The sequence below is a fragment of the Mytilus trossulus genome, chromosome 14 (genome assembly GCF_036588685.1).
Source record: "Mytilus trossulus isolate FHL-02 chromosome 14, PNRI_Mtr1.1.1.hap1, whole genome shotgun sequence".
Lineage (NCBI taxonomy): Eukaryota > Metazoa > Mollusca > Bivalvia > Mytilida > Mytilidae > Mytilus > Mytilus trossulus.
In genome coordinates this window covers 3,334,111-3,439,071 of record NC_086386.1, presented here as the reverse complement: position 1 = coordinate 3,439,071, position 104,961 = coordinate 3,334,111, and the positions used below count along the sequence as shown (strand labels likewise).

Here is a 104,961-nt window from a genome sequence, read left to right as displayed (position 1 = left end):
ACACCGAAACGCAACACACACAGAAACGGACCAAGCAACAGACAAAACACCACGAGAGTAACAAATATAACCTCAAAACCAAATACATGAATTTGGGATAGACAAGTACCGTGCCTTTGACTTCAGAAAATAAAAAAATAAATAACCAATGATGAATGATCTATAAAGAAGTGTGTTTCCTTCTCAACGAAAATTTCACAATTGGAGTTCGTGTTGTTTCTTAATTAGTATTATAACTGTTGATGTAAATGTCCTTTGGTTTTATGAGTCTTTGTTTACTCCTTGGTGTTGATTGTTTATTGTCAAGGTAATTTTAATGATCACTGAAGTGATTATTTGTGTCATAAAACCAAACTGAACCGGCTGAATTACCTTATTATTGTAGGACGTCACTAGACGCGGACCTCTTCGAAAACACCCTTCTCAACGCGGACCTCCATGAAATCTCCCAACAAATTTGCAATAGACTATACATTAGTTAAAAAAAACGTGGAACAGACTATACTTGCTAACGCCATCTGTTGTCAATAAAACAGAAAACACGTGATACCGGCGAAATTTGTTCAACTTCCTTTTTCACTTTTCTGCCGGTTTATGTTAAAAGGGATAAGGTAAAAGCAGTTTATGAATATTCATCGGTTTGCGGAATGCATCGTGGTTTATCGTGAAGAAGATAACATTGGGATAGCAATCCCGACAATCATATCAGCATGTTGCACAGTAGATTATTTATTAATAGATTATAACTTTCCGATACATTATTAATTGTATTTTTCTAATGAAACTTACATGCGTACTGCTACGTAACACAATTATAAATTAATATTTTTCTTAAAAGCAATTAACTAATTTTTCGAATTGTTTTTTATCTTTTTATTAATCACAGATAAAAAGTCGAGCACTGGTTAACTTTTGAGAAAACACATATTTCTGGAAGCAGTAAATGCTTTTTTTTCTTAGACCTGTTGGCATGAAGTTCAATTCAAAATTTAGGAAAACGGCAGATGCTGATAAATCGGTTTCTTAAGATAAAAAAAAGCATGGTCGTGAAAGAAATTAGAACAGTTGATTGCGAATTGTAATATCATCCAAATTTTAACATATATGAATAAAAGTATCTTAATTAGTTCATTTACGCAATGCCACGGTTCACTGACTAATAAAAATTATCGATTTAGAAAATATCAGATTATATGTCCCCTGCATATGTATAAACCATGTACAAAAAAAGAGTCGCTCCGCCTGTTTACATGGCCCTCAGATCCCGACATTCGCAATGTTCTTCTCTTGAAGTATTGTATAAAGAGGAACAAACAGTGCTAAGAAAGTGATTTAGGGTAAACGACTAGCTGTTAAATCATAACATTTTTTTTCTCGAGAAAAACAATTATGCCCCCCCCCCCTTTTCTCCCTCATTTATTCCCCTTGTCTAAAACACAGACACACAAATTCCCGTTTGAAGCTTATCCGCTAGTAAAATTATGTATAGTGATCTATACATTGCTTATGACTGTATGTTGTCATGTTAGGTTTTGTATTTCGTTTATCTTCCTACAGACATATCAAACATCACATTTTCTTTATCAACCATTGTATTCAGATTTAAAACACTTTTTGCTGCTGTGTGCTCACAAGCATTTAAGATCGACTCGCTTACCATCTCCGCTTAATTGTGTGTTAAAAACTGATGAGTAAAATCCATCTATAGATTAAGCTATGTTTTAAAGGACCAGGTTTGACAAAATATTTTATAAAAGTTTTTCCAAACTTGTTTCCGAATCCCATATTTGTACTTTATGTAACATTGTAATATTTGTCTTGAAATTATTTATTAATAAATATTGTTTAAACTAAAATATTTTCGCGACTTTCTCGAGTAGAAAAATAACGGGAATATAAATCGTCTCGAATATGTAAAACTTTCATTTCTTAACAAACTACAAGTAAATGAGAAAATACCGAAAGGAAATAGTTACGAAGTAGACATAATAGTATATATAATTTAAAAAGAAAGCTAATTTCCTGATTCATAAATCAACACGGTATACTATTAGGTTAAATGTATTATAAATTAAATATTTTAGTTGTACGATGCAAAGATCGGCACTATGATAGGTCATATATAAACGAGGGAGAAAACGGATGGAACAAAGTAAGATAGAAGCCGAAATGTATATCCACATCCAATAAAGGGGATCCACATCCAATAAAAGGGGATCGTATAATATTGATAGACATATATATATATATAAGGAAATACCCACATCACGGGCTTGAATATATATCCGCGTGGGATACAGTGCAGGCGATGTGGTGTTACGATAGCTCAGTATATATATACAACTTGTCTAAACATCAACCCAACAATGAAAGATCAATGAATATGCTTTCGCAAATGAAGCCCAGGTGGTCAAGTGGTCTAGCGGAACTGCTACAGTGCAGGCGATTTGGTGTCACGATATCTCAGTAGCATGGGTTCGAATCCCTGCGAGGGAAGAACAAAATATTTGCGAAAGCAAATTTACAGATCTAACATTGTATGGTTGATGTTTAGACGAATTATATATAGCTTTATTCATTCATTTCCCGTTCCTGAGGGAGATATGAAGATTTGTTCACCCAAGAATATTAATATTTCACGAGGGCTTTGTCTGAGGGAAATGTGAATTTTCGAGAGTGACCAAATCTTCATATCTCTCGAAGCTTGAGGTCATCAACATTTCTTTCATAGCCTCGGACCTCTTTTTATATTAACACCAAATATGTCGTTAAATGAAATTAGATACCTTGCATTTTTTCCAATGCTTTTCAATTGTTGTAACATATGGTCAAATCCTAGTATAGTAGTATAGAAGTAAGGTAGAGATATACAGTTCTTGGAATCAACTTCGATTTGTATCAACTTCGCTAAATACATCACAGTTCGATATAGGACATATATGACTGAGTAAGGCTTAAGCATAAAGGGATGGAATAAAAGCAGATGTATACCACGGTGTGTAATGCTGTCCTGCGAGAGAACGTTCTGTGCTGATGATTCGGTCCTGACGATGCTGGTAAATAATGAAAAATGTTAACAAAGACGAGAATCATGATTTTTTACGTTTTCTCTCATAAAAATTGTGATGAAAAAATTGAGATTTTTCAATTTGGTTTCTTATAGGTTCATTGGCAAACCTTTTTAAAAGTTGACCCTCTAAACTGTTTCAGTATGCGTAACACAAAAGTGCTCATTTTCAGAAAATCTAGAACTGAAAAAATAAAACAACAAGAGTGCACACGCTGAAATGTCTCGCCTTCTTTACTAATCATTTTAAATGACTATGTTGATAGACCTAAATATAAAGCTTTATTAAAAATGTGAGCTAGAGATGTACACCTTACAATCATTCAATACACCAAATACAGTGGACCTATTGCATATAATATAAGAAAAACAGACCAAAACACAAAAACTTAACTATAACAACTGAACCATGGAAATGAAGTCAAGGTCAGATGACACCTGCCATTTGGACATGTACACCTTACAGTCCTACCATACACCGAATATACTAGACCTATTGCTTATAGTATCTGAGATATGGACTTGACCACCAAAACTTTACCTTGTTCACTGATCCATGAAATGAGGTCGAGGTCGAGTGCAAACTGTCTGACGGGCATGAGGACCTTGCAAGGTACGCACATACCAAATATAGTTATCCAATTACTTATAATAAGAGAGAATTTAAAACATTACACAAAATCTTAACTTTTTTTTCAAGTAGCCACTGAACCATGAAAATGAGGTCAAGGGCATTGGACATGTGAGTGACGGAAAGTTGGTAACATGAGGCATCTATATACAAAGTATGAAGCATCCAGGTCTTCTATCTTCTAAAATATAAAGCTTTTTAAGAAGTTAGCTAACGCCGCCGCCGCCGCCGGATCACTTCCCCATGTCGAGCTTTCTGCAACAAAAGTTGCAGACTCGACAAAAATGCTCACAGAGTCCGCTTTATATACAGCAATCCACAAGACAAAATTATTTTGTGAAAAAACTGTGCAATTTATTAAAATTTTACATTTTCTCAATTTATTCATGTCCTGATACTTTGCTGGTGGGTACTGATACGGTACTGGTGATTTTGGATAAGAAGTCATATTTAAAACAAATAAAATTGGGCAGATAATTGTTATCAATAGGATCTCTGTGACACCTATTTTTGCCTTTGTGCATTAATTTGGCTGATTAATATGTGTTTTCAAATTATCGTAACGTGTATTACATAAAAGGGCAACATTTTCCGTACAATATCAGATAACAATATAAATCTAAAATAAGAATAGATTGATTAAGATATTAAATGCCCCTTAAATTGATGCTTCAACAATGATTAAAGCCCATGCCGCATAGTCATAAACATCATCACGGTTTGTTTGCGCTCCACATTCCCCTCCCCACCTCCACCCAAACAACCCCTCCTCATTTCCTCCTTCATTGTTACAGTGGTATACCTACAGAACAATTTATTGCATAACATAATAACAGAAAGACACACATCATTGAACATATATAAAAATGTTGAAGGTCGTACGAAGACGTATGGTTGTTAATACATAGTTCCTTTGGTTTTTTTTATTGAAATTTGTCCGTTGACAAACATACCACATCATCTTCTTTATATAAGTATTGTATAATTTACAACGTATTTTGGTGACCATGCAAAAAGACCCGGCGTAATCCCGAAAATCGTAAACTTATCTCTTATCTTAAAAGGGACAAGAGGGGTTCCGTTAACAGGTCAAGAAATAAGATTACAGTTATTTTTTTTTAAATAAAAAAAATAGGGGTATTTCTTTCTCTCTTGATAACAGTAATTAGATTACAACAATGTCAATTTCAACAAAGCAGATAACAGTTTTATAAGTCAATACAGTAAAGCATCAATAATCCTGAATATATGCCACTTTTAACTAACACATAAAGGCACAGAACCAGGACATAGGAGAACAGAACCAGGACCGTTTTTCTAATCACCAGCACATCGTTAAGACAATTTCGTTTGGCGAACTTCCACGACTTTTGCAATTACAAATTGTTGTAATATTCGTTCAATGGTACTAATGACGTGTTAGAGAAAAGTTAAGCAACAAAACGGTTGTTTTATTGCCGTTCTGATACAATGTAAACAAACCCACCAGCACCTGACAGGACCAAATCACAAGCACAGAACGTTCTCTCGCAGGACAACCCACCGTGTATACACTAATTTTATACCGAAGTCCTGTTAGTTAATGGAATTGAGATTGTTAAATCAGAGTAGCCTATTTCACAATCATGCGAATAGGATTGAGCAAATATATATAAATAAAGTAAAGCTGCATTTCGACAACTTATTAGGAAGGTATAGTTAATTTATATAAATATACAGAATGAAGCAAAATGTAGATATAAGAAAATTTGGCGTGAGTGCCAATGAGACAACTCTCCATCGAAGTCACAATTTGTAAAAGTGCATTATAAGGACATTATAGCATTTGAACAGATTTTCACGTCCAGCAGCGAGTATTACATACAAATTAAGCACAACAGATGTGTATACGTAAAGTTTGCTATGTACTAGACCATGATATACCTGCATTTGTAATTGTTGAGAGGTTGATACATATGAGAACCTATCTCGTTAACAAAACAAGTCATTCAAGATTGTATTTCCGAAATTTGTGTTTCATTGATTTGCCAACAAGTGGTCTATTTTATACAACAAACATATCTTTGGTCTGTTTCATTTATGAATCGAGCCCCTACCTCTACATGAATACGATCGGTTGAAACTGTAACATTGCTTGTACTAGTGAAAATCAAAGACCAAAGGTAGTGGTTTTTCCATTAAAAAAAAATCACCTCCTCCCTTAAGAAAAAGGGATGGAGTAAAGGCAGATGTATACAGTAAGTTATATCCGAGCCCCGTAAAGGTAATGGAATTACTATTGTCAAATCATAGTAGCCTATTCCAAAATCATGCAAAGAGGATTGAGCAAATATATATAAGTAAAGTGAGGCATTTCGATAACTTATTAGGGAGGTACATCAAATTTAGATAAATATACACAATGAAAATCAAAGTTTTCTTCAGGGGATAGAGTACAAGTATAACTGAACATATGTAAACTTAGCGAGGAAATTATGTTTAATATAACATGGAGCAAAGGTATATTTATCATATATAGATTGTTACGTGAAGGGGTCCAAGTATAGATGTATCCATTAGACATATTTACATTGTTTGGTAGTATAGAGCAAACGTATATAGGTATATAAGATTAAAATTTGTGTTTCATTGATTTGCCAACAAGTGGTCTATTTTATACAACAAACTTATCTTTGGTCTGTTTCATTTATGAATCGAGCCCCTATCTCTACATGAATGCGATCGGTTGAAAATGTTACATTGCTTGTACTAGTGAAAATCAAAGAACAAAGGTATTGGTTTTTCCGTTAAAAAAAGTCATCTCCTCCCTAAAGAAAAAGGGATGGAGTAAAGGCAGATGTATACAGTAAGTTATATCCAAGCCCCGTAAAGGTAATGGAATATAACATGGAGCAAAGGTATATTTATCATATATAGATCTGTTACGTGAAGGGGTCCAAGTATAGATGTATCCATTAGACATATTTACATTGTTTGGTAGTATAGAGCAAACGTATATAGGTATATAAGATTAAAATTTCAAGGGATGTAGCAAAAGCAGATGATCGGTAAGAGGCATCATGCAAATCAGATAAGTACAAATGAAACATTTTCCTCAACCGAAGTGATTGAGGGGCAATTGGTAAATGTATACTAAACAAAATATGAACTTCATTTCGAGGAGATGGAGCGAAGGGAGACACATGCAGCTTCATGTGAAAGGGTTTCAGAGAAATGGAGACATCCTTCTAGTCGATTGGAGTAGAAGCAACATGTAGATATAAGAAATTTGGCATGAGTGCCATTGAGACAACTCTCCATCAAAGTCACAATTTGTAAAAGAGCATTATAAGGACATTATAGCATTTGAACAGATTTTTACGTCCAGCAGCGAGTATTACATACAAATTAAGTACAACAAATGTGTATACATAAAGTTTGCTATGTACTAGACCATGATCATGATATACCTGCATTTGTAATTGTTGAGAGGTTGATACATATGAGAACCTATCTCGTTAACAAAACAAGTCATTCAAGATTGTATTTCCGAAATTTGTGTTTCATTGATTTGCCAACAAGTGGTCTATTTTATACAACAAATTTATCTTTGGTCTGTTTCATTTATGAATCGAGCCCCTATCTCTACATGAATGCGATCGGTTGAAACTGTTACATTGCTTGTACTGGTAAAAATCAAAGAACAAAGGTATTGGTTTTTCCGTTAAAAAAAGTCTTCTCCTCCCTAAAGAAAAAGGGATGGAGTAAAGGCAGATGTATACAGTAAGTTATATCCGAGCCCCGTAAAGGTAATGGAATTACTATTGTCAAATCATAGTAGCCTATTCCAAAATCATGCAAAGAGGATTGAGCAAATATATAAGTAAAGTGAGGTAATTCGATAACTTATTAGGGAGGTACATCAAATTTAGATAAATACACACGATGAAAAACAAAGTTCTCTTCAGGGGATTGAGTACAAGTATAACTGAACATATGTAAACCTAGCGAGGAAATTATGTTTTATATAACATGGAGAAAAGGTATATTTATCATATATAGATCTGTTACGTGAAGGGGTCCAAGTATAGATGTATCCATTAGACATATTTACATTGTTTGGTAGTATAGAGCAAACGTTTATAGGTATATAAGATTAAAATTTCAAGGGATGTAGCAAAAGCAGATGATCGATATTAGAGGCATCATGCAAATCAGATAAGAACAAATGAAACATTTTCCTCAACCGAAGTGATTGAGGGGCAATTGGTAAATGTATACTAAACAAAATATGAACTTCATATCGAATAGATGGAGCAAAGGGAGACAGATGCAGCTTCATGTGAAAGGGTTTCAGAGAAATGGAGACATCCTTCTAGTCGATTGGAGTAGAAGCAACATGTAGATATAAGAAATTTGGCATGAGTGCCATTGAGACAACTCTCCATCAAAGTCACAATTTGTAAAAGAGCATTATAAGGACATTATAGCATTTGAACAGATTTTCACGTCCAGCAGCGAGTATTACATACAAATTAAGTACAACAGATGTGTATACATAAAGTTTGCTATGTACTAGACCATGATCATGATATACCTGCATTTGTAATTGTTGAGAGGTTGATACATATGAGAACCTATCTCGTTAACAAAACAAGTCATTCAAGATTGTATTTCCGAAATTTGTGTTTCATTGATTTGCCAACAAGTGGTCTATTTTATACAACAAACATATCTTTGGTCTGTTTCATTTATGAATCGAGCCCCTACCTCTACATGAATACGATCGGTTGAAACTGTAACATTGCTTGTACTAGTGAAAATCAAAGACCAAAGGTAGTGGTTTTTCCATTAAAAAAAAATCACCTCCTCCCTTAAGAAAAAGGGATGGAGTAAAGGCAGATGTATACAGTAAGTTATATCCAAGCCCCGTAAAGGTAATGGAATTACTATTGTCAAATCATAGTAGCCTATTCCAAAATCATGTAAAGAGGATTGAGCAAATATATCTATAAGTAAAATGAGGCAATTCGATAACTTATTAGGGAGATACATCAAATTTAGATAAATATACACAATGAAAATCAAAGTTTTCTTCAGGGGATAGAGTACAAGTATAACTGAACATACGTAAACCTAGCGAGGAAATTATGTTAAAAATAACATGAAGAGGTATATTTATCATATATAGATCTGTTACGTGAAGGGGTCTAAATATAGATGTATCAATTAGACATATTTACATTGTTTGGTAGTACAGATCTAGAGCAAACGTATATAGGTATATAAGAATATAATTTCAAGGGATGTAGCAAAATCAGATGATGGGTAAGAGGCATCATGCAAATCAGATAAGTACAAATGAAACATTTTCCTCAACCAAAGGGATAAGGGGCAATAAGTAAATGTATACTATACAAAATAACAACTTCATATCGAAGAGATAGAACAAAGATAGACATATGCAGCTTCATGTGAAAGGAAATGTATATTCATTATAAGGACAAAATAGCATTTGAATTGTTTTGAAGTCCAGCAGCGAATATTACATATTAATTCAGGACAACAGATGTATGTACATGGTGTCTACATTGTCTAGACCTTGATATAACCACATCTTCAATTTTTGCGTGTTTATACACATGAGGGCCTCTTATGCTAACAAAACACTTTTTTATAACTGAACTACCCAAATGGGCTTTTATTGCATATTTTATACAAAATTTTTATTTTTTGTCTGACCCGTTCAAGAATTGAATCAAGAAATCTACATAAATAGTATAGGTTGAAACTGAACACTAACAAGTATAGATTCTATGTACTGAAGTTGTTTATTATCATAAAAACTTTTTATAGTATTCTTTTCTATGTCTTTGTGAATATTATTTTTTCCTGTTTAGTCAATTTTTGTCAATTTGCTTTTATTTATACATCCTGTCATTGTGTTTTTGTGCTATGTCAATTTTTTGTATTCTTGTCTTTCATTTATACTTATGTGCTTTGTCTATATGCTTGTTCGTGTTTCTTTGTTACATATTGTTTTGATTTTATAGTAAATAAGATTTTTTACACAATGTTGACTGCTGTACCCCTATTTTGACATTTAACCTATTACGTCACCTAATTTGTCTCTTTGTTTTGTTCACATGTCTTTGTAATGGAATTTTGTGTGACTGTCAGGCTATCTATAAAACCAGGTTTTAACCCAGCCACATTCAGTATGTATGTGCCTGCCCCAAGTCACAAGCCTGTTATTAGACACGGAGCCAAGGGAGAAATATTCAGAAAGTTATACCCACATGACGTAAAAAGGATCAATCAAATCCAGAAGATTTGGTGGATTTTAAGGAGGTCGACCTATGTTAAGAGATATAACTCTTAAAAAGCATCAGTACATTTGTGTCAACAAATTTCATAAATATATATCTAACTAAACTTCTAGGTTACATCGATTAATTCCAATCAGTTCAAGTAAATGCTTAAAACACATGACGAAAGTGGACTTTTACAAATGCAAAACTGATTTAAGCGTTATCTCACTAAACCAAGGTCTACACTCTTAAATTAAATGTAAAATGGTTCCATCTTTGACATGAAAATGACACACTTGTCAATATATAGATGAATAGGAATCCCACAAATTGTATTGCAGAAGAAATAAGAAAACATACACAATAAAATATTTATTATATCAATCAAGGTTCCTTAAGGTGGTACCTAACACTACATGGATATAACTCTGTTAAGTCAGCTAAACATTTTAATTGCATTGTGTTGTAAAAGGAATATTAAGCTTCTCAATGATCAATATTGGTGTTCGTCAAACTGCAATATAACCAGTGTAATTTTTCTGACAAAACAGTTGGTTGAAAGTTTTTGAATTTTTTATTTATTTGTTAAAGGGTCAAAGTTAATACTTTGACAAAATTTTATGAAAATTAAACGAGCCAAATTAACTTTAGCTAAAGTGTTGGGTACCACCTTAAATGGCATTAAAATCAACAATTATAATTAGTTATGAACATATCAGTAACAAATATGATAGATTGTCTGAAATTAAATACACCAAATAAGTAGGTGTATCACAATTTGATTTTTTATTCTGAAACAAGGGGCTGATATTAGCAAAAGTAATTTATTACATTGATTTTTATAATTGGGTGACAAAAAATAATTGTGACAATTAAATATAGGACACTTCATAAACATCTAAACTTTGTCTGTAATTTTTAACCTGTAATTAATACAGTACTAAACTATCGAAACATATGCTCATTTAAACATACTTAACATATACACACTGTAAAATGTAAATAAACTTGAAATTGTTATGTGGTGGCTAAACCAGTTCTTAGGGTGAACACTAATTTTTCCAAAAAATCTGAAGGCCTGTGAGACAATTTTATGTAATTAAAATTGGTATGGACGAATACTGTTACGTGAAATGCAGTACAAGCTAATGTTGTTTTGTCCCATAGATGTTTCTATGGCATATTTGTCTAATTTCTGTATTGTACCTTAGTATTTACTCATACATGAAATTAACTGAAAATTGTAAATCCAATACATTTTCAAATTTAGCTTTTACTACTTTACATGTAACAGTATTCATCAATACTTATTGTGAACAAATTAAGCCATTTAGCAGGACTCCAGATTTGTTTGAAAGTTTACTGACTCCTTCAGTCACAAACTGTAAACCTATTGAAATACACTGTCATTAATGACTCATTCAGTTACAAATATGTAACCTACCATATTGATTTTCAATTTCAATTCTTCATTACTATGAGCAAATTATGCTCATTAGTACAAATATAATATATATGCAAATACAATATATCATAAATAAACACTTAAAACATACATGACTGATAAATGAATACATCCGTGAAGAATAATGATCTATAATAAGTATTGGTAACTTATAACATGTCTGTTCTACGTTTAAATGCATGGAAAAGAAATTTACAAAGGTTACATATGTCTTTTACAATTTCTGTGGTCAACAACTGTATAAGCTTAGATGACAATGGACGCTTATAATAATATGGCTTAATATACTGCCTCCTAGATGCATTATAACAATCACACTGTAAAATGAAATGAAACTCGTCTTCCATTGTATTTTAAGTACAGAGAGTGCATTTTCGTTCTGATCTATTAACAATGTGATATCGTCCTGTTTCAACAAATAAGTTATGTGAAGACAATCTTATTCTCGTTAGATACACTATAAAATTCACATGTTTAGTAAGGTAAAATTGTAAACAAACATTATTTACACAGTATTTATATAAAAAACACTTTGGCGAGTCATCCAATAATTGATTCAAGTATTGATTAACTTGATCAAATATTCTAGTTTTGATCAAATACTTAAGAGTGTCATTTACAACTAAATTATCTTGGTTATACCAGAAGTCATTCAGACCCAAATTAAACAATAAAAACTTCAGTTGATAAATCCATCTATTTCAGTTATTACATTGATTCCATACCTGTTCTTTGTAACAAGAATACAATTATTCGTTGATAAAAGTTTAAACCAGTATCTTATAATATTATACAATCTAGAACATATCAAAGGATATCTACAAAGCTCATAATACACCATTACATTCGTTGTACATTGTTTGACATCTAAAATATTTTTGCAAAAAATAACTTAACTTTTTCAATATTGAAATACTCTGTCATTACTGAATCATTTTTAGTCACAAATAGTAAACCTATTGAATTATTTTGTCATAACTGACACATTTTAGTCTCAAATAGTAAACCTAGAAATACACTGTCATTACCGACTCATTTAAGTCAATAATAATCCAATTGAATTATTTTGTCATTACTGACTCATTTTTGTCTCAAATAGTAAACCAATTGAAATACACTGTCAGTACCGACTCATTTTAGTCACAATAATCCAATTGAATTATTTTGTCATTACTCATATTTGTCTTAAATAGTAAACCTATTGAAATATTTTGTCATTACTGACTAATTTTTAGTCACAAATAGTAAACTTATTAAATTATTTTGTCATTACTGACTAATTTTTGTCTCAAATAGTAAACCTATTGAAATACACTGTCAGTACTGACTCATTTTAGTCAAAAATAATCCAATTGAATTATTTTGTCATTACTGACTCATTTAAGTGACAAATAGTCAATCTATTGAAATACACTGTCATTTCTGATTCACAAATAGTAAACCTATTGAAATATTTTGTCATTAATGACATACACTGTCATAACTGACTCATTTTTAGTCACAGATAGTAAATCTATTGAAATACTCTGTCATAACTGACTCATTATAGTCACAAATAGTAAATCTATTTAATTATTTTGTCATTACTGACTCATTTCAGTCACAAATAGTAAACCAATTGAATTATTTTGTCATTACTGACTCATTTCAGTCTCAAATAGTAAACCTATTGAAATACACTGACATTACTGACTATTTTTAGTCACAAATAGTAAACCTATTGAAATATTTTGTCATTACTGACTCATTTTAGTCATAGATAGTAAAACTATTGAGGTACACTGTCATTACCGACTATTTTTAGTCACAAATAGTAAACCTATTGAAATACAGTCGTTACTAAAATACTCCGTCATTACTGATTCATTTAAGTCACAAATAGTAAATCTATTGAAATACTTTGTCATTACTGACTCGTTTTAGTCTCAAATAGTCAACCTATTGAAATACACTGTCAGTACCGACTCATTTTAGTCACAAATAATCCAATTGAATCATTTTGTCATTACTCATATTTGTCTTAAATAGTAAACCTATTGAAATATTTTGTCATCACTGACTAATTTTTAGTCACAAATAGTAAACCTATTGAAATACTTTGTCATTAATGACAAACACTGTCATAACTGACTCATTTTTAGTCACAGATACTATATCTATTGAAATACTCTGTCATAACTTACTCATTTTAGTCACAAATAGTAAATCTATTTAATTATTTTGTCATTACTGACTAATTTCAGTCACAAATAGTAAACCAATTGAATTATTTTGTCATTACTGACTTTTTTTTGACACTAACAAATTATTTAGTCATTACTGTCTCATTTAAGAGACAAATAGTAAATCTTCAGAAATACTCTGTCATTACTGACTCATTTTAGTCACAAATAGTAAAACTATTGAAGTACACTGTCATTACCGACTATTTTTAGTCACAAAAAGTAAACCTATTGAAATACAGTCGTTACTAAAATACTCTGTCATTACTGACTCATTTTAGTCTCAAATAGTAAACCTATTGAAATACTTTGTCATTACTGACTCGTTTTAGTCTCAAATAGTAAATTTTGTCATTACTGACTCATTTCAGTCACAAATAGTAAACCTATTGAAATATTTTGTCATTACTGACTTTTTTTTGACACAAACAAATTGTTTAGTCATTACTGTCTCATTTAAGTGACAAATAGTAAATCTTCAGAAATACTCTGTCATTACTGACTCATTTTAGTCACAAATAGTAAACCTATTGAAATACAGTCGTTACTAAAATACTCTGTCATTACTGATTCATTTTAGTCACAAATAGTAAACCTATTGAAATACTTTTGTCATTACTGACTCATTTCATTCACAAACTGTAAACATATAAAAATTACATAAGAAGGCCTTATATCTTTGAGGTGTTACTACATTCATGATTTGCACTTAAATCTTTTAGCAGGAATAGTTCTGCACGCATTCTGTTGATGTTTTCTACCATCATAATTACTTTTACCACTGCCTGCAAGAACAAAAAAGATATTATTTTTTTTATATTTAATCTTAAGTTTATGACAGACACCAGGTGATTGTTTTAGCTTATTTCAACTATTTTTTTTTAGCATAGTACTCTAAATTTCATCAATAGCTGGTAATTAGTAACACCTGGTTGTAGAGTGACCTATCTATAATATGAAAGCACTGTTACATGATATGACAGATGTTTTATACCATTCCACAAAATAAAATTATAGAAATATATCAAGTATAACCAACCTCTGGCGCAAAGACATCCATAACAAATCCTTTTGCGCTTAATGACTTTGAATTAGTTTGCTGAATTACATAATTTGTTATTTCCTGTAAAAAAAGAAGCCATTTTTTGTACTTTTTGATACATTACATGTTAACATCAAACAAATTTATACTGTTACTCATTTATTTAATAATGGTTAACTTAAGGTAGATTGATGGTATACCGCCATCTTGGATTGTACAATTACAGTACAACATCGGTCTAGTTATTTGCCTAAATCTGCAAATTTGGAGACAGATTTGCAATTCAATTGTTAGAAGTTTTTTTCTATGTAAAGAAAACTTGCTAATTAATTGTATCATACAAAATATTTTAACAAATATCATTTTCTTTGGTCTTAAAATCATTTTTTTCAAATGAGCCATTTAAGGGGAGATAACTCTTTTAGTACAAATTTATACTGGGCTAATAGGGAAATAATTTATTTTTACTTGTAGCAAGAAAACAAGTTCGGTGACACCATGTTTTCTTTTTATTTTCTTAAAACATATTATGAAACCTCTCTTCTCACAATTTATTTCAAAATACTATCTCATAGAATATTTTTTATGCACACTAATGTGTTTTTTCATGAACAAATTAACCAAATTTTTGCAATTCTCAACGACTCATAGCTTGAAAAATAGCACGGTGACCCATACTTTTTATTAAATTTTTTAAAAGAGTATAGTAAAATCTTCATTTTGGCAAATTATAAAAAAATTCTGTCTCAAAAAATATATACTGGTGATCTACCTTAACATATAAATGGTTATTGATTTCACACCACATACATATGCAACAGGTACTTTACACTTTACACATCGAATGACCCCTACTAAGGATCATTTGCTTTACGAATTAAATTGTATGAATTAATTTTTTTTAGCTAAAATTAATTTGTGAACAATTAAAATAGTAAGGAGTTTTGATGATAATGAATTAAGCAGTAATATTATTAAAAAAAGAGAAGTATACTTTCAGTTATATTCAGTTTTTGACCTGTAGAATAATTAACTTGTACTATTTATATATATATATATATATATATATAATTATACTATGAAGGATACTACAATGCATGCAGAACATTATAAAAAAATTTATTGTAATAGACAAAATGCGAATATTCATATTGAATATAAATATTTGGTGTATTTTCAATCTTATTTTTTTCCTATTTTGTGCACAGCTTGGACAAAATCTTAAAACTTTTCAATATAAATATATGTTAGATTATGTTCTTAAAAATTGAAAGACTCACTGTAGGTGCCCCAGTCATTGTTAGAACCATGTTATTCCCATCTTTCCATATCTGTTTTTCTTTTGGGTTAGTTCCAATCATGGTTTGCCAGCGTGCAGAATTAATCTTTTCACAAGAAATATCTGATACCAATTTCTTCAGAAAAAAGTAAATTTAAATACAATAAATTTTACATCTATTTCTATCTATATCTACAGAAAAAATGTAATAATAAAGTGTAATTAACTGGCTGTATTGCTCCTGGAAAAGATTAATGGTTAACTGTATTGGTCTTTATACTCAGAGTCAAAATAAAAGAAACTTAAGCATGTACTTAGGTCATTGTAGGTGAGGTTAGGTCAAAATTTATAAATTAAGAATTTGAAAATGATACTATTAGCTAGTAGAGCATATGTTCAGGATACAAATAAGCTAAAAATATCATGGAACTCCTTTTCAAGATATTTGAGATTTTAAATATAGGGGGGAAAGGGTGACTCAGACTTTTACCTTATAGTTGCATTGGTATTATTTGGGTCTCAAAACAAAAGAAAAGAAAGAAAAATTAAGAATCTTCTAAAATTGAGGTAAATGACCTTTCATAAGCTATTAAGACTTATATGAAAAAATAAATGGGTGTTATGGGGCAAAATATTTTACCTTGCATTGTATGGAAAACTCAAAGAGTCCAAACATTTGACACAAATTCCTAAACCTCACCTAAGTACATCCTTAATACTGGAAAAAAGGTAAAGAAAATTCTGTACTTCTCTTTCATTGGTCATGTTGATTCACAATGTAAAAATGATGAGATATCCTATTTCCAATTCAGGTACTTACTTAATTTTAATTTGATTTAATTATGCTAGCAAACATAAAGTACTTGGGATGATATGAATACATCAGACATAAGTCATATTTACCATTCAATAAATCTGTGTTTTTGGTTTTTTTAATAAATGGATATGTCACGAAGTGATGATAAATTGAAACTTAATAAATTTAAATTCTTCTTCTTCTTAATAATTTGAACAAATTTCTTGAGAATTAGAAATATATATTGATCTACAGTAACATGTCTTACTTTAATATCAAGACTCTTCACATGTTTCATAAATTCTTCTTTGCATCTATAAATTCTTTCACTGCAATAAAATACATTCAGGATTTTTGTGAATAGTTAATATATAGTATGCATTTAAACAAACCTGAGCTAAAAAAACATGTACAACATGTTTAAAGAGAAAGAAACAAAAGCATTCATATTCTTTGATACAACAAAAAACTATTTGTGTTATGACATTCATCACAAAAGATATAACCTGATCAAATTCAAATAAAAAAATATAAATCTATTGGAAAAAGATTAATTTGATTTAGTTGATAAGTAATTGTGACAATGTCCATTCCAAATTATAAATTAATATTTTATTGAATTGAAATACTTCAACCAAATTTAATAAATAAAACCTGTCTTTTCTTGTTCTTGTCTATTCGTTTTTGATGCGTTTTGTTATTTGATTTTGCCATGTGATTATGGACTTTCCAGAATTGATTTTCCTCTGAGTTCAGTAATTTTGTGATTTTACTTTTTTCAATAAGTTTCTTCATAAATGTGTAAATGAATTTTTCAGTTCTTGCATGCTTGCAAGAATATCTTTCAGCAATTCAACATTCAATAACTGTAGGCATGATAAATGCAGGGTATTTAATTTTACTTAAAGACATCTTTGTGTAAATATATTTCTCTAAATCTTTGGCAATTTAACTCTTTCAAGAATAATTGCATACAAAAAAAAATCCAAATGTGGTTGCCAATGATCTAAGAAGATGATTGGATGAGTTGAAAGGTTGTAATGTTTTATCAGCTAGCTGGATGACCTAAAATATACTAACAGGTGAAATTGACAACTTTTTTAAATCTCTATTGGATAAATCTGATAATCCGCTGGTACCAATGTTAGAATCTATATATATAGACAAGACTTGTATATACTTACTTTCTACTTTTCAGTGGCCTTTCTATGTGGCAACCACATGCAAAAGTCTCAACTTCAACAATGACACACTGTCTATGGTACTTTTGTAAGCATTTACCACACTGAATGTAGGACTCTGATCGACCTTGACAGAGCCCAAACTGGTTTGCCCCACATTGTTCTCTTAGTTCTGGTCCTCTGTTGAAGATAAAAATACCATCTACGAGTAGGTGGTATGACACACAAGGCTCCTTTTTCAGATGCATGGATAAGAATTCAACCGTTCCATTTGGTTCCTGGCATTCATGTCTGAATGTTTCTTCGATGCCATTAAGTCGTTTGTGAATACAAACATTCAACTTGAATGCCATTGGAATGAACCTAAGGTGAAACAAACCTAAAATCAGATAATAAATTAATTAAAACAGATTTTCTTCTCCTTTCTTGTGTATCCTATTTGTTTACTACTTTGCAATTTCGAATACAGTAATATATCTCCTATGCTTTTTCATTTCACAATTAAAAAATCAGAAATTTTTAGTATTTTTGTTAAATCTTGCTTGCATTGGTTATCTAGTAGGACACAAAATTTCAGACTATGGTATGACATCCATCAAAAAACAATGTTGGAAGGTCAATCACATTTTAACATGTTTATTTTTTTCTCATTACACTAAGTTGTTATCAGATCTTAAAGATTCAAACCAATTTAGCTTATTCAGCTCAGTATAGATAACATTAAGTATCCAGTTGATTTTTAGTATTATGAATAACCTGTCAATTCAAAATATGTAATTTTATCTCAATTTATCAAAGAAATACCTAAGATATCTTCATCTTTGCAGAAATTATCCATTTTCTTCAGCTCCATCTGAATAATTGTCTTATCATTGTAATTTTGCGTCTGCAATGATATTAAGAAATCATTTCAATAACAATAAATTAATTAAAGAGTTTATATTAATGTTATGTTCAACAACCTCCATAAGCATTCACACCAATAAACCTATATGATATTCATGATGTATGAAGATAGAACAAATAACTAGATGTATGGATTGAAGGTTGTTTAAGGTCCAGGACTAGTTAAATGCACATTCATGATGACAACATGATAAGGAAATAATAAATTGACCCTGTATTTTTTCTAGAACAATATGCTGGCTTGGACTTTTAACATGTTAGTTCACAAGAAAACACTCCACATGAAGTCACTCAGACCCATTATCCTGAGCAGAACAATCCTTAATTTTACCTCTTGATGCGATGTAATTAGCTGAAAAATAGCATATTTGCAAGTCTTTGGTTTGAATTGAAGTCAAACCCATGACCTGCACTTCATGCTACAACAGGATAACAAAGGGGTTACAAATGACTTGATGTAACTTTGATATATTAAGTTGAACTTGGACTTTCACTTGCTTTATGCAGATTTTTAACAATCAGTTGTATTAATGTTCTGGACCATATGAGTATTTGGACCATACGAGTATGGTCATGACCATATGGGTATATACTCATATGGTCGGAGTAATTAAGACTCTGTTACAGTTTACTTTTAATACTTCTAAACTCTTCATATGGTATGACTGTTCTTTAAAAAGACGCTATCATATAGTTAATTTTATCTTTATATTATAGTAAAAAGATTAGCTAAATAAAAATTACAAGTTAATTTTACTTACTTGTCAAAATTATAATAATCACAATTTATACCGATGGTCATTATCAATGAGGAAGTAAATGTCACCCCAAGCCTACATGCAAGAATGTAATTAGCGATGAAAACTTTTTTACGTAGTATTTTAATTATAAAAATAATACATTGTTTTTTAGATAACGTTTTTGTATTATTGATACTTTTATAATGTGATTTACAAAAAAATACCTATATGGTCCAAATACTCATATGGTCCGGCCCGTTAATAACCAAACGAGTATTATACCGGACCATATGAGTATACGCATATGGCCATGACCATACGCGTATGGTCCAAATACTCATATGGTCCGGAACATTAATATTTTTGAGTAAGAGACACAAAGTTATGGGTTATATCAGCTGAAGGGCTAAAAAAATTTTCAAACAGAAATGTACATGTATTTTTACCTTATCTATCTCTGAAAACTCTGTGCAGACAATGGCAAGTCTAATTTGTTGAGCTTTGGTTTCAGTTCCAAAAATGAAGACAGACAGTCCACTGAAAATTGTCCAAGAAGCTTTGGTTTGGACTTTAATTGGATAAACATGGTCTCTTATGTATTTAGTTGGAATGTTCTCTATGTATCTAGTAAAGAAATAATAAAAAGGTATTTTGAGTATTCCATATAAATTTCAAATACTTATATATCAATTACAATTAACATTAAAACAATTTTTTTTTCATAGCTAATAAATATACCTTATGATCACATATTTTGAAGAAACAACATTTCAATAGTGTAGTTATTGGCACTGCAAATTGCAAATGTTCATGCAAAAAACATACCATGTTCAACGATAAATGTATTAACATTAATTTATGAAGAAAAAACCCACACTGTCCTCAATTACAACTAATCCCTGTTTTCATCAGTCTTATACCAATATTAACCTTTAAATCATGAGTAAATATTAGCATCCTAAGTTTTTATGCCCCACCTACGATAGTAGAGAGGCATTATGTTTTCTGGTCTGTGCCTCCATTCGTTCATCCGTCTGTGTGTCCGTTCGCTTCAAGTTAAAGTTTTTGGTCAAGGTAGTCTTTGAAGAAGTTGAAGTCCAATCAACTTGAAACTTAGAACACATGTTCCCCATGATATGATTTTTCTAATTTTAATTCCAAATTAAAGTTTTGACCCCACTTTTCACGGTCCACTGAACATAGAAAATGATAGTACGAGTGGGGCATCCGTGTACTATGGACACATTCTTGTTGGCTATATTGTTTTGTGGTGTAAGTGTACCTGATGAAGGTAAATTCAGAAAGAGCACTTCTTATACAGCAATTTATTATCAAATTCTAATTTTAATTTTAATTACAAACTTGTCATAAAAATAATTGGAAATTGATAAATTACCCATCACCAAACTCTCCCATCGAAAATAGTTTTCTTCTGCATTCAGGAACTTTCCATTTCACATCTTCAGGATTGAAAGGAAGATTTTCTTTAATTTCCATGAACGTGTCAACCAAAGAGAGCCAGCAATCTCTTACATCAAGGATTGATATTTTATCAAAGAAATTCTCTATACTCTCCTCTGAAAATTTCTGAACAAAAAAGAATAGAAGGTTTTTAAATGATACTTTTATATAAATTATAAGAATAATTACACCTTATGTAAGAATCCTGGGTTTTGATTGGTTGATACCCAGTGTATTTTTCACCAATTCACTGTTATCAAACGAATATCGTTCATTTTTTAACGCCCCCAGGGTATTTGCCAAAAAGATTTGCCTTTTTTACCCTCTCTGCCATGGTATTTGCCAAAAAATACTCTATCCTACTGGACGTTTGTAAAGTCACGATCATCAATGCGTTTCAACATTAACATTCTGTGTAATTAAACAGATATATCATGTTCTTGAGGGGTATTTGCGAAAAATACCAGTCTTGAGAATGAACTTCCCTCACCTTACTACTCGTGAAATTCAACATTCTCTCGATTGGTATTTTTTGCAAATAAGAATGTGTCCATAAATAATGTGTCAATGGCACACAGATTGCGCCACAATTACATACAATGTTATATAAAAGGTATAAAACTCTAGAACAGTGAAAAAGACATCATCCGTATTTAAACATTGAACTGTGTTTTGTGGTAAATTAAACACTGTGTATATTAGCTTATTAACCTTTGTTTGAGGCAACTTTTGTTCATTATTTGAACATGAATTAGGGCCTTAGTTTTCTCTATTGAATAGTTTTACATTTGTCATTCAGGGACCTTTTATAGCTTACTATGTGGTATAGGCTTTGCTCATTGTTGAAGGCTGTAAGGTGACCTGTAGTTGTTTATTGTGGGTTTATGTTAAAAGGGATAAGGTAAAAGCAGTTTATGAATATTCATCGGTTTGCGGAATGCATCGTGGTTTATCGTGAAGAAGATAACATTGGGATAGCAATCCCGACAATCATATCAGCATGTTGCACAGTAGATTATTTATTAATAGATTATAACTTTCCGATACATTATTAATTGTATTTTTCTAATGAAACTTACATGCGTACTGCTACGTAACACAATTATAAATTAATATTTTTCTTAAAAGCAATTAACTAATTTTTCGAATTGTTTTTTATCTTTTTATTAATCACAGATAAAAAGTCGAGCACTGGTTAACTTTTGAGAAAACACATATTTCTGGAAGCAGTAAATGCTTTTTTTTCTTAGACCTGTTGGCATGAAGTTCAATTCAAAATTTAGGAAAACGGCAGATGCTGATAAATCGGTTTCTTAAGATAAAAAAAAGCATGGTCGTGAAAGAAATTAGAACAGTTGATTGCGAATTGTAATATCATCCAAATTTTAACATATATGAATAAAAGTATCTTAATTAGTTCATTTACGCAATGCCACGGTTCACTGACTAATAAAAATTATCGATTTAGAAAATATCAGATTATATGTCCCCTGCATATGTATAAACCATGTACAAAAAAAGAGTCGCTCCGCCTGTTTACATGGCCCTCAGATCCCGACATTCGCAATGTTCTTCTCTTGAAGTATTGTATAAAGAGGAACAAACAGTGCTAAGAAAGTGATTTAGGGTAAACGACTAGCTGTTAAATCATAACATTTTTTTTCTCGAGAAAAACAATTATGCCCCCCCCCCTTTTCTCCCTCATTTATTCCCCTTGTCTAAAACACAGACACACAAATTCCCGTTTGAAGCTTATCCGCTAGTAAAATTATGTATAGTGATCTATACATTGCTTATGACTGTATGTTGTCATGTTAGGTTTTGTATTTCGTTTATCTTCCTACAGACATATCAAACATCACATTTTCTTTATCAACCATTGTATTCAGATTTAAAACACTTTTTGCTGCTGTGTGCTCACAAGCATTTAAGATCGACTCGCTTACCATCTCCGCTTAATTGTGTGTTAAAAACTGATGAGTAAAATCCATCTATAGATTAAGCTATGTTTTAAAGGACCAGGTTTGACAAAATATTTTATAAAAGTTTTTCCAAACTTGTTTCCGAATCCCATATTTGTACTTTATGTAACATTGTAATATTTGTCTTGAAATTATTTATTAATAAATATTGTTTAAACTAAAATATTTTCGCGACTTTCTCGAGTAGAAAAATAACGGGAATATAAATCGTCTCGAATATGTAAAACTTTCATTTCTTAACAAACTACAAGTAAATGAGAAAATACCGAAAGGAAATAGTTACGAAGTAGACATAATAGTATATATAATTTAAAAAGAAAGCTAATTTCCTGATTCATAAATCAACACGGTATACTATTAGGTTAAATGTATTATAAATTAAATATTTTAGTTGTACGATGCAAAGATCGGCACTATGATAGGTCATATATAAACGAGGGAGAAAACGGATGGAACAAAGTAAGATAGAAGCCGAAATGTATATCCACATCCAATAAAGGGGATCCACATCCAATAAAAGGGGATCGTATAATATTGATAGACATATATATATATATATAAGGAAATACCCACATCACGGGCTTGAATATATATCCGCGTGGGATACAGTGCAGGCGATGTGGTGTTACGATAGCTCAGTATATATATACAACTTGTCTAAACATCAACCCAACAATGAAAGATCAATGAATATGCTTTCGCAAATGAAGCCCAGGTGGTCAAGTGGTCTAGCGGAACTGCTACAGTGCAGGCGATTTGGTGTCACGATATCTCAGTAGCATGGGTTCGAATCCCTGCGAGGGAAGAACAAAATATTTGCGAAAGCAAATTTACAGATCTAACATTGTATGGTTGATGTTTAGACGAATTATATATAGCTTTATTCATTCATTTCCCGTTCCTGAGGGAGATATGAAGATTTGTTCACCCAAGAATATTAATATTTCACGAGGGCTTTGTCTGAGGGAAATGTGAATTTTCGAGAGTGACCAAATCTTCATATCTCTCGAAGCTTGAGGTCATCAACATTTCTTTCATAGCCTCGGACCTCTTTTTATATTAACACCAAATATGTCGTTAAATGAAATTAGATACCTTGCATTTTTTCCAATGCTTTTCAATTGTTGTAACATATGGTCAAATCCTAGTATAGTAGTATAGAAGTAAGGTAGAGATATACAGTTCTTGGAATCAACTTCGATTTGTATCAACTTCGCTAAATACATCACAGTTCGATATAGGACATATATGACTGAGTAAGGCTTAAGCATAAAGGGATGGAATAAAAGCAGATGTATACCACGGTGTGTAATGCTGTCCTGCGAGAGAACGTTCTGTGCTGATGATTCGGTCCTGACGATGCTGGTAAATAATGAAAAATGTTAACAAAGACGAGAATCATGATTTTTTACGTTTTCTCTCATAAAAATTGTGATGAAAAAATTGAGATTTTTCAATTTGGTTTCTTATAGGTTCATTGGCAAACCTTTTTAAAAGTTGACCCTCTAAACTGTTTCAGTATGCGTAACACAAAAGTGCTCATTTTCAGAAAATCTAGAACTGAAAAAATAAAACAACAAGAGTGCACACGCTGAAATGTCTCGCCTTCTTTACTAATCATTTTAAATGACTATGTTGATAGACCTAAATATAAAGCTTTATTAAAAATGTGAGCTAGAGATGTACACCTTACAATCATTCAATACACCAAATACAGTGGACCTATTGCATATAATATAAGAAAAACAGACCAAAACACAAAAACTTAACTATAACAACTGAACCATGGAAATGAAGTCAAGGTCAGATGACACCTGCCATTTGGACATGTACACCTTACAGTCCTACCATACACCGAATATACTAGACCTATTGCTTATAGTATCTGAGATATGGACTTGACCACCAAAACTTTACCTTGTTCACTGATCCATGAAATGAGGTCGAGGTCGAGTGCAAACTGTCTGACGGGCATGAGGACCTTGCAAGGTACGCACATACCAAATATAGTTATCCAATTACTTATAATAAGAGAGAATTTAAAACATTACACAAAATCTTAACTTTTTTTTCAAGTAGCCACTGAACCATGAAAATGAGGTCAAGGGCATTGGACATGTGAGTGACGGAAAGTTGGTAACATGAGGCATCTATATACAAAGTATGAAGCATCCAGGTCTTCTATCTTCTAAAATATAAAGCTTTTTAAGAAGTTAGCTAACGCCGCCGCCGCCGCCGGATCACTTCCCCATGTCGAGCTTTCTGCAACAAAAGTTGCAGACTCGACAAAAATGCTCACAGAGTCCGCTTTATATACAGCAATCCACAAGACAAAATTATTTTGTGAAAAAACTGTGCAATTTATTAAAATTTTACATTTTCTCAATTTATTCATGTCCTGATACTTTGCTGGTGGGTACTGATACGGTACTGGTGATTTTGGATAAGAAGTCATATTTAAAACAAATAAAATTGGGCAGATAATTGTTATCAATAGGATCTCTGTGACACCTATTTTTGCCTTTGTGCATTAATTTGGCTGATTAATATGTGTTTTCAAATTATCGTAACGTGTATTACATAAAAGGGCAACATTTTCCGTACAATATCAGATAACAATATAAATCTAAAATAAGAATAGATTGATTAAGATATTAAATGCCCCTTAAATTGATGCTTCAACAATGATTAAAGCCCATGCCGCATAGTCATAAACATCATCACGGTTTGTTTGCGCTCCACATTCCCCTCCCCACCTCCACCCAAACAACCCCTCCTCATTTCCTCCTTCATTGTTACAGTGGTATACCTACAGAACAATTTATTGCATAACATAATAACAGAAAGACACACATCATTGAACATATATAAAAATGTTGAAGGTCGTACGAAGACGTATGGTTGTTAATACATAGTTCCTTTGGTTTTTTTTATTGAAATTTGTCCGTTGACAAACATACCACATCATCTTCTTTATATAAGTATTGTATAATTTACAACGTATTTTGGTGACCATGCAAAAAGACCCGGCGTAATCCCGAAAATCGTAAACTTATCTCTTATCTTAAAAGGGACAAGAGGGGTTCCGTTAACAGGTCAAGAAATAAGATTACAGTTATTTTTTTTTAAATAAAAAAAATAGGGGTATTTCTTTCTCTCTTGATAACAGTAATTAGATTACAACAATGTCAATTTCAACAAAGCAGATAACAGTTTTATAAGTCAATACAGTAAAGCATCAATAATCCTGAATATATGCCACTTTTAACTAACACATAAAGGCACAGAACCAGGACATAGGAGAACAGAACCAGGACCGTTTTTCTAATCACCAGCACATCGTTAAGACAATTTCGTTTGGCGAACTTCCACGACTTTTGCAATTACAAATTGTTGTAATATTCGTTCAATGGTACTAATGACGTGTTAGAGAAAAGTTAAGCAACAAAACGGTTGTTTTATTGCCGTTCTGATACAATGTAAACAAACCCACCAGCACCTGACAGGACCAAATCACAAGCACAGAACGTTCTCTCGCAGGACAACCCACCGTGTATACACTAATTTTATACCGAAGTCCTGTTAGTTAATGGAATTGAGATTGTTAAATCAGAGTAGCCTATTTCACAATCATGCGAATAGGATTGAGCAAATATATATAAATAAAGTAAAGCTGCATTTCGACAACTTATTAGGAAGGTATAGTTAATTTATATAAATATACAGAATGAAGCAAAATGTAGATATAAGAAAATTTGGCGTGAGTGCCAATGAGACAACTCTCCATCGAAGTCACAATTTGTAAAAGTGCATTATAAGGACATTATAGCATTTGAACAGATTTTCACGTCCAGCAGCGAGTATTACATACAAATTAAGCACAACAGATGTGTATACGTAAAGTTTGCTATGTACTAGACCATGATATACCTGCATTTGTAATTGTTGAGAGGTTGATACATATGAGAACCTATCTCGTTAACAAAACAAGTCATTCAAGATTGTATTTCCGAAATTTGTGTTTCATTGATTTGCCAACAAGTGGTCTATTTTATACAACAAACATATCTTTGGTCTGTTTCATTTATGAATCGAGCCCCTACCTCTACATGAATACGATCGGTTGAAACTGTAACATTGCTTGTACTAGTGAAAATCAAAGACCAAAGGTAGTGGTTTTTCCATTAAAAAAAAATCACCTCCTCCCTTAAGAAAAAGGGATGGAGTAAAGGCAGATGTATACAGTAAGTTATATCCGAGCCCCGTAAAGGTAATGGAATTACTATTGTCAAATCATAGTAGCCTATTCCAAAATCATGCAAAGAGGATTGAGCAAATATATATAAGTAAAGTGAGGCATTTCGATAACTTATTAGGGAGGTACATCAAATTTAGATAAATATACACAATGAAAATCAAAGTTTTCTTCAGGGGATAGAGTACAAGTATAACTGAACATATGTAAACTTAGCGAGGAAATTATGTTTAATATAACATGGAGCAAAGGTATATTTATCATATATAGATTGTTACGTGAAGGGGTCCAAGTATAGATGTATCCATTAGACATATTTACATTGTTTGGTAGTATAGAGCAAACGTATATAGGTATATAAGATTAAAATTTGTGTTTCATTGATTTGCCAACAAGTGGTCTATTTTATACAACAAACTTATCTTTGGTCTGTTTCATTTATGAATCGAGCCCCTATCTCTACATGAATGCGATCGGTTGAAAATGTTACATTGCTTGTACTAGTGAAAATCAAAGAACAAAGGTATTGGTTTTTCCGTTAAAAAAAGTCATCTCCTCCCTAAAGAAAAAGGGATGGAGTAAAGGCAGATGTATACAGTAAGTTATATCCAAGCCCCGTAAAGGTAATGGAATATAACATGGAGCAAAGGTATATTTATCATATATAGATCTGTTACGTGAAGGGGTCCAAGTATAGATGTATCCATTAGACATATTTACATTGTTTGGTAGTATAGAGCAAACGTATATAGGTATATAAGATTAAAATTTCAAGGGATGTAGCAAAAGCAGATGATCGGTAAGAGGCATCATGCAAATCAGATAAGTACAAATGAAACATTTTCCTCAACCGAAGTGATTGAGGGGCAATTGGTAAATGTATACTAAACAAAATATGAACTTCATTTCGAGGAGATGGAGCGAAGGGAGACACATGCAGCTTCATGTGAAAGGGTTTCAGAGAAATGGAGACATCCTTCTAGTCGATTGGAGTAGAAGCAACATGTAGATATAAGAAATTTGGCATGAGTGCCATTGAGACAACTCTCCATCAAAGTCACAATTTGTAAAAGAGCATTATAAGGACATTATAGCATTTGAACAGATTTTTACGTCCAGCAGCGAGTATTACATACAAATTAAGTACAACAAATGTGTATACATAAAGTTTGCTATGTACTAGACCATGATCATGATATACCTGCATTTGTAATTGTTGAGAGGTTGATACATATGAGAACCTATCTCGTTAACAAAACAAGTCATTCAAGATTGTATTTCCGAAATTTGTGTTTCATTGATTTGCCAACAAGTGGTCTATTTTATACAACAAATTTATCTTTGGTCTGTTTCATTTATGAATCGAGCCCCTATCTCTACATGAATGCGATCGGTTGAAACTGTTACATTGCTTGTACTGGTAAAAATCAAAGAACAAAGGTATTGGTTTTTCCGTTAAAAAAAGTCTTCTCCTCCCTAAAGAAAAAGGGATGGAGTAAAGGCAGATGTATACAGTAAGTTATATCCGAGCCCCGTAAACATAATGTCAGAAGGATAGAACACTTCATTCTTAAAATGTGCTTCAATCAACCTTTTTAAAACATTATTAGATTACAAAAGAGATATTCATAATACAATATACCAACAAAATAAAACTGACCAAAAATTAACATTGTTTTAAACAAATATATGCAGTCAATAATTGCATTAAGTACGTATTCCCTAACTACTAATAAATAATGAGAGTAATCATTTTGGGGATTTAAAGTGGCTGCAAATGGTCTCAAACAATAAATTAATTTCTTATCAGAGTAAAAAATACCTCTCATAACTATCTGGTAAGTATTTGGTTACCAATGATGTCACCATACTTGACAGAGATTTATCTATATACTCTGTCAAGTAGTTTTCCTTGAGTTCTTTGTGTTGTCTTTCAAGGCCATTGGTTGTATTCACTCTGATGTTAAAGAGTGAATTTCTGAAAAGTTTTGACCATCTCTGAAAAATTTATAATAAACAGACACCTAATAACATTGTGTAATAAACAACTTTTCAATTGTATAAAATGTGTGATAATGTTGCAAGTTATTTGAACTGTTCAACTGTTGATAATATAAAAATAAGAAGATGTGGTATGATTGACAATGAGACAACTCTCCACCACAGATGCATAATCAATGAGAAGACTAGACACACAACACAATATTTATAATGAAGTATTACCACATCTGTAGTTCATGTTAACATTACAACAATCTTATTTTATATTTTAAGTACATATCTTTGATTATAACAGCTATAAAACTTGGTTATAATTTTGTCAAAATTGTAGCTACTATCCCTTTTATATACCTGTACTATTCAAAAAAATTAAGCTGGTGGTAATTGGTGTCAAAATTTAAATTTTAAATTAACAAACCTTGCAGTTCAGGAGCCATTTGTTTTCGAGCCAATTTCTCAAGGAGACCTTTGCCTTGAAAATATCACTGCTTCTTAATTGTTGCAAAGCATTTGCATATGACTCTGCAGAATCAGCATCAGCTATTTCTCTTAACCTGAAAGTAAAATTATTCAATCAAATCATTTGAAAAAATATGTAACTAATTCATGTAACTAACAAACGGATATGTCACATTTTGATAACTTTGAAATTTTTGTCTTACTGGTGCATTCCAGAATTTATTCACAACTGACTGTATGACAAAATCAATAAATGTTTCCTAATTGAGGGCTATATTTTCAGGGAGCCTACTTTCGTTTAAACATGGTCATTTTCCATTTATGCACTCTAAAAGAATTGTCATGGATTGAAAACTGTTACTCATAGTCATGTGCTGTATGCAAACTAAATACTTACAGTTCATCTATAAAAGCATGCAAAGCAAACCATTGATCAACTTGCTTGCTGTGATAGTTTGGATGTTTGTAAACAACAGGTAGGTAGTTTGTTTACTATATACTGGCATTTGATTGGACAATAAACATTAACTTCAATTTATGTCCAATCAAATCCCAGTATATATTGAAACTCCACCTACCTATTGTTTGCAACCATCCAAGCAAACATAGTAAGCAAGCCGACCAAAGTTTTGTTTTGCATGCTTTTATAGAAGAGCTGTATTGATTGTTGGAAATATAATTAAACATCTTAACGTTTGTATGTTGCTGGTAAAATGCAATAAGTAACATTGAATTTTAACCATCATGTAGCATCAACTACATTATATAATTTAGTATTTTTTTATGAGTTCAGAAGTACATGTGACAATAAATATATCTTTTTAACTTTATAAATAAGCATTACATTTTTTTAATTTCATCTTTCTCATCAATGCAATCATGCTTAATTTCTCTTAGCCATCTGTGCCAGGCTTGTTCCCTATGGAAGTCACAAAGATACACCATTAAACCTAAAACATACAAATTGTTCTATTCAATTACAAAGTTAAAATATTATTAGGCTATGTATTTAGGTGCTCAATGGCACACTTCAAAAGAATCTTTTACATAAATCAACACATCTAAACACTTGATAACTAAGTAACATGCATTCATACTGTAATTTGCAACTGACATAAACAATAAATTCACTTTTATAAAATCAATGTAAGGAGTTAACTATATGGTTTTATGTCGTGTAAAAAAAAAATTTATTTAAAAGGAATAAAATTCTTTTGAAATATCAGCTAATAATTGTAATAAGGAATTTAAAGTAAGATGCAACAAGGTAGACCAACCATATAATTGCAGTAAAATTATCTATTTTGTATTTTATTTTCATATAAGTGTTTTTAAAAACCATATATGCCAGAATATAAAAAGTTTTTACTTTTACAATGTGATTTATAAACTTTCAAAAACAATGCAGGTTTTCTCTTTCTGATAGTTAGTTCATCAAATTATTAGAAATAAAGTAGTAATTATACTAAATTATTTCTCTAAAATATCAATTAAAATAAGAACACTGAATGTAACACTGTACACTATATCAGTGGCAGATCCAAAGGGTCCTGGTGTAGGACACCCCTTTTTTTAGGATAATAAATGCATTTGAATGGGAGTATAAAGTTGAAATCCCTCTTTACTCCTTTTTTGAAATTGGCTGGATCTGCCCCTGACTTTATATATATATATATAACATATATATTGAAACACTAAGCCACCAATCAGAAAAGTATAAAGATGACAATATTAAAGCTGAAAGATTTCCATAATGTGTCCATTTTATGATAACTGGAACTGAAAATCATAAGTATTAAAATGTATGAAATTTATACTCTTAAGGAAAACAATAAGGGAAATTGAATTTTTGATTATAATATTTAAAAAATTTTAAGAACTGAAACAATGGTAAAACTAATAATAAATTAATCAGGGAAAATAACACTATCCTAATTCTTTATCCAAACTATAAGTTTACCTTCAATGTATATGTATACAACATTATAATAACTTTCAGCCATATTATGAAGTATTGACATGAAAATGTGCTCTTCATGATATAAAGAAAAGAGCATAAATCTAAAGAAAAATAATAAGCAGGTGATATAAACAAAAGCTTGTGTGATTAAAAAAAGCTTGTACAATGTATGTTCAGGATGTATGTATGTACGTATGTGAATATATAGTGATATAAATGCCAGTACAACAATTAAAAAGCACAACCACCCACTTACCAAATCATACGTACCAACAAGTAGAGGATATAATCTAGAAACAAAATTAAAAATTTAAGCAATGCATTGATATTCAAAAATTAAAGTTAATCATAAATTCAGGAAATGATCAATAGTTTGTATAATATTTTCAATTTGCATAAAATCCACTTATTCTGAATAGTTATGCTGATTTTGCAAAAAAAATCTTTTTTTTTATTAAAGTAAATATATGTTAGTAGTGATATCGAAGGTAATTTGTAAAACATGAAATTGATAATTCAGTTACAATGTTTCATGAATTTTTCCTGAGTTTACCTTCAAATGTTTGTTCAAGCGCCCAAATTTCTCTCAAATCAAAATCACACATGAAATATTTGGGCTTCCACATGGGATTCCAATCTCTCAATTTAATGAGTGCCTCTTGAATGGTGTAGCGATTCTCATTAGCAACTATAAAAGACGCTACAACACTATATCCAACATTTGTATTGACGCAAACCAAGAACAGAGGAAGGTCATATCTCGATGTTTTATATGTTGCATCCAACAAGCAAATCTCCTGGCCATAAATATTTAGAAGCCTCTTCTGTGTTTCCGATTGATGAACAAAAAGAAACTGGGGAACTTCCTCAACATCATCATTACTTTTTTCTTTTTGTTTACCATCTGATCTGCATATTGTAAGAGAAAAAGAAAGAATAAGAAACACCACTTGGCATTGCAGTCTCTCATTTACATCAAGCTAACACTAATTTTTTTTCACAAAGAGCATACTTATTGTCAAAGGAAGAACTTTAGAGACCCTCCTATATCTATTAATTTGAGAAATGGATTAAGGTAACCAAGATATGTTACTGTATACTGGAATTCTAATAGCATAAAGGAAATCTATCAAACATAAAGGATGTGTCCTCAAATATTTTTGGATATCTTCCCAACAAAACTTACAATATCATAAACTTCAATCTCCTATAAACAAAGTAAAAAGACAGAAAGCATCAAAAACGCATTGATAATCTTTCCTATTTCTTATATTCATAAGGTAACTAATAATTCTCACCCCAGTCTTAAAAAAAAAGTATCCAATGTATATTCAGCCTCCCATTTCCTCACCAGACATTGTAAATTCTGTTGATCATTCTTTGAAAACCTGAAAAAAAATCATAAATACAAATTTCTTACTTTTTAAACTCTATTAGGATCTGGTTGTCTGACAACAACAACGCAGATGATGACAACATCATACCATTAAACAATCCAAAAAAATGTTTTGTGTTTTTTATAAATGGTATCCCCCTTTTGCAAAAGACTTCATTCTTGAACCATATCATCGACAATATTCAGATGATATATTATAGAAAATATTGGAATGATTTATCATGTTTATAGGGGAAAAAATGAAGAAAAAAAAATGATAAGAACTAGAGGCTCTAAAGAGCCTGTGTGGATCATCTCAGTCTTTGTGCATATTTAACAAAGGACACAGATAAATTCATGACAGAATTATGTTTTGGTGTTGGTGATGTGTTTGTGGATCTTACTTTACAATCTTGCTGCTTACAATTATCTCTATCTATAATGAAATTGGCCCAGAAGTGACAGTGGGAAATATTTTGTAAAAATTGTTAAAAATTTATAAACATTGTTAAAAAATTAATTTAAAGAACATTAGTTCCTTAAGGGGTCACTTGACCACTTTGATCAAGTGAACTTATTTGGAGCTCTTATTTTGCTGTACGTTATTGCTATTTACAGTTTATCTTTATTTATAATAATATTTAAGATAAAAACCAAAAGCTGCCCTCCCTTCAGGCAAGGTGAGCTAATAAAAACATGTTAAAAAAAGCTTTCGGTGAGGCTCAATTCTTAGTCACTACTAATTAAAATTTCATTTTACTGGAACACAATGCTATAACTTCTTATGATGTAAAGAATATAACAAAATCTTTAAGCTTGATGAAAAAGGTGTGGAAACTAATTATTTGAGTGAATTTTACAAGTCCAAGTACCATAACTCAAAATCATTACACTGGAACAAAAAATTGAACATCTGTAACTTGTCATTAAAAAACTACATACCAGTTATCAAATCAGCGTCTTAAAGCATGAAGAAAACAAGTGTGGAAAACTGATTATAACTGACAGACAGATGCAAACCTAAGGTCCCCTTCAACCTATGTTGGTAGTGGACTGATAAACTTAAAATCAAACACATGACCATAGTACTGACTATTATCCTACCTTGTCTTGGTTAAGGCTAAATACATATGATTTCTTATGTCTCGCTCATTTGGATGAAATCTTCTGTTAGTTATAGGCATGTCCAAAGAAAGTTCTCTCTTAACAAAGATGTTTAGGTGCCTCTTCATTTCGGACACTTTCCTGACACCATCAAAAACCAATTCCCTGATGTGTTCTTTCACTTGGCTATCAAGTGGTTGGGAGTATCCTGAAAACTGAAATGGATAGGGACAACTAATAAAATGGTATACAGTAAAGGAGAATGTCATAACATTTATATCTAATAAGTAATGGAAGAATTCACATATATTGAAAACATTCAATGAGCAACATTACAACCTATTGATTTTATGTGTATTCAGGGACTTTCTATACTAACGGGACTCATTTCTTTCGATACCACTGAACAAAACACTTGGTTTCGTATCTCTGATATAGGAACCTACTAGCTATTTGCTTATTTCACAGTACATATTTGTTAATATAAAATCTGATTAATATCAATTTACCATGACAAAAAATATAAGATTGAGACGTATCGTTTTGAAGAACACTCCAGTCGTGTAGAAGGGTTTACATATCGAACAAGATGGCCACTACTTGTAATTCACTAACAAAATACCTCAAAGTTCAAAAGATCTTATATTTTATAAAACTATCTGAGGAATGTTTTCAAAAACAGCATTTTGCAATGACAAAATGTATAAATTTTGATAAAAATGTTTTTTCGTTTAACTTGAACGTACAGTTATGAAGAAAAATTCGTAAATATAAAAAAATTGCTATGAAGTCAAGTGACATCAGCAACAGCACAGTTCTGTCTGCAAATTTGTATAGACATGGTTATAAGTGACTAGTCCCACTAGTATACATTGTAGACTGTCCCTGGTGTATACAAGAATCATTGTGTTCTTTGGTCACTTATTGAATACGTTTTCAATATTTGAATTCTTTGATAAGTTACTCTCTTTATTTATTCATTGACAATTGGATAATTAAATAAAAAAATGTGAGGAACTATATCTTTTTCTTCACATTTATAAGAATGAAATATTTAACATGTTTAATAAAATATGAAACTGCACATCTGAACCTACGTATGACAAAAAAAGAATGACCGAAGAAATCAGATCGTAGGAAAGAAATTAAAGAACTCACACAAATTAATTGTAAATTATTGCAAAATTCGTAGTTATTAAAATCTGCAGTGATCATTTCAGCTGTAATATTTTTTTTGGTAATTGCTTTAATTATATTTCACATTTTTTTAAGTTTCATATTAATAAATGAACACACTAATTTCTAAATTAACAATGACTTTATAAACATTTTTACATTATTTGTATGCACTGTATTAAGATGATAAATATATGCATTACTTCACCAATTAGATGATTCTGATGAGATTTGGTATCAGGAAGAATTAACACAATCTTCACGTCTTTCTTTACATGATTGAAATTGGCTGCTCTAAGGTTGGATGCACATTTTTTTCTCCTGTAAGTGCTATCAAGGCCATCAACCTGTAACAATGGATCAGTTTTTTATATTCATATAAATGAATAATAACTATAAACATTTTTGTCATAATAGGACAATGGACATTATTGCTATACAGGTACTTTTCAAAGTTACTACAAAGTAAACTCTACTTGTAGTACTAATTATATCCCCACCTGTAATTCTATGTATTGGAAAAGAAGATGAAGAACAAGAATGTGCACGGATGCCCCACTTGAACTATCATTTTCCATGTTCAATAGACCGTGAAATGGGGAAAAAAATCAAATGGTATTTAAATTAGAATAATCATACCATAAGGCACATGTGTGCTAAGTTTTCAAGTTGATTGGACTTAAGCTTCATCAAAAACTACCTCGACCAAAAACTTTAACCTTTAACAGACGGACGAACAAACACAGACCAGAAAAAATAATGCCTCTCTACTATTGTAGGTAAGGGCATAAAAAGAATATGTGTCTTAAGTACAAAATGCATGCTCGTACTATAATTTTCCATGTTCATCAGGATACCATGAATTGAGTGTTATAACAATTTTAAGCAACATAAACAACCATTTCCTGGTAACATTTTAGGTATCTTCCATTTAAGGAATATAGTTACTTTAAGAAAGAAAAAGAATAGTTTACCTTAAAGTCAGGAAACTTAACAACAGCTTTAAGAGTGATCTGTGACTTGCAGTCCATCTTCTTGGTACTCTGAACTAAAAACCTTTTCTTTGAATTTTTGGTGTATGGATGTTCTTCTTCCATCTCATCCTGTAAAAAAAATGGAAAAAATGCACATACAACATCCATGCATGTATCATCTATATTATCACTTAACTAGTATACATATTTGTTAAGGGCCAGCTGAAGGAAACCTCCAGGTGCGGGAGTTTTTCCCTACATTGAAGACCCATTGGTGGCCTTCATCTGTTGTCTGCTCTATGGTCAGGTTTTTGTCTCTTTGACACATTCCCCATTTCCATTCTCAATTTTATGTATCACAATTAATTATAGGTGTTTCACATATAACAACTTATAAAATACTAAATTTAATTCATTGACTCCTTAGTATTAAAAGGTTATCTCAGGGTACTGATTTTTTTAAGATGCACGTACTTCAATACTTAATTGAAAGGGGGTGTCATTGGGTTTCTGTTACCCCACCCTTTTCATAAAATTTAAATTTCAAAAACGTATACCTATTATGTATTAATTTATGTTTTTTGATTGAGTTAAGTCTGCCAATTGATATTTTGTCATGTGTTTTTCTATGTTGTGATGTTATGCTATTTTTTCAGCAAAATTTGTAAGGGTTCCGCGGAACCCAGTGTCTCGCCTACTTTTGCTGAAAAACACAGGCTCAACAAAAATGAGGGAAAAAAAATTAAAAATATCATTCTTGATATAATCTTTTGATTGTAAGAAGCTTCTGACCAAGTTTGGAAAAAAATCCAGGATAGTTTATGAATCTAATAAATGTTTAAAAACTTTAACTGCAGCCTGTATGTAATGTTAACTGGAAAAAAAAACTAAATCCATTTATAAGTAAAATACACATACACATGTACAAAATATTAACAAAATTTCCATCTAAATACTAGCTTTGATCATAAACAAGCTTCTATCTAACTTTGGTACAAATTAAAAGTAGTATAAGAAAGTTATTATTTTTTTTTAAATTTAACCACAGAGTGAATGTGTTGTTTCTTGGCAGAAAATCTAAGTCCATTTAATACATTGTAATAGTAAAATATTGAAAAAATGGATTAATTTTTTTACAAAATTTACTTCTGTATATTTTCTTATGATCATAAACAAGCTTCTGTCCATGTTTGGTACAAACCCAGGATAGTTTAAGAAAGTAATGGAAATTTTAAAAACTTTAACCACAGAGTGAATGTAATTTTTACCCGCAGAAAAACTAAGTCCATTTATAAGTAAAATACGGAAAAAATGGAATTTATTTTTACAAAATTAATTTCTGGATACTATCTTAAGATCATAAACAAGCTTCTGTCCATGTTTGGAAGTAATCCAGTATAGTTTAAGAAAGTTTTTAAAATTTCAAAAACTTTAACCACAGAGTGAATATTTGTGGCCGCCGCCGCCGACGGAATGTAGGATCGCTTAGTCTCTCTTTTTCGACAAAAATCGAAGGCTCGACAAAAAGGGAGAAGGTTTGGATCCATTAAAACTTTTAATTCCCACTGCAAATGTTTGCACCTGTCCTAAGTCAGGAATCTGATGTACAGTTGTTGTCATTTGTTTATGTAATATATACATGTTTCTTGTTGTTTCTCATTTTTTATGGAGATTAGACCGTTGGTTTTTCCGTTTGAATGGTTTTACACTAGTAATTTTTGGGTCCTTTTTAGCTTGTTGTTCGGTGTGAGCCAAGGCTCCATGTTGAAGGTCGTACATTGACCTATAATGGTTTACTTTTTTATAAATTGTTATTTGGATGGAGAGTTGTCTCATTGGCACTCACAACACATCTTCCTATATCTCTTTTCCAATATTATTTGGGTTTCTATGTAATGTTATGTAAAAGTGGAATAACAAAGTGTCAAATGTGAGAAAATTGGTTGATAAAACACTGACCAAGAAAGATTACTGACGCAGTTGTGGGAACTTTATTGAATAATATTTCTGATAGTTTTACCGCCCTATTCAAATATTTCCAAGCTGAAAAAGGTGACCTATTCCAGCAGCACAACCTATCACCTTGTTTATAGGACCCAGTGTACAAAGGTTGCACAATGTACTTCCTTGAATCTACCAAACCTATGTAAGAGATAGGAGTATTATAAATTAAACTAATTCTAATCAAAACTGTTAAAATATATTAACTATTGAAGACATTAAAAGAACATATATATTTAGTTTGTATTTAACACATTAATCTGTAAAATGTACAATGTCTTTCAAGTTAATAAATAAATTTCTTATTTTTATTGCTAAAAAGAAAATTTTGAAATACCTTTTTGGCAACAAGTTTCTTTTTATCATTCACGTGTCTGTCTGGCCCGTGATGACAGTCCCACACTTCAGACCCCAAAAGGCAATACGGAATACCATCAAAGGGGATATGGTTATCCCACCATATTTTTTTCTTGTCCAAATTATCCAAGTCTACAAGAGAAACTGAACCTGTAAGCACATGCAATATTGCCAGCGCACGTTACCGGTATATAATTTTGGACTTAATTACACCTTATGTAAGAATCCTTGGTTTTGATTGGTTGATAGCCAGTGTATTTTTCACCAATTTACTGTTATCAAAAGAAAATTTTTCATTTTTTAACGCCGCCTAGGTATAAGCAAAAAGGATAAGCCTTTTTTACCCTCTATGCCGTGTTGTTTGCCAAAAAATACACTATCTGACTGGACGTTTGTAATGTCACGATCATCAATGTGTTTTTTAACGTTAACTACTAGTCTTGAGAATGAATTTCCCTCGCCTTACGACTCGTGAAAATTAACATTCTCTCGAATGGTATTTTTTGCAAATATCCCTCCTTTAATAATATGATTTATCTGTTAAGTATATATATATATCAAAATTATAATTTACTTGTAATTATCAAAGAATTTAACACAATATCTTTTTTCTGTTGTTAAATGGATTTACAAAACCAATAAGAACAAGCCTGTTGTATGAACTTTATGAAAGGAAAGAAGATAACTCTGCCTTAACTTAATGTTTCTTACTGCTGTGAACTTTACAAATAAGTTAAGGTCTATATACGAGTATTGTTGTATTTAGCAGGATGAAAAAAAAAGCTTTAAAAATATTAAATATATTTCCTGCCATTGTGTGGCAGGGGACAAAACAGTTACCTTTCTGATTGAAACCAGCTTCTCTGTAGTATAATATGTACTTAGAAGTGGTCTCCAGTTCATACTTTCTAATTGCAGCATAAGCAGATTCAATATCTGGATGATATTTTAAGTTAATGGTAGACATTTTATTTAATTTTTGACCTGAAATGAAAAAAATATTATATACATATCTTCATGTAAATATGATGTACATGGTAAAAGTTGCAAACAAAGACTTTTTTTTAAAAATGATGTCAAGGTAACATTGATTCAAGGAGTCTTTTAACATTTAATAATTACGTTAACAGATGTATGTTTCATTATAATACTTTACTCTAATTGGCTAACTGCACATCACATGTTATTCCTTAAGCAATTGCATTACTCAATAAAACTTTCGTTCAGGATAACATGTGGTCTCACAATAAAGTGCTAGGTGAAGTAAATAAAACTATTATTAAATTCGTGTTTTCATGATTATAGCTAAAAAATGTAATTATATTATTGAATGCTTCTTTTTGTAACTTCATAGGGTTGTAACAGTGTTGACCGTGCGCACATTTTTAGAATGAAGCGCTTAGGACTGTCAACACTTTTACACCCCAATGAATTACCAAATAGAAGCATTCAATAAACCTGTTTACACTCTTGGTATTTAGCTGTATATTGCCTCCAAATGACCTTATATCACCTCCGAATAACCTTTTCACGTCATGCAACAATCACATTTTAGTTGTAACATCAAATGTTTTGAATAATGATATCAAAGTTTACGGGAACCTGTGTGATTTTATGTAATGGCGGACAAATTTGCATACAAGTGTAAATACGTCAATTCTTAAATACATGCATGTTAAAAATTTCTGGCCATGTTTAAAAAATTTGAAAAAAAGGATGAAAGAGAAAATAAAAAGAAAATCATGACAATAGGTCCAATCATTAACTTCCTGGCATGGTTTTTGGTTATTAAAACATTGTTAAACTTATATGTATATGTACATAGCATTGATATTTGAAAACATTTGGAAATCATCTCACACTAGAGCTGATCTATTAATTTACCTTTAAATTAACAAAAGTCCGTTCAATTATACTACTGTGACCTGAACTTCTTGTAAATGTCTAAGAACAGGAGTTTGAAATCCTATCAATAAGGGGGTAAAAATATAAAGTCGATTATCACAGTAGAGCTTCTCTCGAAATTCCAAACTCCTGTGTTCTAACGATCTCTAACGTAACTTAACTCATCATCGTACCCAGTTAGAATCTATATATTTAAAATGTTATTAGCTTTGTTCAATCATGTTAAATATAATAATTGTAATCATAAGTAATCTGTAATATATAGTCTTTCTTCTCATAGATGTCCCCACGTGCATGTGCGCGTGCGTTTTTCTATTTTGTTTACTTGTTTTAGCACGACCCATATTTACTTCCGTTAAGAGAACTTCCGAGTGTACATGAATATTCATATCTACTTCTACGCTATCCCTTCCAACACCAACCTTTATTGTGCAGTCATTTTGTCTCTTGTGAAGAGTTGTCTCATTGGCAATCATATAACATCTTTTTTTCTTATATTTAAGAAGTAAAAAGAAACAAATTCAGTTATTTTTCCATTTATCCATTTTAAAAGGAACATGACTAATAAAAGTTATGCAACCCAAATTTAAGCTTGATCTGTTTATTTTGTAACAATGTTTTAAGTTTTTAAGTTCTATAACATTTGGTCATGGCAGACATCTTTTATTTATAAGAAAGACAATATAGAAATGACAAATTCAGCATTTAAAAGGTACTCAACTAGTGAAATGACAGTTTCCAAATTCCAACTTGATGTAAGTTTTGTGGTAATACATATTGTGTATAAGTTGCATACCATTTGGTTGAGTCATTTAACTTTGCAGTAATAAGACAGGTGTTGAAATCAATTGGTTTAGGTGTTATAATAGTATCATATAAAATATTTTATGGACCATCAAACAGTAATGTTACTTATGCTAGTAGTCCATATTATTTGTCTTACAGATTCAATGAGGTTTTTCACAAACAGGGCAGTTGTTCCGGTAAAAGTCTTCTTCATTTCTGGTTTTGGTTCACAGTCTGTAAGATGTACATAAAAAATACAGGTGAACATAGGCTTAAATACACCTACATATAATAGAAATCTATAAACAGACAATGGTAATTCCTTATGTTACTTGCCTAGTATAAAAACTTATCAGGAAATATAAAGTACATATTAAAGTTTTTTGAATTCCTGCAAATTGTTTTCACAATGTCAAGGAGAGTTTATAAGTCATAAATATAGCATTGTATAAAGACATAAATGATACATTTAATGCTGTATGTCTGCCTTTTAAAATGAAGGAGTTTATAAAAAAGTGAAACTGCGAGCTACTGCTCACTGATGATACCCCCGCCGCAAGTGGATAATATATTTAATAGTGTTCGGTAAACAGGAAGTTGTCAAGTATTGAATCTGAAAACCCATCACACGGTATAGCTGACTTATATAAATCCTGAAACCAAATTTCAGAAATCCTTGTATTGTAGTTCCTGAGAAAAATGTGACGAAAATTTTCAACTTGGCTATCATGTGTAAAATCATACACGTGTTCGGTAAACAGGAATTTGTTAAGTGATCAATCTGGAAACACATCACACGATATAGCTGACTTAGATAAACCCTGAAACCAAATTTCAGAAATCCTTGTATGGTAGTTGCTGAGAAAAATGCGACAAAAATATTCATGGGACGGACCGACTGACTGACTGACGGAAGGACAGACAGAGGTAAAACAGTATACCCCCCTTTTTTAAAGCGGGGGTATAACAAATTATCAATGAAATGAAAATAACTAGGGATGAATGAAGCAGAAAAAGTTTTGTAGATTTGTTAAGCTTTACTTACATTGATCTGGATTAATTGAATCTTTAACAGGCTTTTCTTCCAATATTCCACCTAAATCTATTGTGTCTGGAATCTTTATATAAAAAAAATATGTGGTTAAATAATATTTCAATTTTATTTTTATTTGATGTCTGGTTAATAATGATATCACTTTTTTAAGGAGTGTTTTCAGCTTTTCTGTGATTTTTTTTATTGACTTCTTACAACAAATTAAAATTGCTGGTTGAAATAACAATTTTAAGATAAATGAAAACAAAATATATATTTTATAATTTATATTTTTTTCTTGAACAGGATAATTATTTTTCTATTTTCAATTAAATTTAAATTGCAGAAGATAAAACATTAATGCATAAAACAATTATGAAGTTTAGTATGTTGATATATAACAAGTTATCTGAAAAAAAAAAGAATGTTTGACAAACAACTGATACTTCACAAAAGGTTAAAAGGGTCTGCTTTTCAAATCCAGAATGGATAAAGTTCTTAGTATACAATTCATGTATATAAAGAAATTTTGGTATACCAATTGCACTTTGATACCAGAGAGGCATGTGCCTATTAATTTAAAACAAGAGGCTCTCAAGAGCCTGTGTGGCTCACCTGTATTTACTGATGCTTTGGAAATCATGTAAATTAAGGTAAAAACATAATTTGGAGCATTAGATCTTTAGATATTATTAGATACTATAATGATATCTAGGATAATAACAAAAAACTGCAAAATTTTCGTACAATAACTAACTCAGGGGCAGAAACCCAACAATGGGTATATGTCTGAAAATTTCAGTGTAGATAAATTCTAATATGATGAATATTTATGTCCACTGTCAGATTGGCTCTAAATGCTTTAGTTTCAGAGATATAAACCAAACACTGCATTTTACCCCTGTTCTATTTTTAGCCATGTCGGCCATGTTGGTTGGAAAGCAAGGTTGTCAGACACATTTTCTAAACTATATACCCTAATGATGATTATGATCAAGTTTGGTTGAATTTGTCTCAGTAGTTTCAGAGGAGAAGATTTTTGTAAAAGGTTACAAAAATTTGTGATATTTAAAAAAAAATTGACTATAAAAGGCAATAACTCCTTAAGGGTCAACTGAAAGTTATGGTCATGTCTGACTTATTTGTAGATCTTAATTTGCCGAAGAATTATTGCTGTTTACAGTTTATCTCTATTAATAATAATATTAAATAATAACAAAAAAACTGCAAAATTTCCATAAAATTATTAATTCAGACGCAGCAACCAACATCTGATTGTCAAATGCTTAAGTCAGAGATGTAAGCCAAAAACTGCATTTTATCCCTATGTTCTATTTTAAGCCATGTTGGTTGGCAGGCGGGGACATGTTCTTTGTTAAACTAGATACCCTAGTGATGGTTGTATCCAAGTTTGGTTAAATTTGGTCCAGTAGTTTCAGGGGAGAAGTTTTTATAAATGTGTAAACTTTTTGCATGGAGAGTTGTCTCATTAGCCATCACTCATACTAAATCTTCATATTTTTATATCATATGAACTTCAAAATTGACATTTACTTACGATATTGTTTTCGCACATCTTGCAAGTGAAAAAATTAGCATCTTCCTTGGCAAGGCTCTCACCAACACAGAAAGGAAGTTTATGGAAGTGTCTACCACAAATTAAACAACCAATCTGCATAAAATATTTGTTTATATAAAAATTATACACAAAATTGAAAATAAAACAATTATATTACGTTGACATCAGTATGTTAAAATCATTACATATAATAAGCAGGTATAGATATTGTAAGACACAATCAAATATAGATTTAAAACATTTAGCTGAGTGCTGGCTTCAACAAATGCCAGAATATACAGTATTAAATAATTTCAATTAATAAAAGCATACTCAATGCTTCCTACGCCACAACAGGGGCAAACAATGAAAATTTTTCCTTGTATATACTGTTAATTTAGAAATTATTACAACTTTTTTAATGCTATGTGATTATTGCAATTATTAAGACTCTCATTCTGATATCTAATACATATATCTCAATACAGATTTAACATGAAATCACAAAAAAAATCATCTCACATTCTTTTTCATTCTTCAAAAAACAGAAGAATAAATGCAGGAATAATTTCTTTATTTACAGTAGTCTGTTGTAAACGAATGTCTTGATTCTATACCATATGATTTTACTTACACAAGGCTGTTCTTGAACATTAAATCCACAGCAGGGACAAGCATCTTTCATATAAACTGCAAGACATTTTTTGGAAGTTTTAATTATTACAAAATTAAAAACAAATAAAAATAAAACAGTCAGAGTTGTTAATTTCAGATCAGCCAAATGGTTGATATATATTTGAATTGAATGCAACAGTTCAACTGCATTTGAGTTTTGAGTGACACTCTTTGTTGAAGAGAGGTTGAGTGTGCTCAGATGGTTCAATTATGAAATAAGGAAAGAATATAATTGAAGTTTACTTGAAAATATGCTGATAACAATGATCATTTGATGGACAAGTTTCAATCAAAAAACAATTTACATTTGTAAAGATCTAATTTTCCAAACAGAATTTGCTGAGAAATTGATGATAAACACTGATATTTTCTGAAATCTCAAGACTGTCACACATTTGTAGAATCTAAATAAAAATGTTCAATGTTTACAAAAATTATATATAAGATGGTAAAAGAAGATTTTATCTCTTCCCCTATAACTGTGGATTATAAAATACTAATTTTAAGGTTGGTCTTTGAAAAAAAATGAGGGATGAATGCATCTGAATTTGTGAAAATTATCAAATATATCCATCAGATTATACAAAAACATACATACAAAGGATTTTTTTTTTAAAGTACTGTACAAGGAGAGAAATACTCTGAAAGTCAATTCTTCATAAGATATTTTAATTTCTATATAATTACCTTCATACAGTAATAAGGTCTCTGCAATTTCTTTCCTTTTTTCCTGGACCTCTATTTGTGTAATGCCTGTTAATTCTTTTTTTGACAGTATTCTCTCTGCAAACTACAATATTTGGCATAACTTATAGTTCATGGTGTTTATTTCACATATTTCCATGAAAATAATAATATGTGAATATCATCATTTATAATTATTTACATATATATTAATATCTCCATATCATCCCTTATTAATAACTGTACAAAGTGGTTGTAATTTGTTGCTGTGTTACATATTTATTTTTGGTTCATATTTTTGTACATTAATTAGGATGTAAGTTTTCTTCTTGAATTGTTTTACATTTGTCATTTAGGGGCCTTTTGTAGCCGACTATGCTGAATGGTCTTTGATCATTCTTGAAGGCTGTATGGTGACCTATTTATTTCTGTGTCTTTTGGTCTTATACATTGATACAATTTTAATTCATTAAAAACATCAAGATGTTGTATCCAAAGCATTTGAATGAATTAAAATAAGCATAACAATTGGAAAAAGATAACAGACTAATTACCATTAAACAATATACACCACAATTGTAACCATCTAACTGCAAAGCATGTTTTTCAACATACAATTTCCATTCTATTGTTTTTTCTGCAAATAAGTGGGTTCTATATGCCAAATAGTCACTGAAAGAAATGAAAAAATGTTGTCAAATCATATAAAAAAAGTCATTTGACCTTCAAAAGAAAACTATATGTTGTCTGCTGTTTTCAAACTGATAATAGAATTATTTTCGTTAGCAATTTTCACTTATTTGACTATATATATAACTATTTTCATGTTGTATACATAGATTTGCAGATCTTATAAAATATTCTGCTGTGCCAGGATCCCATGATAAGCTCCTTGCTTTTTAAAGAATAAAGTTACATAAATCCTCAATGTCATATCAGAAATAGTCCCACATGATGAGGATGGACAGTCAAACAGATGGAGAGACAATGGTTAAACATAATAAGTCCAATAAACAGCCATACAACAATCAATACATAAAATATAAAGTACCTCCAGTTTCTTTGAACTTGATACGCAACTGGTGCCTCGAAACCCATTGGATTGTAAAACTGTATTCGTCCATCAGTTGGTGTTAATATCTAAAAAAAAAAATAATTTAAAAATACAAGTAGAACTGTGAGCTACTGCTCACTGATGATACACCCGTCGAAATATTTTGGTTAACAGGAAGTAGTTGAGTGATAAATCTAAAAAACAACACACGATATGGCTGACTTTTATAGACCCTGAATCCAAATTTCAGATATCCTTGTATTATAGTTCCTGAGAAAAATGTGATCAAAATTTGGGAATGACAGACTGACAAATAGACAACAGAGTTATAACAGTATACCCCCTTTTTAAAGGGGGAGGGGTATAAAAAAAAACTTAGATTTCCAGTGATGACTGCTACATGCTATTCCTAATATCATCTTAAAAGGCAGTAAAAAAAGAAATGAGGGTACATCATGTAAAAAATCAGAAATCAAAATCACAAGAAGCTGACATGCATGTTATTAAATGTCAACTACCACTAGGTCCCAGTGATTCCCTGCTTGATTATACACTCCACATATCATCTCATAATCTGTTAAGATTTTCTAAAAATATATAAAAAAAAAATCTTACATGTAGATAATGGTTTGTTGTTTTTTCTATATAGATTTTAAGTTTTAAGTCTCTTTGTTCCTTGCTATTATTTTGGTTGTTAATCATTAAAAAAAGAAGACAGAATTAAAACAATGCATGTTTTTAACTAGTATATCATGTATGTTTAGCATGTAAAATCATCAATTCAAATTTTTCTCAAAATCCTTTGACTGTAATAAATGTAATATGCTGTATATTATTAGCCCTGGTATGTTATGATAGTGTATCAGCATTGATTTTAACTGAATGTTCATTAAATCAATAGACTTTTACCATTTGGAATAGATTCTGATTTCCAATTGAATCTCCTTTGCATATGTTGGTCATTACTGCAGCAGTTATATGCAAGATATTTCTTCCATTGTCTTGTTGTGCTTGACAAAGTACAGCCAAGTAGGCATCAATAACCTTAATAAAAATGTGATGTTTTTAAAATTTAAATATATCAGCACTTAAATTACTGTTAGAACCTTAGTTTAGGATTATAGTATTTATAATTCTTAAAGAATATACAGTTTTCAATTGTTACCACTTTAATGCAGGTATTAGTATAGTATTACACCATCAAAGTCATAACATTCTTCCACACCTTGAAGTGAATATAGTATATACATTAAAACTAGTATGTATCTTCAATACAAAATGTTGTTAAAAAAAGTCATTAAAATATCCATCAATTTTACCCTTTTAGATCTTTTGAAGGCACCTACTAATGATCAATCCTACAAAGAAAGTTTGCATTAAACCACATCCATTGAAATTAAAAATTTAAAAAAAATCAAAAAAATCTATAGTTTCTATGAAAATTAGGGCCTCCATGGCCATTTTCAATTTTCAATGTCCACCAAAGTAAAAAAAAATCATGATCTTGATAGGTTTCAACTCAAAAATGTAATATATAAAATATTAGAATTAATCTGGAATATTTGAATATTTTAAAACTTACCTGATCAGTTAACCAACGATTCCCAAAAAGTGATGCGATATCAATGTCTGTTACATTTACCCCATAAACCTTGGCCAGAATATAATGGGATGCATTTCCAATTGACTGAATTTTTCTCAACAAGTCAGTTGCTGAAATTATACAAAAGTATACAAATGATAAAGTTGAATTCCAATTTCATTAATACTTCACAGACACAGATCTCAAAAATTACAATATCATAACCCAGGCAGGCCATGTGTAAATTTCCAACAAATCTATGGCTTATAAATTTATGAATTATTTTCAAAGAAGTATATTGTCAACTAACATTGATAGATTGTAAGAATCAAAAACATCTAGCACTATAATTTAATCGTGTGAAAAATTTCAAAATGCATTACTGTGCCTACACCATCATTTATTTGTTTTGGAAAATATAAATTATTGTTAGAACAATTTAAAAATTCATACTTACCATTTCTTCTATCTATTTCTGTGAGGCTGATTGTCATTGAATCCTTTGACTCTTCATTGCCTAGCCCTAAAAATTCAATGGCAGCTGTAGTATTCATTTTCTGTTAAATTCTTTTATGCATTAGCAGGTTTGTTCCTTGAACCATATATCAAATAATAGAAGTATGTGCTGTTTTACATTTCCCAACTGCTTGTTAATAAATCTTTCTTTTAACTCTTGAAATGTCTGTCCTTGGCAAATGATTTGTAAATTCAGAAATTATTCAATGTCCTTTTAGACTAAAATGAGATATTATTTTTTGTGATATCCTGAAAAATCCTTTTTGATTCATATAAAAGATTTCAAATTGGAAGTTTTTTAATTATTGCAGTTTATAACCCTGTTGCATTTTTTGCAATAATAAAAACATCAATTTTTTTTTTATAATTTTCAGTACCGTATTTCTCCACTCTCAATAGTTACATTTTACTGTAACTTGACTGTTAGTGTTGCTCTCCACCGATTGCAACTTATGGTTTTATATAACAAATTGCAATTTGCTTAGAATTGTAAATGAGTTGCAATAGTCATAGAGCAGTAATAACTAACAGTCAAGTCAGTGTAATCAATTAAAAAGTTCAGAAAGACTCAAGCTTTATCAAAATTATATATGTATTGTAGTACACTTATATGAATGTAGGAATATATGATTTCCATTAGAAATTCATTAAAAAAAACCTTATAGAATGAAATTAATGTGCATAGGCTATTCTCATATTTTTTAGTAGGGGACATAAATGTTGATCTATCTGATTACATATATCATGTAAGTTTTTATATTACCATTTTTTTGAGAATATATGCTAAAAGAATTATAAGATAAGAAAAGGAAGGTAACACAACAATCCTCAATGAATGATCGAGAAAAGATCATTTACAATATAAGATCAAACACTCTACAATGATTCTCATATTTTTACACAATAATTGATAAATGTAAGATTTGTCTCCCTTAATTCTTTGTACAATTATAAAAGGGTAACTAAATTCAAACAATGTATAACTATTACCTGCAGAATATACATTTGAACTCATTTTAACCGGTGATAGTGTCTTTGCGTACTTTCTCCAATGTGGTCTTCGCATAAATGGCACTTTTTTTATGCTTGCAGATCTCTTGGTAAGACGTCTTGTGAAATTGCCTGCAATTTGAATTAAAGTTAATAAGCATTTAATATTGCTTCAACTGTTCTACATTACTCAAATTAATCAAAAGGCTGTCTTAAAGACGGTTAACCAGATTTTTATTACATTAAATTGTGTCTTGCCATTTTCCAATCTTTCAAAAGCCATAACTTCCAAACAGTCAAGGTAGCACACAATTAAAACTAAACAAACCATAGATACTTATGAACATGAACATCTATGCTAAAACACATTTAATCTCAAATTTCTTTATACATGAAATAATTTTAGTGTAAGAAGCACTTTTACACACTTTAATTTGAAGTGTTTATATTTATGCCCTCAATACTATAGAAAGTACCAGGACATTATGTTTGCCGGTCTGTGTGTCCATCTATTAATCATGTTCATTTATCCTGTATTAGGTCAAAGTTTTGGTCAAGGTGAAGCAGCATCAACTTTAAACCAGATGCTCCGCAGGGCGTAGCTTTATACGACCGCAGAGGTTGAACCCTGAACGGTTGGGGCAAGTATGGACACAACATTCAAGCTGGATTCCACTCTAAATTTGGATTGTGATTAAATAGTTGACACAGCATAGGTTTCTGACACAGAATGAATGTATTCAAATGAACTTAAAATTTTTGTTTTCTCTTAGAGCAATTCACTATGCTGTTGAATATTAATCCTCTCAAAAAAATGTTTGAAGAAATTTTCTTTTTATTTATGAAATTTCAAATGAGAAAAATTGAACCCAATTATTTATTCACATCCCCCTTTCCCTTATTCCAAAACTAATATCAATTAAAATATTCTAATGGAGTTTGCAACAACTACTACTCATTTAAATACATCATAAAATATTAAGATGTAAAAAAACTGCTTGTTATCACTGAATGGTAAAGATTATTTAAATTTACCAGTTGGTAGTAAATAGTGAATATACATTGTATATTGTATATAACAAAGATTTAAGTTGATTCCGGACAAAGAAAGATAACTCCAATTAAAAAAAATTCTTGCAGATATTTCTTGCTTACTATACTGGACAAAGAAAGATAACTCTTAATTAAAAAAAAATTTGCTATTTCACAATATTGTGAAATTAGATATTTCTTGCCATTGCACAATACTGTGCAATTGAAAAGACTTGCTATTGCACAATACTTAATATAATAATTTTAGATCCTGATTTGGACCAACTTGAAAACTGGGCCCATAATCAAAAATCTAAGTACATGTTTAGATTCAGCATATCAAAGAGGCCCAAGAATTTAATTTTTGTTAAAATCAAACTTAGTTTAATTTTGGACCCTTTGCACTTTAATTTAGACCAATTTTAAAACTGGGCCAAAAATTAAGAATCTACATACACAGTTAGATTTGGCATATCAAAGAACCCCAATTATTCAATTTTTGATGAAATCAAACAATGTTTAATTTTGGACCTCGATTTGGGCCAACTTGAAAACTGGGCCAATAATCAAAAATCTAAGTACATTTTTAGATTCAGCATATCAAAGAACCCCAAGGTTTCAATTTTTGTTAAAATCAAACTAAGTTTAATTTTGGACCCTTTGGACCTTAATGTAGACCAATTTGAAAACGGTACCAAAAATTAAGAATCTACAAACACAGTTAGATTCGGCATATTAAAGAACCCCAATTATTCAATTTTGATGAAATCAAACAAAGTTTAATTTTGGACCCTTTGGGCCCCTTTTTCCTTAACTGTTGGGACCAAAACTCCCAAAATCAATACCAACCTTCCTTTTATAGTCATAAACCTTATGTTTAAATTTCATAGATTTCTATTTACTTATACTAACGCTATGGTGCGAAAACCACGAAAAATGCTTATTTGGGTCCCTTTTTGGCCCCTAATTCCTAAACTGTTGGGACCGAAACTCCCAAAATCAATACCAACCTTCCTTTTGTGGTCATAAACATTGTGTTTAAATTTCATTGATTTCTATTCACTTTAACTAAAGTTATTGTGCGAAAACCAAGAATAATGCTTATTTGGGCCCTTTTTTGGCCCCTAATTCCTAAACTGTTGAAACCAAAACTCCCAAAATCAATCCCAACCTTTCTTTTGTGGTCATAAACCTTGTGTCAAAATTTCATAGATTTCTATTAACTTAAACTAAAGTTATAGTGCGAAAACCAAGAAAATGCTTATTTGGGCCCTTTTTGGCCCCTAATTCCTAAAATGTTGGGACCAAAACTCCCAAAATCAATACCAGCCTTCCTTTTATGGTCATAAACCTTGTGTTAAAATTTCAGAGATTTCTATTCACTTTTACTAAAGTTAGAGTGCGAAAACTAAAAGTATTCGGACGACGACGACGACGACGACGACGACGACGACGACGACGACGACGACGACGACGCCAACGTGATAGCAATATACGACGAAAATTTTTTCAAAATTTGCGGTCGTATAAAAACTTATTACACCTGTTCCTTACTGCTTTTTAATTGCTTTTTTCCTAGCAGATCTTTTTAATACAAACTGTTCTTGACATTTTAGATAGGTGATCATTAAAATCAACAATTTAATCATAATTTTATCCCAAAAAAATTGTACGGGGAACTTACTTTTTTTTTGCTGAAGGTTGTTTTTCTGCTTTCTACTTATGGTCTTCTTTTTGGTAGCAGGCAAATTTAATCGTAGACCATTTTGATGAGGTGCTTCCATTTCCGTTTCCTTTACCAACACTGCCAGTCTATTATTTAACTCCTCTAGGTATTGGCTGTTATTAATACAAAATAAATTAGATGTAATTTGTTTAATGTTGTCTAAACATAAGTTTCGAGCTTTGGAAGAGGAATTTTCTACTGTGTTATCTCTGCAAGCAGTTGAATCTTGTTGGCATTCATCTTTCATTGAGCTGCTTGCATTGTTAACAATCAGTGTTTCTGTTCTATTTGTTTCCAGAAGTCCAAAATCAATGTTGAAATGAGGGGTTGCTTTGTAGTACTCTGGCAGTGTATTCCAATCTTTGTTTGGCATGTTCATCATGACTGCCAGCATATGCTTACATGGCCAGTGATGTTTTCTCCAATCTGGACATGAACATTTTGGTAAATCATCATTGAGTCTAACTTGGTATAAATTGTCAGACTCAACACTTCTAACCAGCAGATCATGGTTAACTTCTTCCATATTTTCAATGGGGATCAGTGTAGCCGCAGGTGGAATTCTGGCTAAACAATGGTCAACAAATTTTCTTGGACGGCTTCTTAAAAACTCTGGAACATCATTAGAATACTTTCTATAGTTATCCAAGGACTGAATGTTGTATTCTTTATACCTGGAAAATAGAACCATCCTTAATGATGAATGGGATTTGGTAAATAAGATAGAATGACATTTTATAACATTAGTTTTCAAATAAAACGAAAAAAGTGAATTAACAAAATTAAAAAATATTTGAACTTTTGACTTGTGAGTTTCATCCAATCTATTTGATTTAATTAAAATTGTGTAAAAAGTATTAATTTGAAATACAGTAAAACAAGAATGTGTCCAAAGTACATGGATGCCCCACTCGCACTATCATTTTCCATGTTCAATGGACTGTGAAATTGGATAAAAAATATAATTAGGCATTCAAATTAGAAAGATAATATCATAGGGAACATGTGTACTAAGTTTCAAGTTGATTGGATTTCAACTTCATCAAAAACTAACTTGACCAAAAACTATAACCTGAAACATGCACTTTCATTTTCTATGTTAGGTGGACCGTGAAATTGGGGTCAAAAGTTTAATTTGGCCTTCAAATTAGAAAGATCATATCATGGGGAACATGTTTACTAAGTTTCAAGTTGATTGGACTTTAACTTCATCTAAAACTACCTTGACCAAAAACTTTAACCTGAAGCGGGACAGACGGACGAACGAACGGATGGACAGACAAACGAACATACGAACGGACGCACAGACCAGAAAACATAATGCCCCATCTACTATCGTAGGTGGGGCATTAAAAGTATTACTTTGAGATACAATCAAAACAACTTAAGGAATGGGCAAACATGGTCTCTGAATAAAAATCAACAATTTGAATAACAGGAACTGTTCATGTGCATTAATATTTACTGTATTCATGGTATTGGTGTAATCAGCTTCTCTAACTTTGATTTAACTAAGAATTGAAAGCTTTCTTTTGTAATTTTATTGGTGTAAAAGCATTGACAGAAACACACACATAATGTCAGAAGGATAGAACACTTCATTCTTAAAATGTGCTTCAATCAACCTTTTTAAAACATTATTAGATTACAAAAGAGATATTCATAATACAATATACCAACAAAATAAAACTGACCAAAAATTAACATTGTTTTAAACAAATATATGCAGTCAATAATTGCATTAAGTACGTATTCCCTAACTACTAATAAATAATGAGAGTAATCATTTTGGGGATTTAAAGTGGCTGCAAATGGTCTCAAACAATAAATTAATTTCTTATCAGAGTAAAAAATACCTCTCATAACTATCTGGTAAGTATTTGGTTACCAATGATGTCACCATACTTGACAGAGATTTATCTATATACTCTGTCAAGTAGTTTTCCTTGAGTTCTTTGTGTTGTCTTTCAAGGCCATTGGTTGTATTCACTCTGATGTTAAAGAGTGAATTTCTGAAAAGTTTTGACCATCTCTGAAAAATTTATAATAAACAGACACCTAATAACATTGTGTAATAAACAACTTTTCAATTGTATAAAATGTGTGATAATGTTGCAAGTTATTTGAACTGTTCAACTGTTGATAATATAAAAATAAGAAGATGTGGTATGATTGACAATGAGACAACTCTCCACCACAGATGCATAATCAATGAGAAGACTAGACACACAACACAATATTTATAATGAAGTATTACCACATCTGTAGTTCATGTTAACATTACAACAATCTTATTTTATATTTTAAGTACATATCTTTGATTATAACAGCTATAAAACTTGGTTATAATTTTGTCAAAATTGTAGCTACTATCCCTTTTATATACCTGTACTATTCAAAAAAATTAAGCTGGTGGTAATTGGTGTCAAAATTTAAATTTTAAATTAACAAACCTTGCAGTTCAGGAGCCATTTGTTTTCGAGCCAATTTCTCAAGGAGACCTTTGCCTTGAAAATATCACTGCTTCTTAATTGTTGCAAAGCATTTGCATATGACTCTGCAGAATCAGCATCAGCTATTTCTCTTAACCTGAAAGTAAAATTATTCAATCAAATCATTTGAAAAAATATGTAACTAATTCATGTAACTAACAAACGGATATGTCACATTTTGATAACTTTGAAATTTTTGTCTTACTGGTGCATTCCAGAATTTATTCACAACTGACTGTATGACAAAATCAATAAATGTTTCCTAATTGAGGGCTATATTTTCAGGGAGCCTACTTTCGTTTAAACATGGTCATTTTCCATTTATGCACTCTAAAAGAATTGTCATGGATTGAAAACTGTTACTCATAGTCATGTGCTGTATGCAAACTAAATACTTACAGTTCATCTATAAAAGCATGCAAAGCAAACCATTGATCAACTTGCTTGCTGTGATAGTTTGGATGTTTGTAAACAACAGGTAGGTAGTTTGTTTACTATATACTGGCATTTGATTGGACAATAAACATTAACTTCAATTTATGTCCAATCAAATCCCAGTATATATTGAAACTCCACCTACCTATTGTTTGCAACCATCCAAGCAAACATAGTAAGCAAGCCGACCAAAGTTTTGTTTTGCATGCTTTTATAGAAGAGCTGTATTGATTGTTGGAAATATAATTAAACATCTTAACGTTTGTATGTTGCTGGTAAAATGCAATAAGTAACATTGAATTTTAACCATCATGTAGCATCAACTACATTATATAATTTAGTATTTTTTTATGAGTTCAGAAGTACATGTGACAATAAATATATCTTTTTAACTTTATAAATAAGCATTACATTTTTTTAATTTCATCTTTCTCATCAATGCAATCATGCTTAATTTCTCTTAGCCATCTGTGCCAGGCTTGTTCCCTATGGAAGTCACAAAGATACACCATTAAACCTAAAACATACAAATTGTTCTATTCAATTACAAAGTTAAAATATTATTAGGCTATGTATTTAGGTGCTCAATGGCACACTTCAAAAGAATCTTTTACATAAATCAACACATCTAAACACTTGATAACTAAGTAACATGCATTCATACTGTAATTTGCAACTGACATAAACAATAAATTCACTTTTATAAAATCAATGTAAGGAGTTAACTATATGGTTTTATGTCGTGTAAAAAAAAAATTTATTTAAAAGGAATAAAATTCTTTTGAAATATCAGCTAATAATTGTAATAAGGAATTTAAAGTAAGATGCAACAAGGTAGACCAACCATATAATTGCAGTAAAATTATCTATTTTGTATTTTATTTTCATATAAGTGTTTTTAAAAACCATATATGCCAGAATATAAAAAGTTTTTACTTTTACAATGTGATTTATAAACTTTCAAAAACAATGCAGGTTTTCTCTTTCTGATAGTTAGTTCATCAAATTATTAGAAATAAAGTAGTAATTATACTAAATTATTTCTCTAAAATATCAATTAAAATAAGAACACTGAATGTAACACTGTACACTATATCAGTGGCAGATCCAAAGGGTCCTGGTGTAGGACACCCCTTTTTTTAGGATAATAAATGCATTTGAATGGGAGTATAAAGTTGAAATCCCTCTTTACTCCTTTTTTGAAATTGGCTGGATCTGCCCCTGACTTTATATATATATATATAACATATATATTGAAACACTAAGCCACCAATCAGAAAAGTATAAAGATGACAATATTAAAGCTGAAAGATTTCCATAATGTGTCCATTTTATGATAACTGGAACTGAAAATCATAAGTATTAAAATGTATGAAATTTATACTCTTAAGGAAAACAATAAGGGAAATTGAATTTTTGATTATAATATTTAAAAAATTTTAAGAACTGAAACAATGGTAAAACTAATAATAAATTAATCAGGGAAAATAACACTATCCTAATTCTTTATCCAAACTATAAGTTTACCTTCAATGTATATGTATACAACATTATAATAACTTTCAGCCATATTATGAAGTATTGACATGAAAATGTGCTCTTCATGATATAAAGAAAAGAGCATAAATCTAAAGAAAAATAATAAGCAGGTGATATAAACAAAAGCTTGTGTGATTAAAAAAAGCTTGTACAATGTATGTTCAGGATGTATGTATGTACGTATGTGAATATATAGTGATATAAATGCCAGTACAACAATTAAAAAGCACAACCACCCACTTACCAAATCATACGTACCAACAAGTAGAGGATATAATCTAGAAACAAAATTAAAAATTTAAGCAATGCATTGATATTCAAAAATTAAAGTTAATCATAAATTCAGGAAATGATCAATAGTTTGTATAATATTTTCAATTTGCATAAAATCCACTTATTCTGAATAGTTATGCTGATTTTGCAAAAAAAATCTTTTTTTTTATTAAAGTAAATATATGTTAGTAGTGATATCGAAGGTAATTTGTAAAACATGAAATTGATAATTCAGTTACAATGTTTCATGAATTTTTCCTGAGTTTACCTTCAAATGTTTGTTCAAGCGCCCAAATTTCTCTCAAATCAAAATCACACATGAAATATTTGGGCTTCCACATGGGATTCCAATCTCTCAATTTAATGAGTGCCTCTTGAATGGTGTAGCGATTCTCATTAGCAACTATAAAAGACGCTACAACACTATATCCAACATTTGTATTGACGCAAACCAAGAACAGAGGAAGGTCATATCTCGATGTTTTATATGTTGCATCCAACAAGCAAATCTCCTGGCCATAAATATTTAGAAGCCTCTTCTGTGTTTCCGATTGATGAACAAAAAGAAACTGGGGAACTTCCTCAACATCATCATTACTTTTTTCTTTTTGTTTACCATCTGATCTGCATATTGTAAGAGAAAAAGAAAGAATAAGAAACACCACTTGGCATTGCAGTCTCTCATTTACATCAAGCTAACACTAATTTTTTTTCACAAAGAGCATACTTATTGTCAAAGGAAGAACTTTAGAGACCCTCCTATATCTATTAATTTGAGAAATGGATTAAGGTAACCAAGATATGTTACTGTATACTGGAATTCTAATAGCATAAAGGAAATCTATCAAACATAAAGGATGTGTCCTCAAATATTTTTGGATATCTTCCCAACAAAACTTACAATATCATAAACTTCAATCTCCTATAAACAAAGTAAAAAGACAGAAAGCATCAAAAACGCATTGATAATCTTTCCTATTTCTTATATTCATAAGGTAACTAATAATTCTCACCCCAGTCTTAAAAAAAAAGTATCCAATGTATATTCAGCCTCCCATTTCCTCACCAGACATTGTAAATTCTGTTGATCATTCTTTGAAAACCTGAAAAAAAATCATAAATACAAATTTCTTACTTTTTAAACTCTATTAGGATCTGGTTGTCTGACAACAACAACGCAGATGATGACAACATCATACCATTAAACAATCCAAAAAAATGTTTTGTGTTTTTTATAAATGGTATCCCCCTTTTGCAAAAGACTTCATTCTTGAACCATATCATCGACAATATTCAGATGATATATTATAGAAAATATTGGAATGATTTATCATGTTTATAGGGGAAAAAATGAAGAAAAAAAAATGATAAGAACTAGAGGCTCTAAAGAGCCTGTGTGGATCATCTCAGTCTTTGTGCATATTTAACAAAGGACACAGATAAATTCATGACAGAATTATGTTTTGGTGTTGGTGATGTGTTTGTGGATCTTACTTTACAATCTTGCTGCTTACAATTATCTCTATCTATAATGAAATTGGCCCAGAAGTGACAGTGGGAAATATTTTGTAAAAATTGTTAAAAATTTATAAACATTGTTAAAAAATTAATTTAAAGAACATTAGTTCCTTAAGGGGTCACTTGACCACTTTGATCAATAAGTAATGGAAGAATTCACATATATTGAAAACATTCAATGAGCAACATTACAACCTATTGATTTTATGTGTATTCAGGGACTTTCTATACTAACGGGACTCATTTCTTTCGATACCACTGAACAAAACACTTGGTTTCGTATCTCTGATATAGGAACCTACTAGCTATTTGCTTATTTCACAGTACATATTTGTTAATATAAAATCTGATTAATATCAATTTACCATGACAAAAAATATAAGATTGAGACGTATCGTTTTGAAGAACACTCCAGTCGTGTAGAAGGGTTTACATATCGAACAAGATGGCCACTACTTGTAATTCACTAACAAAATACCTCAAAGTTCAAAAGATCTTATATTTTATAAAACTATCTGAGGAATGTTTTCAAAAACAGCATTTTGCAATGACAAAATGTATAAATTTTGATAAAAATGTTTTTTCGTTTAACTTGAACGTACAGTTATGAAGAAAAATTCGTAAATATAAAAAAATTGCTATGAAGTCAAGTGACATCAGCAACAGCACAGTTCTGTCTGCAAATTTGTATAGACATGGTTATAAGTGACTAGTCCCACTAGTATACATTGTAGACTGTCCCTGGTGTATACAAGAATCATTGTGTTCTTTGGTCACTTATTGAATACGTTTTCAATATTTGAATTCTTTGATAAGTTACTCTCTTTATTTATTCATTGACAATTGGATAATTAAATAAAAAAATGTGAGGAACTATATCTTTTTCTTCACATTTATAAGAATGAAATATTTAACATGTTTAATAAAATATGAAACTGCACATCTGAACCTACGTATGACAAAAAAAGAATGACCGAAGAAATCAGATCGTAGGAAAGAAATTAAAGAACTCACACAAATTAATTGTAAATTATTGCAAAATTCGTAGTTATTAAAATCTGCAGTGATCATTTCAGCTGTAATATTTTTTTTGGTAATTGCTTTAATTATATTTCACATTTTTTTAAGTTTCATATTAATAAATGAACACACTAATTTCTAAATTAACAATGACTTTATAAACATTTTTACATTATTTGTATGCACTGTATTAAGATGATAAATATATGCATTACTTCACCAATTAGATGATTCTGATGAGATTTGGTATCAGGAAGAATTAACACAATCTTCACGTCTTTCTTTACATGATTGAAATTGGCTGCTCTAAGGTTGGATGCACATTTTTTTCTCCTGTAAGTGCTATCAAGGCCATCAACCTGTAACAATGGATCAGTTTTTTATATTCATATAAATGAATAATAACTATAAACATTTTTGTCATAATAGGACAATGGACATTATTGCTATACAGGTACTTTTCAAAGTTACTACAAAGTAAACTCTACTTGTAGTACTAATTATATCCCCACCTGTAATTCTATGTATTGGAAAAGAAGATGAAGAACAAGAATGTGCACGGATGCCCCACTTGAACTATCATTTTCCATGTTCAATAGACCGTGAAATGGGGAAAAAAATCAAATGGTATTTAAATTAGAATAATCATACCATAAGGCACATGTGTGCTAAGTTTTCAAGTTGATTGGACTTAAGCTTCATCAAAAACTACCTCGACCAAAAACTTTAACCTTTAACAGACGGACGAACAAACACAGACCAGAAAAAATAATGCCTCTCTACTATTGTAGGTAAGGGCATAAAAAGAATATGTGTCTTAAGTACAAAATGCATGCTCGTACTATAATTTTCCATGTTCATCAGGATACCATGAATTGAGTGTTATAACAATTTTAAGCAACATAAACAACCATTTCCTGGTAACATTTTAGGTATCTTCCATTTAAGGAATATAGTTACTTTAAGAAAGAAAAAGAATAGTTTACCTTAAAGTCAGGAAACTTAACAACAGCTTTAAGAGTGATCTGTGACTTGCAGTCCATCTTCTTGGTACTCTGAACTAAAAACCTTTTCTTTGAATTTTTGGTGTATGGATGTTCTTCTTCCATCTCATCCTGTAAAAAAAATGGAAAAAATGCACATACAACATCCATGCATGTATCATCTATATTATCACTTAACTAGTATACATATTTGTTAAGGGCCAGCTGAAGGAAACCTCCAGGTGCGGGAGTTTTTCCCTACATTGAAGACCCATTGGTGGCCTTCATCTGTTGTCTGCTCTATGGTCAGGTTTTTGTCTCTTTGACACATTCCCCATTTCCATTCTCAATTTTATGTATCACAATTAATTATAGGTGTTTCACATATAACAACTTATAAAATACTAAATTTAATTCATTGACTCCTTAGTATTAAAAGGTTATCTCAGGGTACTGATTTTTTTAAGATGCACGTACTTCAATACTTAATTGAAAGGGGGTGTCATTGGGTTTCTGTTACCCCACCCTTTTCATAAAATTTAAATTTCAAAAACGTATACCTATTATGTATTAATTTATGTTTTTTGATTGAGTTAAGTCTGCCAATTGATATTTTGTCATGTGTTTTTCTATGTTGTGATGTTATGCTATTTTTTCAGCAAAATTTGTAAGGGTTCCGCGGAACCCAGTGTCTCGCCTACTTTTGCTGAAAAACACAGGCTCAACAAAAATGAGGGAAAAAAAATTAAAAATATCATTCTTGATATAATCTTTTGATTGTAAGAAGCTTCTGACCAAGTTTGGAAAAAAATCCAGGATAGTTTATGAATCTAATAAATGTTTAAAAACTTTAACTGCAGCCTGTATGTAATGTTAACTGGAAAAAAAAACTAAATCCATTTATAAGTAAAATACACATACACATGTACAAAATATTAACAAAATTTCCATCTAAATACTAGCTTTGATCATAAACAAGCTTCTATCTAACTTTGGTACAAATTAAAAGTAGTATAAGAAAGTTATTATTTTTTTTTAAATTTAACCACAGAGTGAATGTGTTGTTTCTTGGCAGAAAATCTAAGTCCATTTAATACATTGTAATAGTAAAATATTGAAAAAATGGATTAATTTTTTTACAAAATTTACTTCTGTATATTTTCTTATGATCATAAACAAGCTTCTGTCCATGTTTGGTACAAACCCAGGATAGTTTAAGAAAGTAATGGAAATTTTAAAAACTTTAACCACAGAGTGAATGTAATTTTTACCCGCAGAAAAACTAAGTCCATTTATAAGTAAAATACGGAAAAAATGGAATTTATTTTTACAAAATTAATTTCTGGATACTATCTTAAGATCATAAACAAGCTTCTGTCCATGTTTGGAAGTAATCCAGTATAGTTTAAGAAAGTTTTTAAAATTTCAAAAACTTTAACCACAGAGTGAATATTTGTGGCCGCCGCCGCCGACGGAATGTAGGATCGCTTAGTCTCTCTTTTTCGACAAAAATCGAAGGCTCGACAAAAAGGGAGAAGGTTTGGATCCATTAAAACTTTTAATTCCCACTGCAAATGTTTGCACCTGTCCTAAGTCAGGAATCTGATGTACAGTTGTTGTCATTTGTTTATGTAATATATACATGTTTCTTGTTGTTTCTCATTTTTTATGGAGATTAGACCGTTGGTTTTTCCGTTTGAATGGTTTTACACTAGTAATTTTTGGGTCCTTTTTAGCTTGTTGTTCGGTGTGAGCCAAGGCTCCATGTTGAAGGTCGTACATTGACCTATAATGGTTTACTTTTTTATAAATTGTTATTTGGATGGAGAGTTGTCTCATTGGCACTCACAACACATCTTCCTATATCTCTTTTCCAATATTATTTGGGTTTCTATGTAATGTTATGTAAAAGTGGAATAACAAAGTGTCAAATGTGAGAAAATTGGTTGATAAAACACTGACCAAGAAAGATTACTGACGCAGTTGTGGGAACTTTATTGAATAATATTTCTGATAGTTTTACCGCCCTATTCAAATATTTCCAAGCTGAAAAAGGTGACCTATTCCAGCAGCACAACCTATCACCTTGTTTATAGGACCCAGTGTACAAAGGTTGCACAATGTACTTCCTTGAATCTACCAAACCTATGTAAGAGATAGGAGTATTATAAATTAAACTAATTCTAATCAAAACTGTTAAAATATATTAACTATTGAAGACATTAAAAGAACATATATATTTAGTTTGTATTTAACACATTAATCTGTAAAATGTACAATGTCTTTCAAGTTAATAAATAAATTTCTTATTTTTATTGCTAAAAAGAAAATTTTGAAATACCTTTTTGGCAACAAGTTTCTTTTTATCATTCACGTGTCTGTCTGGCCCGTGATGACAGTCCCACACTTCAGACCCCAAAAGGCAATACGGAATACCATCAAAGGGGATATGGTTATCCCACCATATTTTTTTCTTGTCCAAATTATCCAAGTCTACAAGAGAAACTGAACCTGTAAGCACATGCAATATTGCCAGCGCACGTTACCGGTATATAATTTTGGACTTAATTACACCTTATGTAAGAATCCTTGGTTTTGATTGGTTGATAGCCAGTGTATTTTTCACCAATTTACTGTTATCAAAAGAAAATTTTTCATTTTTTAACGCCGCCTAGGTATAAGCAAAAAGGATAAGCCTTTTTTACCCTCTATGCCGTGTTGTTTGCCAAAAAATACACTATCTGACTGGACGTTTGTAATGTCACGATCATCAATGTGTTTTTTAACGTTAACTACTAGTCTTGAGAATGAATTTCCCTCGCCTTACGACTCGTGAAAATTAACATTCTCTCGAATGGTATTTTTTGCAAATATCCCTCCTTTAATAATATGATTTATCTGTTAAGTATATATATATATCAAAATTATAATTTACTTGTAATTATCAAAGAATTTAACACAATATCTTTTTTCTGTTGTTAAATGGATTTACAAAACCAATAAGAACAAGCCTGTTGTATGAACTTTATGAAAGGAAAGAAGATAACTCTGCCTTAACTTAATGTTTCTTACTGCTGTGAACTTTACAAATAAGTTAAGGTCTATATACGAGTATTGTTGTATTTAGCAGGATGAAAAAAAAAGCTTTAAAAATATTAAATATATTTCCTGCCATTGTGTGGCAGGGGACAAAACAGTTACCTTTCTGATTGAAACCAGCTTCTCTGTAGTATAATATGTACTTAGAAGTGGTCTCCAGTTCATACTTTCTAATTGCAGCATAAGCAGATTCAATATCTGGATGATATTTTAAGTTAATGGTAGACATTTTATTTAATTTTTGACCTGAAATGAAAAAAATATTATATACATATCTTCATGTAAATATGATGTACATGGTAAAAGTTGCAAACAAAGACTTTTTTTTAAAAATGATGTCAAGGTAACATTGATTCAAGGAGTCTTTTAACATTTAATAATTACGTTAACAGATGTATGTTTCATTATAATACTTTACTCTAATTGGCTAACTGCACATCACATGTTATTCCTTAAGCAATTGCATTACTCAATAAAACTTTCGTTCAGGATAACATGTGGTCTCACAATAAAGTGCTAGGTGAAGTAAATAAAACTATTATTAAATTCGTGTTTTCATGATTATAGCTAAAAAATGTAATTATATTATTGAATGCTTCTTTTTGTAACTTCATAGGGTTGTAACAGTGTTGACCGTGCGCACATTTTTAGAATGAAGCGCTTAGGACTGTCAACACTTTTACACCCCAATGAATTACCAAATAGAAGCATTCAATAAACCTGTTTACACTCTTGGTATTTAGCTGTATATTGCCTCCAAATGACCTTATATCACCTCCGAATAACCTTTTCACGTCATGCAACAATCACATTTTAGTTGTAACATCAAATGTTTTGAATAATGATATCAAAGTTTACGGGAACCTGTGTGATTTTATGTAATGGCGGACAAATTTGCATACAAGTGTAAATACGTCAATTCTTAAATACATGCATGTTAAAAATTTCTGGCCATGTTTAAAAAATTTGAAAAAAAGGATGAAAGAGAAAATAAAAAGAAAATCATGACAATAGGTCCAATCATTAACTTCCTGGCATGGTTTTTGGTTATTAAAACATTGTTAAACTTATATGTATATGTACATAGCATTGATATTTGAAAACATTTGGAAATCATCTCACACTAGAGCTGATCTATTAATTTACCTTTAAATTAACAAAAGTCCGTTCAATTATACTACTGTGACCTGAACTTCTTGTAAATGTCTAAGAACAGGAGTTTGAAATCCTATCAATAAGGGGGTAAAAATATAAAGTCGATTATCACAGTAGAGCTTCTCTCGAAATTCCAAACTCCTGTGTTCTAACGATCTCTAACGTAACTTAACTCATCATCGTACCCAGTTAGAATCTATATATTTAAAATGTTATTAGCTTTGTTCAATCATGTTAAATATAATAATTGTAATCATAAGTAATCTGTAATATATAGTCTTTCTTCTCATAGATGTCCCCACGTGCATGTGCGCGTGCGTTTTTCTATTTTGTTTACTTGTTTTAGCACGACCCATATTTACTTCCGTTAAGAGAACTTCCGAGTGTACATGAATATTCATATCTACTTCTACGCTATCCCTTCCAACACCAACCTTTTCTGCCACATGGTTGCTACCCTCTTAGCCATTTTCTCACAATTTTCATCAGAAATGGCTGCCAACACCGAAAGATCTTTCATCATGGTTAAACCTGATGGTGTACAAAGAGGGTTAACTGGCGAAATCATCAAAAGATTTAACAATAGAGGCTATAAACTGGTTGCATGTAAATTAGTTCAGGTGAGAAATTTTTTTTTGCGAAATGTCAAATCCACTAATTATGGAAAATATCTTGTTTTGGGAGATGAGTTTCATGTGTGCTCCATATATACAGTTTAATCCGTTGGATGACACGCATAAATATTTCTATTAAAGACAACTTGAAGCCTTTCTGCGCAGGGTTCAAAGTAGTCCGGGCTATTATATTTTTTTCTTTGACGCCTTCAAAACTTCATAATTATTTGGACGAGGTTTAGTCCAAGATTACTCTGACGTCCAACGACTGTTTTGCCGGACAAGCTGGGGCCGTCAGAGCTCGTCCCATATCAAAAAGTGGATATTTGACCACACAAAACAAATGGGCTGCTTCGTCGATTCTGGTACCGACTGACGGCCTTGGAATTATATGAATTTGGCATCCATCTCTTCATTTTTCATTTATCTCTTCATTTCTGTAAGTTTCACCTTCTTGCCAACCTTATTTTTTTCCATATTTTAACAGTTTTCACAGAGACCCATTGATTTTGACTTTCACTTTCAAATAGAGGTCAAGTTATGAGAGAGTTCGTGGTCATCTTTTAAGGAGATCGATGTTATCACTTAGAATCCTACCAAGATTTTTCACCTCCATTACAGGAGATCTGTATGAAACATTTAGTTCAGACCACGTTACAATCTGAAGCTCTCAGACATTTAGATAACTTGTATGGTAAATGAACGAGGTGTTACATTATGGTAATTTGGGATCTCCTGTAGTTGGTGATCGCAATACTGGTATACCAGTATTGTCCACAATACTGGTATAAAAATTTTGTACCAGTATTGTATTCCAGTATTGTACCAGTATTGTGTTTTTACATATATGCATAATGAAATTAACAGATGACATTTATTAGGAATGATTGTGTTTAACTAATGATGCCATACATGTAGATGGTACACTGTGATTGTCATCAAATAAAGTTTTAAATCTTCTGATGTGGAACTGTACTGTCTCAGCATTTCAACAAACTCTGTACTTTCTTCTATGTTTTCTTTCAGTTCTCTCTTTTAAAAATTCATGCAGTATATTTTAATAGTGAATTTTATATTGACATTAAAGCTGTTATAGCTTATGTATCATCAGCATTGGTATTGTCTATTTCTTCTTCAGATGTGATTTCTGCAACCCCTCCCCCTTCCTATATTGGTATTTGGTATTCAGTCTCTGTGAACTTTCTCTGACGCTTACTAGATTACAATCTATTTCAGATAGCATCTGTTCAGCTCTCTTACTGTCAGAGTGCTGGTCTAGTATAAGTATTTGTACCAGTACTGTAGATATAGATGTATCTGCTACTAATTGTATTGTCCATGGTTCTGAATCAACTGCTTCAACCCTTAACATTCAATTTCATGTAGACAAACTAGAACTAGGTACATGTAATTTGATTATAACCAGGTTCTCATTTAAAGCAACTTTTTATAATAAAATATTAATGAATAATTTTGATATCTTTTGTTGTGAAAGATTAATAAGAAAATAAAGACAGTCAAACAAATGCATATGATCTTAGTACACAAAAAATGTATACATGTATTGAAATATCTGTCAAAATATGTGATGGCATACAAGTAAATGCTGATATAACAGTATTTAAGTCTCATAATTTGCTTGAATTTATTAAATAATTACTCAGATAATAATCTTTTATTTTATTTTCTCTATTGAATAAAATATAGAAATATGATAAAATTATTAGCAATTGTTTAAATGATAATGATGATATGAGTTAATTTCAATAATACTTTGTTTATTTATGCAAGTATAGTAATGACTTTCAACTGGTTGTTAATTGATGTCAATTATATCCTCTAAAATCTTTTTGAGTTTATTTAATCTTCCTTTCATCTTCAATATAGTCTAGTCAACAATACAACTACAATACTGGTATATCAGTAATGTACCAGTATTGTTGTTTTTTTATAAAAAATTACAATACTGGTACAAAATTTTTATACCAGTATTGTGGACAATACTGGTATACCAGTATTGCGATCACCAACTACAGGAGATCCGTAATTTGCATAAATCATCACTGTTTTCTCATGGTCACTTGATAATCTTTGAAAATGAAAGGCAAAATACTGAAATCAATGGGCCTCTGTGAAAACTGTTAAAATATGGAAAAATAAAGGTTGGTAGGTAGGTGAAACTTACATAAATGAAGAGATACATGAAAAATGAACAGATTGATGCCCGATTTATATAATTCCAAGGCTGTCAATCTTCACCAGAAGCGACAAAGCAGCGCATCTGTTTTGGATGGGCAAATATCCACTTTTTGATATGGGACGAACTCTGACGTGCCACTGCCCCAGCTTGTCTGGCAAACAGGCGTTGGACTTCAAAGTAATCTCGGACTAGACCAGGTTCAAAGCAAAAAATATAGCATTTCAAGACAACTATACAAATCCTTGTTAACAGTAGGTTTGATTACCTAGTCCAAATGATTATGGCGTCTCAAAAGAATGTTCAAATTATATTCCTCTTCAGAAGCATCCTTTCATACGTCCCTATTATGGTTTTAAATCATAAACCGTTAATGTACTCTAATTTAAGTTGGACTCGCCAAATGTTTTGAAACTTGTCAATGCTAAACTCAGATCAAGTAGGAATTTAGGTAAGTTCACCCTTACCATCACTTTGACCATTTGTGAGTCATATCCCTCTTTGCAACATCTCATCAGTAATTTCTGTTGGTGCTTTTTGAATGATTACCGAAAACTTCAAAATTACGGAAAATTTGATAAGTAGTTAATGATTGTGTCAAAAAAGGGTTCGCATCTTTGCAACAACCAACATGAATTGATGTTTGACTTATTGATTTTAAACCTGCAAGTTTTTCAGTCGTGAACAGCTGTAAAAGACAAAGTAAATCACTCCTTGGCTTTAGCTAATGTAGAAAGCAAGTAATGGGATGGAATCATCATCCTTAACTAGGGAAAAAGACAAAGGAGATTCATGTACAAATGTACATTCTCATATCTAGATTAAAGGCAAAAATGTTGCCTACTTTGCTAATTAGGGACCTCTCATGCTTACCTGCCTGGCTGATCACCAATCATGATCCCTCAGTTAAGTGGTAATGATAGTGGCTGCACGACTCTAGTCACCTGCTACAGTTAAGAAGATGTTAAATGATTACAAACAAAAAAGCAGTATGTTGTTTCAATTTAAATAAAAAATGCAAAAAGGTTATTTGAATAGAGCTTAATGTACATCATGAATACATTAAAGATTTAAAGGAAGGCTATTTCAATAATTGTTATTTAAATTATACATGCAAATAATTTGTAATGTTTATATTTCAGCCATCCAAAGAATTTATGCAGAAGCACTATGCTGATTTATCAAGCAAACCTTTCTTCAATGGGTTGGTAGAATATATGTCCACTTCTGGACCAGTGTGTGCTTGTGTAAGTCTTCTTTCATTGGTTTACAGAATTATTTGATTATTTCAATGTCCCATACATGTACTGATCCTTTATGATATTTACAAAAGTCTTTTATCAAAAACTTTTTGATTTTAAAATCTGAAATTATTGTGCAATAGAATTTAAAAATATTACAATGTATTATGTTGGTTTAAACTTCATGAAGACTTTAGTACTGTACAACAGAATAAGTAAGCTACAGAAACCAGCCTTGCCAGCTTGTAGTTATCAATGGACTTTTTAAAATAGCAGAATTTGGGAAAATGGTACAACCTGTTGATCCTAACTGGCAAAATGTTTTTCGCTCGTTTACTTGTATCACTATCTTTTTACCAATTAGAAGGTCATTATGATACCTTCCTGTGTCATTGGGTATTTGGTCAAATCATGCAACACTGGTTTTATATAAATATGTTTCGATCTTTAATTATTGATTATTGAAATTGGTATTTTAGGAAGCAATCAAAGTAATTAAAAATGGTATGGTCTATAAGGTTTTTAGATAGGAAATTTTGAAAAAAAAAATAATAGTATGGATGCCAAATCTCAGACATAAAGGCTAAATGGGTTTAAGTAAAGACCTGAATGGACTTGAAAAGTACTGTAAATTCAAATATTATTTCCTGCATTTAGTATTGTGATTTTTTTTAAATGGACAAAATGAGAAATTAACATGATTTATTACTGTGATATCAGGAATTTCTTTTTATTGTAAGTATGTTACCCATGTAATAATTTACTTCATGTCGTGCTCAAAAACTTTTTTTTCCTTAATAATCAGCCTTTACTGTATTTCTACAGGTATTTGAAGGCAAAGATGTTGTGAAAACTGGACGTAAAATGTTGGGTGAAACAAATCCTTTAGCCTCTGCCCCAGGAACAATTCGTGGAGATTATTGTGTTGATCTTGGAAGGTAGGTCACAAGGAAAACTTGTTATTGTTAAGATCAAATTCTACTTCAGAACGGTAAATTTGAATAATAATTTAACATCAACTGTGTTGGAACTTGTAGAGCAGGACATTTGGACAGCTTACAATGTACATACAAAATATGTGAAAAAGAAAAGTTGAGAAAATGATTAATTTGCTGGTACTCTTGTATTATATTAATAGTTTCATATACACCTTTAAAAATTATGACCTTTTTCAGCATTAGAATATCATTGTATATAAATATTGACTATGAAGAAGTTATAGAGGAAGTTTTTAATCGCCATGGTTGAAACTTGTCTTCTTTTACCAACAGTTTTTAACTGGATTTTTGTGACAAAAATGTCGGTTATTGATCTGGGGATGTACTGATGGCAGTCAGGCGGCAACCAAATGTTGTCCGTGCATTAACTCATGAACCACTCAACCAAAGCTTTTAAAATTTTAATATGTTGTGATATACAACAAAATGAAGGTCAAGTTGAATAATAACGATTTTGACTTTTACCGTTCAGGAGTTATGGTTCTTAAAAGATTGAAAAATAACGTTTACAGTCGTGTCCGTGCATTTACACATGAACTGTTCCACCAAAGCTTCCCAAATTTTAATATGTTGTTACTGATGACAAAATAGAGGTCAAGTATAATAATGATGATTTTGACTTTTACCGTTCAGGAGTTATGGTTCTTGAAAGATTGAAAAATGGTGTTGCCAGTCATGTCCGTACATTTACTCATGAACGGTTCAACCAAATATTTCAAATTTTAATATGTTGTTACTGATGACAAAATGGAGGTCAAGTTCAATAATGTCTATTTTGACTATTACCGTTCAGGAGTTATGGTTCTTGTGATATTGCCAGGACACAAATAAATGTTAATAAATCCGGTTTGCTGTCGTTGTGATCGCCTCTTGTTTTTGTTTGTGACAAAAGTAACAAATACAAGAAAAAGAAATGCTTATCAACTTTTGTTTCAGCAATACCCTTTATGAGACAATGATGAGAAAAAACACTACTTTAACTTATTAAACATATACTAAATATTGTAGTTTATATTATTTTTTTTTCTTTCAGAAATATATGTCACGGTAGTGATGCTGTAGAAAGTGCCAAGAGAGAAATAGATCTGTGGTTCAAACCTGAGGAGGTCATCACTTATTCCCTTATAGATGCACCCATGGTATACGAATGACTTTCCAAATTCTAAAGACAGTAATCTCTCCTGTTTGACAGCAATTTATGTTTATGTCCTTTGTTTTGATTGTATACATGCAGGACTGTGATATACATTCTACCCAGCTCCCATTATAGTGCTAATTTAACATCTTTAATGTCAGTAAAACTATATAAAACATCATGCTTGTGTTGTCAATTCTTCAGCCTTTAAAACTCCCTTAGTGGTCTTGTGGTATCAGTTCTTCAGCCTAATTTACTATCTCAGTGTCCTTGTGGTATCATGTTTGCCTTATGTAGGGGAGGTCACAAGTTTGAGCCTCAGTCTGGACAAACCAGACTTAAAATTTGATGCTTCTGCTAAGAGAAAAGACTTGTTTGCTGATAACGAATAATGTGTGTTCTGGTTTAGTCCCTTGTCTTTTTGCTAACAGCCTCTCTTTGAACTGGATAAAATTGAGAATGGAAAAAGGAAATGTGTCAAAAAGAGCATAACACAACAAAAGGCCACCAATTGGTGTTCAACACAGTGAGGAAATTCTGCACCCAAAGGCATGCTTCCGCTGGCCCCTAAAAAATAGTACATTTCTGATTGTCATTGAATGTCTTAAGGGCTACAAATGTATACATGTTTTTATATGTTGTGATGTTATGCTATTGTTTCAGAAAAAGGGAGAAGGTTTGGGCCCATTAAAACGTTTAATCCCGCTGCAAATGTTTGCACCTGTCCTAAGTCAGGAATCTGATGTACAGTAGTTGTCGTTTGTTTATGTAATATATACGTGTTTCTCGTTTCTCGTTTTGTTTATATAGATTAGACCGTTGGTTTTCCCGTTTGAATGGTTTTACACTAGTAATTTTGGGGCCCTTTATAGCTTGTTGTTCGGTGTGAGCCAAGGCTCCGTGTTGAAGGCCGTACTTTAACCTATAATGGTTTAATTTTTAAATTGTTATTTGGATGGAGAGTTGTCTCATTGGCACTCACACCACATCTTCCTATATCTATGAAAATGAAATGTTTTAAAAATGCCCTTATTTACATATTTTATTGTCTTGCCCGGCATATTAAAGGATTGGACATCATGGGTCTTTTGATATATATCAGAACTACAAAAAATGTATTTCTATACAGCTTTTATATTTCAGGAGGTAAATGCCTTATGCGAGGAAGTTTACAGTGTCTTGGCCCCATTTTCATGTTTGAAAATATGAAAAAGTCCATACTTTAAGCAATAGGTCTTGTAAATTCAGTTTATGGAATGATTGTTAGGTATATATGTCCAACTTGCAGGTGTCGTCTAACCATGACCTAATTTCCATGGTTCAGTGGTTATATAGTCAAGTTTTTTTTTTTCCTAACACTATCACTAGTTAAACTGTATTTTGATGATGTGCATGTCTGTCTCTTATGTTTCATTTCACCTTCACCGCATTTTCACCTTCATTGGTTAAATTCTTGTGTTGGTCTGATCAAACTATAAGCAATAGATTTTCTATATTTAATGTATTGGAATATGTACATGTCTGCCTGTCAAGGTGTCATCGGACCTAGACCTCATTTTCATGGTTCAATGTTTAGTTTTCTTGGTTGAGTCTGTTTCTTTGAAACTACAATCAATAGGTCGACTATAGTGTATTGCATGATTATAAGCTGTAGATGCATTGCTTGTCAGTTATATATAACCTCGACCTCATTTTCTTGGATCATGCAAAATTTGTGATAGTTAACTTGAAGTAAAGCTTTGTATTTAAGACTCAACATCATAACAACGATTAGTAAAGAAGGTAATACATTTCAGTGTGCTCTTGTTTAAATCTTCTTTAAAAATTGGAGTTATCTTTCTTTGTTAAGAATGTAAGTTGAATCAACCAATGCTTTATACAAAGAAATATTCATTTTACTTCCCACTGATAAATAAAATAAATTAAAGCAATCTTTACCATTCAGAGATTACAAGCACTTTGATTCTAGGGTTATGCCACTTTACAAATTGAAAAACTGCTGAAATTTTTCGTTTCCGTTCTCTTACTTTTAAAAGTGGGGTAAAAGATCCCATAGATCGAAAATAAACCGACAACTCCATGGCTAAAAAGGAAAGACTAACACAAATAATAGTACACATGAAATAATATAGAACACTAAAGACTAAACAACACGAACTCTACCAAAAACTGGGGGTGATCTGAAGTGTTATGGAAGGGTAAGCAGATCCTGCTCCAAGTTTGTCTCAACTAAATTTAATGAAATGTATATAATGCTTATTACCACTGAATGCAGTTTAAGTTCGACTTTTTAGCAATATCATTTTACAGTTCTCGAGTAATGTCCTTTTACAACGTTATATGCTTGCTGAGGTATCATCTGTGTCTTTATGGAAACATTCCCTATTTATTTCGGAAGTCCCTGTGCCTCTGCATGCATTACAGCACATTGAAATAGTAAATTTCATTAGGTTTCCAGTTGAAGTTTGACATCTTATTCCACTCAAATCCGCCCTCCTACCCCGTTGACTGTTTACAAAATCCTCTGCTGAAAGTATTGGACAAACAAACAGCCATATCGTAGTTAGACTAGTTGATAATTGATTGGTCAATGTACAGTAGCGAATATTTCATGACAGACAATGTCTGAGATTGAATGTTTTCGCATTGGCATGGTTAGTTCCTCGGACAGTTACTTCGTCTGGTCCATTTCTCTTATTCTTATTCTACAAGTGGTGTCATGTCTCCTGCCAATCCATTAGCTCATGAACATGCAATATCTTAGCCGACGACAGTTGCATAGGCTGGGATTGCCTTCTTTGCGACTGCCCAAATTCTAACTTGGTATGCTTGTAAAATTTATTGCACGCTTCCATTGACAGCAATGTAAAATTACATAATTGTAGAATGTGTATAATTGGGGTTTTACCAAATACTTTTATTTCGTTCGTGGTTTAAAATTGAATACGTGTCATTAACTTACATTTCAGGCAAAATTAAGACTACAGAGACGCGTCATCAGAGTTGTACTAAAAAGATTATTGAAGCTTTTTCTTGCCTTCTATACCGAAGAAAATAACCAAAGAAAAACGCGAAAAACTATTAACGTGCAGTTCTTATGTTCTATCGATGTAGCATTAATATTGGATAGAAAGTAAGTGGCTAAACAATCCAACGCTTGATGAATTCTGCTTCACAATGATAGGAAGAGCCGAAATCGAAGGATCAAAAAGCAACGTCGCTATGAACGCTTGGCTGCCACAAGCCAGTTATCCCTGTGGTAACTTTTCTGACACCTCTTGCTTAAAACTCTTAAAGTCAAAAGGATCGATAGGCCACACTTTCACGGTCTGTATTCGAACTGAAAATCAAAATCAAGTGAGCTTTTGCCCTTCTACTCTACGATTTGAAAACATAAACGGATTAAGTCTTTGGTAGAACTCAAATTATATTACATACACATTTTAAAATCATGTCATTTTACATTATTTTCAATGGAAGTGTTGCAATACTTTTTCCAGGGGTATATAATACATGTACTATTCACCTCAAATTTATTCAATAACTTTCGCACCAGAGTCCACTTCTTTATAACTGCCTCAAACCTATTCATGTATCCACACCTTAGAGAAAGAACCAGAAGAATTTACAATCAGTTTCAAAAACAATACAAATCAAGATGCTGACTAAATTTCAATCCATTAAATCAAAACAAGGACTAGTGAAAAACCTAGTTGAAAGCTTCAAACCAATTTTTGTCCTGGGTATAGAACCATGGATAGAGTCCCCTATAACAGAATGAACAAATATTTCCACTAGAATATAATATATACAGAATCGATCGTATTATACAAGGAGGAGCAAACAGCTACAAACGGCGACCATCTTAGCATACCTGTGTCTGAATTGAGAATTTGTGTTGCCTAAAATAAGTCCTGCTGGGGACAAAGAAACGTATCTTTATCAAACTGCAACTAAAATCAGCAAAAACAGAAAGCCTCGAAGAACAGACAAGTGTAACAAAAAATGCATTGATAGTAGATGGTGGTGACTCCAACCTTCCAGGAATTTTATTAAGCATGATCTAGAGATCTGCATTCTAGGTGATTGAGTGTCTTACTTTTGCCACCTAAACGATTATCAAGCAACAGGCAATGCTGAATTCGCGAAACTCAATGCATGGAGTGCTACATTTATTTATCAACTCGATATTTTTATTTATTTTAAAATTTTAACAACTTTATATTATTATAAGAATATATAAAAAATATACGGTGATCTATTTAGATTAACCCGCATTATTTTTTCTAATTAAAATAAATCAATATGTCAAACGAAGTGAAAAGATTTGTGTCAAAGTAATGATTGTTAAAGTGTTAGTAATTGTTATATTAGCATAATGACAGAGCAGAAATGACATTCTCTTTCTTTAGATGTCTATCTCTCGTTTTGGTATTTAGATCTATTGTTTTATTTCACCTCAGAATTTCTCGCATGTTTTGTTTTAAAATATCAGCTAAAGATTTTAAAGGTTAAATTTCAGACAGGCCAGAAAAATGAATATTAGTATTAGTGATTCTTATCATTTCGTTCAAATGATTACCTTAGCTGTACAGGGGCGGATCCAGCCATTTAAAAAAAAGGGGGGGAGGGGGGTCCTAACCCATGACAAAAAAAGGGGGGTCCAACTACATGTCCCCATTCAAATGAATTGATCGTCCCTGGCTGTATTTGGTAAAACTTTGTGAATTTTTGGTCCTCAACGCTCTTCAGCTTCGTACTTTATTTGGCCGTTTGTCATTTGTAGACGAAATGCTCGTCTGACGCAAATATAAAATTTTAATCCTGGTATGTATGATGAATTTTTATACAAAATTCTTACATCGAATGAGACAATTTTCAGACAAGGAATTTGTGATTCTGTAATACCTTTGATCTGGTATATTATCAATAAAATAGGGGACAATATTTTCCTAGTTTTCTTTACTTGTAAAATATATTTTGGATTCAACAAATAAAAGACAAAACCCTGAGCCAACGGAACAGCATCAGATCCACTCATGATAGTGAATGAGTATAACCTATTTGTGACATTGAACATTAACCCTATAGGGATTAGCTGCTAGGCGGATGGTAAATGATATACTCGATCTGAATTAGGGGGTTAATATATTATATATATATAAACATGCCCAAAATAAACAACCAGATATAACAATAATCTGAAATGGCAGTAAGAGTGTTGTCGCTACTGTATTGTACGCGCTCGCTAGCTATGATAATTCTTAAGTCACCATCTTGGACATCTTCGTTAGACAAGGGTTAGAACAGAAAGGGACTGGATCGTAACCCTTGGCCAACGAAGGTGTGTCTTGGAGGGCAATTACTTTCACCACCCCTATCATGCAACTATCATATTATGAGACCAGCGAAATGAAGAACATGAAACTTCTTTTTCTTGGCTTTGCCTAATATAACGATAATTTATTTTAGATAAGGAAAAGTTATTTCTTTCGTATTCGGGTGACTGGTTTCTTAAATTGGGCGTGTAATAGCCAATAAAAGAACTGGTACCTTCACGTTCTTTTGTTTAATAAGAAGGCATTATCGAATCACTGTTGTATGTACAGTAAAATAATGATAAACTGGTCAAGTATTTAATACTCTTAATAGCCATTTAAAACAGTTAACTAGAAGTTGATGGATTAAATACTGGGTATTAACATTACACCGCAGTAAAAGTCAAATGTTAAAGACTAAACAGATTTAGTGTTTTGGGGAATTAAACGAATTAAAACTTTGTTGTTGGGTCTAAATCTTGAGATTACTATTACAAAATCAACATTGTTTTTTTGTGAGGATTTGTGATCAACAATTTGTTTATGTGTAAAATACGTCTGAACATTGTGTTCGTATTGGAATGTTATTAAGAAGTCTAATGTGAACAGTCTTGAAATTTAATAAAAGAATCAAATATAATGTAAAATTTACATAAATTATAATACTAACTTATCGGATGGATAAACTTGACAGTACGTAGTGAATGTTTTGATTAGGTTCATCGACATCCATGCATGAATTGCAATTTGTTTTGGAAGTTAGCATTTAGAAATGTAAGTATCATAATACATTGCCAATTCTTAGTCTTAGGATTATGTCGATAGTTAAGTAACATCTCGAACGAGTCAGTCGTTGTACTTGTGAAATGAAAAAATAAATATTTCAATATTTTTCAACCATGCAAGTTATTTAAAATGATAAATTTCAATTTCTAACAGAATGTTACATCTATTCGAGAATTTATTTGAAAACCTGTACAATTAAAGCTATATATAGACAGGAACGAATAGTATTAAAATGCACTTCTGTGACACACTAGTGACTTGACTCATAAAAGCAATGTCATCGCATCAGTGTTGTGAGCAAGAACTTCTTCCGATTTAAGTACTACAAACTTTAATGAAAATGGAATTGAACAATTTTTCTACCACTCAAGTACTGCATTCTGGCAATACTCATTTTGAAGTTAATCAGGCCGTTGGGTTTCTCTTAAATTAATTTACATGTTGTCTTGTCGTCTCCCTTTATAACGTGATATGTGGTATCTGTATAACGTGCTGTGTGGTATCTGTATAACGTGCTGTGTGGTATCTGTATAATGTGCTATGTGGTATCTGTATAACGTGGTATCTGTATAACGTGCTGTGTGGTATCTGTATAATGTGCTATGTGGTATCTGTATAACGTGCTATTTGGTATCTGTATAACGTGATATGTGGTATCTGTATAATGTGCTATGTGGTATCTGTATAACGTGTTATGTGGTATCTGTATAACGTGCTATGTGGTATCTGTTTAACGTGCTATGTGGTATCTGTATAACGTGCTATGTGGTATCTGTATAACGTGCTATGTGGTGTCTGTATAACGTGCTATGTGGTATCTCGGAACAGTATATCTCATGTCAATACATATGGTGGTATGAGCTTTGATTTTTTTGTTTTACTTAAGCTTATAAAATTTTAAACAAAAAAAAATAATAAGATGCAGCAACCTACGTCTAGGTCAGCGACAGTTCTCTGTTTTGTTGCGATTTATCGCTTAAGTCCGTGATAAGAGACATTGATTTAGTTTATCTTTTTGAAAGATTAAATAATTCTTTTAAAAGTCTCTGAAATAACGTCACCAAGTTTAAAGAAATACAGTCTATGTCTTCTAGATAAAATTGAAATAAAATTGAAATGTCCTTTTTTTTTTAATATTAACAAAAGCACCGACTGCTTCATTACTGAAGGTCAAAGTATGAACACTCACATTCGACGATCATTCGCAAACTCCCGCCAAAATATGTCCTGAAAAAAGTCACAAGTTGATTCAATCGCTTTATTAAGAGGAAAATGCTAATATTTGCCAATAGTTTTAAGGCGTATTCTAATGATTTTTTTTACCCTCTGCGGGAGTAAAAATTGCACCATGAGCATGCATTTTAGAGTGTATATTTACCTATATATATTAGATATCATTGTAAGTTAGGATAACAGTGGAATGTACACCCACCTCACGTCAGAATTACCTAGTTCTAAATAAATAGGGATAAGATGTGCAGTATTGGAAAATAATATCATACTTCAGTTTACGTCCTACATATGTAATGGTGTCCAAACGTTACAAATAGTATTGTACTATTTTTATTGAAATGTGTTATTGTGCTCCCGCATGCATCAAAGACTATATCTCTTTTCATTCTCATTAGCATTATCTACATGTATTGGATTTTAGAAGACATGGACTTGTTACATGTACGGTAATCGTAACTTATTTTAATTCACATCACAGTTAAACAAAATTAGCGTAACTTAACTTTTATATGCATGCTTTACAAAAGTGAACATGCAAAATAGAATGATAAAATTGTGAATGCAAATGGGGGATATTGACTTGTGTGTGTATATTATTACTTATCTTGGGCCCACAACATTCTTAACTTGTTAAACGTTATTTCGTTATACAACTAAAATACAAACTCCTTTTGTAACGCGACTGTCACAATGTTTTTTTTTGTTTATTTAAGATATATTTGTAAATTCGATAATTTTGAACTGTTATAAAAAAAAAAAAGATTTATTTCAGCATTGTTGACTTTACTTTTTTCGGTTTTGTTTATTTTTTTCACCATGGAATGTTTTAATTGATTTTGATTTTAGTGACTATACCGGTAATTTATCTATATTTTTTTTATGTAGTACACCATTATTGAAACAGTGAAGCAGTCCTACGTTACAGATTGAATGGCCAGCTTTTGATATAATTACAAAAGAAACACACATTCTTTATAAAAGAGTAAGTAATATAACATATGAAAAAGAAGATTTGGTATGATTGCTTTTGTTTTTATTACGTGTATTATGGTATCCTCTATAATAAATAAAACTACTATCTCCACAAGAGACCAAATGACACAAAAATTATCAATTATAGGTCACCGTACGGCCTTCATCAATGAACAAAGCCCACACAACGTAGTCAGATATAAAAGGCCCCGAAATGACAAATGTAAAACAACTCAAACGAGAATTTTTCGGGAGTTTACGGTAAATGACCCGAGAAAGCCTAAACGGTCTGATCAATGGGACTAGATAGAAGAATGTTGTTATGGTCCACTTTGATTTATATGCTACTTATATTTATCAGGACTTTTATTGGTAAAACTCACATTTATTTATTAAATCAACATTAAATATGCTATTTATGATTAAATATTTAAACAAAGAACATTGATTTAGATGACACCACTTGATATAGTTTTATTTATTATAGAGAGATACCATAATAAACCTTCTTAAAACAACGGGTCCATATGATACAAATTGAATAACCATAACCAAAATATGCACACACTTGAGAATATCCCTCCCCCCTCCGAATATTTTTCAAATCAGAGTGTAAGTCCAATTCTACTCAATGTACACGAAAAAGTTGAGGAATATTTTGATAAAATACATCTATAATAGCACATATCTAATTTTACACTTATCTTCACTTGGGACTTATTAGTCTTTTGTATTAGTCTGAAATGTCCTTCGTAGAATGCATCTTTACGTCAACATAATTATTTCAAAGTTGCAAGTGTAAGTCGTATATATGATTTATGATTTACTTTATATCATTCAGTATACAATATGATGTGCCATACTATAAACACAATCCGACTGATAAAAAGGGAAATCTAATTAATCCTACCCGATTGTGGTATCAGAATATTTAAATCATTTAAAAAAAAACTTTAATTTACATGTACAATGATATAAAATATAAATTTTGTGCGCGTTTCATTAAACATTACATTTAACTTCCACGGGGGTTTTCGTGGTCCCGTTTAGAACATTTAGTTTATTCAAGAATTTAATCGAGACTTTAGTTTCTAAAACAATACAAATTGTATATATTTCCAACTGCGAATGCTGTATCCAAAATAACAAACATTTAAAACATCGACTTTCTTTCGCTTCTTAATTTTGTGAATTTGCATCATGTTACAAAGATCACAAAAAACACCCACGTTATCATTTGAAAATAAAAATAACGCAAAAACGCATCATTTAATTTGCAATATCTCTAGTTTTAAGATTTATTTCACAGTAGTAACATTTCTGCGGACAGGACAAAAATCGTAATGTCATGATTAAATATGTTCAGAGCATATAAAAGTGTTTTGGAAGAGAAATATAGGAGTGACAAATAAAAAATCCTAGATTTATCTGCAAGTTCGCCATACATATACTTATACATAATGTGGCCCAACAAGAAACAATTAATAATTTAAAGAAAAACAACATTATCAAAAAGGGTACGTTCTTACACAAAACATCATATTATAGAGGTGTACGCCAATTCATTAGGCAAACATGCACAAATTGTATATTTTTGTGTGCAAATGATTTTTGTTTAAATGCCTTGTAAAACTGTATATTATATTTAGAAGATATTATATGTACTATTTTACATTTATTTCAGGTAAACTTAAAACAAAATGGAAAAGTCAGAAACTCTCACTGCACCATTTATCAAGGGAGATAAGCCGACATATCACGAGAGAGGAAGAACACCCAAAATAATTTACTCCTCACTGAATGATACTCCGACATTGTCACCTTCTACCTCGTTCTCATCGCTCGACTCAGGGTTTATACATGGCGGATGTTCTACACCTCCAAATGTACAAGAATATTTCACTACAAATGGAATGGAGGAAAGCATCACGCATGCTCACACTCAAGTGAATCAAGTAGTTCCAGAAACTTCTACGCCGGTACTTACACGAGCGTCGATTTTAAGGACATCAAGTCAGCGTATGACTTCTTGGAGTTCGTCACAAAAACAGTCTCTGGACAGAAAAGATTCAGTACGTTTCAAACTAAGTCTTCCACAAGAGTCACATGACAGTTCATTTGCTGATTCTGATTCGGACAGTAACATTGGATTTTATACGATAAATACTCAAGATCCGAAGGAAAAAGTTAAACGTAAGCGAAAGGTAAAAGAAACCACTGAAGATTCTGATTGGCAACCCATAGTGCAAAAACTTAAAGACAATAAACAATCCGTTCGGCAAAAAATTAAACCAGGATACGTGTCTCAATTAAAAAAGATGTTTTCGTCACAGGATGATTCACTTACTAAAGATATGGATATACGTTCAAGGACAAGTTCGCTCAAAAGACATAATAGTGCCAATGACGTTTCCAACAGATATTTGTCTGTCGCTAAAACGACTATAACACCTTCACAGAGGACTAATTCATTAACTAACATTAACAATAAAGCAGACGTTGCTTCGTTACGCAAATCTTATGACGAACGTGGCGAGCCGTACATCCTACGTTCTAAATCAACAGAGAATCTAGCTTTTAAACCACAACACGAACAGGCCAGATTTAACCCAACAGACACATACGTCTCAGATTTCAAGGTAAACTCTGACGATATCATAACAGAAGGGCAATATCATCAGACACACAAAGATAAAGTGAACATCAGTAACAGTAGAAATAAACCTGACCAAATACCCGAAAATAGGAAAAGAGTCCGCCCAAAAGGAGAATTGTCGGGAAAATCACACATGGTCAATAATACAAACAATCAAAGTATGGCAAGCTCTGGAAGGTTGTGGACTGTTGGATCTGCTGAAAATACTAATAGTTTACAGCGTTCGGTGAGCATGCACATACCAAACAAACATCAACTTGACACAAGGACGAACGAAGCTATTAATCGAACAGGTAGTATGCGCTCAACGAGTGCATTAAAAAATTTCCTTCAGAAACAATATCCTGACGAAGAAGACATTGATAAAGAATTTGATCAATCCGTAACAGTTGAAATTTGCAAAGACGGAAATAATACAGAGGTCAATAATTTTGTCATGCAACCTGATTTTAAAGGAAAAGACGACTGGGATAAAATAACTCAACCTAAAACTAACAATTACAAGAACGAAGCAGCTGACAAACTGTTTTCACCTCGATCAAATCAAAATGAAAAGTCGACATATAGCCCTAGATTAGTAGACACAAGCAGACAAACTGAACATGGCGAATTACTTTTCAAAAGTGTTCATCATACAGAAGTTAACACAGAATATAACAGAAACAATGACAATCTGACAGAAATAGAATCAAAGTCATATGATAAAGCTCCTGCACATAGGAGGTCAATATTACAACGCAGCGTTAGTGAACGAATCGCAAACGCAATAGCTGTAGGTAAAGATAACATTGAACAAAAACCAGTTGAAAGTAAAAACAGAAGTAACGTTACAGAGGATGACTTGGATCGGTCGAAAACTAAGAGTTTCAACAATGGACCCATATTTCATAGAGCTAGAAGCAACCAAATAGAAAATAGTCCAAAACCGATCACACAATCAGTTAATGATAAAAAATCAAACTTTCAAAAACCTGTCAGCGAAAGAGCAAGAACGTCGTCAAAGCAAAAAGAAACATCAAGTTCACCTTTCAACAGAACAGATCCTAACAGATCGGCAACATCAGCTGATGCGTTAAAAAGTTTCTTACGTAAGCGATACCCTTCACGAGAGGACGAATCAAATAATACAAACATTGATCAGTTATCTGATAGTCCGGACGATAATAAAGAGGAAACTGAAATAGATCGTCTTATCTTTAAATTTGGAATAGGTCACCAGTCAGAACGAGACTGGGATAAAATAACGCAATCTAAAATTGAAGAACATAGAGGTAAATTTTCGCAATCGTCGCCTTCCTCTCGTCAAATGGAACCGAGGCTGATCCAATGTCCTAATCCAATCATAGAAACTCAATCAGTATATGAAAATAATGAAACCTTTCAAGAACGAGGAATAGATATACCAACGCCTTTCCCAGAAACCCAGTCTGATAGTACTCTTTATAAACATGAACACTTTCAAGAACAAAACTTAGATTTACCATTTCAACTATTGGATAAATCACATGAAAATGCAAGCTATCAACAAAAAGATGCAGAAAGAGATCTAGCGGAAAGAGATCTAGCGGACACAGTAGATTCTTGTTATTTTTCTGACAACACTTTACCAGAATTTTCATCTCCACCGACATCTTTTCGACAAGAAAATGTCACTTCACGAACGACAACTCTACTTGGTAAAGACATTTCTGAACACCCTGTTTCCTGTTATAAACAAAAGTTAGAGCTGGAAAAACAATTACCAAACACGAAACACCAGCCTATTGGTGCTGAAAAACCGACGTCTCTTCCAGAACGACATGAAAACGAAAATGTCAGTAGTTATTTGAATGTTGCCCTGGAATCACCAATCGGGAATGATAATTATCTACACAATCAAAATACATATACACTAGATGGGCCTGAACAATCTAATAGTATTCATTACAATGAATCATGCTCAATGAAAAACAGTGCTTCTAATGTCGCTGCAGCTTCTATTCAGTGTGTAATAAGCGAGGATATTTTGACTTCGGATGTGTGCATTAACAGTGAAACCTGTAACGACACTAACGACTTAGGTGATATATCCGGAACATATACACCGGATTTATTACATCATTCTACTACACAGGGACATGCAAACAGTCGTGAAACAAAAACGTCATATTTAAAAGTTGAATTAAGCTCTCCAAAGTATACAGAACAGGTTGCTGCCCTGTCTGAAAATAATACAAAAGAAATAGTTAATGGCCATGATAATAATACATATGTGCACAATTTAAATTTGGAAGAAAACAGAGAACAACAAATTGCTGATATGCCGGCTGAAATGTCGGTATTACCTTTAAGACCTACTGAAAAGTGCGAAACAAACGGATCACAGCTTACACATAACTCTAGAGAATCGACAGTCGTAAGTAATCAGACGAAGTGTTTCGCTGTTGAGGAAAATATCCTACAAACTGAAGAACGTGATTCATCTCACGTCTTGTATCATGAACAAGATCAAAGAGTAATAGATAATTTACAATTGACTATAGAAACTGTTGAAGAAATTACCGAAAAACGCGAGGAGTCCGCTGAACATTATAGAATAGTTGAACCGGATATTCCGTTAAAGTATACTTTTGTAAATGACAATCTAAATACAACTAAAAATGAAGCTGTGGATGTCTTACGTATGGACCACAATAGAACGGACATAATTAGCGATGTTCAAAATAGAACGGACACATGTACCGATGTTATAAGTATATATCCGAAAAAGACTCCTCCAAAGAAACCACCAAGAAAAAAGAAATCTAACCCGAACTTTGAAACGCTACCTCAGGAATTTAAAGAATCTATTGTAGAAACCTATGTCGATCCGTCACCAAGCTGCGTGGATTTAACAGAGCCTCGTTTTAGTATTGATTCACCCGACAAAAGTGTTAAATCTGCTTCTATTAATGATATCGAGCTTAAAAATAAAAGTTTTGCTGAACAGGATAATGACAATTCAATACAATTCCAATCTGATAATAAAACTAAAAGTTCTAGTCATATTTCGTCTAACTCAATCGATAATAATGTGAAGTTAAAAAGTCAAATAGTAATTGAGACACCTAGAACAGGAGCACCACCATCTCCTTGTTTAGGTGGGTTGGATCGAAGAAAAGCTAGCAATGCAGATGTGAATGAAGCAACATTAATCGATATAGATAACGTATCTTCTTTTAAAGGGGAGACAACTGCCGTTAATACCACAGATATCCATGGTAACGTAAAGACAGACTTTGCACAAGGAAATTGTGGGTATGATATAAGCCAGTATAAAACTAACGGTACTATGCTCAAAAATAAAAAAGAGTGCGACATTAAACATGATTCTCGTACGGAAAACGATGTTTTACAGTTTACAAATTCTTACCAAACTTCTAGTAATAATAATACAAACGAAAATATAACTGTTGATCTGACAAACACGCAAAACGTTTTAAGTAATTCTGATGTTGTTAGTTTTTCTAGCAATTCTTCACCAAATAATCCTGATATTGCTAGATCTACCGATACACCTCCAATGGATGACGTTTTAAAAAATACCGAACAAGAATTGTGTCAGACGTATCTAGACTTAATGGATACCTGGTTAGCAAAACGGACAAAGAACCGAAAGACCAATAACAATAATGATACATACAATGCAAAATCTGAAATAAACCATGACATTTCACATAAACATTCTGACCAATCAGAATCGTCAGATAGTTCTGAGCAAGACGATAGTTCTGTGGAAGGGGAATATATAGTAGAAACAGCGATTGCTAAAGAAAATGAAGTTTTAACGACTTGTCGGGAAGACCAGACTTTTGAAATATTCTCTAGCGGTGATTTCACTCAATACGATGAAAACGGCGAAGTTATTCCTAAAGAAATAGATGAAATTAATGAAATAGAAAATAATTGTGATACAAATGAGGTGGAAATGGTTCAAATAAGAAGCGATGAGCATCAGTTCGAAACTCCATTGGATGATCCAGGAACACACGATAATAAAAACACTGATAATACAGAGGATTTACGATCTGCCCTGAAACTTAATCTTGACTTTTTACAAGAGGCGGAAGATGAAGAAGAAATAGATGGAGACTGTCAAACATCTTTGCTTGAAGCTACAAATAAAGTGGAAAAATTACCTCTAACGAACAATAAAGTAAATAAACATACACAAGATTATAATAATACGGAGCACAAAAGTAAGCGATCAGTTACATTTGATGTAAATACAACAGAAGAAAGTGAAGTCATTCACGCGTGTCATACCGCAGGCTGTGATCATGTGACAGATAATTTTACAGGTAAAACTTTTACACCTTTAAATCCTCATCTAGATTATAAGGACTGTAGATTCTCGACAACTGTGGACGTGCATACAACAGATTTGGATAATAAAACAATCGGTGGTGCATCTAACGATTCCAAAATAGCGATCATACAGGAACTAAGGACTGGTTCTACAATGCCAGAGAAATCGTCGGGAAATACTAAAACCTCCCAAATGTCGGAATATAAAGGGGGTAAAAAGATAACGACGAAAACATCAAGCTCTGTTAATAGTGATGGTTTTAATGATGAAGAGCAGACAGCACAAAAACGGAATCTTGCACTCCTGACTGATGCCATATCTAAACTTAATGGAGAAAATAATGACGATATTATACCTGAAATTAACCAGACGATCACCAAGTTAAATGGAGGGAACCTAGTGATTACTACTCTCACACACCGGGTTGTAGAGGAAGAGGAGGAGGATGGAGACAAGTCAGATACTGCGTCACTTCCGGTAGTTTCGGATCCGAGTAATCATGGTAATAGGAATCAATATATAGTTCAAGATCATAAAGGGGATACCTATATGATAGAGGATATTACTGATGAAAGCTACGAGTACAGCACCTCTGATCATAGATACAGCTCAGAATATGATAGTGCAAGTCCTAGTAGGGGCAGTCCGTCATATCAGAGAATTCATAATCTCAGAGCTCATGGAAATTCTGGCGTTGATTATAATACCGCTGAGGAAGTCATACTTAGTTTGTATAATCCGAATTCAATGGAATACACTGAAACTGACAACCGATATCAGTCGGGACAATACACGGACGAAAGATTAAGGCAAGGTCAAGGTCAACAGTTGCAGCCTTATGGATACAGTGACAGCTCCTCCAATAAACGGACCACATCGTACGAGTACGAAGATGGTTGTGCTCCACAACAGAATCCGTATGGTTCATCATCCCTTAAAACTGTTAAACAGTCTTACGAAATGTCTTCTGACGGTCCATGGGTAACAGATGGTAAATCTAGTTACGTTGGCAACCAAGATGTGAACATGAAGAAGGAAGTGACTAATCAATCATCCTCGTACGACCAAAGTGGACTTAACGCCATGTCAGCAGCCTACATGGTAGAGGCTAACTCTTCCGTCCCTCCGATACCTCAGATTAATCCTTATTATGTTCAACAGCCATTTATGTTACCACAACTTCCGGTTCCACAAATTCAGGTTCCTCAATACAACCTTCTCCAGATAGAACCTATTCCACAAAAGGTAACTACAGGTGTTCAGGTGATGACACAACCTAAAGAGGAATATCAAATCGTTACACACAAAGAGGAGAATCGTCAAATCGCTAAACCGAAACAGGAACACACTATCGTGGCTAGGATTGATGAAACTGACTCGAAACAGTTTCAAGAACGACCCGTGTATAAATCTGTAGCTCTAGTCAAAGGCCCTTACGAGTCACCAAAGTGGCATACAGCAAAGAAACATCGGCCATATGAACCACCGACAGACGAAGTTGACGGTGGACGAAAGTATAAAGTTGTCAAATCGAGTGCCTCTGATGACGTCAAGGAGGAAACGATGGAATATGAAGAGACAACAAAAACTATAACTACAATGAAAACAGAAAACGTCAACAACGTCACTGGTGGACAATTTGTAGACCAGAATCGAAATGTAAGCTCTATAGATGTGGGACATAATCGACCGATTGCTTTTAATGGAAATGCTGAGTTTATGGCACCGAGATATTCCACCGAGAGAACTTTAAATGTAGGACGACCTTCTACCGAGGGTCAAGGTCGCCAATTCCGATCATCAGTCGAGGTCAATAGTGGTAGTAGTGGTAGACAGAAATCGTACGACCAAATGGATGGGTACCAGTCGAAACTATCTAGCATACTCAACCACCAGCAAAATTACCAAGGAACGCCGGAACCAGAAAGGAAAACATACACTGATGTTGACCGAGACATGCGCGTCGTAAGGGGTAATATACTGATTAAGAACAATTTCGATGAGAATCTAGATGAGTACAATGATAACATTAATATGTTTGACAACAAGTTTAACATGAGTAAGACTAATCCTCTATACCATAGTGATGAGGATATATATAAGAGGTACGAGGAGGAAAAAAGGGTTCAACAGGAGAGAGATATCAGAGAAATGGAAAATATGGCGTTTGAAACTGTTGACAGATTTTCTAAATCCAAAAATGGTAAGTGTCAAATATATGATATGTTAACTCTACAATTTGAAGTTGTTTTTTATATTAGGATTTTGGAATGTTTTAAATCTGTCGCACTGTAGATTAATACGGTCATTTAAAAATAAACGGGTACCAATAACGGACGAGGACCAAGTTTTTGCAGGTGGGGTAATGCTACTTTGCAGATATCTTCGGTTTCTATTTTTTTTTGTGGAATGGGGTGAGGTGGGGGTGAAATACAGTCTTCTTGTATATACGTAGTGCTATGTAATTAGTTTGCGCACTCCAAAAGTGATCTAAAGTGTTGATAAGCGAAAATTGCAAAACTAGTGTCATACCTTGAAATCTTATTTTAATCAGTTAATGATCGTTAATGTCTAAATGATATTATTGTAGCAATTCCTGAGAAAGGTAAATGTTGGAATATTAAAGATTACTTTAGATATTGACAATATATAAAGTTCACACAAGTACACTTAATCTTCCTTTTGATACTTAAACTCGAACATCAACCTTAATTCCATTCAGAAAAGAAATTGAATGCTAAGATTGTCATCTTATTTCATGTAAATTAATGTGCTCTATTAATCTTCCTTACTGTAAAGTGTATAACTGTCATAAAATATGTACATAGTAATAACAAGTATATTTATTTTATTTAAGCGTAAAATTACTAAAAGTTTGTGAAGTATGTCGTTACAGTATCAATGAGTTAGATGTAAAATAATGGGCGTGACTTCGTAACAATGAAATTATATTGATGATGTCTATATTTGCATTATCCGATGCTTCAGAGAAAATTCCAATTACTTCTTTAGTTGAACCATGGTTTTTTAACTGGATAATTGTAACGTCTTAGGTCAAATTTGTCTTTAAAAGTTACATCAACTTTAATATGAATAAGGTAAAATAAATAAGGTGGACAGATAAAAGGAATCACTAAGTAAACTGGCATGCGTGTTTATTATTTCTCGAGTTATTTTAGACACAAAAAAAACCCATTAATTTAGTGGTGAATATTTCAAATTCTAGCAAGTTACTAAACTTCAGTAGATGTGTAAAGAAAAGATAAAATCTAATTTTATAACACTGAAGGATTACCATGAAGTACCCTGGGGGTCATGTGTCTTCGTCAATTGACGGTTACGTAAGTTAAGATGAGTTTATTGATACGACTTACAAAGGCTGGCCACTTGGAAAAGAATTGATGCAAACTTCTCTATCCCTTCTGTAAGCTTTTAATATCCCCAGTTCACACGATCACTAATGTCGATTTAAACGATCTGAACATGAAACGCTAGAAAATATGAAATAAGAATTAAATTTTGTATAGAATAGAATAGAATAGAATATACTTTATTCCAAATTAAATTGAAGGGCAACATTACACATATTAGATCATGTATTGTAAATTAATTGTACCTTTATTATATTATGAATTGTTCTCTGCAATCTGTTGTTTTGTCTGTTTATGTATTGCCATAGCATATTATTTATGCTTTCGCAAATAAAATATTCATTCATTCATATTAAACAAACGCAACAGCACTGTACTGAGGGAAATAATTTCTTGATTGATTGATAGCATTTAATGACACTCACAAAAACAAATAAATACGCATTATCTAACTATGTCTTGTATGTGTTTAAGTAAATATGAAGGTCAATAGCATTTACATATATATGTCATGTAGTGTAAAACTATGGAACGCCGTAACTGCCTTATGGTACTTCTTTCTTTATCAAGATGAGCTTTTTCTTTATTATGATGAGCTTTTTCTCTATAATGATGAGCTTTTTCATTATTATTATGAGCTTTTTCATTATTATGATGAGCTTTTTCATTATTATGATGAGCTTTTTCTCTATTATGATGAGCTTTTTCTTTATTATGATGAGCTTTTTCTCTATTATGATGAGCTTTTTCTCTATTATGATGAGCTTTTTCTTTATTATGATGAGCTTTTTCTCTATTGTGATGAGCTTTTTCTTTATTATTATGAGCTTTTTCTTTATTATGATGAGCTTTTTCTCTATTATGATGAGGTTTTTCATTATGATAGTTTTTCTCTATTATGATGAGCTATTATAAGGGAATCATGGGAAATTAAGAGATCAAACTAAGAGAAAATTGACAGAATCAGAAACGTTGTAAGTTCTTGAGAATGTTGGCTTGCTCTGTGTGCGGGAAATGGGTGATAAAGAAAAAAATAACACCAAATATTGTCAGCACGCTTTCAAACATGAACTAGAATATCTAGGAGTTACCATTCTAGCGCATATGATGACACTGCTCCTCACGTCTGCCACCAACTATGCTTCTCACGACTATGCATAAGTTATGGATTTCGTTACCACAAATACTTAAAACCTTTGCCTAATTCTTCCATATATAGATATAAAGATTAGGTTTTAAAGTTAGGTTGTACCTTAAAACTTATTTCAAATGGGATACATGTAGCACATACTTTTTTTACAGAAATGTTGTTTATCGCAAGGAAATTTTCAAACGATCCTGGTAAACTTATTAATCATTTAGATAAACTCATTCTAAAAGATTACCAATTCAGCCCTGTAATTAGATCTTTGAATATTGTTTCATTGATACTGATATTGATTTTGTTATCAGTCAAATTTAAAGCAAACTAAATACTAGTTTTATGAGGGTGGTAAAGGGTTATTTTCTTTTACATACATATACACATTCATCGATCTGCAATATGTCGAATTCTGTATCCTAGCAAAGCACAAGGTCAGGTTTTTCTCTGACTTTTTATTGACGTCTTTGCACTAAATCCATTGGATGTTTGATGTGTACTGATTGATTATTTAGTCTTAAATTCATGACTTTATTTATCCTTTTTTTCTTCTTTTTGTTGTTAGGATGTACAAGTATCCGACCATGTCCGCTTGTATATGTGTACTTTTTGTATTTTTAACCATCTGATGAGTTCAGCCTTTTCATCTGTTTTTTTTATAGTTCGTTCTTATGTTGTACCCGTGAGTGTTCCAGGTTAGGGGAGGTTTGGGATCCCGCTTAAATGTTTAACAGCGCCACATTCTGTATGTATGTGTCTGTCCCAAATCAGGAGCCAGTAATTCAGTTGTCGTTAACTTTGTTTATGTGTTACATATTTGTTTTTTTTTCTTTTCATTTTTTGTACATAATTTAGGCCGTTAGTTTTCTCGTCTGAGTTGTTTTACATTGTCATTTCGGGGCCTTTTATAGCGGACTATGCGGTATTAGATTTGCTTATTAATGAAGACCGTAAGGTGACCTATACTTGTTAATTTTATGTATCATTTGGTCTCTTGTGGAGAGTTGTCCAATTGGTAATCATACAACATGATGATGAATATAACAAAGACAAGACTAAAACTTGGGGGGGGGGGGGGGGGAATAGGCCAAGAAATACCGGTAGATAATGATCATTTATAACATTATTATTGTGCGCCAAAAAATACTGAAATAGGGCTTGTGCAGAAAAGATTTCGACACCATTCACAAAGTCATCAATGCCGAAGTTGGTACCTGTACTATTAAAATCTGCTTTCATTATTCGTTTGTCATTTATTGAAATGTTCATGGGCTCATCAATTGGCCTGTCATCGTCCTTAAGGTTAGTCGCATCAATGTTTCACTCCAATCCATAATAAACTAAATATCGTTCACTGAGTTGTGTACCAACAGGATTCTGTATTTGACCGGCGATCCAAATATTGACAGGAGATGCTTTGTTGTTCTCAGTCTATGGCTTGCCCATGCTTGAGTTCAAATATCAAGTCTTCTGTTAATTTCGTCCCTGAAAATGTAGTGCAGGGCTATCAGATGCAGTTCATTAAGTGGATCGGGAATTCCCTGGTCTCCTTAAGGATAGAATAAGTTGTAGAAATAGCAGAAAACACAATCGTTAACGTCCCTCTACAATCTCTCTATTCTCTGATTGTGCGTGCTTGGGTCTGAAATCATACTGCCGTCACCATGTGTCGTCAATATAAAATCCGGTACAGATACATTTTGTAGTCCCTTATCTGACAAGAGGCGGATTTAGAGGGGGACCCGCCCCCTTTTTCTTAGAAACATTTGGTTGATTATATAGATAATCACTGAGGCATGACCGGAGCTGGCCCCCCTCTTAGGCAGTCAGTGGGACCCACTTTAATATGAAAATTTCTGGATTCACCACTGCTGACAGGACCTATACAAAAACTCTATTGTTTTACAGACTCTCATATTTCTTCAAAGAATGGTACTTGTATTTTATATTTGTGTATTGTCTGTTTTATATTGTGTATATACTCTGTATGTAAGTGCATATTTATGTAGTGCAAGTAGTGAGACTTTAATAAATTATTGAATCTACTCCAGAGAGGAAGCTAAGCAGTACGTGTTGTCACAACAATGTAGAAATATAATAAGCCTACTGAACCCATCAACACCACCCAGTATAATGAATCTCCATCTTATTAATTTATGGTTAGTGTCTATGTGTCATAAGTGATTCGGTGCCGTAACGTTGTATACACGTCTGTGCAGTCGAACGGTCTTTATCGCTTGGGTACAGTGGCGGATCCAGAACTTTTCCTAAGGGGGGCGCTGACTGACCTAAAGGGGGGGGGGGCCTCTCCAGTCATGCTCAAGTAACTTATTCCCTATATGATCAACCAAATTTTTCAAACGAAATGGGGGGGGGGGGGGGGCGGTTCCCCAGGCCCCCCTGGATCCGCCTATGAGAAAAATCTCTTTTCTGTAGTTCAAAATGAGCCATCCGTCAATATATTGTTCTCTCTGAGAGTTTTAAGAGATTTCCAATGTCCGATATCTTTAAGTCACAATCCAACAACGATTCTTTTAAATTTTTGTCGACATGGTATTTTAATGGCCATCCAAACTATCAGTTTTCACAGGTTTCATGTTTAAATACTTGATGTAATCATCGCAGTGTCATCATATGCGCTAGAATGGTAACTCATAGATATTCCAGTTCATGTATTGAAAGCATGCTGACAAAATTTGGTGTTAATTTTTTCTTTATCACACATTTCCCGCACAAAGAGCAAGCCAACATTCCGAAAAACTTTCAACATTTTTGTTTCTGCCATTTTTTGGGGAGTTTGATCTTAAATCTCTAAATTTCCCATGATTCTCTTAATTTCCCATGATTCCCTTATAATAGCTCATCATAATAGAGAAAAACTATCATAATGAAAAACCTCATCATAATAGAGAAAAAGCTCATCATAATAAAGAAAAAGCTCATAATAATAAAGAAAAAGCTCATCATAATAGAGAAAAAGCTCATCATAATAAAGAAAAAGCTCATCATAATAAAGAAAAAGCTCATCATAATAAAGAAAAAGCTCATCATAATAATGAAAAAGCTCATCATAATAATGAAAAAGCTCATCATAATAAAGAAAAAGCTCATCATAATAAAGAAAAAGCTCATCATAATAGAGAAAAAGCTCATCATGATAAAGAATGAAGTACCATAAGGCAGTTACGGCGTTCCATATAAAACAATTCAAAATTGAAAATTATTTAAATACGACAGGAACTTTATTCTAACATTACTTGGTATCCAGCGGACGGAAAAACATATACGTACTGGCAAGACAATTCGAACTTAGATGAATTCACGATCGCTTGGTTAGGATAGAAAAAATATGTTAGTGTTGATAGCTCGGTTGATAGTCTTATTAATTTACTGAAAATGTTTTGTTCTCAATCTCTGACTGTAATTTAGCCGATGTTTTGGCTTGAGAAATGTTTTGAATTAAATAAAATGTCAGTTGTGGTTAAACAAACGGATGTCTTCGTCTGTAACATTAAAATTTACCTATTTAATGTAATATTGTAGTTTAAAGTGCAGTTTTAAATGTAAACACCCTATTAGTTACGTAACCAAACTCACTGTATCCAAATCTTTATATAATACAAACGTTGTACACACGAATTAGTATAATATGTTAAAACGTATATGCTCCTAAAATATGTTAAATATTTATATAACGATATTTTGTTTTGTTTATATTTCGAAACCTTTTGGGAGATACTAAACAATCTAGTTAATAGTTATTTGTGTGAATAAAGAAAAACTTTTTGTTTTGTCGAGACATAAATGGACATGTGGGTCAATATTTTAACAAAATGCAATTATGTTTCGATTGTTTAGATATCTTTATCGGCGTCCTGAATATGCATTAAATATTTGCCACTGGACGTTAGGCTATCAACAATGAATCTGTTAAAAAGTGAGAAGGAATCATAAACACTTAAGTGTTCTAATTCAAATGGCTGTATCTGACTTGCTATTAAATGAAATACATATTAACATTGAATTTGGTTTTCGTGATCTGCAACTCAAAATATCAATTTCTGATTGAAAAGTAAAAGAAACCAACATTTACTTATGTCCAGTCCTGTAAATTATAAATTACTTTGAGTTAATAAAAGGTTCTATTAATTACACCTGGTAACAACAAATAACTTTTCCCTTTTTTGTAAGGCCAAATGTACGAGAAAACAATGTAATCTTAATCCGAATAAATATTGCAAAAACAAAATATACTCGATTTCCAATCTTATTCATCCTAAATACAAGTCATTCAGTAGAATACTAATCATCTGCAGGCTGACTGGGATATAAGGCAGATATCAGGTGTTCCCACTGTGTCTTTCCTTTGCAATCTTACCTATGTTATCCCAGGTCTTTCCTATGCTTTTAAATTACAGTACTGTCAATTGTCCTTCCCCACGTTTCTTTTTGTCTTCTCTGTGTCTTTGACCTTCAGATGGTGGCCATTTCAGAGCTTTTTTTAGTGATGTTATCCTGACCATTTCTTATATAAGGTGTGTCCTATCAATCTGAATCTCCGTTGTTTTATGGTGGTCGTCAGAGCTTTTTGTTCTTTTCTTTGGCACAGTTCTTTATCATGTTTATTTGATATCTTTGCTGGTCAATATATTTAACAAATTGCCTCATACATTTGATTTTAAATTAAGAAAGTCTCTGAATGTCTTTCTGTTTTATTCTCCAGCATTCTGCACCATATAAAAAGATAGAAAGCACATTACGTAGGTAAAATTTCAAAGGAAAAAAAGGGGGGGAGATTCATTGTTTATAAAAGTGTACTTTAATTTTAGAAACTTCTACGAATTAATGTTTAAGTTTTCAATTTCAATGCTTATTAATTGCTATAATTATAAAGGAACACCTGTAAATTAAAACAATTTGTAACTTATACATCAACTTTGTAGAAACGGGTCAAAAGGTTACTTTTACAAATTTTATGCTTGTGTAAACCTTTTAATATGTAATTCTTTTCATGGTAAGTTAATGAACAATAACCTATACAAAGTTATAATAAATGATCGATTTCACTCGTTCTGTAGATCGGTAAGATAAAACACATGTATTGTTAACACCTTAATACACATCAAATCCTACATGTATTTTATAAAGTGACACCCCACCCTGAAGATATTACATTTTTTATCAGAGTTACGATGATAAATGGTTTTTATATGAGTGTACTGTCTAGTTTACAAGGGTTAGGCGTCGGAATGAACTGGGAAAATAATGTTATAACCATTAAATATTTAACTTTACAAATTAGCTATGATATAAATTGTCTATTGAACAGATTTGATTTCTGACGTGAGACTTAACAATTTGAAAAAATGTCGCTCTATCTTTGTTTTCTCTCAATAAACAAATAAAAAAGATAAAGGTACGTGGTTCTTAATATGTTCGAATACCACAGCATCAAAGGAAGTTCACGTGTACTGATTGGAATAGTCCACAGAAGGGTTATTCCGACATGTATTTCTCATAAAAAACGGGTTTAAACGCTTTGAAACAAGCATTTAAAAATACGAAAATCAACTATGGGTCATGAAAACACTAGTTTTTGAAAAAAATTGTTTAGATGATATTCATTAAATTCATTTTTTTACTGTATACATCCCCATGTTTAAACACATTTTTTTTTATAAACCTGCTTACCATTTACTTAATTCTATTTACTCCACTAACAATTCTAAATAATGGAAACAAGTGAAAGAGCCAAACTAGGATTCCATGCACTTCTTTGTGGTATACATAAATACGTATAGATTACTATGCAGTATGTGTTTTGCGCATTGTTGTCTGAAGGGCCTCATGGGAGATCATACCATATCTTCCTTATATTTATATCCCCTTAACGTTTTAAAATAGTGCTGACAGTTTAACTCTCTATTGTACTGCCTAAAACTTTTAAAACTTCCTCTTTTTATGTTTCTCTCTGAATTGTTGTCTTTATTAAAAACTTACAATTTGCATTATTAAGGAAAGAAGAGAGATAAAGGAGGAAAAAAATCATGATGATGTCGTCTGTTGCTGTGATGCTTATTTGTGTTTCGTTCATACTTTTTTTACAATAATTAGGCCGTTAGTTTTCTTTTTTGAATTGTTTTACATTTGTTATTTCGGAACCTTCTATAGCTGACTACGCGGTATCAATTTGTTATTTCGGAACCTTCTATAGCTGATTATGCGGTATTAATTTGTTATTTCGGAACCTTCTATAGCTGACTATGCGGTATCAATTTGTTATTTCGGAACCTTCTATAGCTGATTATGCGGTATTAATTTGTTATTTCGGAACCTTCTATAGCTGACTACGCGGTATAAATTTGTTATTTCGGAACCTTCCTTAGCTGACTATGCGGTATTAATTTGTTATTTCGGAACCTTCTATAGTTGACTATGCGGTATTAATTTGCTCATTGGTGAAATTCGACGATGACCTATAGTTTTTAATTTCTTTGTCATTTGGTCTTTTGTGAATAGTTGTCTCATTTGAAATCATACCACATCTTCTTCTTTTATATACATATTAGCTGATATAAATTGACTTATGTTGAAAAATTTTCCACCTGCATCCACATTTCTACTTGTGTACTTGAAAACGTTGAGGTATTTGATGTATGTCGTTGTATGCCTCTTGGCCAGTGGTGTATCATCTTAAAGTCATATTGTATTTGATACAGAAGGATTAATATCTGATCTCCCCTCCTTAGCCCCTAGGGATCTAATGTCTTTAATAGACAGTTATTAATGCATTGTGTGACCTTAAAACATACGCATGTATACATGTACAGGTAAATGATATGCTGACTGATCCAAAGAATGCTGAACATTCGTGTTAATTAATTTTAGAAATGAATCAATTTAAGAACTGATGAACATTTGCATACACCCAATGTTAAGTGAAGACTTATGAGCTTTTTATTTTTTGTTTTGTTTATTTGATCACTCCATCGTAAACTCGTAACGTTGTTTCTGCTTCCGTCTGAATTCGTTTCCGTAATTTCCCCTAAAATACAAAAAAAAAAAAGGTTTTGAATAATATGCAATATAATGTAAAAATCAGGCTGCTTTACGTTTTACAAATACTGAAAGTAGCTTCAAATTGCCCTACATTTGAAAATTTCCGAAAGAATTTACCTAGATTGTTCAAAAGGAGTAGAAGTGATTTGTAGATTGGGCCAAACTATGAAAACCTATGAAAACTATGGAAACCGTAACAGTTATATCTTTAACGGTTAATATTCTAATTTTGTATTTTACTACATGTTCATGTAAACCGTTTTATAAATGAATAAATGAATCACAAGTTATAAATAATGAATTAAAAATGCACAAAATTGTAAACATCATTTCACATTAGTATATGCTTTGAATACATGTTTTGAAAGGGGGCGTGTAGGTGCACACTATTGATAAAAGATTACCTTGATATAATTTGATAGAGTGGAACATTCTACATATTATTATTTACACTCGGGTAGTCAAACGAAGTTACTCCTACTTGTTTCCTAAATCTACTTTTTATATAAAAATCCTTATGTAAACAGTGCATACTATGCATTTGATGCACACATACTATTTTAAATCTACCGGATCATTCTTTATCAATTTAAAATATTATCTATGCTTGGTAACGCTTCGTTGTTGGGTGTCTGTATCATTTACGTTTGTTCCATATCTTTTTTATATTCATATCAAAATTCCTGAATATTTAAATGCAGCATATCTTAAAATATAATTCCTCTACGCCTCCAACGGTTTATGCAGATTATATGTAACAAGTATTTAATATTATAAAATTATATCTAAAGTTAGATTTTACTTTAAAAAGGAAAATGCTTCTGCAGGGGCGGATCCAGCCATTTCAAAAAGGAGAGGTTTTCAACCCAGGACAAAAAAAAAGGGGGGGGGGGTCCAACTGTATGTCCCTATGCAAATGTATTGATCGGCAAAAAAGGGTGTTCAACCCCTGGTAACCCCCCTCCCGCTCTGGATTCGCCAATTTTTTGTTATAGCACTGTCCCATGATAGTTAGATGTATAAGCACATAAACAATAAAACTCTGCCCAATACTTGATGCACATCCTCTAAAGCATATGGAAGAATTGTTTTATGGATCTTTTACGTCTTAAAAAGTTATCTTATGAAGATCTGTACGAATCGTTTGAGGCCGAAAAATGTCTTGAAAACGATTACTTCCCCGTCCTCTGGCACGTCCAGTGGCTAATAGTTCGTTCATGTTTTAAACAAGTGAGGGGACCAAGGGTTCAAGCATATAGGTACATGTATACATGAATATAGGGGAACCCGGGAACAAGTATATAAACATACATTAATAGGGTATGAGGTCTTCAAGCATAAAGACATAAAAAGGGGACATGGGGTTTAAGCGCATATACCTGTATTGGGGTTGAGAGATAAAAATAAAATCTAGACACACTTAAAGAAGGGGCGAGAGTTCAAGCATAGACTTACATAACGGAAGTCTAACTCTACTAACTATGACGAAAACCGTTATAATTATTATGTGTCGTTATATAACATGTATAGGGTTTTTTGATGCAGAATATAATTATTAATACTTGCAAGACTTTAATCATGCATGATATGTAACAAAATATAAAAATATAAAATTATTATTTAGGTTTTCGTAACTTTATGCATTCAGATAGACAAAAAAATGTTGACATAAGTACGTAGTAAATTCAAGTGACAAGACACAAATAGGTCAGTGTCTCCATAAAATAAAATTTATTTATTTGTTTGAGTGACAATAAAGGTTAAAATTTTAAATACTTAAACAGCCAGGATCTAAGACTACATTCATGAACTGAATTGAAAATCGTAAATCTCAAACTTTTAAATTACATAAGGTCAAACATAAGTCTAAATAGCGGAAGTTTATATTGATGAAACGAAAGAGGGTTATAGGGCACGCATTCAAATCTGAACAGATTGAATTAAGTCTGTAGGTAATTGTTTCATTTGACTACTATTGGTTTTACTTTTTTGTATCTTTTAGCTTTAACACACAATATTAAAACAAAAGATACCAAATTAATTCCACACACATTGTCAGTTTTTCTGTTTTATACCTCATTATTAGGTACAATCGAAAATTTAAAAAAACTTGTTTGCTAATAACTTATTACTTACTTTCTTAGTCCTTGCTATGCCTTATACGGATAACTTATTACTTACTTCATTAGTCCTTGCTATGCCTTATACGGATAACTTGTTACTGTCTAAATTTAAATTATATTATCCGTTACTATATCTCTTATGAAATTTGCGTATATCCTGATGTTCATTACTAATGTCAAGAAATTCAAAAATCCGACAATGAGAAGAAATGATCCATTTGATTCGTTGACCCCCCCTCCTAAACATACATCACTGGACATTCAGGAAGGGAGCATGGTTTGTACTAAATTGACACGATTAGCCGATGTGAAAGTTCGCAGGAAGACATCTTACTAAGAAACCAACAAACGGTTCATTATTATATCGACAAATCGACTATACATACATGACATTTGAAGAATTTTATATCGAAGGGGGAAAGAGGGTACTAAATTGACGGAAGAGTAAGTTTTCCATTACTAATATTTCATATCTTTTTCTCGTACAGTGCAGTTCATTATTCATTGGATTAAAAACCGTGTTGAAATGCAAAAAAGAAACCCCAATAACATGTTTTAAAACGTGTGTAATCCTCCCAACAGTCGTCTTATTAGCACGGTCATTATGATATGCGTTTTTAAAAAACTCAATATTATTTTTAATGGAATTATTAGCCACGTATAGGTATCTTTTCATTCTAAAAAAATACATCGGCTACTGTCTTTCCAATGTTTCTTAAATACCAAACTAGCCAAACTGATGCAAAGTTTAATTTATGTTTTGTAGTTACTCGAAAGGCTGGTGATAGTGAAAGACGAAGGGCACCGCGTTCTAAACAAAACTTGACCAATCTACTGCTCGCCAGACTCTCCACAATGGACGCCAAAGACATTCGACAATCCTTGGACGTCAAGCACCACCACGAGGATATTTATGGAGATCCACCACTTCAGCAAGCAGACGGCACAAGCTCGAAACTTATCACGACTTCCAATTACGACACAGTCACTGAAAACGTAGACTTGGAAATGAGAGATGGGAAAGCTATCATCACAGTTATAGTGACAGCAGAGAGACTTACACCAATCGATTACGAGTTCCACGTTTGGCGGAAAAATCAAGCAATTGTCACGCGGGTTGTCGAAATTGATTTCTACGCAGACGAACAAAGGCGCGTGCTGTATGATCGCGTGATGGATCGAGTTGATGACGAAGGGTATGCAAACAATAAAAGATATAGCCATTACACAAAACGTAAACCAATGGAGGTCACGTTATCCAGTCAGGATACACTTGATTTGTTTAATGAACTTATGGAAGCTACGGGTGGGGAAGGGGATAAAGAGGACATCACAGTTAAAACAAAACGGAACAAAACTTTACTTCCGGAAAACCCGTTCTTATACTGATGTCAAAGCAATACGGAACAAGAGCTTCCTGTGCGAACATCTATATGTATTTTTGATGACTTTGTTTCGCTATTTCGTCCTAAGTATCAATACTCATACAGACTATTTTATGACATGTTTTCTGTTTAAATCGCATGTTTTTTGGATAGTGCTTTAAAAAGATTTATAAACCATTGTACATGTATATTTTTGATGTATGTGATATTAGACAAAGATGTATATTTTAGCTATGTTTATGGTGCTATGTATATAAAACACAAACAGATGTATATTGTTAATTCATGTATCAATATTTAATATAAAGAATAAGGTGATGCAAATACGCTATTAATTATTTTTGAATATTTATTTGTATATATGTACATGATATAGGTTATTTATTAAATGATCAAATTTTCGGAAATAATAACAAATCTTTTAAATTTTGATAGAATGTTTAATTTGAAGAATTTTGAGCTGCATTTTTAAAAAAAAATATGCCTACATACATGCATTTGTAGAAGAGACACATATCCATTAGTCTATATGCTTTATTTAGCAGGACAATTCAATTGTTGAAGTTATAAATTGTTAAAATGAAAAAGTAAAATGTCATCTTGAAGTAGAGTAGCATGATTTTTTTTTATATGACACGCCACAACACTTGCCAAATTGTACATGGGTCTTAGGATGGATTGTTGTTTGTTTATATGTTATATACGGCATTGAAATCCTCGTGACTATAATAGGTATAATATGTATATTGTATTTGTTATCAGATTTTGTTTTTATTGCTTGATGAAATTAAATATAAAATCATGTAAAATATGTTTACAATTCTGAGCATCATTAAAGTACACGTTCAAACCGAACCAGCATATAGAGTACCAGCTACCAGCAATCATGATTGCATACATCTCTAGTCTTTTCTTCTGCCTGGGTGCTATTATTTCGGTTTCGGGTAGAGAAGTGAGAATTTTAAATCTACTGAATAATAAATTATATACACGCATACCAAAGTCATGAACTTAACATAACATAACACGACGGGTGCCACACGTGTAGCAGGATCTGCTTACCCTTCCGGCGCACCTAAGATCATCGCTAGTTTTTGGTGGGATTCGTCTGTCTTATTCTTTAGTTTTTTTTGTTGTGTCATGTATACATTTGTTTGTCTGTTTGTCTTTTTCCTTTTTAGCCATGGCGTTGTCAGTTTATTTTCGATTTATGAGTTTGACTGTTCCTCTGGTATCTTACGTCCCACTTTTAAGCATACATGCAGTACATAGTAAGATGACATGTAAAAGTAAAGCATATTATGCAAAATAAAGTTACTGTTCAGTAATAATATGATAAGTACAAATCGAAAAGTTACAAAACACAACAAAAAAAAGCACAGGCATAAACGCTATATGCATGCACTAACTGACATGAGCTGTTAGTTGAATCCCATGTGTATATCAATTTTTTGAATTAGTCAAAAGATGTTTACATTTTACAATGGTTCGGCAACTCATTCCAGATTTGTGCAGCATTATAGCGGAACGATATTACACCAAACCTGGTAGTTCTAACTCTCGGGAGTAATGCTGTTTCCTGTGATCTTAAATCATACTCGTTAATTTCGACATCAATTAAATCATTAAGGTAGCTTAAATTTGACTCTGTCATGAGTTATTTTAAATGTTTCTATTGCAATTGTTTTTATTTTGCGTATTTTTAAAGAAGGTAATTTTTCTAGCAGTTTTTCGTATGAGCTATCATAGATGAACCTGAGAGCTCTTTCTTATTTTTTTCAATTTTAAACGATTTGTTTTCTCTCGCTACAATAATGCATCAGAAACGTTCATTGTCACCAACGCTCAATCTACATTATATTTATTACATGATTTAAACATATTTATCAAGCCTGTTGAAAACTTGTTCGAAGTACATTAACACATTACAAAGATCGAAAACTGGCATACAATATTTGCTTTCTGCATACGCATGTGTAGTTGTAAGCCAAAAAAGTGTCCCATGAAATTGTGTCCTCTAGAACATCATTTCACAGTTCATCTGTGTAATTTTGGTCATGGGAAGAATATCACATTTGTAAACTATAAAATAGTGTCTCCCTTAGTGAAAAATTGTCCCTAGTACTTGCACATAATTTCATGGATGTTTTATAAAAATATGTCACAAAGGACTATATTTCATAGTGTAGCTATTCTTTTCTGTCCCTAAAGAAGGGAATAATTTAGAAATCATTGAAATGTTTTAAATAATTAGTTATTAAATCATAATTGAAATTTAAATAAAGACACAGTCGTGTCTCTATACTAATATTATTCCTGACATTATTGATCTTGTTAAAAAGGACATTTCAAAGATGTTAAATCAATTCATAGATTCCTATTTTGTATATTTTAAAACAAATGTCAAAATAGTCTTATTATTTATTGTTAAATATTGTTTTTGGTATAAGACAAGAATTTTATGCAGTATATACATGATTTAAATATGAAAAATGTCCAACGAAGGTCACAATAGAATCTTTTGTCAAGGGACACTTTTAAATAGAAGTGGACAATATTTTATAATAAAATTATGTCCTGGACCAAATTTCATAGGTCATATCTGTAAATCCTACATAGTTTTCCAAAAGTTTATGTTATGTCTGTTTTGGTCTTTTAATCAGATTGTCCATATGCACTGACTGATCTGCGTTTTTTGAACCGCCTGCTTGTATGAAATAAATGAACAAAATATCCAAAAGATCGTACATCACTCCATAAAAATCTACGGTATAGCAGACACAACGAGCATGCGCGCAATAAAAAATAGCAGCTATTGAAAGGCGTGAAAAGGAAAGAATTTACCGTGAAGTGTCTCACAAACATGTTTAACCCCGCCGCATTTTTGCGCCTGTCCCAAGTCAGGAGCCTCTGGCTTTTGTTAGTCTTGTATTATTTAAATTTTAGTTTCTTGTGTACAATTTGGAAATTAGTATGGCGTTCATTATCACTGAACTAGTATATATTTGTTTAGGGGCCAGCTGAAGGACGCCTCCGGGTGCGGGAATTTCTCGCTACATTGAAGACCTGTTGGTGACCTTCTGCTGTTGTGTTTTTTTATTTTGGTCGGGTTGTTGTCTCTTTGACACATTCCCCATTTCCATTCTCAATTTTATCAGATAAGTTAAAAGAAAGTGTCCCCAGTTCATTTATTAGAAGTTAGCAACATATCAAGGGGAAGGGGTTTTCGTTTTTTTCATATATTAAATGTCGTTGTGCTTGGCATTAATACATTTCTTAACCCTTTACTCTTAAATATGAATGAATGAATGAATGAATTTTATTTCTCATAAACTACAGATTACATAGTTACAGAGAATATATAAACAATTACATTAAATATTGAAGCACATGTGAACAATACAAACATATTAATTAAATTACAAACTAACCAGGAAGAGTGACCCTCACATTTATAATCAGTTTTATAAATCTACAAAGTTTTTCAAGAACAATTTAATTACACTATATTTACTACGCTGGTGATTGAATCCATAAAATGCGTAAGAATCGTTGAGATGAACACTGTTCACTTTAGCAAACAAACCGCAAATCCAGGTCTTAACATGGACATAGAGACAATCGAA

At 31.9% G+C, this 104,961-nt stretch overlaps 7 protein-coding genes and 1 long non-coding RNA gene across 8 annotated transcripts; 2 read left to right on the top strand and 6 right to left on the bottom strand.

Annotated features, from left to right (window-relative positions):
• Positions 1-10,396: 10,396 nt before the first annotated feature.
• Positions 10,397-21,743, bottom strand: LOC134695631 (uncharacterized). Its single transcript, XM_063556945.1, has 8 exons — positions 21,016-21,743; positions 20,066-20,243; positions 18,778-18,859; positions 17,977-18,352; positions 17,061-17,121; positions 15,998-16,132; positions 14,715-14,798; positions 10,397-14,460 (listed from the first exon to the last, which is right to left on the bottom strand). The coding sequence occupies exons 1-8, from the start codon at positions 21,114-21,116 to the stop codon at positions 14,347-14,349; spliced, it is 1,131 nt and encodes a 376-aa protein (XP_063413015.1). The 5' UTR covers positions 21,117-21,743; the 3' UTR covers positions 10,397-14,346.
• Positions 21,744-25,750: 4,007 nt separating this feature from the next.
• On the bottom strand, positions 25,751-40,973 carry LOC134696806 (uncharacterized). Its single transcript, XM_063558761.1, has 12 exons — positions 40,955-40,973; positions 39,565-39,708; positions 38,705-38,856; positions 36,367-36,495; positions 35,596-35,739; positions 34,217-34,431; positions 33,036-33,125; positions 32,291-32,646; positions 30,622-30,727; positions 29,737-29,872; positions 29,140-29,315; positions 25,751-25,871 (listed from the first exon to the last, which is right to left on the bottom strand). The coding sequence occupies exons 1-12, from the start codon at positions 40,971-40,973 to the stop codon at positions 25,751-25,753; spliced, it is 1,788 nt and encodes a 595-aa protein (XP_063414831.1).
• Positions 40,974-41,379: 406 nt separating this feature from the next.
• LOC134695632 (uncharacterized) lies at positions 41,380-47,457 on the bottom strand. Its single transcript, XM_063556946.1, has 9 exons — positions 47,329-47,457; positions 46,938-47,006; positions 46,417-46,505; positions 45,920-46,037; positions 45,369-45,471; positions 44,641-44,696; positions 44,007-44,120; positions 42,461-42,533; positions 41,380-41,649 (listed from the first exon to the last, which is right to left on the bottom strand). Exons 1-9 carry the CDS (start codon positions 47,380-47,382, stop codon positions 41,525-41,527), a joined length of 801 nt encoding a protein of 266 aa, XP_063413016.1. The 5' UTR covers positions 47,383-47,457; the 3' UTR covers positions 41,380-41,524.
• A 154-nt stretch (positions 47,458-47,611) lies between these two features.
• Positions 47,612-49,633, bottom strand: LOC134696805 (uncharacterized). The gene is made up of 4 exons (XM_063558760.1): positions 49,508-49,633; positions 48,459-48,524; positions 48,002-48,132; positions 47,612-47,644 (listed from the first exon to the last, which is right to left on the bottom strand). Exons 1-4 carry the CDS (start codon positions 49,581-49,583, stop codon positions 47,612-47,614), a joined length of 306 nt encoding a protein of 101 aa, XP_063414830.1. The 5' UTR covers positions 49,584-49,633.
• Positions 49,634-52,089: 2,456 nt separating this feature from the next.
• On the bottom strand, positions 52,090-58,109 carry LOC134696804 (uncharacterized). Its single transcript, XM_063558758.1, has 7 exons — positions 58,018-58,109; positions 57,273-57,628; positions 56,976-57,009; positions 55,604-55,709; positions 54,719-54,854; positions 54,122-54,297; positions 52,090-52,939 (listed from the first exon to the last, which is right to left on the bottom strand). The coding sequence occupies exons 4-7, from the start codon at positions 55,702-55,704 to the stop codon at positions 52,090-52,092; spliced, it is 1,263 nt and encodes a 420-aa protein (XP_063414828.1). The 5' UTR covers positions 55,705-55,709; positions 56,976-57,009; positions 57,273-57,628; positions 58,018-58,109.
• Positions 58,110-59,794: 1,685 nt separating this feature from the next.
• Positions 59,795-62,972, bottom strand: LOC134695899 (uncharacterized). The gene is made up of 3 exons (XR_010102859.1): positions 62,867-62,972; positions 60,529-60,657; positions 59,795-59,901 (listed from the first exon to the last, which is right to left on the bottom strand). It is a non-coding gene; the product is annotated as an uncharacterized LOC134695899 (long non-coding RNA).
• Positions 62,973-65,219: 2,247 nt separating this feature from the next.
• On the top strand, positions 65,220-71,145 carry LOC134697206 (uncharacterized). The gene is made up of 4 exons (XM_063559318.1): positions 65,220-65,399; positions 68,733-68,837; positions 69,657-69,769; positions 70,863-71,145. Exons 1-4 carry the CDS (start codon positions 65,226-65,228, stop codon positions 70,978-70,980), a joined length of 510 nt encoding a protein of 169 aa, XP_063415388.1. The 5' UTR covers positions 65,220-65,225; the 3' UTR covers positions 70,981-71,145.
• A 9,826-nt stretch (positions 71,146-80,971) lies between these two features.
• LOC134696900 (uncharacterized) lies at positions 80,972-102,110 on the top strand. Its single transcript, XM_063558865.1, has 2 exons — positions 80,972-88,459; positions 100,717-102,110. Exons 1-2 carry the CDS (start codon positions 80,974-80,976, stop codon positions 101,337-101,339), a joined length of 8,109 nt encoding a protein of 2,702 aa, XP_063414935.1. The 5' UTR covers positions 80,972-80,973; the 3' UTR covers positions 101,340-102,110.
• The last annotated feature ends 2,851 nt before the right edge of the window (positions 102,111-104,961 follow it).

What these genes read in the sequence shown, in the direction of transcription:
- LOC134695631 (XM_063556945.1), bottom strand. Translation starts at nt 21,116, where the DNA reads ATGGAAATTAAAGAAAATCTTCCTTTCAATCCTGAAGATGTGAAATGG. An exon ending in AGGCCACTGAAAAGTAGAAA is followed by an intron (nt 17,122 to 17,976) that starts GTAAGTATATAC and finishes ATTTTATTGCAG; the next exon opens with TGAAAGAATTTATAGATGCA. An exon ending in TGGATGTCTTTGCGCCAGAG is followed by an intron (nt 14,461 to 14,714) that starts GTTGGTTATACT and finishes TTGTTCTTGCAG; the next exon opens with GCAGTGGTAAAAGTAATTAT.
- LOC134696806 (XM_063558761.1), bottom strand. An exon ending in TTAAGTTTCCTGACTTTAAG is followed by an intron (nt 35,740 to 36,366) that starts GTAAACTATTCT and finishes CCATTGTTACAG; the next exon opens with GTTGATGGCCTTGATAGCAC. An exon ending in AAAGATGAAATTAAAAAAAT is followed by an intron (nt 29,873 to 30,621) that starts GTAATGCTTATT and finishes TTTTACTTTCAG; the next exon opens with GTTAAGAGAAATAGCTGATG.
- LOC134695632 (XM_063556946.1), bottom strand. Translation starts at nt 47,382, where the DNA reads ATGACCAACATATGCAAAGGAGATTCAATTGGAAATCAGAATCTATTC. An exon ending in GGAATCACTGGGACCTAGTG is followed by an intron (nt 46,506 to 46,937) that starts GTAGTTGACATT and finishes TTTTTTTTTTAG; the next exon opens with ATATTAACACCAACTGATGG. An exon ending in ATGTTCAAGAACAGCCTTGT is followed by an intron (nt 44,121 to 44,640) that starts GTAAGTAAAATC and finishes TATTTTATGCAG; the next exon opens with ATTGGTTGTTTAATTTGTGG.
- LOC134696805 (XM_063558760.1), bottom strand. Translation starts at nt 49,583, where the DNA reads ATGCGAAGACCACATTGGAGAAAGTACGCAAAGACACTATCACCGGTT. An exon ending in TTCAAATGTATATTCTGCAG is followed by an intron (nt 48,525 to 49,507) that starts GTAATAGTTATA and finishes TTGAATTTTTAG; the next exon opens with GGCTAGGCAATGAAGAGTCA. An exon ending in ATCGTTGGTTAACTGATCAG is followed by an intron (nt 47,645 to 48,001) that starts GTAAGTTTTAAA and finishes ATTCACTTCAAG; the next exon opens with GTGTGGAAGAATGTTATGAC.
- LOC134696804 (XM_063558758.1), bottom strand. Translation starts at nt 55,704, where the DNA reads ATGGTGTATCTTTGTGACTTCCATAGGGAACAAGCCTGGCACAGATGG. An exon ending in AATGGCTCCTGAACTGCAAG is followed by an intron (nt 54,298 to 54,718) that starts GTTTGTTAATTT and finishes TAAATTTTTCAG; the next exon opens with AGATGGTCAAAACTTTTCAG. An exon ending in TTACCAGATAGTTATGAGAG is followed by an intron (nt 52,940 to 54,121) that starts GTATTTTTTACT and finishes TCTATTTTCCAG; the next exon opens with GTATAAAGAATACAACATTC.
- LOC134697206 (XM_063559318.1), top strand. Translation starts at nt 65,226, where the DNA reads ATGGTTGCTACCCTCTTAGCCATTTTCTCACAATTTTCATCAGAAATG. An exon ending in TTGCATGTAAATTAGTTCAG is followed by an intron (nt 65,400 to 68,732) that starts GTGAGAAATTTT and finishes TTTATATTTCAG; the next exon opens with CCATCCAAAGAATTTATGCA. An exon ending in CTGGACCAGTGTGTGCTTGT is followed by an intron (nt 68,838 to 69,656) that starts GTAAGTCTTCTT and finishes GTATTTCTACAG; the next exon opens with GTATTTGAAGGCAAAGATGT.
- LOC134696900 (XM_063558865.1), top strand. Translation starts at nt 80,974, where the DNA reads ATGGAAAAGTCAGAAACTCTCACTGCACCATTTATCAAGGGAGATAAG. An exon ending in ATTTTCTAAATCCAAAAATG is followed by an intron (nt 88,460 to 100,716) that starts GTAAGTGTCAAA and finishes TATGTTTTGTAG; the next exon opens with TTACTCGAAAGGCTGGTGAT.